Raw genomic sequence first — 121,896 nt, forward strand, 5'->3', positions numbered from 1 at the left:
AAATTGTCCTAAACGTGTAGAAAATCAGTTTTCTTAAATCTAAACCCTCTCATTCACTACAAGATTCTACGCTCAAGAAATTCAAGAAAAAACTAAGGCTAGGGTTCTTCTTCAAAGGTTTTCCTTCGAGTTGCTTCAAGAGGATAATTCTTTTGGGTGTGTAAGCTTCCATAGTGTTAGGCTTGTTCACCCACACGTCAATCATGTTAATTTCAGCATTAAGTTCGTTCTAGAAAGTTGAAAGTATAATGTTCTTGAATTATGTTCTTAAAATTGGCTTTAGTTCTTGAGTTTATATCAGATTCTTGAGTTCTTGATGAAATCATGTCGATTTTAGAGTTGTATATGAGTAGGTTCTTGTGTTAAAGTGCTGGGTATCTAAATCTAAAGAGGGATTGAGAAAAATAATAGAATTTAGGCGAATTGGGGTTAGAAAATGAAGAAGGAAAAAGTCAGGTGAATCTGGCAACTCAGTCCGTGTCGTGGACCTGCCTCCCCATTTCACAAAGTTTTTCTTTGCATCGCTGAGAGGTCACGGACCTCTCTGCCTCAAAAGTTAATTCGCGACCAATATTTTAATTCATCTCTGCGTCGCGGACTTGTTTCCAGACACTAATTTCTTGATCGTTTTTCATGTTTATCTATCTAAAAACACTCCTACACATCACGAGATCATTCCTATCATAAATCACAACCTTGAATTCATAAATCACATTAAAGGTGGAGTTTAGAGTCAAGTTTTCAGAGTTCTCTCAAACATTTGTTGAGAAAGTCCCTTTGAGTCCTTTGAGGAGTCTTCTACAAATTCTAATAACTTGTTTCAAGACTCGAGCAAGTGAGTAGGAGTGAGGAGAATGTATTCATGAGTCTACTTTATCATTACAAGATCATTCATATCATGAATCATAACTCTTGAATTCATAATTCACATAAAAGGGAGAGTTAAAGAGTAGAGTTCAAGAAAGTCTTTGAGTTCAATTGTGAATCCTTTGAGATCAACTATTGATTTGAACTAAGTTTTGCGGAAAAAAGTAATTAAGAGAATGAGAAGAATCGTATACGCAAGTTCCATATTAATATTTTGACCCTTGAGTCGAATCGTTCATGCCCATAACTTCCGCATGAACTCCATCTGTTTAGTATCTTTAAAAGGAGTAGTATCTTCAAGTCCTAAGTCTTGAGTATCGAGTCCCTAACCCTTCTGAGATTATAATCCTAATCATGGGACTATTACCTATTACCCATGAAGTCCATGAGTTGAGTTGGTCATGCCCATAATTTCGCATGAACATTATAAGTCGCACAATTTTGAGATGAGAAGTATCTTTGAGTCCTTGAGTTGAGTAGTTCATGCTCATAATTTCGCATGAATCCTCTGAGTTGAGCATTCTTGAAATTAATAGTATCATTGAACTTCTTGAGTTCCAAGTATTTGAGTCTATATATGGTTATTAAAAACCTTGCATTGAGTTGTTCAAGTCCATAATTCGGCATGAACCATATTTTTAAGAAGTCTTTTACAAATGTTTAAACTTTGTTTTAAGACTTAAGCCTTGTTTAAGTTGAGTAAAGAGTAAAGTTCATTTTCTTTAAAATGATATATGGGAATTAAGTATTCCCAAGAATAAATGTTTTCACATTTAAGATGAGAGGAAACTGAGATTTCCAAAAGAGTTTTGAGCAAGAAAGGGAACATCGATTCCAAGAGAGCTTTTAAGCTAAGTTTTTGAGTAATTATCTCAAACTAAAGAAAGAGTTTTGTTTTTACAAATATATGAGCTAAGAATATTTTAGGAGTAGTATTGAGCACCGATATAGGGGAGAGTTTGAGTTCAGATAACTCACGTCTCCATAAACCATATAGTCATCATGGGTAGTAAAGGATTATACTTTTTAGATGACTCCTTAAGATGTTTTTAGCATAGACTACTGGATCCACTTAGTGAGTTAGGTTTTATACCCCCGACAAGGTATAGGACGGTCCTTGGCAGCGTGAGGTAAAATGTTGTATCACCACTTAGGCTCATAGTGGTGGTAGTCAGTTAGAGAATCTCCCACAAAAACTATACTACTTTATTATATAATTAAAGTTGAATTTGTTATTGCATTTTCTTTAACGAACTAAGTTGTTTTTACTGTTTTATAAAGCTTTCCATATATTACATGTGTATAGTTTCTTTATATTGAGTTGAGTACCCAGAGTCGAATATCATATCTTTGAGTTGAGTATATTATCTCTGAGTTGAGTATCTTATCCTTGAGTACTTCTGAGTTGAGTAAGTTTGAGTAGTTTTGAGTATCCTTGAGTATTCCTTGAGTTGAATAAGTTTGAGAAGAGGTAAGTATGTTTCTTTTTTATCAAGTTTCAAACTTATGTTTATGTTTTAGAATTCCCCTTACATGCTCGAACATTCCACGTACTGGCCCACTTGTCCTGCGCCTTTTCATGATGCAGACACAAGTATTCGAGATCATCAACAGGAGATTCGTTGATACATTCGGGTGTTCGAGTTAGCTATGTTGAGCCCTCTTGTTTTCGGAGGATTTCATTTACTTTTCAGTTTAGTCAGGATGTCGTGGGTCTTGTCCCGACTTCCATCTTTATCAGTTAGAGGTTTCATAGATAGTTAGTATAGTTGACAAGTTTGTATTATTCATTTATTTTATTAAATATTTTAAAGACTTAAGTTGCCTATTTTATGGCAAGTTGAATATATTATTTTTATTTTATGTTGTTCATTTGAGTTAAAGTTTCGAAAAGTTGAGTTTATTGAATTTTATGTAGTTGTAAGCCTTTCCATGCTTAAGTTAGTCTTCCGCTTGTAATCATCTAGGATGAGGGTTCGCATGGGGACCATCATTGGTTCTTGAGTGCCGGTCACGTCTAGGGTGTAGACTCGGGTCATGACAGAAACATTTTTTGTGGCTTATTTTTTTATGACAACATTTTAATGACCAATATTTTAGTGTGTTAGGTAATACCATCAACAGTTCATATGCATGTTGTTGTTGATGGACCAAAGCGGTACATAGTATGCTTAAACACCAAGAAATATAGTTGTGGAAGATTTCAAAATGATGAGATACCATGCGGACATGGAATCGCAGTTCTTAGGTATAAAATACTGCACGAAACATATTACTTCTCTCCCTTTTATCGCTTGAAGAATTTTCAAGATGCAGATGCGATCCCTATTGAACCTCTCACTTGCGAGAGTACATAGGATATACCAAGTTATGTTTCAAAGCCTAAATTGATGTCGCCTGGTCCAAAGAGAACGGTAGGAAGACCGCAACTTGAAAGCTGGAAGGGGTTTGCTGATGTGAAATTCAAAAGGTCTAAAGTTACTTGCAGTAGATATCGTCAAATGGGCCACAACATGATGACATGTTCAAATTATCCTGCGCCAAAAAAATGATAGTTTATTTGTTTAGACTATATAAAAATTTTATTTTATTTTGTCTTTTAGACTCATGTTTTGTTTTGATGAAATAGAATTTGTATGAAATGCAGTACAGCTAAGTGTTTAATATATTGTTCATGTTTTATACAAGATTTATTCATTAATTATACAAACTGCATACTGCTGAAAATAAAATTCATTCCAGTTTAATATATAAGATAGTGTTCATATTAGTTATAATTATATAAAGTAATTATGGTATGCATTTGGTAGTCTAATAGCAGTTGATATTATTTAATGTAAGTTTCCATGAATATTAATTTGATATCCAACCAGTGTCCTATTCTAAATCAAAATAAAACAAGATGTAATTAATGTTGGTGCAAAAGTTAATGATCGTTGTTTTAGATTGTCAGATTCGTTTCTTCCAGTATTTATAAAAATTGTTTATCAATTTCATACATCTTTAAAGTACTTAATCCATGATTGTTAGAGAATATAATTTACAATTAGTAATAATTTGGTATCCATTAGGTGTCCAACTTGAATAAATATAAAACAAGATGTAATTGAGGTTGTTACAAAATACAATGATCACTATTTTACATTGGCATAATCATATCTTAAAGTTATTAATACAGATTGGATACCAACTTAATTCATTTTTATTTTTTTTTGTGTTAGAATATGAAGTAAAAAAATCAATCATGAATGAATTTGGATGTCATAAGTGTACAGTTTGAATACCAATTATAAGATAAAGTTGGTTCATGAACTATAAATTGATTATTTTTTTTTGTTTCTAGTTAGTAATACACAGTAATAGCAGTAAGTCTAAATGGTGAATTCAATTGGTATGCAGTTTGTATATAACTGTCATCCCGTAAACTATTATACTCAATGTGTAATATATCTTTCAAATGGTGTATCCAAATGGTATGCAGTCTGATATACAAGTATCATGAATTATAATAGCCTATTACTAATTCATATTTAGATGGTATCTGACTGGAATAAAACAATGGATATTATATATCATCAAATACTGAAACACAAAAATATTGTCCAAAAGTTAAAAAAAAACATGTAATTCAAAAAAGTAGAAGGTGCAATCAACTATCTCAAAAAAAAAATTGTGGTCTTCGTGTAGGATAATTGCTGATATCCGGAGCATGTTCTTTTGCTATGCGAGGTCCATCAAATTTGCTAGCAACTGTACCAGTTTCTTCATTCTCACTAATCGCGCCATCCTCATATTTTGTTTTTCCATAATGTCATATGATTGTGGCATACCTTTGACAATGGTACTTTGCATCAATATCAACAAAACGAATATCAAAAACACCATTATTGATATATTCAGCAAATAGACATGTATACAAACCACAATCACTGGAAAAAAAATTAAAAGAAAAATCATTTTAAGAAATAAATTAAGTTAACTTTCTGATGAAATCAGTAAAGTATAGAAATACATACTTGGAACTATCTTCTTGTTGAGGCATATACATCATATGCTTGAGTTCAAGTGGGTCAGATTAAGACTTGTCAACATATTTGGGGAGTTAATTGACATACAGATCAAGCATTTTACCATAAAATCTCGTGCTCGTAAAAAAAAGTGGTATCATTATGACAAGTTTACCAACAGCTTTATTGACTTTCTTAGTGTGAACATATCCTTCGCTCATCGAATCATATAGATGTAGACATCTAAGCTTGATTCGGAAGACAACCAACAACCAATGAAATGATTCACTAACATTGACAGGAATAATGACATCATCAACACTGTCCCAAGGAATGTTGGCAAGCAGTTTGAAACCTCTAATGCACTGACCAACATCGTGGTCGGGAGAAATGGATCTCATGTTGTAATTTGAATCTCTCCATTGTTTCTCAATGTTATCAACCCACGTCATAAACCAACAGTCAACCGTACTATATGATAGTGATATTGGAGAGTATTTTGCCTTCTTTCGCAGATAATACATAATGGTATTAACATGTTGTTACCAAATAACAAGCCATTAAAAAAATGTTTCAAATATATAGAATGAATATCAATTTCATTCTAGCTACTTGTTTAATGTTGTTCATGAAAGTTTATTTTTATACCAAATTCATTCAATAATCATACCAATTACATACATGAACACTGTTGGATATAAAATTCATACAAGTTTAATATATAATGTATTCTTCATATTAGCAAACATTTTATACCAAGGTTATTCATAAATCATTCAAAATGCATACATGGTGGCTATTGTATAAGACCATTATATAAAATGGATATCAATTTCAAAACAGATTTTAAACAAAAACTACAAATATAATTACAAAAATCTGGAATGACTTACCCCGTGTTCCCAAGGCCTGCCAGTTTTAACCATTATGTTGAAAAAAATTCATTTCTGAAACTTTGACAACACCAAAGTCCATTTGAGGTTCAAATTTATCGTTGATCTTTGAATAAGCAAATTTTCTGTGAACATTAAGAATATATAAAAAACATTGTACACGCATTGATTGGAAAATATTTAAAGAAATAAATTGGATTTATTTACACATATACCTGCCACGCATAGATGAAACATTTTTGAAAACTCATTTGTTAAACTCATCGACCAACTTAGCTGCAACCTCAAACCCATTGTGACTTTCAAATGAATGTTTGATACGACAGAAAATATGAACTCTTCTCAAACTGCTTTCGCCTTTCGACAATTGAATGTACGGAGATGTGTCATATTTGTCGGGGTTCTTATTGTTTGGTTGCACATCTGGAGTTGTATTAGCATTGAGAATTGGATCAAGTTCAACAATATGTGTCATGGTCAAATCAGGATAATCATCCAATGTTGGTGGTTTTGAAGTTGATGATCCAGGTATATCAGCATGATCCACACGACCAACTGTTTGGTCAATTGAATTCTGCGCTTCAGCTATATATTTAAAAAAGAAAATTTAATGTTAAAAAAAACTTTGTAAGTGAATATGCATATTATATTAGAATTGGTTCTCATACCATCGGTGTTTGAAATATCAACGTATTCCCTCATTGAAACTGAAGGCTGATCCATTTGAGCTTTTTCAGATTCTTCAACATGTTGATGGGCATCATCCTAATGTATGAAGTAATATAAAATTCAACCATACAATCATGCGTGCGTAAAAATTGTCTCATACAAATTTTATAAAAGATTAATACTAATTTTAAACCAACAACAATAACCTGACATGAATACTGCCTTTCAGAAATTTAATACTATATTAATATCAAAATTGAACGAACATAAAATAATGTACAATACCAATTCATACATTATTCATACAAAAGCTAATACAAATTTTATAATACCACTGAGAAAAACCAACAAAAAAATACATAAGAACTACTTCATTCAATAATCATACCAACATAATATCCATATCAAACAAACATAAAACTGAAAAATAATGCATAAGATTTGCTCATATAAAATTCATACCAATATAGTACTAACTTCAGTCCAAAGTCATACCAATATAGTACTAACTTCAGTCCAAAGTCATACTAATATAGTACTAACTTCAATCCAAAGTCATACCAATATAGTACTAACTTCAATTCAAAGTCATAATTACTGGCACATACACAGTTCATACCATGATAATATCAATTTCAGACCAAAAATAGAGATGCAACAATTGATTCAGTTCTTAACTTTCTCAAATCCTTTAATACCATTTAATACCTCTTGGTGTGATGTTTGTGTAGGTTGACCTCTTGAAGACCTAATCTAATCGATTATCACCTTTGTCGAATCATCGACATATGCTTTCAATCCGGTCATGTGCTTATCAACCTTGTCAATAGATATAAACATATATGTTCAACATTAAAATATTAGAGAAAAAGAATTAATATTAAGTAATTGAAAAGGGATTGGAAAAATAACATTATCCTTCAGTTCTTTCAACTCCCCTCGAACCTGTCATTAAACATTAAAGAGTGAATAAATTCTTTGTAAAATGTAAAAAAAATATTAAATGATAATTTTTTATTCTATGCCTCTGCAATTTCCTTTTTCAACTCAGTATATTTTTCATCGACGTCAATATCGTTCCTTTCTGATGTTGCTTGATTTTCTGTCTCATTGTGACTAGAAGATTCATGTAAATTGTTCTGATCAATGGCATTCATCTTTTCGTCAGTAAGCACTATGTTCTTAAATTTATGTTGTAATAACAAAATAAGATGTGAGAATTAAAAATTATAAAAAACAAACTAATAAATGATAATTATTAAAGGACAATAACTAAAAAATGACTTTGTTGCTATATGTTTTGAAAATTGTATTCTTTAAGTCATCGAAGAAAATACTCTCATTCGATGTCTTCCAGTTGAGAATACGTGGTGTGCCAGTTGCAACACGGATAGCAAATGTGTTGTCAAAAGGATGACAACACTCATAAAACCAATTCTACAACGCTAAATGGAATTGGCTAAATTTGAATGATGTACGATTATTTCTCAACCTACAACTGCAAGCTTTAAGAGTCAATCTGAAACATTCATTACCCCATGAAAAGTTGACATATTGACCAGACTCAACCAAATCAAAATACATTTTAGGTATGGTTATTTTGGATACTAATGAAGTACAGAACACCAATTTTAAAATGGTCTTCGGGCTCAAATAAGTTAGTCTCTTTAAACTTATTCAAGAAGTTTAACTTAGGGACTTTGATCATTCCACCAAAATACTTTTGGATAAGTCTATTTGGAATAGACGGATCTGAAACAAAGTCGATAAGGAGTTCACATTTGAGACCAGTTACTGCTGTGAATTCCTTAATTCCAAAACGTAGTACTATACCGTTTATTTTGACAATAAACATGTCGTCTCTAACGTTTTCAGTTTCAAGAAGTAACAAATGGCGCAATAACTGACATTGAATCTTTATGTGGTGTATCTCATAAAATACACCAAACGGTGTTTGTTCCAAAAATTGTTGAAACCTTTCTTGCCCGAGGAATTTCAACATATCACCAAAAACATTCATGTTTGTGCATGAAGACCAGTGTGTGGATACCTTCCTTGCCTATAAAATAAAATTGTTTATACTAAATTAAAACATACTTCATACCAATATTTTTCATGATTCATTCCAACACCAACTTCAGTTTATAAGTAGTTATAATTAAATTATATCACATAAATTATATAAAAAATAAATCAATTTCAGACAAACAATCATAAAACATATATAAAAGTATGTTCATACCAATATTATTCATGTTTCATAAACATAAATTTTAGTTATACATTATACCATATTTGAAAAAAAATTCACACCAATATTATTCAAACATCATACCAGCTTCATGTGCACTGTGACATTTAACAAGCTACTTTCATAAATTTATCCAAGTACAATAAAAATAATTTTCAAAACAACATTTAATATCAATTTATACAATTTTCATACCAATATTAAAAATTTAAATATATTAATGGATAAATTGAAAAAGAAACCTTCCTATTATGAAAAATCTCAATTTCATATTAATATTAGTCATACAAAGCAGAGTAATTTTACAATTCATACTATTTACATACTAATTTAACAATTCATATCGTATACACATTTAAGAGACAATCACACCAATGTTAAAACAGAATTCATACCATTTGCGTACCAATGTTATATCACAATTCATACAATAGCCAAAAATCATATATTAAAGTCAGATTCATACACATATTATTCAGATTTCGTACAAGTTTCACCCAAACAAAAGTTTTGAAACAACAATAAGCATAATGTGATATTTTTAGCAAAAAAATCACTAATTTGAATAATGTGAAAATAAATTAAATATAGTACTTACCCTAACAATTTTTTTGCTTTTTTCGGATTTTGAGATTTCTGATTCCTTTTTTTTGTTGTTCTTCTTGTTGATGGTTTGAAGATTGAGCAACTTCTACATTTGTTGCTTTTTTTGTTTTTTCTTTTTTATTTCACTAACAAAATCAGAAGGGGTTTCTACAATTTTCCCCTTCCTCTTTTTTTCCTTTTGATTTGTCGGACTCACCCTTTTCTTTGCTTCGTTTTTTTCTCCTTTTGATCCTACAAGTGAAAGGAACCACCCTTTGCCGGAGTTTTAACACTTTTTGACGGCGGGATTTGAGTCAATATATTGAAAGTTGGAGCATGTACTTCATCCATAGAACCTTCTTCAACTAATCGAGCACTCTTTCGAGGCGTTACAATCATTTTCTTCGACATGATGATGATGAGAAACGGAACGAGAGGGACGATTGTGAAGTTGGGGTAGTGGAGAGGTGAGAAAGATGGGAGGAACGATTATGAATGTGGGGTAGTGAGAAAGATGGGAGGGACGATTGTGAATGTGGGTAGTGGGGTGGTGGTGTGTAGTATTGGATAGGCGTGGGGGGGATTAACGTATGGGAGATTTGGAGTGTAACAGTAATCAAGAAACTCTAATCAATGTAAATCCTTAAATTTGTGTAACTGATAATTTTTGTTTTTAAAAAAGGAACTGCAATCAAATTAAATAACTATTAATAATTAATAATATAAAAATATAAAGAGATTAATCATTTATTAAATAAAATTGTAATTGATTTTTAAATAAACTTAAATTTAATTGATATGATATAACTCGTAAATAAACTGTTATAAGTAAGAATTTTTTAAGAGTGTTTAAAACCCATAATATTATCTCTTAAATGTGAATATGGTGTGATTTTTCCATGAAATATTAGACCATAGTCTTATGTTTGTAATAACTTACAAATTTCCTAACCGTGGTATAATATTTTCATTTACTTAAAAGGTCCATTAGTTACGAGAGAAATTAAAAAGAAAAAAGAAAAATCACGCGATTAAGCAAACTTATATTACTTAATTACTCATCATAGCTATAGTTTGCTATAATTACCACTCGCGACTAACATTATACATAAATTACGTGGGCTGCCTTCGAGTTTGTATAATTAGTCACGTTTGTATATGTATAATTCGCCAGAATATACAAATACATATGTATAATATACAATTATCTAACCGATATACATATACAATTCACATCTCTCCCATTCTCTGCCTCTCTCTCGCTCGCCTCTCTCCTCCCTCTCCCAATCTCGCTTGCCATATATACAAAGACATATGTATAATATACAATTATCTAACCGATATACATATACAATTCACCTCTATCTCACTCTTTGCCCTCTCTCACTCGCCTCTCTCTCCCAGTCTCGCTCGCCTCTCTCCTCCCTATGAAATGTAGCTACGAATTGTAATTATCAAACTATAGTTATGTAGAGTAATTAGGCAATTTTTGAGTGACTATATGTGAAAGTTCCCAAAAAAAAGGTTATTTACTAAAAGTGAAAAATGGTGGAAGTGCACTGACAGCCATTTTGGACTGCTTATAAATAAACACTTAAAACTTACATAAAATTGAACAAATAAACACATATCATACGTAGCATAATACAACTCAGTTGCCAAGTTAAAGGGCAATTCTTGTTAATCTCCATATCAACGAAAATTATCATCTTGAATCCAATTATGAGAAAAATACATTAAATTAATCACTACTAATTCGTATGAGACTTTCATATTCTCCTTATGCTTTCTTCTCCTCTAATTAAATAATATGTAAGTCTATCTATAATTTAAATAGTTGTTCTAAATGTGGCTACATGGATAAAATTCACAAATAGTTACGTTTTTTTTTAAAATTTTTGTCATTTAAAAGCAGTAGTAATTAACGAATTATCATGGAATTTTATCCGTAGCTATTTTAATCACAAAATCAAAAGTTATAACTTGTTCTCTAACTAAACGAACCAACGAGAGAGATTATGAGTTTTTTGAATTGTAATTAACGAAAGTGATAGAATTTTAAATCCAACTTCCTCATCTTTATAATAAATATATATAATTTTCATAGTCAGAAAATAAATATAGGAAAATTTAAATAATACCAAAAAAAATAATATTGGGTTTCTTATCTTCCTCTCTGTAAAGCCTTCTCAGCAGTATCCATTTCTTCCAAGATTCTGACCTTTCTCTTCGCCGGAATGGGCGTAGTCGGCCCGAAACTAACATAATGGCCAGAAACAGCATTGAGTGCCGAATATATATCACGAAACGAAGCCCGACCCAACAAAGCCTTCTCTCTTCTGTACTTAGCAACCCAGTAATTCGACGCTTCTCTTAACTCAGCAACTGAATCAGCTATGTTCGGATCTCCTTTATCCATATTCAACGTAGATCTCACCTTCTGTATCACTTCCGATGCTTCCTTCACGTATTCCTCGTCGGTAGCCGCGAATGCTGACGTGGCGGGAAGGAGAAGGGATGGAGAGAGGATTCCGGCTGACAGAGAGAGGAATTCGCGGCGGCGGAGGGTGGTGGTGGTGGTGGTGACGGAGGAGATGAGTTTTGATCGGATTGGGGTGATGAGGGATTTGGGGGTTGATGTGGATGGGGTGATTAGGGTTGGAGAAGCCATTGATTTGATTTTATTTTTTTTGAGAGAAAGGGAAAAATTGGGGAAAGAGAGAGGTGTTGTAGTTTTGGTGAGGGAGGGAGATTAGTGCCACGTGTCTTATCATCTTATCAAGATACTATATAGTTTATGGATGAGAAAAGGTATAGTTAGATTTTAGTATGATATATGGGAGTGACCTGGACATTTGCTCAACTTCTCGAAAAGTTTAGACACTACGATAAAGTTTTTCTATTAGACACTATCGAATTAAATTCTTTTTAATTATGGATACATAACATTTTTGTAGAACAGTTTAAAAAATATATATATTACATAAGTTAACTATTTAAAATATGTCATTTTGTTTAATTATAATCATTAGCTTCAATAAGTTGAAATTTTCGAGTTTATTTCAATTGAGGTTAATGTATATAATTAAGAAGGTGATATACATCATATAATTAGTTTATACATGTAATAGACACTTGAAAACCATGTGTAATGTTTTTTCAAGAATTTAAGGCATAAGTGTCTGATAGAATTACTTTATCGTGTGTTTAGATGGTTAATTAAAAGGTGAGTTGTTTTGTTATGACTTATGAGGTTTTACTATGATTAAGTCCAAAATGAAGATGGGCCAAGTCAGGGGGCTGTTTATGGGCCTACTAAGAATATCATATCTTATGCATAACAGTCCTTCTTTATTGATCCATTATCCACAAGCCCAAATACACAAACGAAGTTATACAATGGGAAAATTGTATATAATAGCAAACTATTAATTCAAATTAAATGCTATAAATATACTTTGATTTAATTGTACCCTATAGCAAACTATTGTTATTTTCTCCACTCTTCCTGGTGGAATCTCGCTCGCCTCTCTCACTTTATACAAAAATGCAAATGTATAAAATGTGTTTGTATTGTATAAAGCGAGAGAAAATTGTATATATACATATATTTTCATTCCCCTCTCTCCCCTCTCCCAAATCTCGCTCGCCACTCTTCCAGATCTCGCTCGCCACTCTCCCAGATCTCGCTCGCTCACTCGCCTCTCTCACTTTATACAAACAGAAACGAAATGTATAAATTGCACTTTTGTTTGTATAAAGCGAGAGAAAATTGTATATACACATGCAAATACATATAACTTCGTCCTATACACTTATAATTATTTAATATAAATATTTTCCTACCCAGTTTTTTTTTTTGCCTTTCTCTCTTTCTCGTTTTATACATACACAGATTATACAATTGATCTTTTGTATACAATTGCTTTCTTTGTATATGTATAGTGAATTATACAACTGTTTTTTAGTATATGTATAGCGAATTATACATATATATGTTTGTTATGGAGCGCAATTATGCAAACTTTGCTATAACATACAAATATGAATTTTGTGTTTACTATATGTGAAAGTTGCTCTTATACAATTGGCTATTTTTTATTTAAAAGATATATATATATATATATATATATCATATAATGAGTATGTAATGTGTACTGCTTAGGACGACTATTTGTGTAATGATTCCTATGGAGAAAGCCAACACAGCTTCTATGGGGGTGTTTGTCTAAAAGACTTAAAAAGTAGGGCAAATTTAGAATTTAAAAACTATGATATATCATATGTACAATATGTATAGACATGCCCCTATTACTAATTATAAGGTGGAAAAAAACTCATAACTTAATTTATTTTATCAAAGATTGATAAACTAATAGATCTTAAGAAGATTGTCGTCCAAGATCATATTAAAAGGTCATCCCATCCCTAAAATGAATGATGTGAGTCTCAAACACCCCCACCTCTCCACACGTTCAGGACTGGACATCTGAAGCATGAACAATATAAAAGGGGGCTGTATAGGACTAGGATTATGATAAATAAAGAAATAGATCTTGAGTCTAACTTGTTTCAAAAACTAGCTCACCTATATTATCCCGACCATATAAGAAGATATTTTCATCCGTAAATATACGACTCCAACATACTGTACAAGAACTTTATATGTACGTATTTGTATGATTGAAGATATGTGGAAGAGGCTAAATGTAGAATACAGACACAAGAGGTAGTTGACTTTAAACATGATAAGTATGTTACAAAGTGAAAAGGACATAAACCATGAATACAATTTGTAAATGATAACACAATATAACCTTGTATATTACGCAATTTTAAATGAGCAAAGTTGTATATAATAAGTAGTCTATATTTTAGCAAAGTAGAATGATTATGACCATACACATCATGGTCTTCTTTACATGTCTGAAAAGCATTGATCTTCTTCAAGTCATCATTTCTGACTAGTCATTTTCTATAGGACATAAATTCTCCATTATTACATTTGTGATTCTTAGATTTTTATTTGTTTGGTTCGGTGTTTGTTATTTATTTTGAGATTTTGATTCATTTAATCTCACGTGCTGACAAGTTAGGTTTGTTCAAGTGGTTAATTAAACAATACTTTCATCATCAATTGATAGGTTGAGAGTTTGAGTCACGTTAAAGGTAATTAAGTGGGAAAGAAAAATGTTTCTTATCAGAATATTTTTCATCTACTATGGATCGAAGGGTAATTACATATTTCTAAAATAGTGAAAAATCGATCAACAAATTCCAAAACAAAGTGAGACACTCTGAATATAATTAAAGTACTCAAAAAAATAAAATTAAAAAGTGAAATGAGTGTTCAATCCATAACTTAACGTATTTTATTTATATAATATTGGCTCCCATAGTAGATTATTTAAAGCTTGGGCATACACTATGTGCAAGTTGGGTTGAGGTAAGCAAATGAATCTTTGGATCACTATATGGATTATGGAGTTGTAGTACTCAAATAAAGTGAAAAGCATGCATGGACCAAATAGGTCCCCAAAAACTCACTACGTGCTGAGTATACTGGCATTATTTTGGGTGCGCACTGGGTAAATTTATTTAGTATAAATTATAGGAACCACATATTATAAGTACTAAATAACATCTTATCCCTTCTAGTTTTCTATTTACCAAAAATCCCTTAAAAATGATGTTTGCGGGATACATAGCGTTGTGCACGGGATACATTAGGTTTGATACATTCTACATAGCGGGATACATAGCGTTGTGCACGGGATACATGTGGGATACATAGCGTTGTGCACGGGATACATAGCGTTGTGCACGGGATACATAGCGTTTGATACCTTCCACAAAGCGGGATACATAGTGTTGTGCACGGGATACATGCGGGATGCATAGGTAAATAAGGGATTTTTGAAATTTTTTAAATAAGTAGGGATAAATGGATATTAAGGTAAGTAAAGGAGTTAGTTAAGTAATTTGTCCATTTGTTTATGTGTAATAGTTCATAAATTGAACAGAAAATGTAAATAGCATTAGACAAGTTTGATGTGACAAGCTTGACCGATAAAATGTTGAACGGAATGTAAATCACACTAATCATATATTGGCATTATGTCATGGTTTTATGTTGAATCAACTTTGTGTAGCATGAAAATATCTTGCCTTTTTTGAGGAGTGAATTTAGGTGAATTAATAATATTACACACATTATTTATTTTCTCTTATATCCCAGAAGAAATTTCACCCAATAGTCTATTTGTACAGATGCAATAATTCTCTAAAAATATTTTGTATTTGTAGTCAACATTAAAGTTACTTTTACTGTAAGTTTAAAGAATTGGATTTAAATTTCAAAAAGAAAAAAATGAGTTCAAAACAAGTAGATTTTATTGAAACTTTCTAAAAATATTTATTGGTAGCTCAAATTATCTGACTGTGATTTCTAGAAATAGTTGTCTCAATCTATTTATCATTTTATAAGTTCAAGACACTATATCAAAAATGATTATTAGCGGCAATTAACACTCTTTGTATATGTCCCTAAAGTCTTTAGCGACATTGGTTCTAATGTCACTTAACTAATGTCGATAAAGATTTTAACATTCTTTATTAATGTCAATATTTATTGCCGCTAAAAGTTGTTTTTGTGATAGTGAAAGTGATATAAAAGAGAAATACGATAGATAATTTGATAGAAAGAACGTAATATAATGTACCATTAAAAACTTCAATTACAAAGCTAAATTAATTAATTTATTGAACCTCGAGAACCGTCATTAGTAAAAAATAAAATGCTTGTGTTTTAAAGAACGAACTTATAAATGTTGACCAATGTTTTCTAATAAACTAAAATTTCCTTGATCCCCTAATCCTTGTACTTTATAATTAACTAGTGAATTTGATCGCGCTTCGCGCGATTATAAAATATATTGAGAGCTATTTTTTTACAAAGAGTCTTAAATTTAATTTATTTTTAGTATTTGAATTTTACGATTTATTTTTAGATATTTTAGTAGATAGACCAGAACTTAAATGAATTAAATATTTTTATAATTTCAAGTTTATTAAAATGAAAAAACTAATTTATTTTTAAAAATTCATATTATGATGTTAATACAATGTTTTTTTAATTTAATATAGTTTAAATATATGTATTTAGGAAATAAATTATTGCTTTCATCAAACGGTAAATTTTTTGTTCAAATGATCTTTTCTGTTCAATTTTTTTTATATTTTATCCTTTCATTGTCCTTGTTTATATATATATATATATATTTATTTATTTATTATTATTTTTCTTTATTCTACTTACCATTAATTTTTTCTAGTAAAAAATATGCATCTTGGTTAGAACCTTAATCGTAAGAATTAGAAGAAAGAAAAAAGATACAAAATCAGTGCATAATTTATATTTATTGTTGTTAATTTTTATAAAGTAGAATAAATGAAGAAATCTTTAAAGAAAACATAAATGATACTACTTATTACCATAAGAAATACCATAAAAAGAGATATATTCCAACATTTAATATATATTTTTAAATTATCAATAATATTGTTTGAACATAGGTGAGTAATTATCATATTCCAGACAAAATTACAATAACTAATTTGCATCTAACAAAGGTACATATTTGTGACAGAAAAAAATTCATAAAACTTCAAACAAAATAAATTTCATGGAAAGAAAAACACAATGCACACTCCTCTCTTATGACCTTAATCATAAGAACATGGTGAAAAGAACAATATAAAGTTAATGCATAATCTTTTAAACTCTTATCGACACTATCTCCGACAAACTAAGTCTTCTTCACTGAGTCAAGCTAAATCATGACTTTGATAATAATAATATAAGCAAAACACTACTTCAAATATGAAGTGAAAAAGATAGTCTTGAGTAGAAATCATAAAAACTCAAACCGAAGAAGTTACCTGAAAAGAACACACAACACACGCATCTTCCTAATTAGAACCTTAATCATAAGAAAATAAATGAAAATAGAAATATAGAATCAATGCATAATTGACATCCCTTTTGACAAACTAATCAACATCCAAAAGCCTTCTTCATCGAGTTATGCTAAAAGATGAATTCGATCCTATAATAATAATATTAATATAAAGATTAACAATGAAATAAAAAGAATAATCTTGAGTTACATGGAGAGAACACACAATTACACACATTTTCCTTAGAACCTTAATCATAAGAAAATACATGAAAATAATAATACATAAACAGTGCACAATTTTTGTTGCTCTTGTCCGACATCCCTTTTGACAAACTAATTAGCATTCAAGAGCCTTCTTCATCGAGTTATGCCAAAAGATAAATTTGATCCTATAATAATAATATTAATATGAAGATTAACAATGAAATAAAAAAAAAATCTTGAGTTACATGGAGATAACACACCTTAATCACAAAAAGTACATGAAAATAGAAATACAAAATTAGTGCAAATTTTTGGAACTCTTGTCCGACATCCCTTTTGACAATCTAATCAAAAGTCAAAGAGCCTAATGCTAAAAGATGAATATGATTCTATAATAATAATATAAAGATTAACATTGAAATAAAAAGAATAAAGGACTAAATGAATTAGCAGAACAAAGAAATTAATAATGTCGCGACTAATTTCAATTCCTTAAACGCCAGATTTGCTATCCTATCAAACATTGTTTTTCCTTTCTTCTTTCATTTTCTTTTCTATTCTGCTCTCATTGCTTTTCCTTTTCCCCTCCCTTAAATTCTTTCCTTCAATATGAAATATTATCTCCTCTTAATTTGATATAAGTTCCACAAATAGATTGATACTTTCTACAAATAATTCTTCTTGCCTTTTGACACTCTCATTACTTTTCATATAAATATCTCTAACAAAATGAAAAAAAAAAAAAAATCGTAGTATGTCTCTCCTTATTGGAGAAACTACTAATTGAAATGAGGAAAAGCTCATTCAATTAGTTATAGGCACTGATAATTAGGCCCATGAAACAGGTCATTTCAGAAGGACTTTGAGATTGTATATCTTTCTCTTAAAGAAATATGCACATCTCAGAAGGAAAAGATTCAAATCAAAGGAGCACTTGGTTGCATATTCCTTGACCCTTCTATTTTATATGCGAAAATAAGCAGTTTTGCCTTTTCATTTTCCATTTAGTAATTGAATGTGTATAGATCTATCTTAATGTATATTGTTAATATTTTCAGTTTTTTTGCCTTTTATCTTCCATTTAGTAATTGAAAATGCATATAGATCTTAATGTATATGGTTAATACTTTCAGTTTTTCAGTTCTTCTTAAAGTATAAATAAGATAAATAAAAAACAAAAATAAAATGTAAAAAAGGAGATAAATTGTAAATGGAATATTGGCTATAGAGAGGTGTCACATCACCTTCTCTAGATTCAGCTTTATATATAGATTAGAGAAACCATTTTGAAAAGGAAATAGAAATTATTTTGAAAAACATATAATGTTGAGGTTACCATATGGTCCTGTTGTGTAATCATGTAGATTGTGTTGATTGCATTAAAAGAAAATATCTTTTTGACTTTCACATTACACATACAGGGAAAGCAGTCAAGATTTTTCTCCTTTTTCCTTTTGTTATATTAGTGCTAAATCCTGCTCCCTACGCTACGTCAAAAATAATTTTTAGCGGCAATTATTTAGTAGCAATTAACAATTCTTGTATATGTTCCTAAAATTTTTAGCGACACTAGATCTAATGACACTTAACTAATGTTGATAAAGACTTTAACATTCTTTATTGATGTGTCTATTTATTATCGCTAAAAGTTATTTTTGTTGTAGTTCTCTCTAGTAAAATGCAAATGTTCCATTCCCCTAATTGAATATATCTCAAGCCTTAGTCATTGAATTTTATACAAATGAAGTTGTTATTCTTTAACCATGACAAATATATTACTAGGGGATGAGGTGATCAAGGTTGGGGGTTGGTGAGGTGGGAGTCTGAATTAGTATTTTATTCAATGAAGTTCTTAAAATAAATATATGAGTTGAACCAGAGTTATTAGATTCGATTGGATGGATAACCCTTATTCTATCTCCAATAGTATTATATTCTTGTTTAGAGTGTTATTTGTGAAATTTGATTTATTCATATTAAGGACCCGTTTGGTCATACGATATGGAATCATGATATGATATCATAATATGAAATTATGAGATGAAATTGAAGTTTATTTGTTTGGACATTCGATATGGAATTTTTGTGTTGCATATTTTCTCATAAACACAAGAATCTCATAAGTTGTAAAACTATTAAAATAACTCCAATTGTTTATTCATTCTTACCAAATAGACAAAAATTTATAAAATTACATAATAAATTATTACAAAGCTATTTGTTCTCCACTTAAGTAATTGTTTCATCTAACTTTAATTGATCAAACTTTAATTCAATAAAAAAATATGGGAAAAGGGTTTGATATACCCCTCAACTTTGTCATTTAGAGCTGATATATCCCTCTTTATGAAAGTGACTCATATATACCCCTGATTATATACAAATGACTCACATATACCCGTTTCCTCTAAAGGAAATGAAAAAAATTAATTTTTGTTTAATTTTTTTATTATTTTTTTAAAAAAAAATATAACCCCATATGGGTATATTTAATCCTCCTCAAACATATTTTTACTTTTTTTTGTTTCAATGACTAATTTAGATTTATTTTTTTGATGGTCAAATTTATTTATGTTTCACTAATATTCTTGTAAAACTTGTTATAGATGGCCAATTTGTTTTCTTCAAATACAAAATTAAATTACAATATAGAAAAAAAAATAGTTTTAAATTATAATATAGCCACAAAAAAATAGTTTTAAATTTTTTTCTTTACAATAAGGAATGAAAGAAAAAAATAAAATAAGAATAAGAAACTCAAATAATGATAATCAAAGAAGTCAAAAAATAATTTATGTATGAAAAAGATTAAAATATACCTTGAACTTTACTAGAAGAACCATATATACCCCTAAATAATTTTAAAAAAATTAAAAGTCAAAAATATAAATTTAAAACTAATTTTTTCACTTCCGTTAAATGAAGGGTATATGTGAACTCATTTTGTAACGGTAGGGGTATATGTGAGCCGATTGTATAACGGTAAGGGTATATATTTTCCACTTTCATAACGAAGGGCATATCAGCTCCAAATTGCAAAGTTGAGGGGTATATCAGGCTTTTTTCCCTATTTGTAGTGTACTAGTTTTTAATATGTTCCCCTACATAGTACGAGCAATCTTCTCACGTTGAACTTACATTTCTCGATCATATGACCGAGAAGACGAACCAACATTGTTACTTTGAGTCATTTGTTGGACAATATCATTCACAATTGTATTTTCATGCTCATATACCATAAATATTTCATAACTCCTTTGGTACTCTCACAAATAATTATGTAACACTGCACAAGCTATGACAATTTTTACTTGTATGTCAATATCATAATGGTTCAAGTCTTGTTTCACTTGTGTGCAATTACACATTTTTAGTGCATTAATTTCATACTAAAATCAAACATATTGGAAGTAGTGATTATCAAACATACATCACCAATTTTGTCTTTTTTTTCATATTAAATTGTTTTAAACATTTTCATATGTAGTCAAAAGAGAAGTTTTTTTTTATTATGAAAAAACAAAAAAGTATTACTCCCTCCGTTCTTATTTATATTCACCAAATCAATTCCTACTTTATCATTCATATTCATCAAATTTAAAGTAATAATAAATTTTATGTTGTTGAGAATAATAATTTTAAAATGTAATGATGTGACTATAAATTTTATTTACATATGAAATAAATGGTTAGTAAATACAAATGTGGGGTTGTTTTAACAAAATATAAACTTATGGATCAATTTTTGTATTTAAAAATCTCAAATCATGATATGAAATGCTCATATCATGATTTTTTGGAGAATATGGGATTCCATCTCATGATATGGAATCATGAGATGAAATCAACATGAAATCGCATGTCCAAACATTAATTTCATCTTATGATTTCATATCGTGATATGATATCGCATGGTCAAACACCTACTTACTCTAGCCTTGCATATCAGTAGTATTAGCTTGGTTTATGCTACTACATGTAATTTATTGTGCTTTAGCTATATATCAATTAATTTAATTGTGGTTACTATTCTTTTTCTTCGTATACTTCAGAATGATTCTCTATTATTTGCGATTTTAAAAAAAAAAAAAAAAAAAACCTATTTACTTCAAGAAAATATTTCCACAAATATTTATTTGAAAATATTTTTGTCCGTACCAACCATATGTCTATAAATGACATCAAGTTAGATTGCGAATCCTAAAATAATGGAAGTGGAAATAACAGTCGATGCATATAAATGAAGTATCTCATTAATTAATATATGGACAAAATGCTGAAATAATTTTTTATTGTAAATATAGGACATAAGAAAACAACATATAACTAAAAATTTAAAGAGGAAAAAAGGGCAAAAATATATAAATGAACATGCAAAATGAGAAAAAAGGAAGGGATGTAGGGGCAGTGGGGATATAAGTATACTAAATCTTTGTAGATTCTTTTTATTAAAAAAATAAAAATTAAAGCAGAAATGAAAACATTAATAAACTAAATAAAGGTATTACTGAAAAGATGTTGGATTTTCAAGAATATTAAAAAAGTAAGCATAAAAAAATACCATTTGTTTTTTCATATATAAACTACTATAGATTTAATGGACAAATAAGACTTAAAAAGTAGAAATATGTGACTACTGTTTAGTCCACTTATGGAAAGAGATCTTTTTACATAATCCCAATTGATGAAATAAAGCTATACTAATTAATTAGAAGCAAATCCAACTTAGTGGGTTTTCCTTTTTTGTCGCTTTAATATTTTTTTCTTCTTTACTATTACTAGTAACTATTTCTTACAAAAATAACTTGAAGTGTGCATTATTTTTAAACAATAATAGTCTACATTATGCCCATTTTTTAAAATTTCTCATCCGATGTACTTCTATATTAGTATTAATACTCTATCAATATTAAAAAGAGAGATTTATTTTGTCGCGAATATATAGAAAATTTATGTTATAAAATATGATTTTCTTAAAATTTAATTTTATCGTACGTATGAGCTGACTGAGAAGATCCATAGTGGAAACAGATTCACATGCAATATTGTTTTCCACTATTTTTTCTTTTTCACCGATTCAATCAAAATATAAATGAGAATAGCCACTGAACATATTTTTTTGTGGATTTAATGAAAATTAAATAGAAATTTGCATTGGAAAATCTGACGTTAAAAATAAAAGAGTAAATTTTAGGTTTAGCAAATATAAAAATCATATTTGTATGTTATAGCTATAGTTTGTATAATTGCGCTCCATAACAAACTTTATGTTTTCGATATACATATACATAAAAAATATATATTTGGGTCTATTTGTATATTTTGGTATACAAATGGATCCTACATTTGTGTATTTCGGTCTATTTGTATATTTTGATATACAAATGGGTCCTACATTTGTATATTTCAGTATACAAATGGGATGGCAAAAAACATGGAATGTACGTTTGCTGCGAATTACAAATAAAAGAAACTATATATGGCTATAACATTTAATTTGAATTAATAATTTGTATTTCATACAATATTTCCAAAATAAAACGCTCTCTAAATAAAAACGACTCTCCATACTTAACAAAGTTTAAACTAAAAACCTCTATCGGTTACATTTTGCCTAGTGCATTCACTGCGATAGTTACTTGATTGCTTTTGCTTCAGAATAAAATTGAAATTCCACCAAACAAGGTAAAAGAAAAAACACATACTCTATTAATTAGATTTTGAAAGTTAGGTCAAAATTAAAACTATGAAATTAATTTTTGGGGCATTTTTCTATTTTTACTGTTCTAACATTCGGACGGACGAATAATTAAATAGATTGAAGAAAGGAACTAACGAGTGAATTATTTAAATATTTGCAAAAGGACATCCTTTTTTCCAAAAATTATTACTAGCATTATCTTCGAACTTTATAACCTGAACATGAGAATACAATGGACATACTATTAAAAAAATACTATGTTTTCACTGGAATTTCTCATTGAAAAATGTCTAATAGCTATTTCATAAAATAAAATAAAAATTGAGTGGGTAAGAAAAGAAAAAATGATACAATAATATTTTCATACGAAAAAAATTAGGAAGCCTCTAACTATTTCGGTGAGAATTTGTTCATAATTTTTTTCAATCAGCTGATTTGGTAAGAAATAAATGAAAAAAAAATCATATTCCATGATATCATTTTTTAATCTGCAATAAAAAAAATAATCTTTATTTCTAATAGCGACACGTCTTTATCTTAATTATTTAACAATTTTTGGTCTAATAGTGACACATCTTTTCTTAATTATATAAATAACATAGATATGTTGTAAAGGAACAAAACAAGTTGACAAAAAATCATTGTGGAAAAATTGTGTGTCTTGTTATTTGATCACAAAAAAATATGGCTACAGCTATGATATAAAATTGGCTGTCTTATACTTCAGTATTTAGTATATAAAGTCGTATCAATTTGAAACAAAAAAGTTCTCGTGATTTTTCTTTTATGGTATATTTACAAGTGGATTCAAAAGTTGCCCCTTTTATTAATTTATAAATATTAATTTAACAGTTTTTGGTTGGACAACAGTATACTTGTGAAGTCCATCACTGATTCCCACCATGAAAAAAAAAACTCGAATTACAAGAGTTTCGATTAAATTTGAATCTCGCACTATATGATTCGTTTGAGTATGATGCTGTCCGGGGGTGGCTCAACATAATTCGGGGCCTAAAGCGAAATTTTAATTAGAGGCCTAAAATTTAAATAAATTTTCTCTGTATTTATTTATTTTAATTAATATTTTTAAGCAAGATTTTATCAATTCAACATTAAAAAACATCATTATTGAGACAATTATTATATGAATCGATAATATAGTTTTATAAGTAATAAGTTGAGAAATTTTAAACAAAAATAAGAGTTAAAATCATAGGATCTGATTCAAAAAGTTGATAACTTGGTATACCCTACTTTAATATGAAAAGTTACGAAGAAATAAAAGAATATTTGTAATTTACTTTGTTCAACACTTTTTGGCTATTGATTCATATTTTTGATAGAATAACACTCTAACTATCAAAGATTTGAAGAAATAGAGTGCAGAAGGAGTTAAAAGGAATAAATAATGTGAGTGTTGGCGAAGAAAATATTATATATATATACTTTTTATTATAAATAATTAAATGTTTTCATGAAAAATTAAACATGATTTTTTATTTATAAAAATTTGAGGCCCCCATTAGGCATTGGCCTAAAATTTTGTACGCAAGAGCCGGCACTGATGCTATCAATAAAATTTTCTTCATATTCAGGACTCAAAAATTACTCGTGAAGCAATCCCACCACTGCATTATAATCCATATTGGTTAGTCGTTCAATAATTACTCTCACGCTCAAGCAAGAATATTTTTTTTTATAACTAACATATAGATAATTAAGCAACATATTCCTTCAACATTAAACATTCTAATGAAAAAGTAATCCCAACCTTAAATACTCAATTTAGAATAACATATTCTCAACTAGTGTGTACACAATTATGTGTAGCATAATCAATTAAAACTGAATTATCCCATTCATGTTCATCATTAGATGAAGATCAGATAATAGCCAATCACATTAAAATTATATTTACAAGAAAACTAATCATATATAATTTACAGAGAGAAGTAGTGAAAACACTCCCAAATTGTTAGTTTCGTCGTCAAACTATTGACAACCTTAAAAATACCACTCTACTTAACTAACTAAATTTAGATTGAACACTATTTTTTTAATTTTCCACTCGATATTTAAAATCTACATTGACGCCTAAAGAAGAAAAAAGATAATGTGAACATCTTTTTATGCAAATATATTGGAAAGAATATCTTAAAGACTTTTGATTACTTTTTTTACGTGTGTAAACTGTGTAGTAGTTGGATGTTGCAGGAACCTACCCTTTTTCCCACCATTCATTCTTCCAACTTTACAATCAACCTACGTATATATTTACGCAAGCAGACCAATAAGAATCGTGATAGAATGGTAAGTGACATTATTTTTAACCAAAAAATCTTGAATTTTGAGTCTCTTCAAGTATGAAGTCGCTTTTGTTAGGAACGTTTTATCCTCCAATGTGAAATTTTTTATCACTCCAATGTGAGTACCGAATACCAGATGGAAAACAAAACAAAAATATAAGTAAAGCTAGCCTTTGAGATACGAGTTCAATCAAATACAGTAACTTTAATTAAAATTTATATTTATCTCAATCAACTTAATAGAGTAGAACTTCTCATTCATAAATTTCACATTTTTATTAATATATATTTATTTATAAAAAATAAATATAAAAATACTCCCTCTGTCCAACAATAGTTGTCCACTAATGACTTGACACACCCCTTAAAAAACTATAAATAGAAGGGTAATTTTTACTCTATAACCCTTTGAATTTAATAAATAAAATGTCTTGAAAAATGTAATAGGAAAATGACTATAATTAATGATAAAGATAAATTTGGTATGAAGGATAACTTAAAATAGTCCTGAGATTAAATTATAGTGCCACTTAATTTGTTGTTTGGTTGGCAAGTCCGGGATAACTTATCTCGGGATTAATAATTAATACCGAGTTATCCCTTCCCATGGGTGGTATAGTAATCCCGGGATAACTTATCTCGGGATAAAATGACTAAATGACAAAAATGTCCCTTTAAACACTTTTTATACATTACTTTTCACATCCACGAAGGGTATTTTTATAAACTTATATGTTGTTCTTAAGATTTATTATTTTGAATACAATAAACCAAACACTCAATAAAAAATAATTTTAGCATAATTTATCCCATCATAATTTGAATTCAAACTAAACGACTCCTAAATGTAAAATTATCCATGAATTTCATAAAGTGGACAATTATTATTGAACATCTATTTTTAACACAATAGACAAGTATTATTGAATGGAGAAAGTAAGATTTATCAGTGTTGCATTTTAACATATTTTGATATCTTATTATAAACTATGATTTTCTTATTAAAGCAGAATATATAAGAATCAGGAAAGTTTTAACAACTACCTTCCATATTTATGAAAGAAGTATAATTTTTTTAAATAAAATTAAATTTCAAATTATGATTTCAGAGAAGCAAGGGTCAACGCTTCACAAGATGCCACGTAATCTGGGCCCACAAATTTAGCTATGATATATGTAGGCTGTCGCGTGCTTTATCTGCATCATGATTTCATGTTGTCGCGCGTGGAATGCACTCTCCATTTGATTGATTGATTTGAGCGGCAATTCCACTTGTGAAATCACCATTTACTTCTATTAGTCGTAAATCGCAATTTATGTGAAAGTGTTTAAATTGAACATGAAATGTGAAATAAATCGTAAATATTTATTTGAATTTCATGTAAATAACAATGTCCGAAAAGTGTTAATTTGAGATGAATATGAACTCTATATTTTTTATGTGATATTAATTGATTTTACACGATATTAAATTTTCTTAAAATTTGTGGTCTAACTAGATTATTAGATATTTTGGCTGAAAAATTATTTTATTACGGATAAAAAAAGTGATATTTTATAATTAAATTATTTTAAATTATAGTAAGATGATATTTGTTTAGACAACCTAAAAAGAAAATAGTGTCACATAAAGTAATAGGTTTGTGTAGTCCTCACAAACCATGTCCCAATTACTGTCTACTATTAAGCTGAAAAGGGTAGTTAATACATCATGTCTATCATGACATTAATATAATTCTTTGCTTTTCCACAACTTATTCTGCTTAATTAAGATACTTTGTACCTCTAACATAATTTCTTAATTCCTTGCTTTTCCAAAACCTTTCTATATTTAGTTATGAATTAGTTTAATTTCAACTACCCCATAGAATAGGAGTTTTTCAAAAAATAAAAAATAAAAAATTCTAAGATAAATTTAGGAAAGTTCCAAAAAAGTTTTCTTGTATTTGCTAAAAAAATAAATTAATGGTGGAATTAAAAACTCTAATAAATTGATTCAAGAAAATGTTAAACATGTCATAGTTGGAAATCAAACCTATAACTTGAAATAATTTAAATTACATTCAATACTACTCGACAAGTTTCCATTATGTAAAAGAATTTCAACAATTTATTTCATACACAAAATCATTTGTACTTATATGCTCAATGTTGTTTTCTGATAAAGAAATGATGTTATATATGTTATACTAAAAAGAATTTAAAGTTTTTTTTTTTAATTTTACGTACAGATGGTATAAAAAAATATCTACTAACCAATCAAATCTTATTCAACACAATCGATATTTATATTATAGTTTGACTAATTAAATTAACAGATTGAGTTATTCTAGAGACAACACTCATAGTAAAAACTCTTTCATGCTCAAACATCAAGCCCTAAAAATTCTACTTTAACTAAAAGCGTAAAAATCTCAACTATCTCACTACAATTAATCATGTTAGTACAACATAGATTAGGATGGAGGATCAATATATTTTCAGCGTAAAAATCTCAACCATCTTATCACAACTTGTTATCTTAGTAGTCACTACAACTTTGACATGTTAGTACAACGTAAACTAGGATGTAGAATCAATATATTTTAAGCGTAAAAATTTTAACCATGTCATCGTAATTTGAAATCTCAACCATGTCACCGCAACTTGGCAGGTTAGTACAACATAAATTGGGATGGAGAACCAATATATTTTCTTCCTTAAAAGAATGAACCTACCCTCTCCTCTTCGGTATTTCCTTTTTTATGCTTTTGCAATTAATTAATGCCAACTTCTATCTATTCCCATACTTCTCACTCTCTTCCCTTCTTCTCCTTTTTTCTCTTCTATTCAACAAAAAAGACATAACTCACATTCTTGATCCCAGCTCTCACTAAACCAAGTTGAAGGTTCCATTTTTAACCAACCCCCTCTTTGTATATCTCTTTCATTTTTCTTTTCCAACAATAAAAATCTCATCTTTTTCAAGAAAATTCCAAGTTTTTGCCTTCTTTTTCTCCATTTTCTGTGTAGAGTTCAGAAATGAAACCCCATTTCATGGCCTTGGTTAATTCTGCAACTTGGGTTTTAATGCCATGAAAAAAGGGGTTTGATTTTTTGCTCCCTTTCTTGAATTTTGATTTTATTTTTTTTGCTGTTTATACTTTTCTAAGTTATAATGCTTTGATCTGATGTTGTTTTGCTTTTGGGGTTACGTAAAAAACGATTCTTGTGTCGACAAAATCTACCACTTTGTTAGAACTCTTTTGCTTTATCTGTCTGCTCCACTAAGTAGTGCAAAGATTCAAATTTTATCAGACTGTTTTTCCTCTATCTTTGGTTGTACCTTTTTTTGTAACTTTGTTTATCCTCTGGAAGAGACTGAAATTTTGACATTTGAGGTGAAAGGTTGAATCTTTTTGACATTTGTGTGCAGTAACTTTTCCTTTTCAGGCTACTTTTTTTCAAATCTTTATACTTTGTTTTCTTTTGGTGTTTATGCGATAAATCTAACCATAAAATCTTTACCTATAAGATCTATAAGAAATACTAAGATTTTTTGGAACTTGGATTATAAATCTTTGCCTTCTCTGTTTTGGAAATGGAGAATTTTGTGGATAAGTTTTGATTTTTGTGAACATGGTGACAGATTAAAGAATTTGAATAACCGTGGGTGCTCTACCTAGTTTCCTGTTTTTGTGTTTTTTTAAAAATGTTTTCCAGAATATTCTGTTTTTCTGTCTACTTAGCTTAATTGTTTAATTAAAGATTAAGGGTGCATAAAATCTCCCAAATTTGATTTGTATAATTGAGATTCCCATTGGATGATGAAAGCTTAAGACAGCATAATATTTATATTATATTCATCAATCACATGCTAATCTATTAATCTGTGTGTTGGTTAGTTAGTCTAGTTTCAATTTTTGTAGGCATATTCATCTTGTTATGTAGTATTAATAAACTATTAGTATATTTATTGATCTCTTCTTGTGTTGTTTACTTGTTTAGTGACAATATTTTGACCAAGATAAAAACGAATCGCGTTGGATGCTTGTGAGTTCTACAGTTTTTTTGCTTAGTTGACATTCAGTCTGATCCAGTTTCATTGGGAGGAAGAACATTTCTTTACTTGTGGATCAGATGGTCTTTTTGTGTGTCTGAGAAAATGGGGGGTTGTGTTTCTACCAGCAATCATAGTACTTGTAGTAGCAGGAGCAACGGAGAACGAGTTTCCCCTGAATGTTTGGGGATAAGTATGTTTAGTCGAAAGAGGATTAGAAAAACTTTTTCTGATCCTGTTACTACATTGCAACATTTGACTTCGATACCTAATCGGATATTCAAAAATGGAAAGAGCAGGACTTCTTGCATATTCACTCAACAGGGTCGTAAAGGCATAAACCAGGATGCCATGGTTGTCTGGGAAGTAAGTACTGCTCGCTTGTCTAGAAACACTGTTGTCTGTTTGGAGTGTGATATGTTTAATTTTATGTATCTGTTTGCAGGATTTCATGGCTGAAGATGTGACCTTTTGTGGGGTATTTGATGGTCATGGTCCACATGGCCATCTTGTTGCACGCAAAGTAAGGGATGCGCTGCCCTTGAAGCTAGCGTCGTTTTTGCAATCATTTGACTCAAAGCACAATGGTTCTACTGCAAATTGCTGCAGTGTTAATAAAAAATTGGATGTGGTGGAACCTGATAAGGATGGAGGGATGGAGGATAAAGTGGACTACTTGTGGAGAGAAGCTTTCCTTAAATCATACAAGGCCATGGATAAAGAACTAAGGTCCCATCCTAATTTAGATTGCTTTTGTAGTGGAAGCACTGCCATTACTTTAGTGAAACAGGTAGTCAGTTGCATTTGGTTATGATTGTCCTAATGCAATTTCTTTCATTCCCTTTTCGTCTAAGCTTATTATTAATATTTTGTGTCACAGGGTTCAAATCTTTTTATGGGCTACATTGGTGATTCTCGGGCAATCATGGCATCAAAAGACAGTAATGATTCAATGGTAGCAGTTCAATTGACTGTTGATCTCAAGCCTGACTTACCTAGTATGTCTATAGTAGCTAATCTTTCATATTATATGATCCCTTTCTGGAATGTCTTTGCTGATATTGTGGTTTGTGTTGCCAGAGGAAGCTGAGAGGATAAAACGATGTAAAGGTCGGGTTTTTGCTTTGCAAGATGAGCCTGAGGTGCAGAGAGTGTGGCTGCCATTTGATGATGCCCCTGGTTTAGCAATGGCGCGGGCATTTGGGGATTTCTGCTTGAAGGAATATGGGGTGATTTCTGTTCCAGAATTTTCTCACCGTATTCTTACCGATAGGGACAAGTTCATTGTTCTAGCTTCTGATGGGGTATGTTTCCCTCTTGAAATATTTGAATATTTTGCTAATTTAGTTATCAATTTGTTGAAGTAGTTGAATCCAAAATGAAATTAAGCATGCCATGTTGTCCATTATGATTTTGACAACCTTTGTGATCTTGGATTTTTTGATTTGTTTTGGATGGGGTCACATGTAATGATCTGGAGAAAAGGGGTATCTATGAAAATTATTATGAAGTTGATAATTCAATTTTCTTTTTCATTTACTAATACAAGACTAAATAGAAAGATCATGCAGCACGTATGATCTAGCCTATTGAACTTCCATCATCAGCTAAGGATTCAAAGTTTAAGTTCTCAGCATGTCTATACCAATGTAGTAAGGTATTCAGTTGCCATTCTCATAAATATTAATGGTGCAAAGTGGCTTCATTTCTAAGTATGGTATGAAGGTATTAGGTTGCTGTTATATTAAGTTGGCTGGTCAAAACCTTTGTCATTTTGGCGGAAGGAAGAAGTGTTTTGTTTTTTATGCAAATCTAGTGCATTGGACATGTGTTCACACCTGGTATTTGAAGGGAAGGAGTTAGATTTTCTCAAATTAAATGTGCCTGGAATCCTCATAGGTAAGTGGTAACAGTCACTTCAGGACTTTGAAAAGTATTCGCTCATTCTGGTTTGAGGACAGAGTGAGGATAATGCCGGTCGCTAGAGCCTGGTACATTCTGCACAAGGTAGAAATCCAATAGGCAGAGGAAATCTGTCATTAGTTTTAGTACCTGACTTGCCAAGACTCCTTATGCAGTGAACTTAGATTAACTACTGATGTGTTAGTAGATATCTGACACATGAAGAATTTAGCCTAGATAAAGACAATTTTTGTTGCTTGTTTGTTGTCGGAGGAAAGGGGCCTTGCATATGCATCATGTACTTAGAATCTTTAAACAAATCTTTTGCAGTTCTGGTTTCTAAATATAGAAAGTATTCTATTCTACTTGCCAAGACTCCTTCTGGATATTTTACCCTTCCTTAAGTTACCTTAAGTTAAGTAAAGGTCAGCTTGTTGAATTTCTTTTACGGTCTTCGATGAATTTCTGTGAGCTTTCTTCCCTTTTCCACAAAACGGCTGATTATATTTCTATTTCACTACTGGAACTGCATATCCTGAAATATCTGGGCAATTATCTTTTTTTGTTTATGATTTTTTTTCTTATGCGGAGTAATAAGAACTTCTCTAAATATTTGCACTAAGCCAGTGGATCAGGCATAATTACAGAAAGTGCAAATTCCCTGTTGTGTCTAGTATTGTGTAACTTTTTTGGTCATGAATTTCCCTACCTGAAGTTATTTTGATCTTTTTTCTTTTAATTGCTAATGCCATGATCATCCTAATTTCTTTATGGTGTCAATGCTGAGTTTTGATGGCAGTTGGTTTCAAAGACAGATTTTTTATTGGATAACCTATTAGACATTGTAATCGATAGGAATTTTGAAACGGCTTTCCTGATTCTGGTAACTGGATGAAATGAGCTATACCACTTGTATCAAAAGTAAAGTGGAATATGGTTGGATAACGTCCTCGGTGATTTCACTTAGCATTTATAAGAATTATTCAAAAATATATTTGTAAGAATTTATTAAGCATCATTTTATTTTTTCATTTGAAGCTCCCACTTAGACGAGTAGACCACTTTAAAGCCTTTCCCATGCTGGAAGAGATGTGGTTTGCTTACGCCTTGGTCATTAATTACTTCATGCTGTTATAAAATGCTACTCTGTTTACCCTTCAACTCTTGTCCAACCGTGGGCTAGTATCTCGACTCCATGTATAGTTGAATTCTCTTTCAATGAAGTATGAACAATGAACATAGTGAGTAATTATTTTCATATCCAAAAAACTAGGCTAATTAAATGTCCGGTCCATGCTAGGGAGCGGTGAACCAATTATTACTAGCAAGCTAGCTGTAAGAAAAATGCATCCCAGTAGTGTATACTAAAGAATACAGAGGCATGTATTAGCATCAGTTACTGTTTTTGAATTGATGATATATATATTGTTTCAGGTTTGGGACGTCTTGAGCAACGAGGAAGTGGTTGAGATAGTGTCGTCAGCTCCTACACGAGCATCAGCTGCCCGAATCCTGGTTGACTCAGCTGCACGCGAATGGAAAACTAAATATCCAACATCAAAGATGGATGATTGTGCAGTTGTTTGCTTATTCTTAGATGGGAAAATGGACTCTGAATCCGATAACGAGGATCAATGTTTCTCTTCTGCTACCCTTCAGAGCAACCACTCTGGTAACGCTGTGGAATCAGACGATGGACAGAATTCCGAGCCATCTCTGCAAAGGAACTTCACGGTCAGATCTGCTGAAGAAAACGACACCTACAAACGAATCGTTGCAGAAGTAGAAGCAAATCAAGAAGCTATGTCAACTGAAGAACAGAACTGGTTAGGATTAGAAGGTGTCACTAGGGTAAACTCCCTAGTTCAGCTTCCAAGATTTTCTGAAGAAAGGCCAAGACCTTAAATTATATATTTGTTGTTATTTAGATCCCTTTCTTAAAGTCTTATGGATATATATAATTTTGCTGCAGCATATCCTAGTATTGTTTATGACATATTTGGGGTTTGGTTTGTTCACTGGGTTAAACTGACATCCATCTAACTGTAAAGTCTTAAATCTTCTTTAAGATACACTAGTTGTTTGTGTATTCTTTTAGCTTTTATGTGTGCCACAAAAGTTTAGCCCCTCATAAATGATTTACATTCTTTCATAAGAAACAACAGGTTTACCACCAAATGATAGTGGTGGAGTGGATGAAGTTGTTTCTCTGTTAATTAGAGGTTTCGGTTCAAGCCTTAAGTATGAAAAAAATCTTGGTAGGCCACATATTCCCTTTAATCATTTCAATTTTCACTAACATCCTTTACCTTTCGTGACTAGGCAGGTGTCAACCCTTATACATGGTCTTTCAACTTCGCGAAGACCTATGCCTTTGGTACACAATCCTTGTGACTCCCTATGTGGGGAGGCACAAACACATGTTTCATCGAAGTTACAAGACTATTTTTTTGAGTTCCTTCGAGAGAGTTGTCTTACATCCCTAAGTCTCTAGAGTTCAAAAGAGCCTTGCATGTTGTGGGGTTTACAACTTGTGGAACATTTTCATTTCTTTGACATGATGGATGCAACGTGCTAGTGATAATATAGGATACCCTTTTTTAGGGTGGAAACAAGTGACTTTAATCAAGAAAAAATTAAAAGAAATGTTACTTTAATCTTATCTTTAAATTGACAAATCAGTCGCAACATAATTATTTTTCCCAACATCATTATCAAATACCTTTATCTTTAAACGTGTCATGTACTCATTCATCCATATGATTAGACAGCATTGCTCAACAATTCTCAACAAATAATTAGACATCCATAAATTACCTTTTACCTGCAATCACATCCTCTTCGATAAATAAATATTCTTTCGTTCACGATCAACGTCTTTTTCTTTAAACTCATCTCCTAAAATGTATTTCCCATCATTCTCAACTTCTTCACCGTAACATTAATATTTAAGTTATCGCGTGAATCGACTTCGATTTCATCCCTAAAGATCTATACAACTCCTCCATAATATGTTCATATCTATTTTCTTGATTCATATTTAGGTCACTTAATTATGGTCATTTAGCAATACTCTTGATATTAATTACAATAGGCCCCATTTGTAATTAATTTTCCTCTTAGGTGATGTTGGCCAATAACACATGTCACAATACAACTAATACTATGTTAAAGAAAAATACCAAAAAGTGTTACATATTAAATCCTTACACAAAAGAAGCAATTTTCTGTTGGTTCAGTTTTCTTTTTGGGTGTAGAAATTAGGTGTTAGATTTTAAAGAAAATTGTCCTTGCAAAAGTAGTTATTTTGTGATAATGGACCGAAAATTGGGTGAAGATTTTAGAGAAATATACATATATAATTGGTCGTCAAAATAATATTTCTTCTATCCTACTTTATATGACTTGCTTAATTTTTTTAGTCAGTCTCCAAAAAAATGATATTTTTTTATATGTAGTAACAATTTAACTTTAAAATGCTCATTTTATCATTAATAAAATAATTTATATGTCACGCAAACATCTATAACTTATTTTAGACCATAAGTTTCAATTTTTTTCTTCTTAAACTCTAAATCAGGTCAAACTAAATCATATAAATTGAAATGAGATAGAAAAATAATATATTTTTTTGGGATAAGGGTTTGAAAAATATCCCAACTTTGGTCGAATTTGTTGTTGTGATACTAAACTTTCATGAGGACCTATTACCTCCCTAGACTATTTAATACCGTATTTTAAACATCTATATTTGCCCACGTGGACATAAAAAATAATGCAAAATTATAAATAGTAATGTGTCCACGTGGGCACATATATACCTTTAAAATACACTATTAAATAGTTCAGGGGGTAAAAAATACGGTATTAAATAGTCTAGGGAGGTAATAGGTCCTCATGAAAGTTTAGTATCGCAACAGCAAATTCGATCAAAGTTGGGGTATTTTTCAGACCCTTATCCCTATTTTTTTTATACAAAATAGTGTTTTTTTCTTATATATTTAACTAGCGAATGTAGTTGTTTTTAGCGACCGCCCGAATGTATAACTTTGCCCGAAATTTTTCTCTAAATTTCTTTTTGTAAAAATTAGGTAGGATGATCAACTTTTGAGCATGCTATGATTTTTTTGTCACCATTAAAAGCATATAATGTAGGTTTGAACCTCATGAATCGTTCCTTATTTTTAAATCTCATAAATCCTCTTCTAGTTTTCACTTGTTAATCCTTTGAATTTTAGAAATGTTTATTGGAGTTGTTCCATATTTCTTGGGGGTATTTTAGTCCTTAGTATTTTTCATATTAAAAAAATATGGCTAAATGTTAATAGCTTTTAAAATATTTCGATACATTTCACATATCTTTAATTTACTATCATATAATTCAAAAGTCCTCATTACTTTTTAAACCTTGATTCGTTCAAATCAAAATCATACAAACAAATTGAAATGTCGGGACTATAATGCATGCACCACTTAAACACTTAAACAACAATCTCTGGCCTAGCTCATAATTCACCGCCAAAACACCACCAACTTTCTCACATACTTTCTCCTATATATAAACAAAACTTCTTCTCCATTTTACTCCATCAACTTCAACAATGGCCAACATTATTCATTCTATTTTCTCCTTCTTTTTCATCATCAACATTATTTTTCTCTCTTCCTCATATTATGCACTAGGAGGACGCGATATCCCGAAAATCAACGACAAAATTATACACCCCGATACGTTCATGCCATTCGATGGCACGGTCCTAATTCCCGGTATTGGGAGGGTTGTTGTCCCACCTATTGGCACTCATGTTAATCCATTTACATACAATCCTATCACCGGCTCTAATAATGGCAACGGTTTAGTTATTCCAATTCCTGGCTCTGGCACTGGCATTGGCTCTTACATTCCTGGTGGTGACGATACACTTGTTCCCAACCCTGGAGTCGAAGTCCCTAGTGGTGGTACCATTTCTGTACCACCATAGGTATCGTCATTAATAAAATAAAAAGGACAGTCTGATGCATGCATAGAGCATTGAGTTATTCACATTATTGAATTTCTTAATTTTGTTTTTGTGAAATAAACGTGGAATTGCATGTAGTTGAGTTAATTTAATTATGTATTATAGTGTTTGTTTTTGTAGTGTTGATGTGTGCGTGCATGTGCGGCTTTAATTTTCTAGTGTTTCTCTCCAATAAACTTCATTGTATTCGATGTGTTTTAATTTTGTGCAAATTGAATTAGTATTATACTTAATATTGTTGTGTTATTTATTTGGTTCAATCTAAAAAATAAGATGGGATCGATCGGCTATATGAATCTACATTGTATATGAATATTTATGTATTTAAGTTCAAGTTATGTCATCATTGTACAACAAAAAATATGCCTCTGACATAAACTAGAACTACACATATTGCTCATTTAATTTGGAATTTTACACTATGTAGTGGGCTAGTGGCCACCCAAAATAATGGCCGACAAATATATATAATTAATTTGTTATTTTCAGTTATTGCCCAACAAGTTATGATATATCATGTTTAATACCAAAAAATGTATATATCTACATTGTATTCATAACCATGTGATCATGTTCCCAACAATAGTACTACTGCTTTTTAATTAAGATCAAGTCAACAATCACATGTAGAAACTTAACTCCTTTGACTTCTAACCACCTATTCACACAAATAGATCAGATGTCATCTTCTAATGTCTTTTTCAATGTCTAGAAAAATCTTGAATGTTCAATATTTAAGATATATAGTTACCTCATGTTACTTAAAAATAGATGGTCTAAAATAGTTACTTTTAAAAAATCAAGCCATAATTAGTTGTTTGTTTTCACATGTATCCTTAGTTATAAATATGAAAAATATTAATGTGGCGCAAACTAGTTAATATTAGGCATAATACATAAACATGACCCTAAACTTGGTTTCAGTGGACAACTATGCACTCTAACTTTGAGTATGCACAAGTAGACACTTAAACTTGTATAAAATTGAATAAGTAGGCACACGTGTCCTACATGGCATAATACATGTAGGACGCCACGTAGGACACAAAATTTTCATATGCCATGTAGGACGGATGTGTCTATGGGTCATGTTTATGTATTATGCCTTTTCTTAACAAGTGTGTAAAACAAATCATGACAATAAAATGAATCGAAGAGAGTAAATTTTAACTAAAAATGAAATGCTTGCCTGGTTTGTGTTGTTCATTCCAACAATCCACAGGACATCTAAAGTATATGATAAAGATTTGAACTTCATGAATTCTTATTTTGGCTAACTGATAACCTGGTGCACTAAACCTTTCGCTATGCGCAGGGGTCCGAGAAAGGGCCCGACCACAAGAGCCTATTGTATACCGTCTTACCTTGCATTTCTACCAAAGGTTATTTCCAAAACTTGAACCCGTGACCTCCTGGTTACATGACTAGCTGATAACCATCCCACCAAATTTTTACAACATAGGGACAGTGGCAGTAGCTAGATTGGTAAAGAAGTAACAAAGTACACAATAGAATTACCCATGATTAATGCTGCATTTTGCAGGTGACCCTTAGAGATGTTGTGGTCCATAAGCTAGAAGGACATGCACCAAACAAAACTCTTTAGTATTACAAGTACAGTATGTTAAATAGCGCTGAGAAGTGACAACAACAATAATTATGCCTCGGTTGAAAAGAATGAAGATGATTTCAGATAGTAATAATTGTCAATTGAGCATCAGAACTTCAGTGTTGTATCGACATATAAATTGTGTGATTAAAAGAACTAAATGTTATATATATCAAGTACATTAAATAGGTAAGTCATGTGGCACAGAAGAATTTTGACATATATCGCGAGTACTGTGAAGACTTCATTCCCTCTAGATATCTCAGTCTAAGAAGAAAACAATCTCTAAACTGGAATAAAACCAGCACTTGTGTCATAAGAGCTTGGACTCTCTTGATCTGGATATAGCTTATAATTAACCTGAAAATTAAGACATGTTTAATGGTCAAGAGAACAGTTCACAAGAAAATGGGATAATTGCAAGCTTCCATCCATGTGTTTTGGGGGTGGGGATTGCATATGCAATATCTATATAGGTAAGTGATTTGACATAAATATCTTAATAGACAATACTCATGACCGTCCGCTAATTTTTCAATAGTAGCAACCATACTTCATGCATTTCGATTTTTATAAAGTCCCAATTTTTCTAAGTTGGCGGAGATAGCTTCACTCCTTCCCTAAGTGCATGTGTTTTGGGGAAAATGGAGATTCACAGAAAACTCAAGAAGCCGAACATCATTGCACTTGCCAAAATAGCAAGGTGATTATGCCAGCCATGCTTGCACATGAGAGCCTCAAATGGCAAAGCAATCCTCAAATGTCTGTTCTTTCATTTTCTATATCCGTTCTAATATTTCATTTTCAGGCAGTAGTTGAAAGATAAGGAAGTTCTGCACATTTTAGATTTCCGAGTAGCAAGAACAGTTAAGTAGATAAAACTAGAGCTTCTCAATAGCCTAAACAGCAACTACGTCTCAATCCCAAACAAGTTAAGGTGGGCTCTATGAAGCATCACTTCTCCATAAGCTCAGCTGATGTCATCATCAATCTCTACTGTTTTTTTCTGTGTAACATGGCAAAAGCTATTTATACAGAAGCCACGATTGACTTTTCAGTTCACTACGCAATCTGAAGTGCGACTTTTCTTTGTATATACTTTGCACCAGCCAACATTTTTCTGCTCTTTGATACACCTTTTACCAATTAAAAATAGTAATAATAAATATTAGAGGTTCTTTAACAAATAGAAATATATTAGAAGTTCTTTAACAAATAAAAATATTAAGATCAGAGTGTCACACCTAGGATTTGAAATTGTAACCTAAAGCAATTTTTGAACCCCTTTACTACAACACTAGAATATACTCTTATTTTCAATAGCCTAAACCATCAAAAAAATTGTAAACATCATTCCTGAAATAGACTAGCTGATAACTTGACCAAAAAACTCAAGAAGATTTGGATCCAAACTTTAGTTTGCAACCAATGTATCACATAAATAATAGCATCATCTAACAAGATCTCTATCATTTTAGGACATTACAATTCAATATCCTAGTGAACCTTTGGTGGGTGATGGAGAAGAATGGAATTCAAATTAAATATATAAATGTCCCTAAGGACATGTATGAAAGAGCCATTACTAGCGTGAAAACAGTAGGTGATATGAAGGAGTTTTCCCTAACAATGGGTTGACACCAGGGATCGGCATTGAGCCTCTAATTATTTATGGATGAGCTAACCAACACAAAAGAAATTGAGGTCCAATGATTTATGCTATATGTTGATGATTTGTGTTAGTTGACGAAATTAGCAAGGGTGTCAACAAAAGCTTGAACTATCGAGAAGCACTTTAGTCAGTATTATAAGAGAGAAGTTAGTCAGTATGAGAAGAGACAAGTTAAGGTGCCAAAATGCATTAGATATCTAGGCTCATTGTTTCAAGAGGATGAAATAATAGATGAAGATGTTACTCATAGGATTAAAATCGGATGGTTGAAAATTTGAAATAGAGAAGTGCTACCAGGTGTTATGTAATAAAAGGATGCTACCACAGTAACAAGCAAGTCCTATGATAGGTTATCTATAAGGCCAACAATGTTATATGGTAGTGAATGATGGGCTGCTAAAGTTCAACATATCCACAAGATGAATGTTACAGAGATGCGGATACGATTAGATAAGATTACAAATGGCCACATTCTCCAAAAGGTGCAAGTAGCACCTATTGAGGATAAAATGCAAGAAGGCTGCTTGAGATGGTTTGGGCATGTTCTGCGTCAACCTACAGATGCACCAGTTCATAGGTGTGAAACTACGGCAAGTGAAGGTATTAAAGGGGGTGGGGTAGACCTAAAATCATATGGAAGAAAGCTGTCTCAAAAGACCTACAAATGCTTGGTATTAAAGTAGACTTAACTAAAGATAGGACAAAATAGAAGAAAAAGATCCATATAGGTGATAGCTACTAGTTTGAGTATAGGTTTTAGACTTGTTAAAGAACTTCTAATATTATAATTACTATTATTATTTTTAAATTATCTTTCACTTTTATTTTATTTAACATGATGATGATACGACATGGGCTTAAATGAAGAAATGGGAATTTATATAGCCGACCCCAACTTGTTTGGGACTGAGGCATAGTTGATGTTACAAGTTTAATATGCTTAAGCTCAAGTCAGCAACCACCACCAAAATAAGTTGGTTGAGGAGCAAACTAAAGACATCATAGTTAAGCTTGATACAAGGCGACTCATAGTACAGATCCAGATTGGGATGAAATGAAATAGAAGTTCCAACCAGTTATTCTACTCTTAGTTATAGTAAATTGTTGTGAATAACCATTCATCCTGGTCATCAGGGGCGGACCCGCCCTATGTCATCCGACATTGCTTCGTCGAAAGTTTTTAATATTAAATACATAAAAATCTGGAAAAAAAACAAAATATCACTACAAATAATATAAATGACACCCCTTAAACGGATGTGTAGCCTTGACTTGTTGGTTTGGCATGCGGCTGGAGAGCATTAATTCTCCCAATTGGCCAAGTTCGAACCTCACTAAGTGCACATTTTTGTTTGATTTTTGGCTTTTCCAGTAACTTTTTGCATAACAGTTGAACTAGAATAGAGTTTGTGTAGTAATTTAATCACTTGTTCGAAACAAAACTTGGCACAATAATAAGTTATAAAGTTAAAACTAAGTCATCAGGAGAGTTGTTAGTATGCTTTAAACAATTTTTATTAATATAGTATTGTTATATCAATTATTCATTTATTATTCATATCGACACCGCTTACAAAACTGGTCATGCACCAAAACACACAAACACACCCCTATAATGCAGTCAACAACTTAAACACATTAACTTGTCTAACTCTTTTCTAGAAAACCTCTCCATCAAAAGAATTTTATCGGCATCAGAATTTCTTTTCCTAAAGATTCACCTATTTCGCATGATCCCTTTTAGCATTGACGTACATATAGACAGGGGGGAGCTATGTAGGGCAAGGGATTCATCTGAACACCTTCGGGGTATAATTAAGGCCCTTTGAATTCACAGACTGCTAAACATCCCATCATTAACGTACCACTAAACTAGAGATTTATTTATATTTTCCAAATTAACATGGGGATACTAATACAAGCCAAAGACTGTTGATATTCTCAACACTAAATGTTTTAGCAAGGATATGATCTAAGCTTTGAGAACCAACTCAATTTCAGTTAAGAAGGTATCAAATTTCTCCATTCTACAATTCACTAAACAAAATCCAAATGAACAAAACACTTGGATAATAAGTATATCTTCACAAGTTTACAACACTTGCGGTCATTTAAATCCTCCAGGCTCCATGAAATGAATTTTCCAATTGATGCTTTTTTGCTTTTTCTTGATTGTGTTAGGGAAGTTAGCAATTCTAGTCCTCAAATATTGACAAAAAATCCGGTTTTGGTCGTATTACTTTTTAGTTAAACAAATTTAACTTCCAACTAAGTTTGGTAGGAGGCATATACCTTTTAGAAACACAGTTCTACTATAAGTATTTTCCTGGCATGTCTATCAGAGTGTGTAGCAGTAAAGCAAAAGCTCTTGTCCATATTGATCTTCTGCCTACAAACTACTTCATATCTCCTAAGCTATCTCATAATAAGCTTAAGGGAGTGTCTATCCCAAGAAGAGAAGATGATAACATCAGAATTAATTATTGGGGACAGACAGCCTGGTAAAATAGCAAGTTTACATAAAACCCATTCTTCATATGGTTTATGATCTACTTTTTAAAAAGGATCCACTTTATCAAATCAATTATACAACTAATATCTCCTACAATATTCTCTTCTTCTTTTTATTACCGTAATGTCTGGGCCAGTTTGCATGTACTTAGACTAATTTCACAGGGTCCCTAATACCTCCCAGCAACATGTACCAGGTAACTCTACCCATCGATGCTAGCCGGGGAATAGCTACATTGACTCAAAGGTGGCCACTTGAACACCGTTCATCGAAAAATTATATTGTGCATGTAAAAAATAATATTATGTATGTAGATCAAAAACAACTTATTAGAGATATACTAAAGTTTTGAATAATATCCTTAGCAATATTCCTAGCTTCACCACTGGCAGGCAGGCTAGGACAGATGCAAAAAAATCACATGCTTGAATTTGAGTATGAGAGACCTCATGATGCTCAACCCACTAGGCCACACCCTTGGTATATGTACTACCCTATTCTCCGGTTTCTAAAGCAAGAAAATCATCAAAAAATCGAAAATAAACTAACAAACAAATAAAGATTGAGCCTTTTATCTAATCAAAAGGCTCAGGCATCGTCAATCTCCCAAATTTCGGATACCAACATTCACATTACCACAGACACACACAAAACAAACAAATTCAAGCTCAGATGCAATGTACAAGGACAGAAAAGAACGAAAAGGGTTATCAACAATTAATGAGGAAATTGAAAAGGGGTTTGCTCAGAATCACCTGAATTGATCAAAGTCCCGCTATTTTGAATAGAATGTAGCATAGGAAACAGAAGAATACGAAGAGGAAAAGATAATCTATAAAGACGAAGAATTTGGTGGATCCGTGATTTCTATTCACCACCTTCTTTGTCTGCTTTGTATCGTCTCCGTTTAACTCCACCTTCGCCATTACTCTTCACAATCAAAGATCCACAGATCAAATAGATCTCCCTTTCTTCTTCTTATGCCCTTTCTTTGAACACCAGCTGTTTTATCTTATTTCATACTCCCTCCCATGTGGCATTTTTTAGTTTATTGAGAATTTTGAAGTTAATTAATTAGACTATATTAAATTAATATTTAAAATTTATCTGATAAATATTATAAATTGTTGTGTCAATATGATAAAAATTACATTTCAAAATATTAGATCAAAATTGATGTACAAAAATATCATATATAATTAAGATAAAAAGAGCAATTTTATGTTATTTTTGTCATACATTATTCGTCACTAGTTGATTGATAATATTCGCGCTGTACATTATTTGTTATATGCTATATAAAGTGATGATTTTTCAATTTAGTGTTTAAATGTGTGATTTGGAAATTGAAATTATGATTTCAAAATTTTAAAATGAAAAATATGACTCGAAAGTTTATATTTTATAGAAACAAAAACAAACATCATTTTGAAATTTGCAAAAAAGAAATTCATATTCCGCCGTGAAAAAAATTTCGTACCACAAAAGAAGATATCAAAGAATAACTAGTTGCCAATATTGTTGACCGTTCAACCATTTAACTATGGAGAAACTAAGCAAATACCACATAAAAGTAAAATAATTACAAACATATACGCCTTTACATTGACAACCCACTAAATAATTAACTATTTACCCCCAACTAATTTCGCTTAACTGATACTAAATAAGTATCATATTCGTATCATTAAGGCTAATAATTCGCATTACTATACTAAAACAGTATCATATATTGTATCGGTATCATTAAGGTTGATAATTTCGCTTCATTGATACAGAATCAGTATATATATACTGTATTAGTATCATTAAAGTTTCTTATTCAGAAATTACTCATTAGCTAATGATACTATAAGAGTATATGTATACAACAACAATATAATAATATCATTGGTTAATGAGTAATTTCTGAACAAAAAACTTTAATGATACTATATATATATATGGGAAAATGGTCTGAAAAATAATCCAACTTTGGCCGAAATTGTTGTTACGATACCGAACATTATGGAGGACCTTTTACCCCCATGCACGTTTTAATAGTGTATTTTAAAGGTATATATGTGTCCACGTGGACACATTACTATTTAAAATGATGCAATTTTTATGATGTCCACGTAGACACATATATACATTTAAAATACACTATTAAATAGTGCAAGAGGGTAAAATGTCCTTTCCAAAGTTCAGTATTGTTACAATAATTTCGATCAAAGTTCAAATATATTTCAGGTTTTTTCCCATATATATATATATATATATATATATATTGATTTAGTGTCAATTAAGTGAAATTATCAGCCTTAATGATATCAATACAGTATATGATATTGATTTAATATCAATTAAGCGAAAATTATCAGCCTTAATGCTGTTTTTTTTTTTTTATAGAGAGAATGAGTATTTCTTGAATTACTTCGGATTGGAGTATGAACATATAATTATTTTAAATTTTATGATCCATTTATGTAGTTTTTCCTTTAATTATTCATATATTGAGGATAATATTTTATCTTATAAAAATAGTTAAAACATAACATATTTCCTTTATCCGGAAGCATACTTTTTAATTAATTAGATGTTAAGTATGTTGAGTTGCATATCTGATATCACAAGACCAATATTAGATTTGCTATCTATAATAGTATTCCTTGAATTATTTGTGGTGATTTTCTTTTGCACACTCCTTAAAAATATTAATTGGAAAAGTTGTTTAAATTTATTTTATTTTTCATTGACATTTGAATAATCATAAACTAGCATTTAATCATAAATTTTCGATTAAATTTTTAAAATTATCTTCAAATTTCTGTTTGATCACAAATTTACATCTTAAAAATTTGTCTTCAAAATTTTCACGTTCTAGAAACTGGTCTAGATTGACGACTTCTACTCACAACACTTAAGATTTATTTCAAGTAAAATGCATATCCAAAATAATTTCAAATCCCAAAAATTACAACTTTACAAACTTAAATTCTAAGTTTTCAAGTTCAAATCAATGACCCAACGAGAGTTAATGTTTATAAATTATAGAAATCAAGAATAATAATTACTGAGGATAAAAATAAGAAAAAATAACTAATTTTTATTTTAAACTTTTAATACGATAAATAATTTTAAATTTTATTTTTAAATATTACCTCAGATAATTTAAGATAGAAGAAGTATTACATTTGGATACTTCATGTTTTTTTTGGGTCTTTATCGTTTAATTAAAAATCTTCGAGATCTCGGATATTCCATTCTGTTCTTTGATGGTGACAAATTGACAACAGAAGAAAATGAAAGGGACCAAAATCATAAATACAGAAAATTCGAAAAAAAAAACTCGAATTAGGAAAATCCAATAATTCAAAATTCAACTCTTTTAAACTTCAACTTTTTTTTGAATATTATTTTAATATATTTACAACAATTCAGCCGGAGAAAAAAATCATATGAGCTCCGATCATCGGGGAAAATCAAGGTTTCCGGCGAACCCCTAAATCGTAGCTGATGCAAGGGGTAATATCGTTATCATCGGAGCATTTGAATCGGGTCATTCATGACCTTTTCAGTAGTTACTCGCCTCCTGTATGGGCAACACTAATTGCTGGAGTATTCATTGTCATCTCTCTCACACTCTCTATGTACCTCCTCTTTGAACATCTCTCTTCTTACAAAAACCCTGAGGTTTGTGTTTTCTCAGTTGAAGAATTCTATGTATATAAATTGTTGATTTTTTTGTCATTTGGGGTTTTTTTTGATTTGTTTTTTGCAGGAACAAATGTTTTTGATTGGTGTGATTTTGATGGTGCCTTGTTATGCAGTTGAATCAGTAAGTTCGTTTGGAAAAGAAATTTATTTGTTTAATTGTAATGGTTTGTATCAATGTGGGAGTAGCATATAGGCTATATCTTTCTGCAAGGACAAGAAAAGTGTGTTTTTTGGGCATAATTTTGAGATGATCACTAACAAAAAGTGTAGGAGGGTTTTTTTTATCCTTCCCTTTTGTGGTGAAGGTTCTGTGAGTTCTTCAGCTTCTCCACATTTTGATTTAACTAGTTTTGTAAAGCCCTTGGCGGGTAAGCATCTGAGAAATGGAGAACACATGGTAGGTTTTGATTGCTGATTGGGTAAAAAAGAAGGAACAAATGCTAAAAGGCTGGTCTGCTTTTGCTGGCTATTGAAGTGCAGAAATACAGTGACAAGCACATGTCTGGGCAGCACAGCACAAGTTGTGCTATCCCATGTTCCTTACTAGTGGGATGTACCTTTTATTATAGCTGCTCAGTGTAGTCTTTTTGTTGTTCATTGAAGGGAAGAAGGCTTCATCTTTCAATCTACTGGTTTTGTGGTGTTTTTGGTTAAGTTTTAACTTTGATTTATGAAGGATTTCTAAGCGTGTTTTTTCTTTTTATGTACATCCTATATGTTCTATTGTGCCCTTCTAGTTCTCTTTCACATTCAATAACACTTATATTTCTGAAGCTTAAAAGAGAAGGATATATATTCTTATGTTTTAACCCGTTCGACCGAGTAAGCACATTAAAGCACCAAAACAGAGAAGAAAGTAAGGGAAAAGGAGGAACAACCTTACTTCTCAAGATTATTGTTTCCTAAATATCGGAAGAGTCAAGTTTACTAGGGATAGAGGAGAAAAGGAATACATATGGTGCAAAGATATCCATATTTATTGGTCATAAATAGAAGTCGATAAGCTATAGACTGCCAAGAACTTATAAGTTGATCTAAAATGAGTTGTCTGGAGAACTGCTCGAGTTTTAGCAAAAGCGGCAATGTGGGGTCATATTGATTGGTTGAAGGACCTAAAAGAGAATGTAGTTTGGGGTGGGGTGATAACTGTTTGTGCCAGATTCAAGAGATTAGTGCACCCTCAACATTGAATACGTTCGTTTGGATAAACAAAAGAATATATTTGAGAATGCTGGTAGAAAGGAGAGAAGGACAACATTCTTGATTATATAAGTAGCTATGAGTTCTTTTACCTATCCCTTTATCTTTATACATAAGATAACAACATTCATTAGCAAAGATGTTTTGCTTTGGACTGTATTTGGTTAAATTGAATAAATGAGACATATATTTAATGTTAGAATGGGAATAAGATTTATAAGGTAGTGTCTATAAATAGAGCTCACTGTAACAATGTGTGTATTCAAGATTTTTCTCCATTGTTTCTAACATGGAGCTTTCATGAGAAATCTCTGTGATAAAGAAGCCTATCACTGCACCTTCATTTCGGTGACTTTCAAATCTGACCTGCACCACCTCCACCCACGATAGTAGTTTATGAGATTAACACCACAACAAGATCCAAAAGGTACCTGCGACCAAACCCTAAAAAATCAGTGATGCACCATCATACACCTGCCAGAGTTCTGACATACAGGTGGTGCGTTTGTCACACGTACCGGCGTGTGAGCTTTTTTCAGCCATTTTTTTTTGAGATTTTTTCCCCAGTCAGGTCATGCTGAAATTCCGACCTTACCTATATAATTTTTTATAGATTTCCGATCATTTCCATTTTTTTGGCAAGATCCAAACCTGTTTCATACCATAAGGTGATCGGCGCAATCGACACACTAGGCTATAGAGTATAGACACCATCAAGCCTAGTGTATCGATTGGGGCAATCACTTAATGGTCTAACCAGTCTTCTCGAGCATGGTTTGAGATGTTCAGCACAATAATTCAGGAGTTTGGCATGACTCATAGGGAAGTTGATCACTTTGTGTTTTATCTTCATTCTGCTCCAAGTCTATGTATTTATTTGATGGTTTATGTTGATCATATCGTTATTATCGACAGTTTTATCAAAGGCGCAAAGCGCAAATAAAGCGTGGGCTTTAATAAAAAAAGGTGCAAAGGGAGAAAAAATACAAATGTATATGTTTAGTCCAAGACTAATAACTATAAACAAGAATGACAAATATATGACCAAAGAAATTGAAAAAAATTATGATAAAGTGAAATATCAATCCAGTACAGTTTTAGTACTGACTTTTGAGGAATAGACAATGTTACCAATTTCAAAAAGAAGAAGTGAAATATCAATTGTTTAGTGTCACTTCTTCATAAGAGGCTCATTGGCAAGGAAAAGTTTGTCGTAGTTACTTGATGTTGACACTGAAGCGCACATAAAGCTAGGCGAAGCACTCAACATGTTTTGAGCCTCGCTTCAAGGCTTAAGCGCACTTAAAGCGTGCTTTTGATAACACTGATTATCGGTAATGATCACGATAATATCACTAAATTAAAGCAACATCTCTTTCGACATTTTCAGGCTAAAGACCTCGACAAACTAAAGTATCTTCTAGGTATTGAGATTGCTCAGTCCAAATTTGGTATTGTTATTTCATAATGCAAGAATGTCTTAGACATTTTTGAGGAGACATGAATGATGAGATGTAGACTCATTGATACTCTATGGATTTGAATGCTAAACTTCTTCTGAGAGAAGGAGAGTCATTTAGTGATCCTAGAAGACATAGGCAGCTGGGTGATAAGTTGAATTATCTTATAGTAACTAGACCTACCATTTCTTTTCCTATGAGTTTTGTAAGTTAGTTAATGGATTCTCCCTATCAAAGTCATTAGGATGTAGTTATCCGCATTCTACGATATATAAAGTCAGCTTTAGGTAAAGGAATTCTTTTCGAGGATCAAGGCCATGACATGATCGTTGGATATACAAACATTGACTAGACAGGATCACCTTTTGATAGACGTTTGACATCCGGATATTTTGTTTTAGTAGGAGGTAATTTGGTGTTCCGGAAGAGTAAGAAACAATGTGTGGGTTCTTGATCTAGTGCAAAAGCAAAATATCGAGCAATGTTTGTAGCAACTTGTGAGCTAGTTGCTTAGAGTACTAAAATTTGGTGGAATCAATCAAGAGGAGCTTGCATGCAATAACTAAGTGGCCATTCACATCGCATCAAATTCGGCATTTCGTGAGAGGACTTAGCACATTGAGATTGACTATCACTTGTCAGGGAAAGGATACTCTCGGAAGATATTGTCACAAAATTTGTGAAGCCAAGTGATCAACTTGTAGATATTTTTACGAAGTCCCTCACTAATCCTGGTATTAATTACATCTATAACAAGCTCGGTATATATGACTTGTATGCACCGGCTTGAAGGGAAGTGTTAGAATAGGAATAAGAATAAGATTGTATATAGTATCTTACGTGGAAACAATTGTAATGTAGTTTCTATAAATAAGATACACTATTTAATACTCCCTTCGGTTCAATTTGTTTGATCTATTTTGACTTGGCACGAAGTGTAAGAAAGTAAAGAAGACTTTTGAATCTTATGGTTTTAAATTAAAGATATGTCAAATATACCAAAATATCCTTTAATCTTGTAGTTTGAAACATGTCGTGTGGAAAGTTGAAATTAGAAAGTTGCTAAAAAAAGGAACGAGTCATTCTTATTGAGACTAAAAAGGAAAGTAGGTCAAATAAATTGAAACAGAGGGAGTTAACATTTTTCTCCATTATTTCTCACATTTTTAGAGTCGAGAGTTTATCGGAACAACCTCTCTACCCTGCAAAAGGCAGGGGTAAGGTTTACGTACATCTTACCCTTCCACATGTGGGATTTCACTAGGTATTTTGTTATTGTTGTTGTTCTATTTCTCACATTCACCATTGCATGCTTCTACAAATTCTATATGATATGAAATTGATACAAAATGTTTCTCTAAAAAAGTTAGGGTTCTGACATTGACAGAGTTAATGTTTAGTTGCCTAGAGGCATTTATTCTTATTGAAGATCAGCTCTAAGTATTTGGTCTATCTCAACTTGAAAGTTTATTCCCGTTCAAAAATATATTTTGTCAATTTTCTAATGCATCATTCCTTTCTCACAGTTTGTGTCATTGATACATCCAGCAATTAGTGTTGACATTGGGATATTGCGAGATTGCTATGAATCCTTTGCTATGTACTGCTTTGGGAGGTATCTTATTGCTTGCTTAGGTATGGTTATGTTTCTTATCTTATACTTCATCTTGCAAATTTTAATTTAGGGGTCGTTCGGTTCGTATACTAGTTATGTATTATAATGCATTTTTTTTAATGTTGTGAGTAATAATTTAGAAATTGTTAACTTGTGATAACAATCGATGGATTTGTGCACTCAAGGGTGTGACCCAGTGATCAATAAAGTGGGTTGGGAATCACGAGGTCTTAGGTTCAAATTCTAGCGGAGGCAAAAACTGGTACTTGTGTTGGTGGAAGGTAGTAAGTACTTCGTGGAATTAGTCAAGGTACCCACAAGATGGCGGGACACAACAGTTATAAGAGTAAAATAATAGAAGGATTTACTTGTAGAGAAAAGCAATATGTTTAATTGTCATCAAAAAGCAATATGTTTAATATTTATGCAATGATTATCCACTTTAAGGACATTTTTATAGTAGATACTCTTATTCACATATTACTGATACGTGCTTTCTTGTTCCACATATTTTCCCAAAATAATACAAAGACTGCCTTATATGTTACGTTGTAGCACACAAGGGTCTGGTCCAGTGGTAAATGAAGTGGGTGAAAACCTTGGAGACCGCACTACATGATTTCTTCCCAACTGCCTAAACCTTGGTGGCCAGAGTAATTCAATACTTGTGCTCAATGGTGGATCTAGGATTTTAAAGTAATGGGTGCTCGTTAATATTTAGCGGATATAGGCATTCGACAAGAAAACATAGATATATAAGTTAAAAGAACCATCAAAATTTCAAAATTATTAAATTCTAAACCAATATGTAATTTGGAAAGTGTTATGGGTTTCAGTGGTAAGATTTATGGTTGAATCCATTAAATTTAAATTTGGATCCGACTCCACTAATGCGTAGTCACTACAACTACCTAGTGTATAACTATTTGAAACTGATCTTAAAATATGTAACAAGTAAACTCCAATAAATACTGTTCCCTTTTAAAAAGAGATCACAGATTAACAATCATTCTCGATGTTCCAATTTGAAAAGGATGTATAATATCATTATTGCTTACACCATTTTTATTTTTTTTAACATATAAATTGTATATTTTGATTTATAAACACAAATTAACAAAATACAAATGGAAAAAAGGAAGTAAAAAGAAGAAAGAAAATAAAGGAAAGCAAGAAAAGAACTGTTAGAAGTGTGTATCGATCTTTCGCATTGTGAGACAACAAGGATTTGTCTCCCCGCCGTAGCAACCAATGCACCCAATGGCTCTTTTAGTTCCTGCGTGCTGGTTCTTTTTAATTTATCCAATTTAATCAATAGTTTATATAAATATATGAGTTCCGCATCGGAAGTAATGGGTGCTCGAGCACTCATAAGGGTCTATGTGGGTCCGTCCCTTCCTATGCTGATTCTAGGTGGCATAGTTGAGATAGCGCAAGCTGACCTAGACACCCCCATTATAAAAAAAGAAAGTTATGTGTGTATACATACTATACTGCCAACCAAACATTGCATTAATTATGTGGAGATCCTTTTTACTTATGCGGCCACAAAATATTGCATTAGTTATGTGGAGATTTATCTTTTCTTATGCAACCAACTAGAATGTATTCTCTCCATTCCAATTTGTGTGACATGCTTTGATTCAAGATGGAGTTTAAGAAAGAAATGAAGATTTTTGAAACTTGTGGTCTTAAACATGCCATAACATTTTTGTGGTTATAAGACTTTTGAAACTTGTGGTCTTAAACATATCACAACACTTGTGTGGTTATATCCTTATTACAAAGACATTTGTGTTGCGGTAGTGGTTCTCATTAAGGGTAAAATAAGAAGTTCAAAGTTAAATTGTTACCAAACATAGAAATGTGTTATTTCTTTTTGGAACAGACAAGTTAGGAAATAATGTTACATGAAATGAGACATAGTATTGTGTATGCAGAGTTTTATGCAGGGATTATCTTTACTATAACAACAAACTTGCTGCTTAATTCAGGACAGTAACTTATATGCTTTACTGCATATAGAAAGAAAATATGTGGTTTACTTGTTTTTGCAAGTTGAGGACTTTTGATTGTGTAAAGTGTTCTTCTGTTCTTCTTTGATAAGAGCTCTAAGAATCACTGGAGTCTAATTCCATCAATGAATCATTTTCTTTTTTTCTCTCTTACATATTTGACTCTTTGATATAAAGGGTTGGCATGCCTTCTTGGCTGCCTGAACTTTCTTAGTAGTCCCGATCATGAAAAATGCCGATGGAAGATTGCCAAGACTAAAACCGTGTTGAAAGTTTTTATTTACAAGTCATGTACATGTTGGATTACTTGAAAAATGGTTTTTGATCATTACTTACAAAATTATTGCTTTTTACTTTTTGTTTTTTGTATTTTTATTTTATTTTGTGACTTAGGTGGGGAGGAGAGGGCTATACTATTTATGGAGAGGGAAGGACGTGCAGCTTCAAAGATGCCACTACTAGAGCATGACTCTGAGAAGGGAGTTGTCAAACATCTTTTTCCTATGAATTATTTTTTAAAGCCATGGAAACTTGGTCAGTGGGTCTACCAAGTTATCAAATTTGGAATTGTCCAATATGTGAGTATGCTATTTGACTTAGATCTTATATTCCTTTGGACATAAAAGCTGAGCTCATTTTTTTCCTTGTGATTAACATGATGCAAAATATTCTTTGTAGATGATCATAAAAGCATTTACTGCTATTTTAGCAGTGATTCTTGAAGCTTTTGGTGTCTATTGTGAAGGAGACTTTAAGTTGAATTGTGGGTAAGAAAGACCTCTTAGTATTCTTGAACAGAAAATTTAACACTCCCTTTGTGCTACAATCATTGCCTTTTCAGGGGAAGAAAAATAAAATAAAGAAGAAAGACCTCTTATTATTTTATGGATAGTGACTGCACATGCCTCAAAAGTTGCAAGTTTATCTATTTACAGCTCTCTCCTTTGTATATCATTTCTCTAAAGTAGGAAAATATCTTCCTTTATTAGCATGAAATTTCATGGAATAAAAATTTCAGAGCATTCATATGGCAGATACTCCTACAAACTATTGTAATCTGGTAGAACTTTCAGTACTGTGCTTGGCTTACTGGGCTGATCCATTTGTTATTAATATTATCTCTTGCTTTAATTCTGCTTTTTTGTAGGTATCCCTATGTAGCTGTGGTTTTAAATTTCAGTCAATCATGGGCACTGTATTGCTTAGTACAATTTTATGCCATTACAAAGGATGAATTATCTCACATCAAGCCGCTGTACAAGTTTTTAACGTTCAAGTCAATTGTATTCTTAACTTGGTGGCAAGGTGTGGCCATAGCTCTTCTCTCTACCCTCGGTTTGTTTCGAAGTCCAATAGCTGGAGCTTTGCAATTTGAATCCAGCATCCAAGATTTCATCATATGCATCGAGGTAATTGTTCTGGAATTGGGCATGCATTTATTACTTGTAGTGTATTCTTACAAGAATATTTGCTTTATGATTTCTAAAATTCTATTCGGGTGCAGTGTTATGATTTTTAAGTTTTTATCAGTTGTCTAAGGATGTTTGATATTTTTTCAACAATTTGACTTTCACAGCTCTGTTTATTTATCCAGTACAGATGGGTGTTGCTTCTGTAGTTCATCTTTATGTCTTCCCAGCAAAGCCATACGAGCTGATGGGAGAGCGCTATACTGGGGCTGTTGCTGTTCTAGGGGATTATGTGTCTGCAGACTTGCCAGTAGACCCCGAGGAAGTTAGAGACAGTGAGCGTCCGACCAAATTACGTCTTCCTCAACCTGACGTTGATACTAAAGGTGGAATGACAATTAGAGAAAGTGTTAAGGACGTCTTTATCGGAGGTCGAGAATATGTAAGTCTCTTTCTCTTTGCTAAAAGGTTTGAGCTATCTTATATATTGTGCATCTCCATACAGCTGTATCAAAACCTCACAACAACTGAAGTCTCATCCGGATGCTTATACTCCTAGTGTCATGAGAGAGAGTTAACAATAAAAGAGATGACGAATAAATAGTTGGGGAGTGAAATAGTTTTTCTGGGGAGAACATTCCAAGGAATTTATCCTATTATGTTTTCTGCACCTTCTCTTTTCTGTTCTTTAATACCAGGTAATATACCGCGCTATTGGTTAATCAACTGATGTCGTTCTTGCTATTACCCAGAAATATATTGAAAGTAAAGAGTTTGTTTTCCATTTTCAGAATAGCTCCTTAACTTTCTAAGATATCCTCACGTCCAAAATCAAGTTTCCTGCTTTGATTAATGACAAGTGCAGGAGCAGGGCCCTAATGATTGTACCTGTGATTGAACTCTTAAGTTCCTATTTATTTTCAGTATTCATGAACTCTGTCATGCACAGCGGTCAAAGATAGGAATATCTGATCCAAAATAAGAACATGGGACAAGGGGTGAATAAAAGGGACATTGAACCTACAGTGTTGTGTTCAGCTCCAACTATGTGAATTAATATCTCTTGCCAATGCTAAGTTTTTTGAATTGATCTGAATTCTGGTTAATTTTGCGGTGGTATTGGACAACTGAAATGTGGGGAGACTGTTGATTTTCCTAGTTTATCTGACAGTTCCCCCACTTCCATCATTTGTTCTTGGTATGAGATTGGAAGATGTGTTTTGCTTAGTGGTCTGAGTTATCTTGTTATGCTTTTCCTTGGCTTGTGCGAGAAGTTGCAGGATCTATGCTTGACACAATGATAGACTGATAAAAAGGATACCTGGTCTCAAGGATGTCCCAATGGACCATATCTTGTCTCACAGTCACCATGGTTGGCCAATTTTAGGTTTATTTTTCTACCATAAGTGAAAACAAAATCCTATGTGGTTTGCGAGCTATTGCATAGGAGCGGGGGTTTTACCATGTGCGCACCCAAAGGGTAGCGGCTGCGGGTTTTCCTTGTCATAAAAAAAAAAAAAAAGAATTCTCGATAGTGATTATTTGTTTTTTCCAGTGCATCTGAAAATGACCCAATTACTGTGATGTCTAAAGTGATTGCTATTACTTTCTCCTTAAGTAACTAGCTCACTGACTAGCTTTGTTGGTGATGTTGACAACCTGTTAGCTTAATTTATGAAGCTAAGAATAGTCTTGGAGCACTCTTAGATAGAAGCGTGTGAACTATATTAATAGTAATAATCATTTTTGGCTGTTCCAATTTATTTGCCTATTTAAGAATCTTTAATCATCAATTTTCACTAAAAAGAGAAAGAAGGAATCTTTAAGTTATCAATTAGCCAAATGGAATAGAAGCAAAGATCTATTAGTGGAACAAAGCTCTAAGAAAAAATAGGATGATTTTTGGCATAGGCACTAGAAAATCGGACACTTGAATTCAGAGGAACTGGAGTGCCACAAGGGTCTTCAAGGTTGGATCTTTGATATTCCTCTAAATTGAACTCCTTGAAGTAAAGGGAAATATATATAATTAAGCACGAGGAAAGCTTGTGAAAGGTATTAGGTGATGACAATATTCATTAAACTTTTCCTCCATACCTATGGGTAGGCATAGTTTGGGTAACAGCGAAATCCTTTTTTTTTGGTTCCGTATTCTGGATTTTGGTGCAGTGTTATGATTTAATTTTGGGAAATTTACAGCCAAATACCATTCAACCATCTAGTTTACAATTATATACCTAGTTTATAGGTAGTGTATACTTTATACTAAATATATATATGATGTACATATACAATACATACCTATATACAGCATATACAGCTGAAGTGTACATGTAGTGTATATGTTGGTAAACTAGTTGGCGGAAAAAAATTAACGCCAAATACCATTCGACCATCTAGTATACAAAATATATACAGAGTGTATAGGTAGTGTATACTTTATACCAAATATACATATAATATATGTCTATACACAACATGTACAACCAAATTGTATACTTCGGTCATGTTGGTAAACTAGTTGTCCTAAGGTTACATTTACGCATGTTAAATTTAACCTTCCTTTTGGAATTTTTGGAAAACTTGATGCTGTAACTGTGGAAATTTTCTGGTTTGGAACTTGTTTACTTGCAGTACTTCTTGGTACTGTCATTAGTAAAACCATCTTACCTTATCCCCACAAAAAGAAGGAATAGTGTTTAAGCTTCCAGTTTAACTTTGATAACAAAAAGGAAATTTATCATTCTTCTCTACTCACTTCTATTACCGCTTATTGCTCTTTGCTCAAAACACTATAGCCGAAGCTGGGCAGCGACTGAAGTAGAGATGAATTATTAAGGCAATTCGACGTGAATACTTTATTTAGAGGTGTTCCTTATTTGTAAGAAGAAGCAGCAAACTTATAGGCTCAAATCGAAATCGTACTAACCAAACCGATTAATCTGAAATCAAACTCTAAAGAACCGAACCAAATCAAGCTTATTTGGTTTGTAATTTTTAAATCCGAAAAGCAAAAATTCATATGGATGTTTTCATAATTCAAACTGCATTGCCGGGCACCTACCCCTATCCATACTTGTTTACCTTGGTCGTGGATGGGGTAGTCAATAGTATAGATGATGAGGTTCCATGGTGCAATCTATTTAAAAATCATAGTGTTAATTGTTGAAACTCGTGAAAAGGTAGGCTAGAAGTTGGAATAATGGAGCAGAATTATAGGAACTAGATGGTAATGTGTTTTAGGAGTAGTAGAAGTAAGAAAAAATATATGCATTATAGATTTAGTCCCTTAAAAAGAATGAAGAGTGAGATTAGACGAGATTATGACACCTAATGTAGCCAATTCAAACATTTAAGCTTAGTCTTTCAAAGAGAATTGTTAGATGACAATGTAATACGTAGGATGATTGAAATGGAGGAGTGCTACAGGAACATTACGCAATAAGAAGATGCATAATTAAGTGAAATGCATGTTATATAAAACAATTGTGAGACTAATAAAGCTGTATGACAGGGAATGCACTTAGGTCTTGAAAGGCCATATCATAAGATGTATATTATAAATATATAAGCATTTTTATTACCTGATAAAAATATTACAAAATTTAAGATAGATGTGCGGTCATAAGGATTTGGTGAAATTAAAACTGATCATATCTAACAGAGGATTCAAGCAGCACAGATAGAGGATAGGATGACAGGTCAACCTGAGCCGGTTTTGACACCATGTACTATGCAAACCTCCAAATGTAGCGGTTCATAGGTGCTTTAGAGGAAGATAGTAAAGAGGGTAAGATATCGATCTAAAATTATATTGGACAGTAGTAGTTTCAAAAGACATACAATCTCATGGAATAAAAAAATAAAGGTTCGATGTTTGTCAAGAGTACTTTATGTTGACTCTAGACTTGTATATCAGTGTGTTGAGATGTGTGAGATCCAGATATCCTCTATTTTTGGATATCTTAGATTTTGCGTTAACCAATAAAGTATCTACTGTTGGAAGGAAATAGGCTTTGATAGAGTGGAATGGATAGAAAGGACCCTATAGACAAACTTTAACTAATATAGTTGACTGCTGTATATGGTGTTGATTACCTACTATCTTGGGAAAACTAAAACATGTATCTGCAACAATTGACACTTTTATTTATTACTTCTCCCTGTTATTGTTGATCCGTTTGTTAACAAATACTTTCTACAGATAGTGAATGATTTGAAATTCACGGTAACCCAAGCAGTGGAGCCTGTAGAAAAAGGAATTAAAAAATTGCATAAGATCTCTCAGAACATAAAGAAGCATGAGAAAGAGAAGCGAACAAAGGATGACAGTTGCATTGCAACATCATCTCCAGCACGGAGGGTCATACGTGGGATAGATGATCCGCTTTTACATGGAAGCATTAGTGACAGTGGAGCTTCAAGGAAAAAGAAGCATCGTCGGAAATCTGGATATACCAGTGCAGAAAGTGGTGGAGAAAGTAGCAGTGATCAGAGCTATGGTGGTATCCAAGTTCGTGGCCGTAGATGGCTTACTAAGGATTAGTCAGGAAAGAGAAGGGCATAAAGTAATTGCTTTGAGTACCTTTTATACAGTATGCACACCTCTGCCTGAAAATCTGGAGTTGTTTAAACTCTCTACCAACATCATTCTTCTGCTCCAAGGAAGTTGAAGTATTTGCTTCAGCAAAGTCCATCTGGGGAATTTTTCTCTCTGCAGAGTTCAAAGTGCTACATTATGAAAGAACTTACATATTCATTCTCTCTTGTCATTGTTGTTGCAACTTGCACATAATGTTCTTCAATGGTGTATAGATAGATGTATACTCATCGGTGTTGTATCAGGATCAGTCTGCTTCATATAGAAGGTTTTGCATTCAGATTTTGAATCTTAGGAAGAAGTATGTCCCTCCTTACTGAAATTAACTCGATGGCAGTTATTTATCTCATCAAATGGTGTTTTCTCCTGTGCTTTTTTTTGGTTAACAGTGACACATTGCCATTATAACAACAAAGGATTTATACACCTACCTTAAAATCATCTAGTGATATAACCACCTTTTATGAAGGGGGCACTATAGACATCTAGACCTCTTTTCTTTAATTGTATATGTCAAGTTTGGTTTAATGCGTAAGCAGTTCCTACACCGTTGGTAGAAAAAAAAAAGGTCATTTATTAAGAAGTAAAATATTTCTCTCATTCAAGATGTTTTAGATAGAAAGTAATAATAAAAGATAGAAAATATTTTTAATTTATAGAATTCAATTTTCCTTATAAATTATAGAGTGACCAATGTGTTTAACCCAGCTGTAAAATCCCTCTTAGTTAGGTAATTTTATTTTTTCGGAAAAAAGGTCAAAATGTTTAAGATCACTATTGAATTTTATTTATTTTTTATTGAAAATTCACATGACATTTTATTACTGGTCCAATTTTAAACTATAACCTCAATTAAATAAATTTACTCACCCGACTTTTTTGACTTACCAACTCAAGTTAATTATATTCTTCAAATTTACTTTCATGAAATAAATTGACCTCCATAAAATTATCTTTTTAATTAATTTTAGCATAATTGACCTCGTAGATTGATTTTTAGCACCAAAATTCGAGAAAATGCAAATAGACTTACATCAGACAATCTTTTTACAAAATAATCGTGAAATACCGACCTTCATTCATCGATTGTAATTTTCTTTTTAATAATTTAATTTACTGATCAAATTAAAATTGGGTGAATTTTAAGTAAATTATTTTTTAAAATTCAAATGTTTGCCTCAGTCAAATGGTAAAGCTACCTCATGAAGCATATCTGAAATGACAAAATGCATGAGACAGAGGGGGGGAATGAAGATCAAATCACAACGGATATGGAAGAAAAGGGAGTTTCAAGTATCTAGGGTTTATAATCCAATAAAAATGGGGAGATTGGCGATGATGTTGCTCATAGTGTTAGAGTGGGGTGGGTGGAATGGAGGCCCGTCTAGAGTACTGTGTGATAAAAATGTGTCACAAGTTAAGTTCTATAGAGTGGTGGTGGTTACTGGTTAGACCTATGTAGTTGTATGAGGTAGAGTGAAGGCTCATCAAGAACGCACATGTTCAGAAAATGAAGGTAGGGAAGATGAGGATACTCAAATGGATGTGCACTAGGAAAGACAGGAAAAGGAATGAAGTTATATAGGACAAGATGGGAGTGACCTCTATATTGGATAAAATGAGGTAAGCGAGATTGAGGTGGTTTGGACATGTGAAGAGGAGGTGCGTGAGGCACTAAGGAGGCGAAAACGTTTGGCTATAGCCCAGAGAAGAACCGGGAAGATGTGATTAGACAAGACATGACACATCGTACAGATGGCATGATGCTAGATTGAAAGGTATGGAGGTCGAGGATTAGAGTAGAAGGGTAGTAGGTAGACGAGTGTTGCTTTTACATGGGAGAGTCAGGGAGCTAGTCTCCTCTTCTCCTTTGTTAGCAGTCTTACCTAGTATTCACATAGTATCTTATCCTTCCATTTTAGTACTATTTCTTACCTAATTTTCTTTGTTTATCTTGCTATTTTGCTGTCATTATTTTTCTTTGAGCTCTACTTTAACTACACTTCTTTTTGAGGTTTTATTGAAAACAACCTCTCTAGCCATCAAAGGTAGTAAGGTGTGGGTAAATTTCACCCTTCCCAGACTCCACTTGCGGGATTACACTGGATATGCTGTTGTTGTTGTTTGAGGTGAAGAATGTTGACTCTCTCTAAAATGTGTACTTGCAAGCAAGAGAGCTACTTATTTTAGTAAAAGTCTATTTCAGTATTCTATATGCTTATAGTTTTAAGTTTTACAATTAACAAAATTACTGTAGCTCTGGTAGATTCTTGGTGTGTTGTTGTTTGATTGAATTGAACCATATTGTCTTCTTTTCTAAGAAAAACATATATGATAGGGAGTGGGGTTAGGAAGTACATTGCAATTTGCATGGGGAGTAAAAGACTGGACCCTTTTTTCCTGTTGTAAAAGACTGGCTTTCGATCTATTGGGGTGCTGGACCAGACATCACAGTTATCAATAAATAAAAGTTTGGCGTCAGTGTACCTCATTTTCATAGTCTGTTCACATTTCTTTATGATGGAACTAGAATGTTTGTTCCACTTTAAGGCGAAAATGTAGTCGATTATGGACAAAGGAGTCTTCGTAGATGCTTGTAACTGCCGGGATCAAGGTCAAGCCAGAGGCACTCATATGAATTCAGATAAATGAACAATGTGGTTTCTGAATAGTTGAGGTAAATACCTTGAATTCCCTTTTCATTTAAATACACATTTCTCAATTTGATTTTTGTTTTTGTTGGTAGCTCTATATGGTAGGATCAAGGTCATGCCGAGAGTTTAGTCATTTAATATGAGTAGTTTTAGGTTTCTTGTTATGCTTATGTTGTATTATTGGCTTGCAATGGTTGCTGCTATTTTATGATTGAGTATATAAACCCTTGTGATATAATGTTTAAGACATATTTTTTGGCTTATTTACTACGAGCGAGAGTTGGTTGTAGCCGATGATCGAGTGTAATTTACTGACAGCAAAGCACACAATGGAGTAAACCTAGAGGCAAGATATTTTTGCCGAAAAAAGCCTTTTATTCTCTATAAAAGCTTCGTACAGCTCTATAACTTTATGAAGCAAAATTCATAATGCTTCTGTGCTGAATAGGCAAATCTGTAACTTGTGCTAAAAGAGGGCTTGATTTCCGATCTTAGACTAGAAAATCAATCCCAAAGAAGGTATACAAGCAATGTTGTTATTCATTCTCTTTCATTTTATATAGTTAAAAGCTTCGTATGACTCTGTAACTTTAAGAAGCAAAATTCATACTGTTTCTATGCTGAATAGGTAAATCTGTAACTTGTGCTAAAAGAGGGCTTGTCTTAGACTAGAAAATCGATTCCGAAGAAGGTATACAAAAAATGTTATGCTATTCATTCTCTTTCATTTTAGATAGTCAAAAGCTTCGTATGACTCTGTAACTTTAAGAAGCAAAATTCGTATTGTTTCTATGCTGAATAGGCAAATCTGTAACGTGTGCTAAAAGAGGGCTTGATTTCCGATCTTAGACTAGAAAACCGATCCTGAAGTACTTAGGTTTGGAAAATCTAGGGTTTTGCTTTGTGTTTCAAATGTTGAATCTGGAAATGAGAATCTTTCTTTGATTCAACTTGTATTGGATCTTTCTTTTGCCAATGTATCTATTTTTTTTATTTTTTTTGCCAATGTATCTTGTGATCCTTTTTTTCAGGGTATAAAATACCCAAATATTCTGGTTTTAGATACTTAAATTCTTCTTGCTCCCTCTGTCGGTTAAATTTTGGTTTGGATCTACTGTAAGCTCCATGCTATATATGAGATTTTGGTTTGTGCTTGTATACTATTTTGAATGTTGGATCTTTCTAGGCATAACTTATCAGTATGTCTAAATCTGAGCAAGTAGCGAAGAAAACTGTTCAGAAATTGGTATACATTTCATGCACTTATTGCATTTGTGTGCAGGTTAACTCTTGTTAGGGGCCATCCAGAATAAAAAATCTGGATTTCTACGTTGTTTACATATTTTTGGATACCAAAATGAAAATGTAGTTATGCAACTTTATAGTGTGAGCTACACTACATTGCTACTTAATGGTCCATGAGTTCTGTTGATATTTTTTATGTTTAGATACTAGAGACATGTTAAGGTTTTCAAGAGGAAGAGTTGCTTGTCAAGCTGGTCTATATATGTATAATAATAATAGATTTCTTTCTATTTTATTTTATTATATAGGAGGAAGGGTATGTTGTTGTTGTATATAAGAAAAATGGAAATATTTCCTTTCTTTTCACCGACTCCTTTGTCAATACTACTAATGACCTGTATGTTTGCCTACTTTACTTATTAAAGATAATGAGGATGGGTTGTTCAAAGAAAAAGAGAAGGCCCTACTTAGTTTCGCAAACCTTTGTCATTGTTTGGTTTAAGATTTGTTTGTTTGTCTTTTAGGTAAATGTCTTGGATGTGGTGCAGATACATTTGTTTTTCCATTGAAACTTTTTTAAGCGGCATCCTTCTGTTGGTTTAAATATTATTATTAGGATTATTTATATATATAGCGTATTTGTCACTTTTATTTATTAATTATGATGATGATATGATAAGAGCTTAGATAGAGAAATGAGGATTTGTATAGCTTTAAGTATTTTAGGTGTATAATCTAAGGAAATGGGGGTCGACAAGGATGTCACATGTCATATTAGAACGTGGGTGGATGAAATTGAGGCTCGTATCTGGTGTCTTATGTGATAAGGGACCCGAGACTTTAAGTAAGTTTGATAGAGTGGTGGTTAGACCAACTATGTTGTATAGGGTTGAGTGTTCGCCAATATATCTCAAAGTTCAGAAGATGAACTAGCAGAAATGAGGATGCTTAGATGGATCTATAGCCATAATAGTGGAGATAAGATCGGGAATAAAGGTATACAACGCAAGGTGGGGGTGACATCCTTGGCGGACAAGATGTGTGAAGCTAGACTGAGATGACTGAGGTATGTGAAAAAGAGGAGCACCGTTACCCCAATGAGGAGATGCTAGAGGTTGGCAATGATAGGTCTAAGGGGAGGTAGAGGTAGACGGAGGAAGAATTGAGGAGAAGTGATTAGGCAAGACATGCCACATCTTCAACTCACCGAGGACATGACCCTAATAGGAGAGTATGGAGGTTGAGGATTAATGTAACAATTAGTAGGTAGTTGAGTGACTTCTCTCTTCCTAGTGGTAGAGCAGGGTTCTAGGCTGGAGCACCTATCCACTTACAAATATCATTATTATGCTAACATTATCTTTTTCTTTATTTCTATTACTATTGTTGTCACTTTTGCTTTAACTATCTTTTATTTTGTTCAAACCTCTTGTGGAGAATGAATTCTCTTGAGTCAAGGATCTATAGGAAACAAGCTCTCTATCCCACAAAGGTAGGGGTAAGGTCTACATATACCCTACCCTCCCAAACCTACTTGTGGGATTGGGTGTGTTCTTGTTGTTGTAGGATTTATATAGCTAACCTCAACTTGTTTGGGGTTGAGGTGTAGTTGTTGTATCCTTTTGACGTTTTGTGTAAGAGATAGTTGAATTTACACTTGTTTGTTATATCAGTGGGAACTCTTAGAAAATTACTAAATTTAAGATTACATTTTATTGTCTTAGAAAATTTTCAGTTCAAACTTTATAACTAATTACTTCAAAAAATTTCCCAATATGTTTGATCTCATGTTTTATCATCATGAACTACAACAACAACAACATACCCAGTGAAGTCCTACTAGGTGGGGTCTGGGGAGGGTAGAGTGTACACAAACCTTATCATCGTGAACAGTTATCTCTAATGGAAGTTTGATATGCTGAGATTGATGCACTCTAGGATTTCCTAAATGGCTAAATCTGATTAACTTGAGGGATGAAAGGTCTTGTTCCCTTCCTCTTGGTTTGTAGGAATAGCGTATGCCAGTCCCTCTCTATAGATTAATCCTCAATCTGGAAAAACCTGTTCTTTCCAAATATCCCAATTTAAGGCTATAAAAGATTTTCTTCAGCTCAAAGTTTTCAATTTCTCGCACCTAAAATGTGTTATAATGTTTTACAGAAATGAATATGTATGCAAAACAAAGAAGTTGTGTTTTGAATGAAGACCGCTTGAGCAGACTACCAGATGACATCCTCATCCATATTCTCTCCTTATTGCCATTAAAGGATGCTGTCAAAGGAATCTGTAACGCAAGTAGAAGATTTCATAAGTTCTGGCCATTCATCCACACACTTAATTTTGATCAATGCATGTTTCCAGAACATGACTGTGACTATTATTTGGAAGCTGGTCGTCCTGACTACGACGAAAGGTTTGTGCACTCCGTTCGTCACGTGCTTCTTCGTAGTAAAAGTCCAACTATTCATAAGTTCTGCCTTAAGTTTCATTTTAGATTGTCTTATTCATTTTGGCAAAGAACATCCAACAGCACAGGCATATGGCAGTACTATGATTTTTTGAGGAGTGAGAAAAGGATGGCTAATGAAATTGGTACCTGGATCCAGTTCGCATTAAACAAGAATTTGGAGGTCCTTGACTTGTCTTTCTCTGAGCATGGTACAGTTGGGCCACAGGCTCTTTATGATCTGCCTAATTGTGTTCTAAGCAGTCCTCATTTGGTTGAACTCCGGTTGACACACTGTACAATAAATGCTAAAAAGAAAAGTAAGCTGAAGTCTCTAAAAACATTATATCTTAATAATGTTGTGCTAATGGATCAATCGATGGATTATATTCTATCTGGTTGCCCGATGCTTGAGGAATTGACATTGCAGCTTTGCTATGGCCATATAAGAGTGGTTCTACTCAATTCAAATTTAAAGACATTGAAGCTTGACATTGGATGGTTTCGACAAAGGATACATGTCTCCTGTCCAACTCTCCTATCATTAGATATGTCTGGAGCTGTGGAGGTGCTGGATATTGCAAATGTAGCATCTATTGCTGAAGTGTCTGTCAATCGCAATCTGATATTTGATTTCGATGTGTACAAGGATTACCAAGGGATCAAAACATTCCTCCAAACATTTACCAGGGCCAAAACTCTCAATCTATGTTCCTGGTTTGCTCTGGTACGCACTTTTTCTCTTTCTTCGCAACTTCTCCAGGTATAGTTATGATTGCTTACTTTAACCTCCAGGGTGATATACTAACTATAAACTGGATTAGAGGGGCTATGGCGTTGGGTTTTGTCTTTAACGTCTCAGGCTCAGGCATCTGTCAATATTCGTGTACATTGTGCAATCTGCTTTTAAAGGCTTTTGTTACTTACCGTGTGGTAGTCAGCACAAGTCTTACATTGTTCATTAAGCTCAATACAAAAATCTCTATTTGTTTAGTTTCTTTGACTTTTATGTTTAATTTTTGTCTGCCTAGGTATTTTCTGTGTGGCAGTTGAAAAATCTACCATCTCCGACCTTCAGCTGCAAATCCCTTCATCTTCAATTGGATTTTATGATATGGAATCTACCAGGAATACTGAATTTGCTGAAGCACTGTCCTTGCTTGGAGAATCTTATCATCAAAATTACTTCTTCTTACAATGAATTTACATCCCAAGTATGACAAAATTTAATTGTTTTATTGCTCTTGTTATTAACACTGTGTTATTTGCAATGTTTGTTTGGACAGTACACTATTCAGTGTCTGTTATACTTGGGTTGGTACAACTCTTTATGGAAGATTTGCTCTTGTGCTTATTTCAGAAACAATTATCGTGGTATCACCTATATAAGTTTGACGCGGATGAATACTGGAACATGGTAGATGCTCCTGTCCAGTGCTTGATTCATCACCTCAAGACGGTGGAGGTAGCTGGTCTCGTAAAGAAGAAATTTGTGATTCAATTTTTGGAATATTTGCTCAGGCATTCCATGGTGTTAAAGAAAATGAAGATATTTGCAAAGAAAAAAACCTCTAAATTTTTTGAATATGAAGAGAGGCTATTGAATGCTCCAAAAGCCTCTGCCTCTGCTGCAGTGCTCTTCTACTGAGGTGAACCCTTAGTAGATACTTTTAGTTCGAACAGTTTGTTTCTGGGAACTCTTTTGCCATAAACAGTTAGCTGTTATAGGTCTGTGCACAATGAATTGCCCTGTGGACACAGTTTCCTCCATTTTCTGTAATAACTGTTGAAGTGCTATCTTGTTGGATGTTATAAAGTTTTTTTTTTCTTTATATGTGTGAAATTGCATTTACATGAGAGCCTGGAAGAGGAGAAAGGCAGATTGATGGGCCTTCTATTAGTTGTTCTGCTTTCTACTCCTTAAAACAGCATGCAAAATTGTCCTCAGGACTATTTTTTAGCTGTTAGGCTTTTCATAAGGTTTTACTATCATTGGTACTTTTGAGTACTAGCAGAAATTTTTCTCAAGTTGAAAGAGTTTCGGTTTCGAATCCCCTAGATATGGAGTCGCCTATGTTAGAGAGCGCTTTACACCCAATATGAGATTTTTCTGTGCAAATTCAAATTAAGTCGGGCTTCAATATGGGTCTGGATGGGAAATCCAAAAAAAATAAAAATCCTCCTAGTCAGTTGTATACTCGTGTAATTTTATTAAAGGAAGAGGATCTACAATGTCTATGAATTCTCGCAAAAGGTGTATTATATTCTCTGTCCATCTATTTTACTAAGAAATAAGAATATTCCTCTAATTATATTTTTGTCTCACTTATGACCAACATCAACATTGAACTTGAAAAGAGCTTATTTAGAATCCACTTAATATTTTTTTTACCGATTCAATTTGAAACTATAACCCTAATAAGTTTACTAACCTGTTTTTTTAACTTACCCACACAAGCTCTTACTAGATTTTTCAATACTTATTCTCTTCAAATTTATATTTTGTGAAAAAAAATTGACCTCCAAAGATATCAAAATAATATAAATCGACCTCCAAAAGTATATAAAAAAATAGAATTACAAAATATCGACCTTCCATGGTAATTTTTTTTATATAATTTAATTTATCAAATTATAATCAATAATAAATGTCACATAAATTTTAAATAAACTTTCTTAAAAATTTAGTGTTAATGGACAATGGTTAGTCTTTTAAGGACATTAGTGTAATATTTAACACTACATTTACCCTATGAATATATTTTTGGCTATACAGAATAGCTGTATAAACCTAATGTGATAGTTTTTGGATTCCGAAATAGTCTATTTTTAATTCTATATATATATATATTTATTTATTTTTATTTTTAAATTAACAATTATTTAGTTTTCAAATATATCAATTTCATTTTTAAAAAATTAAAAAATTATATTCAAATTTACAATCAAAATTATACTATAGCTAATATTAGCACATAAATTGAGACGGGGAGAGGGAGTAGAAGTAGAAGATTTGGCTCTAGATAATATTGGAATCATAAGGGTTGTATGTTAGTTTCGGGGTCGTTTGGTTCGGAAGTTTAAGTTATAATTTTGAGATTATAATGTTGTGTTTGGTTTGTGTATTTTGATTTATGGTATGATTTTGATCCTAAGATTTGAGTTCAAGGATTTCATTTTTTAGTTAAATTACTCTATTAAAGTTATAGTTCTTCTCTTTAGCGAGTTGGGTTAGGAAGCATATTGCAATTTGTTTGAAATTTGTACAGAGAGTAAAAGACTGGATTTTTTTAATTTTTTTTTTTGTTATTTGTTGTAAAAGACAGGATTTTTATCTATTAAGAAGTGTTTTGGGGTCAGGATACTTCATTTTTACATTCTGTTCATATGAATTCAGATAAAGGAATGATGTGGTTTCTGAATAGTTGAGGGAAGTTGTCTTGATTTTTCTTTTATAAGCATATCTGAATTTGAGTTTTGTTTTCCTTGGTAGCTCTATATGGTAGGATCAAGGTCATGTTGAGACTTTAGTCATTTAATGTATGAGTAGTTTTAGGTTTTCTGGTTTATGCTTATGTTGTATTATTGTGATGGTTTTGCTGCTTTTTATGATTTGAGTATATGTAACCCTTAGATATAAAGTTTTATGGCTTATATAGTGTGAAGTGAGGGTTGCTTGTAGCCGACGGTTGAATCTAATGTACTGATAGCACAACACACAGAGGAGTAAGCCCAGTGGCAAATTATTTTGGCTGAAAATGCTTAATATCCTCCATAATGTTTCTGTGCTGAAGAGGGCTTGATTTCTGATCTAACACCAGAAAATTGATTCCAAAGAAGGTATACAAAAAATGTTATGCTATTTATTCTTTCTCCTTTCAAAGGTATACAAAGAAAGAAAGGTTCACTTTCTTTCATTTCAGGGTATAACAAGCCCAAGTATTCAGTTTTTAGATACTTAAATTTTGTCCTGCTCACTTTTTTGCTTAAAATTTGGTTTGAATCTATTTTAAGCTGTATGCTATATATGAGATTTTGGTTTTTGCTCGTGTGCTATTTCAAATGTCGGCTCTTTCAAGGCAACAACTTATCAGTATGTGTAAGTCTGTGCAGATATGTTCCGTTTTTTATCTAAAAACGAAGAGAACTGTTATGAAATTGGTCGAAGAAAATTGGTATATATTTTATGCACTTATCGCATCTGTGTGCAGGTTGTCTTTTGATAGGGGCCTTTCACTTTCAGAATAGCAAATCTGGATTTCTATGTTGTTTCAAAATCTCGGTGTGAAAATGTAATTACATACTTAGTAATGTGAGCCACATTCCACTTAATGGTCCATGAGTTCTGTTGATATTTTTTAGTTACTGATACTTCATACCTTTGTTATGCTTTTTTTTTTCTTGGTTTATGATCTGTCTGTTTGTCTTAGGTCTATGCCTTGGATCTGTAAGCATATACATCTCTTTTTCCGTTGAATATTTATAATCGGCATCCTTTTAATGTTTTGTGCAACAAATAGTTGAGTTTGACACCCAAGGGTGTGATCTAGTGGTCAATGAAGTGGGTTGAGAACCATGAGGTCTCAGGTTCAAATTCCAGTAGAGGCAAAAAAGCTAGGTGATTTCTTCTCATCTGTCCAAGCCTTGGTGGACAAAGTTACTTGGTACTCTGATGGTGGTAGGTGGCATGTATCCCGTGGAATTAGTCGAGTGGGAGCAAGCTGACCCGAACACCACAATTATTCCATAAAATAGAAGAAGATAGTTGAGTTTGCACTTAATTGTTGTATCAGTACTCTTAGAAAATTATTGAATATAGATAGCATTTGCCTATCTTAGAAAATTTTTAATCCAAACTTCAAAAGTTAATTACATTAAAAAATTTCCCAATATGTTTGGTATCATGTTTTATCATCATGAACTGTTATCTCTAAATGGAAATTTTATATGCTGAGATTGATGCACTCTAGGATTTCCTGAATCTGATTAACTTGAGGGATGAAAGGTCTTGTTCCCTTCCTCTTGGTGTGTAGGAATAACATATGCCAGTCCCTCTCTATATATTAATCCTCAATCTGGAATAACCTGTTCTTTCCGAATATGCCAATTTAAGGCTAAAGATTCTTCAGCTCATAGTTTTCAATTTCTCGCACCTTAAAAGTTAAATGTGTAATGATATTTTACAGAAATGAAAATGTATGCAAAACAAAGAAGCTTCATTTTTAATGAAGACCGCTTGAGTAGACTACCAGTACCAGATGCTATCCCTCATCCATATTCTCTCCTTATTGCCATCAAAAGCTGTTGTCAACACAATGTTAATTAGAAGATTTCATCACCTCTAGCCATTCATCCACACACTCACTTTTGATTTTGTTTCCAGAACACGACTGTGACTATTATAGTCAAACTGTTTGTCCTGAGTATGACGAAAGGTTCTTGAATTTCGTTCTTCACGTGCTTCTTCGTAGTAAGAGCCCAAGTCTTCATAAGTTCTGCCTTGATTTTCATTTTAGCTTAACTCATTCAATTCAGCAATGAGTATCCAATTGAACAGACATACGGCAGAATGATTTTTCTGAGGACTGAGAAAAGGATGCTAAAGAAATTGGTACCTGGATCCAGTTTGCATTAAATGAGAATTTGAAGGTCCTTGACTTGTCATTCTTTGTCCATGGTATTTTTGAGCCACATGGTTATATGATCTGTGTAATTGTGTTCTAAGCAGTCCTCATTTGGTTGAACTCCAGTTGGCATTCTGTAAGATAAATACAAAAAAGAGACTTCATCTCACTCTTCTTTTTTGTATTTATCAAAAAAGATAAATACAAAAAAGAAGAGAGATGAATTCTCTTAACAACATTTTCTCTTGATAACGTTATACTAATGGATCAATCGATGGATTATATTCTATATGGTTTCCCAATTCTTGAGGAATTGACGTTGTTGTTTTGCTATGGCCATAGAAGAGTGGTTCTGCTCAATTCGAATTTAAAGACATTGGTACTTGGCATTAGATGGTTTGTAACAAGGACACATGTCTCCTGTCCAACTCCTATCATTAAATATGTTTGAAACTGTGGAGGTCAGAGGTCTTGGATATTACAAATGTTGCATCTATTGTTTAAGTGTCTGCCAATTGTATGGAAGAATTTGACTTCGGAGAGTACAGGGATTACCAAGAGAGGAGAATATTCCTCCAAACAATTGGGGCCAAAAGTCTCAAGCTATGTTCCTGGTTTGCTCTGTATGCACTTCTTCTCTTTTTTCACAACTTCTCTAGTTATAGTTATGATTTCTGACCCTATTGAGAGATAACTTTATAGGTGAATTTACTAACTATGAACTTTTCTATTCAAGAGATAGAATATCAGTACATTTATGGACTAGAGGGGGTATGGTGTTGGATATTGTCTTTAATGCCTCAGGTTTTGGCATCTGGCAATACTTCATGTACAGTGTGCAATCAGTGTTTTAATGCTTTTGTTACTTACCTTGTGGTAGTCAGGACAAGTCCTAGTTGATCATGACTTTGGTTTTGTGCTTCTCTACTTCTCTTAAGAAAAGTTATGAGAAAAGGAAAGCTTTATTTCAATGTCATCAGAATAACCCCCCTCATGCTGTTTTTGTAAAACTCAGAGTGGTAGATAAGTCAATATGATATGTCCTACACCATAGTTGGCATATTTTTGCATGTATATTGTATAGTGAAGCTGTCACATTTTTGTAAAATTCAGAATGGTAGATAATCAGTATGATTTTTTGGTTACTTCTTCAATGCTAGACAGTAAAAACTCAAAAATATAGTGAAGCTGTCATATGACTCTAGGCAACTTCTTCTATGCAATTTAGATGGCTATTTTTTTTTAATTTTTTTTTTGAGAATGGTAAAGTTGTATTCATCAGCAATGAGGGTATGCTGGCAACCAAACAAAAAAAAAATTCAAAGGCCAAGTAGTCATGATTACAAAGAGCCTAGGAAATCTACTAACTGATCTACTTCATATATACCCTCTTCTTTACACCAAAAATATAGAGTCTTAATGTAGTTTTCTTTAACTTTCTGCATTGGGTTAGTAATATTCTTAAAGCACCTATTGTTTCTTTCCTTCCAAATTGACCACCATATGCAAGATGGAACTAGATTCCACCATTTTTTCTGTGTTTTACTCCCCCCTCTTCTCATCCAACAGTTTAGTAGGTCAGCAGTATGCTCAGGCACCACCCAAGGATCTTGAATAATGCTTTGAATCATATACCATATCTGGGAAGTCACTCTGCAGTGAAGGAACAAATGATTGTTTGTTTCCTCCTTCTCATGGCAAAAGAAGCACCTAGAAACAATCTGAAATCCTCTTTTTTTCAGTCTCTCCTGAGTCAGACATGCTCTTCTGCACACTGACCATGTGAAACACTTTATCTTGGTTGGGGTGTTGGATTTCCAAATTTGTTTCCAAGGTCCAAAAATGCCCCCCGGGTGTGTTGCCAGGTCTCTTTTGTACATTCTTCCAACAGAAAATTCCCCATCCCTATCATGTTTCCATCTGATTGCATCAGGATTAGTGTTAAGTCCCGGAAAATCTTCCAACCTTTGCAGTAAATTGGCTACTCTATCCACCTCCCAGTCATTTAAGAGCCTCCTAAGGGTTATATTCCACCCTTGCTAAGACCACATCTCAGCAATAGATGCTCCAGGGTTGTCGCAAAAAGAGTACAAATCTGCAAAGTCCTCCATGAGGGAGTTCTGTCCTATCCACTTGTCTTTCCAAAAAAAGGATCCTAGTCCCTCACCCACCTTGTAGCATATGTTCCTCGCTAGTTTTGGCCACAAATTTCTGATAGACCTCCAAACTGAGACCCCATAGGTGCTGGTCACAGTGTTGGATGTCCATGAATCAGTTTGTCCATACTTGCTAACAATAACATCCTTCCACAGAGCCTGCCCCTCTTTACCAAACCTCCATAGCCATTTTGACAGTAAGCACCTGTTTTGCAGACCTAGATTCTTAATGCCAAGACCTCCTGATTTCTTGCTTAGTTGGGCAGTTTGCCATTTGACCAAGTGAATGCCCTTTCCTTCCTTGTTGCCAACCAAAGAAAATCTCTCCTTAGTTTATCTAATCTATCTTCCACCTTTGCAGTAAGGGGAAGAGAGACATAACATAAGTAGGGAGAGCATCTAAGACAGAATTGATCATTGTTATTCTTCCTCCCAGAGATAGGTATTGTGTCTTCCAGGTGGCTAATTTTTTCTCAGTCTTCTCCACAATTCCATCCCATATTTCTAATTCTTTGTGGTTGTTACCCAATGGCATCCCTAGATATGTAGTTGGGAGATTTTCTATCTTACAACTCAAAATATTTGCTAAACACCGGATGCTAGCTACTTCCTTGACTTGAAACATGCTGCTTTTTCTCCAGTTCACAGAAAGCCCTGACACTGCCTCAAAGATTACTAATATTATTTTGATGAAACACACCTGCTCAGCCTTGGTGTCACAGAAGATCACAGTATCATCTGCATACAGTAATTGACAAATTTGTAGATCTTCCCCGCTTGGTTGCCCACTTTGAATCCTTTTAACCATTTCTTCTGAGAGGCGACCCGTATCATACTATTAAGTCCTTCCATAGCTAGAATAAAGAAGAAAGGAGAAAGAGGATCACCCTGCCTCAACCCCCTTTCTGAGGGAAAAAAACCAGCAGGTTCTCCATTAATCAATATAGAGAACCTGACAGTTTTAATGCAAAATCCTATCCACTTCAGCCATTTCTCTCCAAACCCCATTTGTCTCAGGATATTAATAAGGAAATCCCAATTCACATGATCATAGGCTTTCTCAATATCAAGCTTATACATGATTCCTGGGGTTTCACCTTTAATCCTTGAATCTACACAGTCACTAGCTATTAGAGTTGCATCTAGGATCTGTCTGCCCAGTATGAAGGCCATTTGATGTTTGTTGACTAGCTTGCTGAATAATTTTTTCATTCTTTCTGCCAGAAGCTTGGCAAAAATTTTATAAACTCCACCAATAAGACTTATTGGTCTAAAGTCTCTAAGTTCAGTTGCCCCTGGCTTCTTTGGAATAAGGGCCACATAGGTGGCATTGAGGCTCCTCTCAAACTCGTGTCTTTCATGAAAATGGTTTACTGCATTGATAAAATCAAACTTAAGCACCTCCCAAAAACTCTGAAAAAAACACATGGGGAAGCCATCAGGGCCAGGTGCCTTGTCACTGGCACATGACTTGATGCACTTCAAAACTTCAGCCTCCTCAAAGTGAGTTTGCAACCAATCTCTTTCTTCCTCACTAATTTTCATGGTTCAGTAAGCCGTCTTTGCATCAAATTTGGTTGATGTATTATTTTTTGCTATTGTAAGAACTCCTTGATGACATTCTTTATCATGCCAATTCCTAAGGAAGAGAAACCCTTGTTTTCTTGATCATTTAATAGCATGTTCATAGTGCATAGAATCATTTCCCTTTAGCCATAATCCTTCGCCACCACTATTTACTTATGATCTGAAGTACACTCCAAATTTGTGCATAGTATCAAATGTGTTTGAGCTTAATTTGAACTTAAAAACAATATGTTTTCATGGTCTAGATATGCATTGTTCAACAAAATAGATAGAAGATATTCATGTTTCACATAGCAACAAAAAAATTTGATCAATACGAAAATCTATTTATTTAGTTTCTTTTATCTTTTGTGTTTAATTTTTGTCTGCCTAGGTATTTTCTTCGTGGCAATTGAAAAATCTACCATCTCCGGCCTTCAGAGGCAAATCCCTTCATCTTCAATTGGATTTAGTGAAATGGCACGTACCAGGAATACTGAACTTGCTGAAGCACTGTCCTTGCTTGAAGAATCTTATCATCATAATAACTTCTTATGAATCTACATTCCATGTATGACAAAATTTAATTGTGTTTATTGCTCTTGTTGTTTTATTGCATTCTTTGAATGTTTGATTGGAACTTATTATCAGGGACACTAAAGATTTGGCAACATTTTGCTTTCAGACACTGGTAAGACACTAATCAGAGTTGGTATAACTGGGATGTGTTGAGCACTGACTCTGGCATTTTCCTTTTTTTTTATAATAACATTTTTTTTTTCAAATGTCATAAACATTGTCCCTACTATGAAATGTGTGTGTTTCTCTACTATATGGAAATAGGATGATTTTTCCTAGTCTCCCTCTTCTATTTACTCATTATATTGGGAATCCTGAGAAACCATCAAGTAGAAACATATGATATCGTGTTTTCTAGTTCTCTGTTACTCTCCCAAAAGACAAAAACAGTATTCAAAGTGGAACTAATTTTCTGAACTTGTATGGTTTTATATGGATTGTTTGACAGTAATTATAGATGTGTTCTCATCTTGTGTTACCCTAGCAATTTGTAATTTTTGGTCCCTATCAGTGTCCGTTATATACTTGGGTTGCCGGGTTGGTACAACTCTTGACGGGATATTTTCTCTTGTGCTTATTGTAGAACACACTCTCATGGACTCGCCCATATGAGTTTGATGCGGATGAATATTGGAATATGGTAGATTCTCCTGTCCAGTGCTTGACTCATCACCTCAAGAAGGTGGTGGTAGCTGGTCATGTAATGAAGAAGCAGGTGATTCAGTTTCTGGAATATTTGTTCGAGCATTTCGTGGTGTTAGAGGAAATGAAGATATTCGCGGAAAAGCAGGTATTGACCTTTGGCCCAATTAATTTCTTCAATGATGAAAGCACCATTAGCCTCTTCCTCTGCTGTAGTGCACTTCTACTGAACCCTTCAGACCTATTTGCTTAGATACTTTTAGTTCGAACAGTTTGTTCCTGGATGTCTTTTGCAATAAACAGTTAGTTGTTATCAGTATAAGTAAGTTGAACTCATGATAATACTGTGCACAATGAATTACCTTGCTCTTCTATTCTAATACCAAACTTCTACTTTTCATGGCTTGAGTTTCAAGTTGGCTGCTAGTTCTTGTTTCTGATCCTGCATATCAATCCAAAGCCTATCATTGTAAACTCACACTAGTTAAAGATTTTTTCTCTGAAAGTATCTAACCATTTATAATTCCAAGTTGCTGTCCCACCCCACAATCTTTTTCTGAAAAGTGCATACAAAGAGATAGAGTTAACTTTTATAATCTTGAAAAATAAGGCAGGTCATCCAGTACCATCAGTGGCAGAGTCAAGATTTTTGCTTTTAAGGAGATTCAAAATATAAAGAAGTCAAGGGGATTCAATATATATATACACAACTACATACCCAGTGTAATCCCACAAAGTGGGGTATGGGGAGGGTAAAGTATACAAAGATTTATCCACTACCTTGGAGGTAGAGAGGTTGTTTCCTATAGCCCCTCATCCCAAGGAAAAACAGTCTGAAGCAGTATAGAGAAATAAATAACGGAAATGAAGAAAGATGTGGCAAAATACTATAGACAACCTGACAAATTATCCTAGACAATAGTCATATCAAGATAAAACAATAATCCTAGTGTAAAATATCCACTTAATAAACCAAACTCAAAGGACAAGAAACTACAAAAGTAATACTATGACTAATAGTATAGAAGGATAAGCGAAACATAGCTCAACTATGTCCTCGGTTAGCTGAAGTTGCGTCATGCCCTATCTAATCACTTCTTCCGATATTTCTTCGGCCTACCTTTACCTCAGCACATCTCCTATGCACATGCCCAAACGATCTCAGCCTCATTTCCCGCATTTTGTCTTCTATCGAGTCGATGCCACTTCTAGTATGCCTAGATAGGAAGGTCTGGAGGTCGAGGATTATAGTAGAAGGGTAGTAGGTAGACAAGTGTTGTAGTACTTTTACATTGGAGAGGCAGGGAGCAAGTCTCCTCTTCTCCTTTATTAGCAGTCTTAGCTAGTATTCACATTGTATCTTATCCTTCCCTTTTAGTATTATTTGTTATCTAATTTGCTTTGTTTATCTTGCTATTCTGCTATCATTATTTTCCTTTGTGCTCTACTTTGATTACACTTCTTTTGAGGCCAAGATTCTATTGGAAACAACCTCTCCACCTCACAAAGGTAGTAAGGTGTGGTTACATCCTACCCTCCCTAGACCCATCTACGGGATTACACTGGGTATGTTGTCGTTGTTTGAGGTGAAGAGTGTTGACTCTCTCTAAAATGTGTACTTGGAAGCACGAGAGCTACTTAATTTAGTAATTACTCTATTTCAATATGCTATAACCTTATATTTTAGGTTTTACAGTAAAAAATTTACTGGTAGCTCTGGTAGACTCCTGGCCTGTTGTTGTTTGGTCGAATTGAACCATATTGTCTTCTTTTTAAAGAAAAATATATATGATAGAGAGTGGGGTTAGGAAGTACCTTGCAATTTGCATGGAGACTAAAAGACTGGACCTCTTTTTTAGTTGTAAAAGACAGGATTTCGATCTATTGGGGTGTTGGCCCAGACATCATGGTTATCAAGATAAATAGTATTTGGGGTCAGGGACTCATGGTACCTCATTTTCATACTCTGTTCCCATTTCTATATGATGGAACTAGAACGTTTGTTCCTCTTCAAGGTGAAAATGCAGTTGATTATGGACAAAGGGGTTTTCTTGGATGCTTGTAATTGCCGGAATCAAGGTCAAGCCAGAGGCACTAATATGAATTCTGATAAAAGAATGACGTGTTTTTTTTTAATAGTTGAGGCAGATACCTTGATTATTCCCTTTTCAATTAAATAAGCATTTCTCAATTTGATTTTTGTTTTCCTTGGTAGCTCTATATGGTAGGATCAAGGTCATGCAGAGAGTTAGGTCATTTAATATGAGTAGTTTTAGGTTTCTTGTTATGCTTACGTTGTATTATCGGTCTATTGCAATGGTTGCTGCTTTTTTATGATTGAGTATATAAACCCTTGTGATATAAAGTTTTAGACATATTCTTTTGACTTATTTATTGCGAGTGGGAGTTGCTTGTAGCCGATGGTCGAGTGTAATTTACTGACAACAAAGCACACAATGGAGTAAGCTTAGAGGCAAGACATTTTTGCCGAAAAAGCCTTTTATTCTCTATAAAAGCTTTGTATAACTCTTTAACTTTTATGAAGCAAAATTCATACCGTTTCTGTGCTGAATAGGCAAATCTGTAACTTGTGCTAAAAGAGGGCTTGATTTCTGATCTAAGACTAGAAAATCGATCCTTAAGTAGGTATACAAAAAATGTTATGCTATTCATTCTCTTTCCTTTTAGATAGTTAAATTTATGGCTGGAATGGTTCATCTTTAGTAGGGAGTATTTAGGTTTGGAAAATCTAGGGTTTTGCTTTTTTGTTTCAAATGTTTTTTTTTTAAAGAGAAGAGGTCAGCCGGACACGATCCCGATGACTATTTTATTATAAATAATAAAAGTCTTTAGAATTAATAAAGAAAAAACTAAAAGTAACACTCTGTCTAGTTGAAACTGAAAAGTCTCGAACTTTCCATCGTCTCCATGACCGCCGGTCTTCTTAGTTCCGGTATGGAGATTCCCGATCATTTCTTAGCTTGCTGGCCTTTTTGTAGGCGTTTTGTTGCATTTCCTTTTTTCTTTTCTGCGAAATGTATCTCACGTTTGCTTGTTTATTCCTAGGTTGTTGTAGGCATTGATTCTAGATCTGTTGTTGGTGAAGTTCGTTGTTGTTGAAAGTGATTCCAGATCTACTCTTCTGATGGCTCTGTGTTGATCTTGGCAGTAAGGTATGAATTTTCCTTTTTTAAACCTTTCTTTTTTAATGATGTGCTTCTCGGTATTTTCCATGTACTTGTCCCAATTTTTGTGGTTATTGCTCTTGCTCTGTTCTTCAATCCAATCTTTATGGCTGTTTTTTAAGAGACTCTGGTGGTTGTGGCCTTTTACTGCTTTCCATCGACTTTTGAACAGTGGCATGAGCATCTTACGATGTTGATACCACCACTGCCCAAACTTCGATTTATTCAGTACAGCCCGCCCTTGTATGTGTCTCCTTTTCTGATCCTTCCTTTGTATTGAGATTGTATACCATGTACTTAAATTTCCTTGGTTCTTGTGTTCTGTTTATTTTTGTTTATGTATGATGCATGTGTGCTCCGTTCCTACGAAATTGCGTAAACAGTTAGTCTAAATCATATCCTCGTTGTTCTTCTCCCAAAGGATTTGAACTCGGGGTTCTGGCGTATGAGTTTTCTCTTTCTAGTCCTTTCATTTTTAAAGATATGTTTCTGGTAATTTTTCATGTACTTGACTCGATTTTTGTGGTTGTTGCTTTTGCTCTGTTCTTCAATCCAATGTTTCTGGCTGTTTTTTAATAGACTCTGGTGGTTGTGGCCTTTTACTGTTTTCCATCGACCTTTGAACAGTGAGATGAGCATCTTAAGATGCTGATACCACCACTGTCCCAACTTCGATGTATTCAAATCAGCTTGCCTGTTTTTTGATCCTTCATTTGTATTAAAATTGTATACCTGTATTTAGATTTTTTTTGGTTCTTGTGTACTGTTTTTCTTTGATGTATGATGCATGTGTGCTCTATACCTACAATATTGAGCAAACAGTTAGTGTAAATCGTATCCTCATAGCTCTCCTCCCGAAGGATTTGAACTTGAGGATCCTTTTTCTTTTCCTTCTCTTGACTATCCTTCACTTTCTGCATAGTCTTATTCTTAGGTAGGGCACCAGTAGCTTATCACTATTTATAATTCTCCTGCCTTGGAAATTCCATTTCTTAAAAATTGTTCACTTTAACAGTCCCTTTCTCCAGTGCTAAGTTAGCCATATAGTCTGCCAATTTATTTGCTTCCCTGAGAATGTGAGTTATGATCATTGTTCTGCCTTGCATCTGTTTCCATATCTCCTCCAATGTAGTCACCACTTTCTATGGAATCTTCCAAGTTTTTTCTACAATATTCTTAATTAGTAGAGAATCAGTTTCAATGATCACCCTGTCCAAATGTGCTGTCTCTATGTACTTCAAAGCCCCTAAAATAGCCATGGCTTCTGCTTGTGTATTAATACAGGATAACTCTTCAATCTCCTTAGCTTGTGCCTGTAGTACATCCCCTTTGGTATCTCTTATGCAAAAACCCCCAAGAACTCCTTCCTAGGTTTACTTTAGATGCTCCATCAGTATTAACTTTAACCCATCCTGTGTCAGGTGGTTTCCAAATGACTTTGGTTACCTTGTCTGTGGGACTGTAGGTATATAGAGCCTCCACCATTATACCCCAATTGTTAGGGACATTTCTGCAATTTCTCCTCTTTACTTTTATGAATAAAGCCAGTGTGTGCATGATCTTATATGTCAATCTGTTACTGGGCATCTTCCCTCCATGTCTCAAGGTGTTTCTCCTTTTCCACAATTCCCACAGTATTATAGAAGGAATAGCATGAAATATGTAGTTAATCTAGGGATGAACATTTATGTCCCACCACTTGGAATAATAACATTGTTCTCTGTATTCATTCCTGCTGGTCCATGGAAATATTTTCACACCATTTGAGCAGTTGATGACTGTAGGAACACATGAGCTCTGTTTTCTGTCTTAGGGTCCTCACAGCAATAGCACCTGGAGGGAAATTGAATTCCCCATCTTCTCAATGTATCATCTAGTGGTACTTTTGCTTTCCACAGCTTCCACATAAAAAATGAGATTTTAATAGGCATACCTTTTGTCCATATGTAGTTGTACACCTTATTCACTTCTTGTCTCTGTCTAATATGATGGAAGGCTGAAGTCATTGTAAACTTTCCTGTGGATTCCAGCTTCCAATAAGGTCTGTTCGATTCCTCCTCATACTTTGGTGGGTTAATTTTGTGAAGGATATACTCTACCAGATTTTGAGGGAGTAGATTTCTGAGGTACCGTTCATTCCTTTGTCCTGCTTCTGCCACATCCTTGACCAAGATCAGTGTTTGGTCATAATCTACTCCCGGAGGAATAAGTTTATGAAGTGCTCCCATTCCTGTCCAGTTATCTAGCCAGAAGTATGAATCCCTTGTTTAATTAACCACCAGATTTCAGGTTCTATCTCCTCTCTGACTTTGATCATTTTCTTCCATATGTAAGTGCTTGTCTTGGCTTGTACCACCACTAGATTGTGTATTTTTAGATACTTGTTGGTCGTGTAACTTCTCCACAATGATTCTTTAATCCTTATGTTCCACCATAGCTTTGCAAATGAAGCTCTAGACACATTTTGTAAACTTTTGAAACCCATTCCTTCCTCTTCTTGTGGATGACATAAGATTGTCCAAGTGGCCCTGTGTCTACTAGAGTTTCCAACTGAGTTGCTTCAAGAACTTGGCAAACAGTCTGTGAAGTTGAGTTGTGACTACTGCAGGGGGTCACATGCTGATAGCAAATGGATGGCACTCTGCAGGACTGATCTAATCAGGGTTGTCCTTTCTTCTACGGATAAGAGCTTTCCGGTCCAGGAACTTAATCTATTTTGAACTTTATCCAGCAATTCTTTGTAAAAAATATTTGTGTTTTGCTAAAGTATATTGGTACTCCCAAATAGGTAAAAGGAAACTCTTTTCTTGGGATCGTGGTCACTGAATATACCTGCTCCACCAACCTTTGGGGGGTCAGATGGTGCATGAAAACTGCACTCTTGTCTTTGTTGATAAGCTGCCCACTCACCTTTTCATAATTTGCTAGAGTATTCATTCATAATCAGTTCTAAAGAATACCTGTCAGCTGAAGCAAATATAATTGTGTCATCTGCATTGGCTAGGTGATTCACATAGGGACTCCACTTTGGCGTTCCATATTCCTTGTATCTATCATTATAGTGCAATGCATTTACTGCTCTGGATAAACACTTAGCAGCCAATTTGAATAATGTAGGTGATAGGGGATCTCCATGTTTCACACCCCTGGAAGATTAAGAATCTTTGAAGTTGTCCATTAACTAGTATTGAGTACCAGTTATTAGACACTATCCTGTATACCATATCAAACAAGGACTCTCCAAATCCCATTTTTCTCAACACCTTAGTCAAGAAAAGCCATGATGCTCTGTCATACGCTTTTGTCATGGCTTAATAACAATATTAGCGGACTTTTCCCTTATTCTGATATGATGAATTATTCTTGCACTTGTAGGATGTTTTCTACGATACTCGTGCCTCTAAAAAGCCTGACTCTTGTGGAGATATCAATGTAGGAAGGAGCTTTACCAATCTATCATGAATGATTCTGGAGAAAACCTTGCTAGTGAAATTGCTTAAGCTAATAGGTCTCAAGTCTGAAAAAGTAGTGATGTCTTTCTTCTTAGGGATTAATACCAGATTTTACAGTTTATGTACCTTGGTACTTCATGGACACAGAAAAATGACTTCACCATCTTTGTCATAGCTTTGGCAATTATGTTCCAGCAAGCCTGAGATCTTTTTCCTGTATATTCATCTGGTCCTCCTGCATGTCTGAATTTAATCCAAACACTGTATTTTTTATTTCTTCCTTGTTTGGCATTTCAATAATCTGTGCATTCTGATCATCTGTTATCATTCTTGGGATATATTCTAGCATCTCAAAACTAGTATTGAGATTATCTGGTCTGTATAAAATCTGATAGCTTCCTGTGCGATGTCCTCCTCACTATCCAGCCACACTCCTCTGTCATCTTGTATTCTCTGTGACTTCAATCTTCTCCTTTTTTCCATTAACATATGTGTGGAAAAATTTAGTATTTCTATCCCCATCTGCAAACCATTGCATTTCTGCCTTTGTTTCCAGAAATTTTCTTCCACAGTATAGAACTTGATTAGATTTGCTTGTACCTTCTGCAGTTTTTTCTCTGTTTGTGTTCGTTGGGTGTGTCTCAAATTCCTTTTCATGAACCTGCACCACTTCCTCCAAAGAGGCTATCTGTTTGAAGATGTCTGCATATGTATCCCTACTCCATTTTTGATAATGCTCTACTCACCTTCTTCAGCTTATTATGAAAGTTGAAAAAGGGGTCAGAACTGTGCACTTCCTGCCAATTGTCTTCAACTAATTTCTGTAATGTCTCATACTCCACATAAAAGTTCAAAAATCTGAATGTTTTCCTGATTAGCCTGTCTTCTGATTTGGTTGTTAAGATTAATGGAGAATGATCAGATCCTTGCTTAGTGAGGTGTTCTACTTCCAAGTTGGGGAATAGATTTTGTAAAGCTTGATTACCCAAGCATCTATCCAGTCTTTAAAAAATGCAAGTTGCAACTTGCATCTGTTCTTCCATTCCACCAAGTGTACATGCTTCCTTTGAAACCCAAATCAGCTAGTTGACAAGTGTTTATACAATGAATGAAATCTTTAGTTTCATTGTATTGAGCTGGTAGACCCCTAAGCTTCTCCATATCATCTGTTTTCATATTGAAATTTCCTACTACTACCCGTGGAAGAGTCATGTTTGTTGCAATATCATGTAAGTCATCCCACAAGGCAATTCGTGTGTGTCTATTAGTACTGGCATACACTATTGTAACCTGTGTTTCCTGTCCATCATCATTGTCTGTGAGTTTGAAGGATAACGATTGTTTTGTATCAATTTGCACTTCCATCTGGAATCTGTCTTCTATAAAGAGCCATATTTCCCCCTTCAATTTATGGCAGGTTGTTCCTATATTTAGCCATAGTCTATACATGTCAATGTTCCTATGATGTTGAAATGGTTCCAGTGAAGCTGTGATGTTGAAGTGTTTTTGTCTGCTCAATATCACTACTCTTTCAAAAGCCTGTTGTGTACTAACAGACCTTATATTCCATATAAGTGAGCAATTCATTGAGAATTGGTTTTGGCGAGGGTTGTCCTTGTTAGTATACCTTTTTTAGGAGGTACACTTTTATCTCTGCTTTTAGTGATTTTCCTTTCCTTCTTTACCTTAGCAATCTGTCTAGGAGATAAATCTCTTTTGTTGTTTGTCTGTATTGTATCTACAGAGTGTTTTGGATAATCATCATCTCCAATATCTGCCACTTTTTCATGATCTTCTTGTTCCCCTTTTTCTTCTGATGTTGTCTCTGTATTTTATCTTTTGCTGTTGGCATTGTCCTGATTACCCTGAATTGTGTCTGTCACTGCTGATGTACCTGTCTCTATTGAATCTGCAGATTCCTGTTCTTCCTGTGTTGTTGGCTGGTTGTCATCTGGAGGCTCTTTGGGGGGTGTGCATCTCTCCTGTGCTTTCTGAACTTGGTGGTATTGGTCTATGTTTTGATTATTGTTTTGTATGCTTTGATTCTCCATATTTTCTGATTTTTTTTCCTGTGAATTATGTTGTAAGCCTTGTGTCTCTTGATTGTTTATGGGTTGTGTGGAAGTGTTTGTAGTAGATTAATTACAGTGTTATTAAAAGTGAACGTTCCATTGCATAAAGCGAGAAGCAAAGCGAAGCGAAGCTGTATCCTTTTTTGCAGTGAAGCGAAGCTATGGTAAAGAAGTAAGCGCTTCAGTCCCAGAAGCGAGAAGCGATACTTCAGTAAAAGCGAGAATTTTTCTCGCTTTTCTGCTTAAGTGAGGTCGACAGAACGAGGGCTTTTTTTTTTTTTCGTAAAACACTTTTTGCCTTCTTTCCAAACATTTCCCTCTATTTCACTTCTCTTGTTGTGACACTCTTTAAAGTGACTGCAAGTTAAGTTTTTCATCTCTTCTTCTTTTCTTTGTTTCTCTGGCTACTGTGTTTTTTCCAACTTGCAGTATGCAATTTTCCCTGTTTTGTTTTTTCCTGTTTTGCAATATAATCTTCTCTGTTTTTTTCTTTCAGTTTCACAATTTTTTTTTCTCTGCTTTGTATTGCTTTCTCTGTTATGCTCTGTTTTTGGTCCATATTCTGCAATTTTCCCTCTGTTTTTTTTTTTTTTTGGCTCCGTTTCTGTTTTCACTGTTCCTTTTTTTTTTTGGTAGTAAATTATATTTACTTTTTTATTTAAGGATTGAAAGATTTGCTATATATGTTATTTCTATTGAATTCTTGGTTATTTATCTATGCATATTTGATATTTTTTGTTTTTGTACTAAATAGTGGTTTAGTTGAAAAAGGTGTGCGCTTCGCTTCACGCATCTCGCTTCGGTGAAGCTAGCCCTTGTCGCTTCTTTTTTTTTTTTGCTTCTCGCTCTCCAAAACACTGAGATTAAATAACTCTGATTGGGTTTCGTATTTGCTTGTCTGTTATCTTTGTTGCCTCTTCTTTCTGTCCTTTATTTGCCGCAACGTTTATGTCTCTATTTTTCCAAAAGATGCTTCTACCCATGGCTTTGTTGTCTTCTTCCTTTTAGAATTGTAGTCATGCGGAGCTTCCTTTGTCATCTCTTTTCCTTCTTCCTGTTTGTCCTCTATATGGTCTACAAGGGCCTCATATTTGTTAGTATTACTAGCTGCTTTCCCTTTGATATCATTGGTCGGCTGATTAACTTTGTGTTGTTCTTGTCTTTCCTCTTGTTCCTTTTGGGTGAGTTCTTGTTGCTTGCCCTTATTCTTCCTATTTTGAACCACATTCCAGTTATGATGGATTGATCCTCCATTCTTGTAAACTCCATTCAACTTTGGTGCGCCAGTTGATTGATTCTCTTTATTTTCCTCACCCTTTGCCTTGTCTTTGAAAGTTTTCTTCTTATCCTCTTGTTTATGTAACATCCGACATCCTTGGATATCATGGCCTTGGAGTCTACAATGTGTGCAATACTTCGGGAGATAGCTCTGCCATTTAGATCTCACTGTTTCGGTGTCTTCTTCTACACGGTTTATTTGGATTCTCTTAAGAATTTCTTTGAGTAGATCGACTTCCACTTTCACCTGAGCACAACTAGGTCTAATTTGGTTATTTGTGGCTTTGTCAATCACTAGGGGTTTACCCACTGCGTTTGCCAATAGAGAACATAAATTCTTTGTCAAATAGGTTTGCAGGCAATCCTAGGATTGATATCCATGCAATTGTAATGGTTGTTTCTTCCTCTTAAACCAAGGATCCCACTTCAAAAACCTCAATGGCTAATATATATTCCTTACTCTTAATTCACATGCTTTGGACATTAACGTCGCATAGTCCTCCAGTTGGGAAAGTTTTATCAAAATGTGTCTATCTTCTCGAAAACCAATATTACATGGTCCCTTGATCTCCAAATTGAATTGGAATTGCCTTCCTCAACTCATATAAATCTGTACGGCCATAGGAGAATTTTGCTACCAATGCGAATTGTAAATTTAGCCTTACAATTAATCTATTGAATTCCTTTGTGGTCCACATTGTCGTTGGTTCGCCATGCAAGAAGGTGATTGGTTTGATAATCGTAGGCTCTTCCTCTTGTTGTAGCAGGGTATTGTGCAAAACATCAGCATAATTGAAGGCATTGGTGTTGGCGTTTGGGAATGGATTGCTGTAGTGGGAAGACCAGCTTCGGAGTTTGGGTAGGGTTGGCCGCTGGCTGATGAGGCCATTCATGGTGGTTGGGAGATAGGTTTTCAGAGAGCATTTTCCCCTTTCCATTATGTTGAATACATTTAAGTACACACCTCCCTTTAAAGTGATGTGAGCAAGAATTGAACCTGCAACCTCTTTGACATGTTGAATCTGGAAATGAGAATCTTTCTTTGATTCAACTTGTATTGCATCTTTCTATAACCAACGTATCTTGGGATCCTTTCTTTTCTAGGTATAAAATACCCAAATATTCTGCTTTTAAGATAGTTAAATTTTGTCTTGTTCCCATTTTCGGTTAAAATTTGGTTTGGATCTTGTTGAGAATACAATTACATAATAAAGTGTGCTTTCCCTAACATCTTAAACTTTTAGATGAGATGGTCACACACTTCAACATTGTATCAGAGTAGGCAGAGGTCCTGAGATTGAATCTCACTACCACCCATATCAAAAAAGAATTTCAACGTGCTTGACTCATGAAAAAGAATCTGTCCCGCACGTGAGGAGGCGTGTTGAGAATACAATTACATAATAAAAGTGTGCTCTCTTTAACAACTTAAGTTTTTAGATAAGATGGTCACACATTTTAACAAATCTACTGTAAGCTCCATGCTATATATGAGATTTTGGTTTGTGCTCGTATACTATTTTGAATAGTGGCTCTTTCTAGGCAACAAATTATCGATATGTCTAAATATGTGCAAGTATGTGCCATTACTGATCTAAGAGCGAAGAGATCTGTTCAGAAACTGGTATACATCTCATGCACTTATCGCATCTGTGTGCAGGTTAACTCTTGTTAGGTGCCATTCAGAATAGAAAATCTGGATTTCTATGTTGTTTTCAAATTTTTGGATCTCGAAATGAAAATGTAGTTATGTAACTTTATAATGTGAGCTACATCGCTACATAATGGTCCATGAGTTCTGATGATATTTTTTAGGTTAGATACTAGAGACTTGTTAAGGTTTCAAGAGGAAGGGTTGCTTGTCAAGCTAGCCTATATATGTATAATAATAATAATAAATTTCTTTCTATTTTATTTTATTATATAAGAAAAATGGAAATATTTACTTTTTTTTTTCAACAGCTCCTTCTTCTTTGTCAATACTGATAATGACCTATGTGTTTGCCTACTTTACTTATTAAAGGTAGTGACAATGGGTTATTCAAACAAAAAGAAAAGGCCCCTACTCAGTTTCGCAAGCCTTTGTCATTGTTTGGTTTATGATCTGTTTGTTTGTCTTTTAGGTCAATGCCTTTGATGTGTGTATACATTTCTTTTTCCATTTGAAATTTTTTTAAGCGGCATCCTTTAGACGTTTTAAAAGTTATTATTAGTATCAGTTTTATTTTATTAATTATGATGATATGATATGAACTCAAATGAAGAATTAAGTATTTTGGGTCTATTATCTAAGGAAATGGAGGATCAATGAGGATGTCACACTTCATATTAGAACATGGGTAGATGAAATGGAGGTTCGTATTTGGTGTCTTATGTGATAAGAATGTTTCATTGAGACTTTAAGGTAAGCTCAATAGAGTGGTGGTTAGACCAACTATGTTGTACATTGTACAGAGATGAGTGTTGGCCAGTCAAGAACTCTCAAGTTCAGAAGATGAAAGTAGCAGAAATGAGGATGCTTGGATGGATATGTGCGCATATTAGGAGAGATACGATAGGGAATGAAGATATACAGGGCAAGGTGGGGGTGACATCCATGGCAGACAAGATGCTCGAAGTGAGACTGCGATGATTTGGGCATGTGAAGAGGAGGAGCACAGATACCCCAATAAGAAGGTGCGAGAGGTTGAAAATGATAGGTCTAAGGAGAGGTAGAGGTAGACCGAGGAAAAATTGAGGAGAGGTGATTACACAAGACATGTCACATCTTCAGCTCACCGAGGACATGACCCTAGATAGGAGAGCATGGAGGTCGAGGATTAATGTAGACTGTTAGTTGGTAGTCGAGCAACCTCTTCCTAGTAGAGCAGGGATCTAGGCTGGAGCACCTATATACTTAACAATATTGTTATTATGCTAGCATTATCTTATTCTTCATTTCTATTACTATTGTTGTCACTTTTACTTTGGCCATCTTTTGTTTTGTTCAAACCTGTTCTGGGAAATGATTTTCTTGAGCCGGGGGTCTATTGGAAACCACCTCTCTATCCACAAAGATAGGGGTAAGGTCTGCATCTTACCCTCCCCAAACCCCACTTATGGGATTGGGTATGTTGTTGTAGGATACTAGGATACATATAGCTGACCTCAACTTGTTCAACTTGTTTGGGGCTGAGACGTAGTTGTTGTATCCTTTTGATGTTTTGTGTAAGAGATAGTTGAGTTTACACTTGTTTGTTATATAAGTGATTACTCTTAGAAAGTTATTAAATTTAAGATTGTATTTTCTTGTCTTAGAACTTCTTTTCAATTTAAACTTTATGATTAATTACTTCAAAAAACTTCCTAATATGATTGATCTTATGCCTTATCATCATGAACTGTTATCTCTAAATGGAAATTTGATATGCTGAGATTGATGCACCCTAGGATTTCCTCAATCTGATTAACTTGAGGGGATGAAAAGTTTTGTTCCCTTCTTCTTGGTTTGTAGGAATAACATATGCCAGTCACTCTCTATAGATTAATCCTCAATCTGGAAAAAACTGTTCTTTCTGAATATCCCAATTTAAGGCTGAAGATTTTCTTCAGCTCATAGTTTTCAATTTTTCGCACCTAAAATGTGTTGTGATGTTTTACAGAAATGAATATGTCTGCAAAACAAAGAAGCTGTGTTTTTAACGAAGACCGCTTCAGTGGACTACCAGATGCCATCCTCATCCATATTCTCTCCTTATTGCCATCAAAGGATGTTGTCAACACAATGTTAATTAGAAGATTTCATCACCTCTGGCCATTCATCCACACACTCAATTTCGATCAATGCATGTGGCCGGGGCACATATGTGGCAGCTATGCTCGAGCTAGTCGCCCAATCTATGATGAGAAGTATGTTAACTTTGTTCGTCATGTGCTTCTTCTTCATAAGGGCCCAACTATTCATAAGTTCTGCCTTAAGTTTCATTTTAGATCATTTTATGAATTTTGGCAAAGAACATCCGGCAGAACAGACATATGGCATTATGATTTCCTGAGGAGTGAGAAAAGGATGGCTAATGAAATTGGTGCCTGGATCCAGTTCGCACTAAATAAGAATTTGGAGGTCCTTGACTTGTCTTTCTATGAGCATGGTACAGATCAGCCACAAGCTTTTTATGATCTGCCTAATTGTGTTCTAAGCAGTCCTCATTTGGTTGAACTCCGGTTGACATACTGTAAGATAAATTTAAAAAGGAAGAGTGAGCTCAAGTCTCTAAAAACATTATATCTTGATAATGTTATGCTAATGGATCAGTCAATGAATTATATTCTATCTGGTTGCCCGATGCTTGAGGAATTGACGCTGCAGCTTTGCTATTGCCGTAGAAGCGTGGTTCTGCTCAATTCAAATTTAAAGACATTGAAGCTTGACATTAGATGGTTTCAACCAAGGATACATGTCTCCTGTCCAACTCTCCTATCATTCGATATGTCTGGAGCTGTGGAGGTGCTGGATATTGCAAATGTAGCATCTATTGCTGAAGTATCTGTCAAGCGTAATCTAATATTTGACTTCAATGAGGACAATAATTACCAAAACTTGAGAATATTCCTCCAAACATTTAGCAGGGCCAAAACTCTGAAGCTATGCTCCTGGCTTGCTCTGGTACACACTTTTTCTCTTTCTTCATAACTTCTCCAGGTATAGTTATGATTCCTGACTCTATTGAAAGATAACCTTTAGGGTGATATACTAACTATAAACTGGATTAGAGGGGTTATGGTGTTGGGTTTTGTCTTTAACGTCTCAGACTCAGGCATCTGTCAATATTTCATGTACATTGTGCAATCAGCTTTTTAAGGCTTTTGTTACTTACCCTGTGGTAGTCAGCACAAATCCTTGTTCATTAAGATCAATACAAAAATCACTATTTATTTTGTTTCTTGAACTCATATGTTTAATTTTTGTCTGCATAGGCATTTTCTGTGTGGCAGTTGAACAATCTACCATCTCCAACCTTCAGCTGCAAATCCCTTCATCTTCAATTGGATTTTGTGATATGGCACCTACCAGGAATACTGAACTTGCTGAAGCACTGTCCTTGCTTGGAGAATCTTATCATCGAAATTACTTCTTACGATGGATTTACACCCTATGTATGACAAATTTTAATTGTTTTATTGCTCTTGTTGCTATCTGTGCTTTGCAATGTTTGTTTGGACAGTACACTAACCAGATTAGGTATGATTGGGATATCATGTTTTCTAATTCTATTTTCTTCTCCAAAAGATAAACAACAGTTTTTAAGGTGGAAACTTAATTTTCAGAACTTGTATGGTTTTATATATATTGTTTGACAGTAATCTAGATGTGTTCTCATCTTGTGTTACCCTAGCAATTTGTATTTTTTAGTCCTATTCAGTGTCTGTTATTATTGGGTTGGTACAACTCTTAATGTGGAGATTTTCTCTTGTGCTTATTTTAGAACGCACTCTCCTGGATTCACCTATATGAGTTTGATGCTGGTGAATATCGGAGTATGGTAGATGTTCCTGTCCAGTGCTTGATTGATCACCTCAAGACGGTGGAGGTAGCTGGCTTCGTAATGGAGAGACAGATGATTCAGTTTCTGGAATATTTGCTCGGGCATTCCATGGTGTTACAGAAAATGAAGATATTTGCAAAAAAGAAAACCTCTGGTAAGGCTTATGAAACCTCTAACCCAAATAGTCTTACATCTGGTAAGGCTCATGAAACCTCTGACCCAAATAGTCTTACGTCTGATAAGGCTCATGAAACCTCTGACCCAAATAGTCTTACGTCTGATAAAGCTCATGAAACCTCTCACCGAAATAGTCTTACATCTGATAAGGCTCATGAAACCTCTGACCCAAATAGTCTCAAGTCTGATAAGGCTCATGAATATAAAGAGAGGCTTCTGAATGCACCAAAAGCCTCTGCCGCTGCTGCAGTGTTCTTCTACTGAGGTGAACCCTTCAGACGTATTTAATTAGATGCTTTTAGTTCGAACAGTTTGTTTCTGGGAACTCTCTTGCAATAAACAGTTAGCTGTTATTGTTATAAGTTGTAAAACTCCTGATAACAATATGCACAATGAATTGTGCTGTGGACACAGTTTCCTGCATTTTCTGTAATAACTGTTGAACGGTTTTCCTGTTGGATGTTATGAAGTTTTTCTGTGAAATTTCATTTACATGAGTACCTAGTAGAGGAGAAAGGTAGATTCATGTGCTTTCTATTAGTTGTTCAGTTTTCTACTACTAATTTTCAGAATTTTTTAAAATGTATTACATACATACACTGATGCATTTCATAAAAATATTCTAAAAAACTATTCTTTTTAACCAAGTTTCTTGAAAACCAGAAGTGTTTTTGCTGCTTCTTTTTGAAAATGCTTTTTTAGAGAGTCGAGGTGTTTGGCCAAGCTTTTAGAGAAAGCATAAATACTTTTGAGTACTATCAGGAATTTTTCAGAGGTTGAAAGTATCAGAGCTTTTCTCTGGAAGCACTTGAAATTTTGGCCAAGCACAAATTCTACTCTAATCTTGACAAGTGTGTTTTTCAAATTGGTTTACCAAACACTATCTGCTATTTTTCGAAAAGCACTTTCCGAAATAAGCAGATTTTAAAAGCTTGTACGATACATTATCAACCAAACATTGATGAATTAGAGGAATATAAGAAACATAAAAGGTTCATTTCATGTTGGTAAGATTGAATATCTATATTAGCATGTCATGCTTTGTTTTAAATAACAACTTTGTGGTAAATAATGGGCTATTATTTCTTCTTTCCATAAACAAGATTTTTGTTTCAATTTGCTCTTTTGGACATTCCATCACTGGGCACTTCCCCGCCCTGTTTCATGTTTTTCATCAGTGTCACCTCTTGAAATTTTCTGGCATGATGAACACAGAGCCAGTGTCCTAGTCTTGGAAAGATGAAACGGCGTCGCCCGTTGATCAATCTTGATTGATCTTAGCTCTTGCAACTCTTTCTTTAGCCTATTATTTTCATCATTCAGACTCTGGCACCATTTCTTCATGAACTCACAGTCTACTTCTGTTTGCTTCAGTTTAGTCCTTTATAACACATATTTAGAATAAAAAAAGAAGAAAAAAAATAAGAATTGTTATATAGTAATAAAATAGATATAGTAAATAAGATTTTAATTACCTTGCTCTTCTATTCTGAAACCAAACTTCTACTTGCCTTGGTTTGAGTTTTAATTTTGCTGCAAGTTCTTGTTTCTGACCCTGCATCAGGTTATACATACACCAATAGTGTAAGATTTCTTTAGCCGGTCAGCGTATATAAGTTAAATCCATAAAGACATTTAACGATACCATTGCGAGTGTAGTGTGCTGTTTGAAACTGTCTTCAAGCAAAGTGGATTGTTCTTTAGTAAGCCTCAGTTTCTTTCTCATGCCAATCTTCTTGCTTTCACTGTTAAATTTGCTAAAAAATTTACAAGTTTTTGAGCTAGATCCATCAATCTTGCTGGTGTCATGAAAAGGAATAATTGATAGATCTAGACATGTAATTTTCTTATGATGATCACTTGTGGCAAGTCCAAGTGTGAGCCTGGTGTCACAAGCTTCATTGCTATTATTTCCCATAGTCGGAGTCGTCTTTGTTAGTAAGCGTTTTGTTTTGTGTGTGTATGATTTGAGAATTGTAGTGAAACTGTTCCATTGAGAAGGATCTTTATATGGTATGTTTAGTTTTTCAAGAAAATGAATGAGAATTTGATTAATTGTGTATTAATTACTTATACAAAAGTCATTAATAATTAAGTATGAGTTTAATGATAATTATGGCATGCGTTTAAAACAATTGACTCCTCTAAAGGAAACCAATAACTTACACTTTGAACAAGACTTTTGTTTGACTTGCCACCCTATTTCCCATAATAATTTTAATGTATTCAAAAGGGCTTTTCCTATTCCAATTCAGTATAGAAACTCTTAAACACATTTATGATAAATGAGATAGGATTGACTCATACATTTAGTAACGATTAGAATAAGAACCCCATTAAGAGTTTATTTTCTCTTCGTTCCAAAATAATTATCGTGTTTTTCTTTTCGAGAGTTTAAATACACGAACTTTGACAAATATTCTAAGATACTTTTAACCATATATATATACTCTCTCCGTGACTCCGTTCATTTTTACTTATTACTGTTTGACTTAAGACACCAATTAAGAAAATAATTATTTATGTAGGTATTTTACCACACTATCCTATGTTTTGTATTAGGTCTTGGAAAATGATTTGGAGGATAGCGAATGAATTAAACTTGAATAATTTAACAAGCAACAAGGTCGTTGTAGTATAGTGGTAAGTATTCCCGCCTGTCACGCGGGTGACCCGGGTTCGATCCCCGGCAGCGGCGCTTTATTTTTTTTTTTCTAAATATGTGTTTGTGTTTTTTGTTGTTGTTGGTTGTTTCATTTTTTGTGGGGGGGTTAACTTTGAAGTATGGAACTAAGAAATATTTAAGTTTGCTTCTATATAAACTAACTTTATCTAGAACACAAGTTACAAACTTACTTACCCTTGAATATGTGATGTAACTAAGATTATATTAAGCTAATTATTAATTTAACATTTTTATATAAATTTCAAAAGGTTTATTTGTTTATTTATTGGTGTTATGGGAATAATCAATGTTCCTTGTTTACCTATAAAACTACTCTCTTCATTCCATATTAATTGAATTTTCGAGGCATTTTCAATTTTTCAAATTAACTTAATTGTTCAGTTTTCAAGACTACTTTTAGAGTGTTCTTCCAATTTTACCCTTTATTTGAATTTTCAATGTGATGACTTCAATAAATTTAACAATAATTAATAAGGGTAAAAATGGAAAACTATGTTCAATTTATGTCTTAATCTACTTTTCTTAAAGGGTGTGAAACACCTCAAAAATTCAATTAATATGGAATGGAGGGAGTATTATCTACCCTATTAGGTCGCCTATGGGTTAGTGACAAAGGCGGTAAGCAACGATAAGATTATCTCTATGTGATTTATTAGTCAAGGATTTAGTTATGAAATAAGTCATTAGTATTTGCATTGGAATAGATTATTTATAGTATACTTTTTCATGGGAGCAACCCTATTCTGAACCCATCCATGAATGTGAAATGCTTTGGATACTAAACTATTTTTTTTTGTTAGGTCCTTAGGAAGAAAATTATTCTAAACTAAAAGAAAAAATTTCTTAACTTCCATTTGGTCATAAAATATGAAATTGAAATTTGAAAATTGGACTTTTTGAAGTTTGTGATTTTTGAAACTTGAAAGTTGTGTTTGAATGTACATTTTATGTTTAAAAAGTTCGAACTTTTGTAAGTAGAAGTAAATTTTCCCCTCAAAATTAGTTTGTACTCAGTTTTTGAAACTTAATTATCTTTTTTTAAAATAGATTTCCTGAATATATTTAAATCTATGATCAAACGTCAACTTAATTACATCATATACCATGTGTTAAATCCCAAACTTAAAATTCACCAAGTGGCACCATGTAATGCTAATTCGAAAAATGCCGGCTAAGTTAATCAAACAGAATCCTCAAACAACACTCTTTTTTTAATAAAAATTAAATATTAATTTCTCTTAACCCCAAAACATAATCCTTATCTATGTCTTTTGTTTTCTTAAGGACTCTATCCAAGTCAATTAACATTCAAATTTTTTATTTCCATACCTAAAAACCCAAAACTACCCTTTCTCCTTCTCACCAAAATCCCCATTATAAAACCCTTTTTCGTAACTTCCCAACATATATTTCTCCATATTTTCACTAGAAACCGGCTTAAGCATCTAAGTTGCCGCCACATTTTACGTATTTGTTTTTAGCTTCATTCATTTTCTCCAACAAACAAAAAAAAAAATTATATTTTTTGCTTTTGTGAGATTATTGTTTGTTTTGTTGCTAATTTTGTTTGTTACTATGAAGGAAAACTATGAAAATATTGGATTTGGTGATTCATTGAAGCCAAAAAAACCGAAATCTAGAGAAGTAAGTTCAAGATATTTGTCTCCAACTTCGAATTCTTCAATTCTTGATGATAAAAATCAGTCTCTAGAAAGTATAGTACCGAAAACAAGATCATCTACTGATTATAATAAGCATAAAAGTCTCGATAAATCGGGATTAATGGGTAAGCTTTGGCCGTCTTCTTCTTCTCCAAGTTCAATCATGGATACTTTTGGTAATCACTTAGGAAATGAGAGATTAAAAGATGTTGAAGAGCGAAAAAATCGCGAAATTTCAAATTCAAATTCTCATCCCCTGTTTTTAAGTAAGCAAAAGAGCTGCACGGGGTTTAGTAGATTTGAGAATGAAAACGAAAGAACGAAAGAGAAGGAGAAAAGAAGATCGTTTTTTGGTGGATCTGGAAAAATCAAGTTTCCAGGGAGATTTTCGACTAATTCATCGAAATCTTCGAATTTATCGGATGGTAATAGTGGCCAGATTGCCTCTGGAAGATTTTCTGTTGATGCGAATTTGCTTGGAAGAAGATGTAATTCAGCAAGAATTAGATCAGATATTTTATCTGATATAGCAAATGAATCGGAATCCGAATACAGTGACATTTGTTCAAATAACAGTTTTGATTCCCCTGTTTTTGGGAGAAATATTGGTGCACCATCATATATGGCACCAACATTAAGTTCACGAAAGTCTGGTATTGAAGTTCCATCGAAGTATATGCAAGATTCGTTATCAAAATCGCGAAGATGGAGTTCAGATTGCAGTGTTCCAAAGCCAGAGTCTCCGAAATTAGGACTCAAATTCAAGAATCCAATACAAAGGGCAGCTACTTCACTTAACAGTAAAACTTCTAAATGGGCTTCGTCTCCTGGAAGACCAAATTCGCCTCCTGTATTGATGGAAAATAGAGGGATTTTTACGTCGAATATGAAGCCCCCTACGAGTCCTTCTAAGGGGAAAAGTGTTGGGAATTTCCTTAGCATGGGGCTTGAATTGCTCAAAGGTAAGAAATTTTCTTCTGGTGCAGCATCTCGTCTTAGGCCAGGCACGACGGAGAGCGTTCATCATTTAAGGATACTTCATAATAAATTGTTGCAGTGGAGATATGTAAATGCCAGAGGTGATTCAGTCCATCACAATATCAGTAGACAAGCTGAGGTCAGTCGCGGAGTCGGGAATTTTACTAATATATTATCTATAAAAAATAATTTTTGACCTTGTTTATTTGGTTTTTCTCTTAGGCAAACTTAGTATATGCTTGGGATGGTCTAATAAAAATGAGACAATCTGTGGTGCAAAAAAAGTTGCAGCTACAGAGGCAAAACATGGAAATGAAATTGAGTTTTGTTCTTCATTCTCAAGTAAGAACTAATTTAACCTTGACGAATATTGGTCAGACAGTATCAAAAATCATCACAACAATTAAAGATATGATTTTTTTCGTGATGTATTGTGCAGATAAAGTTACTAGAAGCATGGGGTTCTATTGAAAGGCAACATTCTTCAGCAGTGTCAAATTCCCTGGATTGCTTACAATCAGCAGTCTGTAGGGTTCCTCTCATTGAAGGAGCAACGGTAAGTCCAATGGCGAACGTGCTAAAAAGTAACTTTTGATCTGTTTATACTATAATTTTTGCATGTGTTAAAACTTTCCGATGAATGATGTTCAACTAACCACCCTTCACTTTATGTGGCTACGTATATGCCACAGAGCATTTCACTGACAAGATTAAGCCTGTAGGTGGAACCACAATCGGCTATTATTGCTCTTCAACATGCATCAGATGTATCTACATCGATCACGTTGAGATTATCCAATTTCTCATCAGGAGTAAGATTTTGGTTGCTCTAGTTTCTAGCATTGCTTATATTGTCTCGGATATAATTTATATATGCTGACAATATAAAAGTTTATACGAGGTAGTTTAACTTGTTTGAAATTTTCGATCAGGCTGAAAAAACTGCAGAAGTAATGAAGGAAATGGCAGAGGTAGTTGTACAAGAGAAGTTGTTGTTAGAAGAATGCTTGGAGCTTTTCAACAACATTTCTATACTAGAGGTTAATTTCTCAATTTATAGAATTAATCAACTTCATTGCTTGCATTATACAAAGTTACTTATTTAATTCATATGATATATATACTCCCTACGTTTCAATTTGTCTGTCTTACTTTCCTTTTTAGTCTATTTCAAAAAGAATGTTCATTTCTGTTTTATGGCAATTCTTTAGTTTCAACTTTCCACGTGACATGTTTAAGATCACAAGATTAAAGAACCTTTTAGTACGTTCAACATAACTTGATATGATTAGCATTTGAACTCTCTTTGTAAATCTTTACTGTGTTTTGTATTGGCAGAGTCAAGAAAGGTATTTAATATGCAGTATTATCCAATTAAGACAGCAACAAGAACAGTACTGCAAAAAAGAGAAGAGAATGGTATATGTTTAATCATTTGATCTCAGAAGACAATGCTCAAGGATTTACCGTCAGAGAGGCGGATTCAGAATTTCAATTTTATGAGTGCTAAGTCTGAGAACGACGAGTTTCAAGTGTTAATATCTGAATTCTAAATTTAATGTTTGTACATATTTAGTGAACTTCTTAACATAAACGTATTCAACTTTCTGGAGGCAGGAGCAAGAGTAGTATTATTTTGTTGATTATCAACTGTATGTATATTAGTGACGTACACAAATTAATTTAGTGCAAGCGAGAAGATAGTGATCTAATTAGGTATTCGTATTGGAACTTCAATTAATTCACATTGGTGTTGCGTAAGGCCCATTTAAGGAGGAAACCTTTTTAACGGGAGCTTTTTTCATATCCAAAATTTCAAGGAGTGAAGAGATCATATCCGTCCCATCATAATTTTTATTGGTAGCTTAACTTCAATTATAGTTTGGCAAAGCTTGCCACTCTTTTTCTTCACTTCTTTTTGAGTTAACGATTGCAAAATAATGTTATTTTAGTTTATCCTTTTGTAATACAACTTGAAAACGAATAATGTTTTTGTTATAAAAAATAATTTAATAACTTCGGTTATAGTAAAATAAAAATTCACTGATCATTCATGAAATCAACCCTACACAAGTATCGTACACATATAACATCAATATACTCCTATAAGAAAAATGTGAAAGAAGTTGATTATATATTTTTGTGAAAACCTAATTATTCAAGAAGAAAAATATGTGGGAAAAAAAGTTGATTGCATATTCAAAAAAATTTGTATTATTTTTACATACTTTCCTTTTATCCAGAAAATTTAAAAAAATAAAAATAAAAATCCGACCAACCGGATTCGAACCAGTGACCTAAGGATTAGCTGAAAGGCTTTGCCCACTACAGTCCTCCGCTCTACCAACTGAGCTATGGTCGGTTACTGAAATATAATTGCTTCTACATTTATCAAAATTTAAATCACTTTTTGCCATCTTTTTCTACACCTAGCAATTATAATTAGTATATAGTAGATTATATAAGTCATAAGTACATACTTCTTTCAATTTTTTTCCTTACACATGTTTCATATATGTCACATTATCAAAAATGCAAAATATAAGTCTACGTTACAAATGGCTTAATTGTTATTTCAAATCATTCATTACTATTTATTTTTTTTAATTTGAGTTTCGGTATCTTACTTTATTTTCAGTATGATAGTCACCCCTTTCTCATTAAAGTAGAGTGAGTAACTTTTTTCTTTACTACTGCTGTCATACCACAAAGAAGTCCTATAACTACGCTTAATTCTTCTTCCAATCCTAAAAAGAGCACTCAATTACGTGAATTGAATTTATTACATATTGATCTAACTAGGGAATGTTGCTCGTTAATATGTTTAAATTCCTTCACAATTAATCACATCAACATAATTGAATTATATTTTATTCGTTATATATAATATTTATCATTTCACGAATGAGTCAATTCCCTAAATGGTCACCCAAGTTTAGAGAATTGCCTTGAAATATCATTTATGTTTCATTTAGGATCAAAATATCACTCAACTATCACTATTTTCCTCAAAATATACTTGACACTCCAAAAGCCCCACTCTCTCCTATTTGGCATGTCATGTCATTAAAGTCTTTTTTTTTAATAATAGACCTATTTAACTCATTAAACTCATTTAGCTAAAATAAGCCATGATCATATTATTATTTTTAAAGTTACATTAGTTTATTAAGAATAAATTTTCATGCTTAAGAATATTTTATCATAATTAAAAATTTTATTTTTTTATGTTATGAAGAATAGGTTTTTAAAACGTATTATAATATCATTAATTTTGAATACATATAAACACATACATTCAAAAAAAAATTGATATACAAATCACGCATGAATGCTAACTTACATCAGTTAATCATAAATTGTATAATGAATCAATAATATTAAAGGTCAATTAACTATTACAATAATATTAATTGTGTATTTTGAAATTTATGCTTACAATTATTTTTAAAAAAAAATAGAAAGTGAATAATATTATATTTTTTATCCAAAAAAATAATACTAAATACCTCAAAAGTCTCCTTCTATTCTAGTTGATACGTTATGTCATTAAATCGTCATTTTAAAAAGTAATAGACCTATTTAATTCATCAAACTTATGTCTCTACAAAACAAATATATAAATTACATGAGAATTTGTGAAGATTATAAAAAAAATTAAAAAAATCTAATTCCTTTATATATTTTTACTAAACAAAATTCAATGAAAAAATCTCTGTGTACAATTATTACCCGGTAGTTTTTAAAATTTCTAAGTAAATTATTTGAAAATTTTAAGAATTTTTTTTCATAAAAGTATTCAAATAAATTTATAAGGTTGACAAAAAAGTTGGTATGAAGAGAAAATTATTATTTAGCTTTTTTTTAATTTAATTTTTTTATTATTGTTTTATTCTATATTATATTATAATTTAACTTCTCATACAATTAAACACCAATATATATTCTTATCTCATCCCAAATTTATGAAATACAAGTAATAATTAATTGAATTGCCTATTTTAATTCAATAATATACATATTATATGAGATTAATATACTGATAAATAAAGATCAAAATTTATTTTCTAATATAAATATTATTCACTTTCTATTTTCTTTTCAAAAAAAAGACATTGCAAGTATATATGAATTTCAAAGCACCCAATTAATTATTTTTTAGTAGTTAATTGATCCTTAATATTATTGATCCATTATATAATATATGATTAGTTGATGTAAGTTGACATTCGTAAGTGATTTATATATCAATATTTTTTTTTTTGAATATATGTGTTTATAATTATTCAAAATTGATGACATTGTGATAATTTTAAAAAAAACTATTCATCATCACATAAAAAAATAAAAAAAATTAATTATGATAAATGATTCTTAAGTATGAAAATTTATTCTTAATAAACTAATAAATCTTTAAAAAAAAATATGATCATCATTTTAGTTAAATGGGTTTAATGAATTGAATTGGTATATTATTAAAAAAAAAAAAAAACTTTAATGACATGTCATGCCAACTAGGAGAGAGTGAGACTTTTGGAATGTCAAGTATATTTGGAGGAAAATAGTGATAGTTGAGTGATATTTTGGTCCTAAATGAAACATAAATGATATTTCAAGGCAATTTCCTAAACTTGGGTGATCATTTAGGGAATTGACTCTTTCATGAATGTGAGATTTTCCTATTATGAACTTTAATCAATATGTTGTTAAAAGTATGAGTACTTATTACCCTAACTTTTTTTTTTTTTAATAATAACAATAGCATAGTTAGTGAAAATTCACTAAGTGAGGTCTAACGAGGATATAGTGTATGCAAATCTTACTATTATCTCGTGGAGGAACAACAACAACATATATAGTGAAATTTTACGAGTGAAGGAACTATTTTTTTTAAAATAATAATTAAAAGATAGACTAATATATACTCCCTCTTTCCCTAATTACTTGTCCACGACATACCTATTAAGAAAGCAATGATTGACATAGTGAGTTTACCATTTTATCCCTATTAATTATGAAGTGGGTGAATTAAAAATTTAAGATTTTCAAGAAGTTTTACTTTATTTCAAAGTAATTAATTGAGGGTTTAATTGGTAAAAAAAATTGTTCTTTCTTGATTTGTCAAAATGGACAAGTAATTAGGGACAATTAAAAAAGAAAAATGGACAAGTAATTAGAGACCGAGGGAGTACTTATTATTTCATTCGTGATAGTGTTTTTAAGTGAAAAAGGGAAAAGAGAAAACCAAAAAAGCATTTTGGTCGATAAATCCATTTTAATCCCTCTGTCCCTAATTACTTGTCAACTTTTGAATTGACACACCTATTAAGAAAATAATAATCGATAATTTGATATAGTGATTTTATCATTTTATCCGTATTAATTATGAATTGAATGAATTAAAAACTTAAGATTTTCAAGAAGTTCTATTTTTTTTAAGTAATTAATTGAGGGTAAAAAAACAAGTAATTATGACAGCACTGACTTATTCCATTTGAGACATTTTGGTTTGTGAAAAGTTATTACTTTTTGCCATGGCAACTTCATTGGCAGCAATGACGGCGCGTCGAGCCACAACCTTCACGCACTTCCCCTTCTCAAGCCTGACGTCTCACGCAGTGTAACAAATCCGAAATTCTCACTATATTAATAAGAACTGAAGCACTATTACAATACTCAAACTATCGAATTATGATGAAAATACTGAAATTACAAGTAACTAAAAGATAAAGATAAGAACGCTCTTTACTCAACAATTTGCTTTAACCCTATTTTCCCTAGAATGTGCTACAGTACTTATTAACTTGGATCCCATGCATAACCCCTTTATATGGTATTGGGCTGTTTTGGTATAACAGGCCTCGGCCCATTCATAACAAGCAGCTTCTTCTTTTTTTTCCCAAACTTTTAGATCGATTCAATTAGACCGTCCTGTTTCCCGCGCATCCTTCGCAATCGGCAAGTGCGATATGCTAAACAATTCTCCTACAATGGAGGATCTCGACGGAGGAATGGCAAGTGATGTAGAGAGAGAAGAGGAAGAAGCTGTGACCGACTTACTCCGAGATCGATTCAGATTATGCACCATCTCCATTGCTGAAGGTGAGGCGAAACAATGCGGTATGGAGGTTTCTCAACCGATCATCACATGTATATCTGATTTAGCCTTCAAGTTTGCAGAACAGCTAGCAAAAGACCTAGAATTATTTGCACAGCATGCTGGTCGTAAGTCCGTAAACATGGAAGACGTTATTCTTTCCGCACATCGGAATGATCACCTGGCTGCCTCATTGAGGTCCTTCTGCAATGACCTCAAAACAAAAGAGCCCAATTTGGAGAGGAAGAGGAAGAAGAATCCCAGAAGGGAAGGTAGAGTTGCTCCAGATTTACTTCGTACTCCAGACACTTAGATTAGAGGTATGCCCAGTTTCACCATGTGTCCAGTTAGCCTAATAGCTTAGTGAGAGCAGCATCTGTGCAGCAACCACAACCTTTTGAAGTAAACAGGTTGACAACATTACTGAAAAGCTACCTCAAAGTAGCGCCTAAAGTGGAAGGACAAGAAAAACTCTAATTATATGCTTTACTTCTACATTTTGTTTCAGTTTTGTGTTAAAGTATCTGGAGCTTCAATAAACTAATGATTGTGCAACTTTGGTGTTTGTAACAAGGATAGTGATTGATTTGAAAATAGAATTATATATGCAAAGGTTGAAATGTTTGCCTGTATTCCTATTTCCTTTGCTTCAGTGCCTCTAAGGTCCAAGTTCTTTTGTTAGTTGATGAAATGACTTATTGAGATCTTAAATTCTACTTTACCAAGGGAAGAGAGTGTGTCTCGTATATTTAGACACTCGAAACTGTCCTTTCCAACTTTATGTATTTTTTTCGCCTAAATAGATTGACCAGCACTAAACTAACATAAAACTAATTGTATGTTGTGATTTGGAAATAGCAAATGCATATTGATTGGAGAAGTTCAATGATCAGGCACTGGAGTAGAAGGAGTTTCCGAGCTTTTGAAATAATAGTTGTGGCACTCTCTTTCTTTCATAGGGAAGGAAGCTTTGGCTTTGGTTTGGACCTGTACTTGACCGAGAAGTGAGAGCTTAAACGGGGTAAAAGTAGCCATCTGGCACATTAGGGAGGAAATCTCATCTGAGGAAGGCGGATGATAGGATAGCTCTATTTTATTCAAAGGGAAAAACAACCTCAATAATCTTAAGGGGGAGGCTATTTAGGTCTCTGCTGTTGACAACCTATCTATTATCTGCATATTTAGTTTTCATTTTCTTGAAGCTCTTTCTAGAGATTTTTGGTGAATGGGTCACATAATGGAAGTAGTAGGTGGCAGTGAGAACCTTCTTGTTCTCAATTTTATGGAGTAGTAGATTGAATAACGTTAATAGGAAGCAGAAAACAATATGATAATAATAGAATTGAAACATGGACTCTGCTTTACTGGGAACCTGTTCGTTTGATTACTTCTTTTTCTTCTTCTACCAAAGACAGGTATAAGTATATTTCAAACCTATCACACTAGCTTGATAGTTGAAAGCCTGACTATATTTATAATTATGAAAGTAATGCAAGTATGGAACAAAGTTTAATTAGATAATATAAGCAGAGAATAATTCTATACTTAAGAGTTCATGAGACTCCTCATAAAGAGAGAATGTGGATACACTAAAGATTGACTTTGGATTTACATCAAAGGTCTTGATGTAGTCACCACAAGAGACCTTCTGGAAAATTTCCTCAACCCCCTGCAACAATGATGGGAAAAGCCCTAAGATATGTCAATGATTTAGCAGACCCTTTATGTGAAAGGAAAGTTTTCTCCAGCACCTTAATCATTACTCCCTCTGTTCCAATTTATATGAGTGAGTTTGACTTGACACGGAGTTTAAGAAATAAAAAAAGACTTGAAACTTGTGGTCTAAATAAGTCATAGATATTTGTGTGGCTAGAAAATAGGCATTTTAAAGTGAATTTGTTACTAAATATAGAAATGTGTCATTCTTTTTTGGACCAATTAAAAAGGAAAGTAAGTCATTTAAAGTGGGACAAAGGGAGTACTATATATTTGTGCCACATGTTTTCTTAGTAGAGATGAAGAAAAAATATTAATCTAGAAATATAGAATTCTCTTAGCTGACTGTGACAATTGCAGTTCGTGGAGTCAGTTGTCTATTTTACACTCAATATGGCATGCTTTCGAAGCGTTTGATATAAGTTGCAGTGTCATATTTATATGATCTGAAACTTTGCTGTTTTTGATTGTATCGTTGTCTGGATGGGGCTTGCTTTTCTAAGGTGGATACAAGTTGTTCACTGGAGGCAAGAAGAGCAAAGAAGAGGTATTCACATGTTTCTTACAAACCCTGAACATTGCTATACTTGTACTTTTCACTAGTCCAACTTCCAAGAATTGGATAGAATCAAATCTTCTGCAAGAATAATGTGGCTTCGAAATCAATTACGTCACAGTGACCTATTCAATTTGCAAATGGTAGATCTTTGTAAGCCCAGTCCATTAAAAGCTGATTAGGAAATAGACGAAGGCAAAGACTATAGTAGCTTACTTGCCTATATTTATGTGGAGCTAGAATATTTGGCAGGCATTACTGAAGACCAAATATGGAAATTTCATACTGTCGGATGGTATGGTAAAATAGTTATTTAAGCACTATTAGATTGAGGAAAACAGGATCCTGCATTTCTTGTATAGATTCCTGAAAGTAGTGACCTTGATTTTTTTCACCTGATGATGAGGGTGTTCTAGCTAGCATCCATATTATTCTCATTCTTTATCTAAATTTTTTTCGTTCAACTTTCATATGAGTTCTCAGAAAGTAAAAAAAGGTCTTGTTTGACATTGATTCTCTTCTAACAACAGTGCTTCTTAAGGAATACCTTTCAACTGATGTATCGAAAAAAAAGGAATGACTTTCAGATTGAATGACTATTCTAGTTTCAATGTCATTTGATTAACTGAATGAAACAGAATAGACATTCAGTTCAATGACTTCTTGAAAATAGTAAGAGGCTTTTAGTGAACCAGTAGAAGAAAAAAAATTAAGGGCTGTTTAGTATAAGTGTTAGACTTGAAACTTTTGCTGGTATATTTGTTTTTAGTTTTAGGAAACAATTCCCCAAAGGCAGTGTTTCTATAAAATACTGAACAGAAATGGACATGTCTTACTAATGTTTTTCCCTATATCCTATTAAAAAAAACTAATGGTAGGGTTACAGATTTGTTGTGTGAGACCCCATGGTTCTTTCGCATAATATGTGTATCATTGAATGAGTGTATGAGGCTTATATGACTTGGTGTATCATTTCAGGAGAATAAGGTTAAAAAAGGGGAGGTAAAAAAAAAAAAGATCAAAGAATTAGACTAACGTTATGGGTCAAGGATGCCCTTAAACAAGTTCGAGTTAAAGAATGTCTATTCTAACACCCCGCTCGTTCAGAACGCTTAAGTTAACCGGTACCTTTGGGGATAAGACAAAGAGTGTCTTATATGCTAATAAGGATGTTTTATAAGGTGATATAGTCGCCCAATGATCGTAAGTTAAGTTTTGAAGTCAAGCAAGTTGAGAAATAATAAGTTGGAAAAAGTTAGAGTAAGTTTCTTTGATAAATTTTCTGAAATTGGGTTAAATGTCTCGGAGCTTTTCTCCCAATATATAAAGCTTTAGAAGAACCCCAATATATGAAATCAAAAGTCTACAAGTCTACTTTCCAACGCACTAAATCATTTGTCCATACGACTTCAGAATTGAGAGATATTTAGATTTTAGTGAGACTGCACAAGCAGGCACGTGAAGGTGGGCCCCTAGCCCATATGTCGGTTTAGCTTTATAAGATCAGATTTCCCTTCGTTTTATCTCATTATTTTTTACCAAAATAAGAATAAAACAGCCCTAAATCCTCTCTAAAGGTTCACCTATCATCCAAGCAAAGATCTACAAGATTTCAACGTGGTTTCACCCTCGGAACGTTCATAGAGATTGTGTTATTTCTTTCCTCCTCGTTGGTTGTGATTTGAAGGATTCTTCATGGTGAAGGTGTCTTGTTTTTATGTGGTGTTGCTGCTGTTTGGAGGTAATAATTCTCACCCTTCATTTTATTGAGTGAGTCCAAGTTATAGCTATGCTATATAAGCAAGAACACGAATAGACGGCTGGAAAAATCGTATTTGGATAGTTACGTGATGTTGGGCTGTTTTAAAGTATTTTCTAATATTGTTGTTGCTGGAATTTTTTTGGAAATGTTTTGTATGTGTGTGGTATTTGTTGATATGAGTCTGGAAGAGAAGAAGAAGTATAGATGGATATTTAATTGTAACATAAATTAGTGTAACGTTGGTTCTATTATTGCATTGCAATTTTTAAATTGATTCTTCTTGGTTCAATGTCTTGCGTTTAAGGAGACTGTTTGTTATTGACAAGACATGTTAATGTACTGCAAGCTCCATCAAGTTTAAGTTTAGGTTTTGTCCTTTTAAGCTCTTATTGCATATGAATAGAAAGACATGACTCCAAATGTAATTATTGGATGAACGTATAGGATGATGATTGGAAGCGGCGAGTTCAAGTTATTATGGTTATATTGAACAATTATAGGACTGTATTATACATATTTTTTTATGGCTTTAATGGTTTGTATACTCGTGGTTAGGATTTGGTTATGGTTATTTTGGGTTGGAAAAGAAGGGTGTGGCAATACGCCGAGTTTTAATTGTTGTGTAGGCATACTCAATTTGGTTGTTGTTGACTATTGCGTAGGCCTCCACTTGTTAATAGCTGCTGCAAAAATGTATGTTACGTCATTAATTTGGGGTTGTAATTTGGAGAAGAAAAGGTAATGAATGAAGCATACATTTAAAAATGGTTTGGTTAGCTAATCACTCTGCTAGTGAGCTCTAAATTGCTACTTTGACCCTGACGTGTTAATAATCTGCCTGTAATGGTTGTGTGACATGATTTTCTGTAGACTACATACGGTAAGGAAGGGGGTACAATCCATATTGATACAACAAGACCCAAAATCGAGGTATGTTAAGGCTAAGCACTATACTTCCATTGAGCACGAATTTTTGAATCCTAAATTGTCAAATATTGTTTTACTACTCTATTGCTAGAAAGACCTTTTGTGAAAGGCATTGAGATTGTAGTTGGCGTATTCTTGTGACTCCATTATGTTGCTATTCCACTCGTTCGGTTAGATAGGGTATTTGGCGTCTTTATGTCATTTTGTTGATTCTCTTGACTATAGGTCCATGTGTACAAATTATTCTTCTTCTTTAGGTGTAGTAACTTAAGAAGATTAGGGATGAACAACATCAATATGAAATCAATCCTCCTTCCTCGCTAATTTATATTTTTTTTGAAAACTTTAAAATAAAACATCGATCTCCAAAACTATTAAATGTAAATCGTTTGTTTAAACTACTAAAGTACGGGTTTTTTTGAAATACTTTCTTTTACAAACCACTAAGGAAACATATATAGATACTAAGTGAAGCACTTTAAGCTCTTTATGAACATCCTCAAGTTTAAGTTGCATTTCTAAATCCAAGTTAAGTGTTCCAGTTTAATCTACAAGTATATAAGTTTCACGAGATATTTACATGTGATACGAAAGTGATTACGAGATTATGAGGACAAGAGTACCAATGAGCCAAGATTGGCAACATGATTCAGGTAACAAATGCATTACGGATCCATGACATTACATGCTATGCATTCTACTTCCGAGCTATAATCGGAAGGTATGGGGCCTATTGCCTATATTTATACGTATGAGACACAAATGGCCACAAGTTGGCGAATATGATCCCGGTTCGCTACCGGAAGGCACCACCATTGCTAGCACTTGGTTGGGTAAGACATGCATTTGCATCTATATATATATATATTCACGACATGCGATTATGCGAGCATACCATGCATATTTAATTTATATAAGGTTTGATGTCAGCCATGGCGGCTACCAGAGTTTCTATTTCAGGTGGTATCTTTATTCCCCTTTTTACGGTAACTATTTATTATTCTATTTTCTGCCTTACATACTAGTACATTTTTATTCGTACTGACGTTCCGTTGCCCGGGGACGCATTTTTGTTTCGTGCGTGCAGGTCCAGGTAGGGATTCTAATTGACCCCTCTGCTAGGATTCGGGGTTCAACTGTGAGTTGGTAAGCTCCACTTCTTCTTGGAGCTTTCATAGGATGTTACTTTTATTGTACAGTTTGGGTATAATGGGGCCTTGTCCCGACCAGTGCTTATGTCACTCATAGAGGCTATTGTGGACACAGTATTCTGGCTTTCTTTCTGCAGCTTCCAATTTCCAGCCACATAGGCTTGGCATGTATAGATATGTATGTATGTGTGTATATCTTCATTGTAGCCTTGTCGGCTAGCTAGTACCTTATTATCTTTGGCTTGTCTACCTTCGTCTATATGACTTACCGATATTCAGGTTATGACCTTAAGGGTCCAGTCATAGTATTTTAGATGTTATGCTGCCCGACCTTCTAAGCCCTCAGTTGAGTCAGTTGGTATGTTTATGTGGGTAACTCGATTGCTTAAGGTGTCGAGTGCCAGTCACGCCTTCTCTAGTTTGGGTCGTGACATGTTGCTGGTACCTCGGTCATATTTTATGTCACACTATATGATTGAAGCTGTATTATGTCGCACATTTGCTAAATGCAGAGTCTAAGACATAATTTGAGCATTGTAATATATATTAGTTGAAGAAAATATTAAAGTGGAAGTGGTAAGAAAGTTAGTTTGATTATTAAAAGAACTGACATCATAATTCAAATTTGATTTTTTGAAACTTGTGACAGGAGTACAAGGTACTGATATTAGTAGAATGGTATTAGTACACAAATTGGAATGAGTGTGCTATCAATTGGGACGGAGAGTATAATATGCCTTTTTCGGGGGTGGGGATGGGTGTGGAGCATTAATAGTTGCTGCCTATTTTTTGTGAAAGCGAGTATATGCTGAAAAGTAATCAATTCATTTGTAAATCCTTCTTTCTTTCCTAGGAAGGGGAACCTTCTTTGATCGTGAGTAATGACATACACTTCGTATTTATTTCTTATTTTTGCAGACATTGGTGCAAGCAGCTCAGTAAGGTGTGAATTCACAGGGCGTTATCCCATGGTTGAGAATTTTTCAAGTCCTAGGTCTCAAAGTTTCTCTCTAATAATCCAATTGGTGGACATGACATAAGTTCCTTTCTTTTCTTTGTATTGGCTTCATCCTGTTGTTATAAATGACAATTAGAGTTCTTGAGCTAGTTACTCATAGACAAAACTTGGTTGGCTCACCAGTACAGTGCAGTTCTCCTAATATTATAACAATATACAAAATGGTTCTGCCCATTCACTTCTCTTGGATATCTTCGTCTTGCTTATGCAGTGTCTAAATTACATTTCAGAGCCCGTAGTTTGAATATCATGCAATCTGTGAATATCTAATGACAGTGATGAGACATTTGTAAGGGTGTTTTAGTTTCAATCTGTATTCTTACCATTTACTTGTCTTCCAAAACCATGGGGCTAAAAGTTAAATGCCTCAATTTTGCCTTCACCCAGTGAACATGAGGAGGCTTCCTTTTTCCTTTGCTCTATTTTATAGTACCTGGTTATACCTTTCTGATTTTCCTTTTCCAATATCTATTTGAGGGCATGAGTTCTTTTTCGTGTGTATGTGGTTTTGATCAGAGGGGCTGGGCTGGGGACATTGAGTTGTTTAGAAAAGACATAAAGTAATTAGTGAATGGAAGCAACAAATGCCTAAACTTAACATCTGGGGATAGAAATGGAAGTATTTCCCTAAGCTAGCTTAGTTATGAATACTTTCAGTGATCTAAATGGAGCATAATGATAACACTTTCTTGCACTGCTGTTAGACTAAAATTCAGACCTCATCGTTGTGGTCCCCATCTTCTCCCTCCTCTCCCAAGCTGGCAGCAGAGCCTGTCGTATTGCCTGCCTCTTCTTCTGTGTTCTTATCATTCTCAACTTCAAGGTAATCGTCTCTTAAATCCCTTTCAGTAGTTTTTACATGGTTAGAAGGATAATGAAGATTGAGCGCATGCTTTTGGTCTCTATCTTCTCTGACTCTGTCGGTTTCTCCTTCTGTTCGTGCAGTGTTATCTGGTTTTTGATTTCTGGCATCTTGTGATCCTCCAGAATGATCTTCCGCTTCTTTTGGTTCCTGATAATAGTCAACCTCTTGGTTGTCATCTTCTTTGACATCCCTTTCAGCAATTGTCACATGTTCAGAAGAATTTGAAAGATTTTGAGCTTGCCTTGGCTCTGTATCTTCTCTGATGGTGCTGATTATTTCCTCTGATTGTACTACTTCATCTGCTTTTTGATTTCTGGCCTCTTCTGAGATGCTACTCTTCTTTGAAAGAGGTGTATTTGCGGACCCTTCTTCTTGAGAACTCTGGAGCAGCTCAGTCTCTTTGTTGCTGACTTCTCTTTCCTGCTCTTTCTCAATCTTCTGAGTCATGTCATGATTCATGACTTCTTGGTTCCCTTCCTCTGCATCTGCAAAATTGTTAGGGTTTGGCCGTGTCTTACCAGGTGAACTATCATCATGATTTGTGCCAACATCTTGCATTCTGTGTCTCCCTGTATCTGGATTTGCTCCTTGTTCTGACCTTATCTGGTTATTGTTTTGTAATGCTGAATCTTCACCTTGTTGAATTTTTTTGGTCATTTCTATCCCGTAATCTTCCTCGTCAGATTTCTTCCTCATGTCCACATCCATGTCATTGTCTTTCTGATGGTCCCTTATTTCCAGTATGCTGCCTCTAACCCTTGTGACCCTTTCAGTTCCCATTCTTACTTTCAAGAATTTTCTGTTTCTCATGCTTGCAATTCCACGACTTTCCAGATGCATGCCACTTTCATCTACTTGGCGCTTAGCAATTATTTGCCGTCTCTTCCCTCTTGTGGTTCTCATGTGGTCCTTGCTCGCTCTTGATGTTCCTCTGCTGTTTGAATTCTTTTGCATTTCTATCTTAGTCACTCCTTTGTCATTCGTTCCAACTTCATAGTTTTGCTTTCGCACTTGATTTCTATCATGCTCATTTTCCTTAGATGCATTGTCACTGGTGTACGTTTTCTCATCTAGGTAAGATTCTTCCTTATTCTTATGATTGTCAGTGTTTTGTATTTGGCCTTTATTAGTTTGAAAAATGGCGGTGTTGCTGCTTGGAACATCTTTTTGAGAAGTTTCCAGCTGCTTAGACTGCTCGTATGCAGCTTTCCGTTTCACGTTGTCAAATCTCTCCCCAGTTTTTCCCGTGTTTTCACCTTCTCCAGTGACTTCCTTCTTTTTGTAATGGGTAGCTTCATTGGCCTTGCTGTCTGTCTCTTTTACTGAATTTTCCTGGTCTTCTATTTTGATGGATTCGTGCAATTCTCCACTTCTTCTTCGACTGTTGCTTCTTCTTCCAGCAGCCTTGGTGGGGAAATTTGTTGCTGGATTTGATGGGTGATCTGCACTTACTGACAAGACCTTTGTTGGTGAAAATTCAAGACGGTGTTTTAAATCCTCAATTTCAGCCTCTTTCTGTCTCAAAGTTTCAGAAAGTAGTGTAACCTGGGAATCATCGGACTTTGTTTCCATCTGTTTTTCCCTAAGCATCCTAATCTCACTCTGCTTTTCCTCAAGACCAACTTCAATTGTTCTTTGTTCTTCTTTAAGGGAAGAGATCGTTGACTTCATCTCTGATATCCTACTGTCAAGATCTGTTTTCTGCGTACCAAGCCAGTGTATATTGGATTTCATGTCCTCCATTTGCCTTCTGGTTTCTTTTGCCTTTTCTCTTTCTTTCTGTCACAGGTGACAAATAATGTTAGCTTGGGTAGCATAATAAACACAAAATTATGCTAATGGCAGAAGATAAAGACTATTGTTATTAGTCTCATTGAAAAACTCTACTGATCATAGATTACGTTGTACAATTAGCTGCTTAACACGGTAGATTTACAAATTTATCATCCATCTTTTCCCTTTTATGAAATTAAAATGCACTTTTGTTCATTCTATGATTGATTTACATCCAAGGTCTGTGATATTTGTCACCTGATCTGATTTAACATCAGATTTTACCAGAAAATTGTTGTATAAAACCATTTATTTTAACCCCGTTAAGCAACATGTACTCTTTCAGTTAGATGTTCGTTGTAGAGGCAGATATGGTTTCAAGTCTAATTCCTGGCATACTTTATCAAAATAAGTCTAACAACAGAAGTCTATTGGGAAGTATTGTTTCCTGATTTTGCATGTAAATAGATGTTAGCCATGGACAAGATTTCTTTTTTTCATTCAGTGCACACAGACACACAGAGAGGAGAGAGAGGAACCTGCAAGAGGAGTTTAAGGCCATCGAGTTCACGTTCTTTCTCCTTGACAAAGAGGTTGCAGACGCGCCTGTCCCTGAGCTTGTGGAGAGTCATAATTCCAAATACGGCAGCACCAAATGCGAGCAGCAGCAGAACTCCATATGGTCTTCCAGTGTTTTGACTGTGCAGGTTCCTTTTCATGCTTTTGCTTTATCTTATGTCCAGAAGATGTGTAAAGAGTTGTGGGTAACCTAACAAGAATGGCCTCACTTGGCTGTCTTCAGTAAATTTAGATTAATGTTTCACAGCTTGAGTGTTGCTTGTCATCTCAAAATGGTTCTCAAACTGCTTCCTCTTTCTCTCTCTCTCTACATGCAGAAGAGACACATAAATTTGTAGTTCTGATCTATAAGGAGCTAAGAAAGAGTAGAGAAGAGTTTGAAGGATACATGTGCATGGCATGTTGACTGTACAATTTTCTTAATTCATTTTTTAATAGTTGCTGCTCTTTTCTCGAGAATGCTTTGTCATGCTTCCTAGAGTATTTTGCTATGACATTTTTACTTCTGCCTTGTCTTTTTCCTTGAGCCGAGGGTCTATCAGAAACAACTTTTCTATCCCTCAAAGTAGGAGTAAGGTTTGCTTACACTCTACCCTCCTCAGGTCTCACTTGCAAGATTACATTGGATATATTGTACCCTCCTCAGGTCTCACTTGTGGGATTACACTTGGGTATGTTGTTGTTGTGGAATTGGCTAAATTTTCCTATTTGAAGCCAGGCAAAGCAAGTCTCGTCTCTCCGAGATGTGAAAGAGTGAAAAGATGGAAAACTTATAATTTTTCTGATAATTTATTTGATGTGCACGTAAGAAACCGAATATAATAATCATGTTTCAATCCCAAACAAGTTGTCAAATGTTTATGTCCGTTGCATAACATGTATCCTTGAGATATATATTAGGCTTATTTAGAAACTTGAACTATCACTTGTTCCAATTGAGCATTTGAACACATGATAAAGTGTTTTTATTAGACACTTTGAATTCAAAAATTGAATAAACTTTTACGCATATTTCCAAGTGTCCATAATCCTTAGTATTTTTGCAGTGAGCTATAGGTCAAAAGGTTTGGCCTTATATTTAGCAACAAGCAATCAATCTCAATTATGTTGTTTGACCCTTTATTAATAAGCATTATGTAATTGCAGTATGATTGAGTAGAACCAAACAGATCTGATACAAAAGCCTAGCTTCACTCTTAAGAATAAATCCATAGAACTATTCTGCACCTTAACTTAAAAATTATTAAGAATTCTTATCTGTAATTCACGCTTTTCAGACTCCACTTATGAAATTATAATGAATATATTATTGTTGTTACAACCCCAAATGAATTGACCCCTATCGTATACAAAGTGTCCATACGTTGCTCATGACAAAAAGGTAAAAACTACTTACTAGTTAGTATGGCTAGTTTTTGGATCGCTTATTAATATTTAGCAATTATTCAAAATGATTTTTAAAGTAAAAATAAAATTTTGAAAAAAAATTCTAGCTTCAACATGGAAAAAACTCGAGCACAATATATTGGAGTTTCAAATGTATAGTTCAAACTCCAAGAGAGGCAAGACAATTCAAGCTCTATGAATTTTTTTTTGGAGTTTGAACTAAGTATTTCAAACTTGCAGATTTTTTTAATTCTAGTACATTGTATTAGATTATCACATGTAAAGGTTTCAAACTCCAATAGCTAGGAATATTTTGGACAAAAAAAAATTAATGTTGAATAGTTTTGAAGCTGAAATTGTTAATTCGTCTATTTGCACATTTCTTCCGATATAGGGAAAACTAGAAACTTACATAAATATGTTATATTAAGAACATATTTACCATTTATAGTAATAACATTTTTTTTTCACTAGAACAATTTATTAAAAAAACACATATAATACAAGTATTATTGATGTAAATACATTTATCACACATTTTAATACACTTATAATACATTGTGTCAATTTTTTACTAAACAAGCATAATATACAGATATTGCATGCATAAATCACGTGTAATACATAGTGCATTTTTATCGTAGTATTGCTATGTATTTCTATAAATGGTAATAAATAAAATATCGCTAAAACTAGTAATTATTTATTAAAAAAGTACTAACTCAACTAATTTTTCAAATTTCAAATTAACTATATTTACAAGATGGGCTTCAAAAAAGGATGGGCTTGGACAATTGAAGCCCAATTGATAACATAGATCACTGGCCCAAACTTCAAATAATCTCAAAATTGTTCATGTGGTGTAGAAATGAATGTTCCATAATCAATTTCTTCCTACACTCAACCAAAGTTTTTTTATCTCAAGAACAAGAAAATGCTAAAATTGATGTTGGCTTGTTGCAAAGTGTACATATCAGAAAGCAGAAACAGGGGAGCTCTTGAATCAATTGAAAAAGCTGTCAAATTGTTTCCAGAATCCCCCATTATCAACAAATTTGAAGATGAGATTTACAACAGAGTTGGATATACCCTTGTTTCCAAAATTTCTCCCAATTCTTCATCTGGGTCTTGTTCCTTACCCTTAAAGAATGCATCTTTTGCTATGGTGAAAGCTGCATTTGAGACAATTGATCTTCAAGAACATTGTGGAACTCATCCTAGGCTTGGGGTTGTAGACCATATTTGTTTCCATCCCTTGGGTACAACTTCTTTGGACCTGGTTGCTGACACTGCTAAGTCTTTGGCATTTGAAGTTGGTTCTAATCTTAAAGGTTTGTTTTTTATATTTTTAGTGATATCTACACATACCGCTTATAAATGATGTTTTTTTTTTTTTTTTTCATAATTGTGGTGTACGGACTAGCTTGTGTGCATCTTGACTAATTTCACGCGTACTAACTCTGTACACATTGTAGCTACAAAAGATTGAATCTTGTTGTTTTGCATAGATAGATAAGCTTATTGTATGTTTGGCATTTATTGTAGCTAGAAAGATTGAATTTTTGCATTAGTAGTAAGATTAATTTTATGGCACCCAAGGTTGCGTCCAAGTGATCAAAGAAGTGGGTTGCGAATCATGAGGTGTGAAGGTTCAAATTTTAGGGGAGGCAGAAACGTGATTTCTTTCCATCTGTACGGCTTGGTGGACATAGTTGGGGGTACTTGTGCTGGTGGGAGTTAGCATGTACCCCTGGAATCAGTCGAGAGTGCAAGTTGACCCAAAATGTTGTCAGTCCTTCAAATATTTTTATAGTCCCACTTGACTTATGCCCCTTGGAAGTGAAATTGCTCTAAAAAAGATTGAGTCTTTATTTTGCATTAACAGGAAGATCAGTAACATGGATATGTAGCTGTAGTTGATGCATTTCTTTCTCTTATTTTAAGTTGTAACCAATCTTTCTCCTTCTCAAAACCTTTAATCATAATATTGATAAAAAAGAGTTGCAAGAGTATGTGGTTAATATGATACAGAGCGTATGATAATTAGTACTTATTGTGTTCTGATTTGAAACCATGTAAGAACCATAGTCAATTTTAAGGTTTGTTTGTCTTTAATTTCTGAATGTTGATATAATAGAGAGGTATTGATCGTGTTTCATCTAGGCTTGTTCATTGTTCAATGGTATAAAGATAAAGGACAAATAAATGGCTGTTTGTTCACATTAGGAGTGTTGCATTGGTCACTAATTCACTTTTTTTGTGGTCTAAAGTTCACTCATTTTTCTAAAGGCTGCTCAAAAAGATGGCAATTGTAACACAAGTGAAATTACACATGAATTCGGAAGGCTTAAAGTTATATATAAATTGAAGATAAGTTTTGAAACACTGAATAGGGAAGGCTAGGTGAAACTAATGGACCTATATTTGTGATTAATATATGCTGCTATGGACTTGAAATCAGATTGTTGAGTGGTATATAGTTCTTACATTTGGAAGAGACACATGAGAAAAAGCTACTACTGGGATGGTGTTTGGTACCTATAGCTGATTATTCTATGTTAAGTGAATCACAATTCTTCATTAGTCAATTTTCCATATGATGTAAAGAAGGTGCTTCACCACTTGCATGCTCACTTTCATTCATACGATAATCTTCTACTTAGTGGTTTTTCAAAATGTAATAGAAGAGTTTAATTCAATTACCTTATTTTCATCTTCATCAAAAACAATTACCTCATTTCAATCAACGTTTCCCAGAGGTTAATTTATCTCTTGCCTATAAACTTTCCTTTAAGATGTTTTGACTTCTGACTAGTGTGAGGCAAGCATAGCTGATATGTATGGTTCTCTTTAGCATTCCATCATTAGTGCCATTATTGAAACTTCGATTAAACCACTGCAAAGATGGTGCGAGACTACATGCAGAGCTCTACATAATCTTAAGATCTAGTAGAAAATGAATTTTGACACCTTGTAGATAACTGCCATTAATCAATTAAATCATTTAACAATAACGATAGGCTTAGCACAAGATTGTCTTGTTTCGTACTCCTGGAAAGAGCTTATTATTACAAAATTGCAAGCCATTATATGTTCTAAGCCGCTTGACCTGTTTTCTTGTTTGTTTCTCAATCAAAACTTTCCATTGTTTGAAAGTTAAGAAAACATTACTTTTGTTTTTCAGGAAATAAATGCAAACTTTTCTTGAATAATCATCAAGAAAGTTAACATATACCTGACACCACCTTTTGACGGGGTACGAGAAGGACCCCAAAGATCTGAATAATTGTAGTCCAAAGTACCCTTTTTTTTTTTTTTTTATGACAAGGGAAACCCGTAGCCGCTACCCTTTCGGTGCGCACAGGGTAAAACCCCCGCTCTTATGCAATAGCTCGCAAACCACATAGAAGAGGTAATCTGCATTAGGCAAGCCTGGTGCGACGAGCTCGACCCAGAAGGCAAACCCCTTGTTTTCGCTGGCAAGGGGTTTCGAATTTGAGACCTCCAACATGAAAGTCCCAAGCTCAAACCAGGCCACCCCGAAGGGTAGTACCTTTTGTTCGATGAATTGCTGGAGATTTAAAGTTGACTCTTTTCTGCTTCCCGAACACACTGTGTTCGGAGAACTCTATGTTCCCAGTACTTAGTCCACACAGAAGACCTCTTTTGCTGAGGATGGAAAGACCTTTCTCACTCATATGCCCCAATCGCATATGCCACAATTTGGTGATGTCGGAATCAAATTGGGCAGAAACTGTAACAACACATGTAATAGTGGATCCCAACAAAGTGTACAACGTACCAGATCTGTGTGCTTTCACTATCACCAGGGCACCTATAGATATTTCCATATGTTCACCTTTACCTGTGTATTTGCACCCAAGAGATTCTAGAGTGCCCAATGAGATGAGATTTTTCTTTAAGTCAGGAACATATATAACATCGGTGAGAGTTCTTACCACACCATCGTGCATTTTGATTTGAATTGTACGTTTACCAAAAACTTTGCAGGGAGCATCGTTTCCCATCAAGACAACTCCACCTCCAATAGATTCGTATATGGTAAATAAATCCTTTTGGAACACATATGATAAGAACAACCCGAATCTAAAATCCACTCATCGTTAGATTTAAAACTATTACTAGTAGCTAAAAATATTGTTCCGTCAGACTCATCAGCAGCTACACTTGCTTCAGCGGGGTCAGTATTTTGATGCTCATTTTTGTTTTCCTTATGCTCTTCTTTGTTTTTCAACTTATAGCATTCAGAAATAATATGATCTTTCTTATGACAATATTTGCACACCACATTTCTGTATCTGGACTTTGACCTTGATTTAAGCCTTCCCATGAGTTACACTACTTTCTCAATAATATCTCTATCTATTTGTTCTTTTGATTTTAAGATAGATTTGATTTTCCTATAAGACATATTATCCTTTCCATAAAGTATAGTATCTCTAAAGGATAATATCTCTAATATGCTTAAATGATTGGGGTAAGGAAATAAGTAATAAGGCAACTTGATCCTCATCATTAACTTAAGCATCGATATTACTTAAATCCATAAGAATAGAATCAAATGCATCAAGATGTGAGAGTATAGACGTATCTTCAACCATACGAAATGTGTAAAGCTTTTGCTTTAGGTAAAGCCTGTTTTCCACTGTCCTCTTCATATACAAGGTTTTTAGTTTTTCCCACATGCCTTTGGTAGTGGTTTTTGCAGGTACTTCACGTAAAACCTCATTTGAAAGATTTAAAATGATACCTGATTTTGCCTTTTTTGTCTATGACAGCAAACTTCGTATCCGTCGTATTTTCTGGCTTCTTCTCCTTTCCTTCCAGTGTCATCTTGAATTAGGATAGCCTTCATCTTTAATTGCCACATTCCGAAGTTTGCACTTTGGTCAAATTTTTCAACATAAGTCTTCGTTACTGTCATTTTTGGCTACTGAAATCAATCTGATTAGATCTGACTCTGATACCAATTTGTTAGGATCGAGAACTCGGGTAGTGCAGAATTTGCCAAACAATGTTATAATGACAATAACAAAGACAATAGTAAGTTGATAATAATAAAAGTAAAGCAAATAAAAAGACACAAATTTCATGTGGTTTAGTCGGTCTGACCTAGTCCACAGTCAGAGAGGAGCAATTTCACTATATCAACAAGAGTAGAAAATTAGAGTAAATACTCTAATTAATCCCAAATACCCAAAGAGAATAACCTCACAAAATTACTCCAAAGAAAGGGTTCAAACAAGTGTTTCCCAACACTTACTCTTACAAAATTACTCTTAATAGAAGGACAAGGAAAGAAAGCAATGAATTGTTTTCATATGCTTCAAGGCATGTTTCAACTAATGTTTAACTTCCCTATTTATAGAGATAAAATGGGTTTGTTGATGTCATGGATGATGTCTTTGGAAGATACAAAATATTCAACATTTCAATGTGAATATATCAAATATTATGGCTTCCAAATCTTTGAAAAATATAGTTGTCAAATTGTTGACAAATATGGCTGTCAAATTTTCACATTTGTGGCTTCCAAATCTTTCACAAAAGAAAGATAAAATAATTTTCTTCAGTCAAACAAAAGATCACATTACAAATCTCCACCTTAGCCTGAGTTTGGTGAATATAGTAAATTTGTTTCATTCTCTCCACAGAAGCCCATATGGGCAAAATTATTCTTCCTAAATTCTTCGTGAACATGTCAGCAGGGTTGTCTCTTATGTTAATCTTCTGAACAGAGACCTTTCCTTCACCAATGGTTTCCCGGATGAAGGAAGATCTTTGGTTGTCCTGCGTACATGCATGTGAATGATGATAAATTAGAGCCAAGGGCTAAAAAGTGTATTTTCCTTGGATATGCATCTGGGGTGAAAGGATACACACTCTGGTATCCTGATCCCAAGTCACCAAAATTCATAATTAGTAGAGATGGTTTCTCGGATGATTTAACACGAGACAACACTGCTGACATGTTCATGAAGTCTCTTCCAGTCAGCAAGTTCAAGCTTTGTTTGAACTTGATTGACATTTATGAAGAATAATTTAGCCCATATGGGCTTCGAAGAGAGAATGAAACAAATTTACTATATTCACCAAACTCAAGCCAAGGTGGAGGTTTGTAATGTGGCATTTTGTTTAATTGAAGAAAGTTATTTTATCTTTCTTGTGTGAAAGATTTGGAAGCCACAAATGTGGAAATTTGGCAGCCATATTTGTCAAAGATTTGGAAGCCATAATATTTGATATATTCACATTGAAATGTTGAATATTTTGTATCTTCCAAAGACATCATCCATGATATCGACAAGCCTATTTTATCTCTATAAATAGGAAAGTTAGACATTAGTTGAAGCATAATGAAAACATTTCATTGCTTTCTTTCCACTCTTAATTTTGTAAGAGAGTAAGTGTTGGGAAATTAATTAGAGTATTTGCTCTAATTTTGTACTGAAGTACCTTCAGAATGTGGCAATGATGGAGGCTATCCTAATTCAAGATATGGCACTAGAATGAAAGGAGAAGAAGCCAGAAAATATGACGGACACGGAGTTTGCCATCATTGAAAAAAAGGTGTACCATCAATACCCTTTAGTTGAGTGCTACTTAGGATGTTTGTAAATAATTGCTAGTTTGCATTTTTCTCATATCACATGCAGAGATCTACATAAACTTGAGATCTAGTGGACGATGTATTTGGACCAGCTTTGATGGATCAAATCATTATACAAAAGCTATTGCTTAAGGCAAGTTCCTTTTTACATTTTGTATCTCCTGGAGAAGATCTGATATTAAGCATGATGTTACTAAATCGTGGAGATAACCTCTAATAACTACCATCATAGCCTTTGACTAAGTGCTGTTTACGTTCTTTGAACACAATTACTTTGTGTGCTTGTTGCATTTTGCTATGTGTCGACAAATCCATTTCATGGTAATAGGATGAAGTTGTGCTTTACGTTGACAAAGTTTTTACTGCTTTTTATTCATTTTAATGTCAATAAAAGTGGTCTTAAACGTAGACTGCAGTTCCAACCTTCTTATATGGAGCAGCACAGCAAGAGGGAAGGTCACTTGATTCAATCAGAAGGGAGTTGGGATATTTCCATCCTAATTCAAGTGAGAACCAGTGGATAGGTGGGACAAAATTAGAGACGTTGCAACTAAAGCCTGACGAGGGTCCTGCTCACGCGACTCAAGCAAAAGGTGTTATTACAATTGGAGCTACAAGGTGGGTTGACAACTATAACATTCCAGTCTTCACAAATGACATATCCATTGTTCGTAAAATTGCAAAGAGAGTCAGTGGCAGAGGAGGTGGACTTCCATCAGTTCAATCCATGGCGCTAACTCACGGAGGTGGGACAATTGAGGTTGCTTGCAACTTACTAGAACCTGCTAGAATTGGTGGTAACCAAGTGCAGCTTGAAGTTGAGCGACTTGCTAGGGAAGAAGGTATTTCTGTGGGGAAAGGATACTATACCGATCTCTCAGAAGAAAAAATAATCGAACGTTACTTGAAACTAGTTCAACATTCTGACTAGAGAGCTACAGGAAAAAATTATTCTATCCATCGTTCCTATTTTCCTTCTCTCTTTTCGCGCATTTTGCCAAGATTTTTGGAACATTTGATCTTGAACTCTAGCCTCCAGAACTAAGCAATAATATGTTTGTGTAAAATGTTGAATATTTTTTTTCACAGTTGGTCATAGCACACAATATTGTGCTCATACTACATTTCTGAAACATTCTTATTGTATATCCAACCTTTTGTAATCTTAATGCTCATTGTTTTAAGGATTCTCTCCATATACATAAAGACATCTATCTTAAGAAGTCCAGCGGTGGAGCTAGTATTTGACTTTTATGAATTTTGAAATAGCCACCTATTCATAGCTCGTTTTAGTTACTGACTCGCGATTACA

General features: G+C 33.5%; 10 protein-coding genes, 2 long non-coding RNA genes, 2 other non-coding genes and 1 pseudogene across 17 annotated transcripts; 9 read left to right on the forward strand and 6 right to left on the reverse strand.

Moving 5' to 3' along the window:
• Positions 1-11,312: 11,312 nt before the first annotated feature.
• Positions 11,313-11,958, reverse strand: LOC125817581 (photosystem II repair protein PSB27-H1, chloroplastic). The gene has a single exon (XM_049497125.1). The coding sequence runs from the start codon at positions 11,941-11,943 to the stop codon at positions 11,437-11,439; it is 507 nt and encodes a 168-aa protein (XP_049353082.1). The 5' UTR covers positions 11,944-11,958; the 3' UTR covers positions 11,313-11,436.
• Positions 11,959-28,161: 16,203 nt separating this feature from the next.
• Positions 28,162-33,451, forward strand: LOC125817366 (probable protein phosphatase 2C 52). 2 transcript variants are annotated; one of them, XM_049496898.1, is made up of 6 exons: positions 28,162-28,332; positions 29,432-29,849; positions 29,929-30,273; positions 30,364-30,481; positions 30,564-30,787; positions 32,820-33,451. In XM_049496898.1, exons 2-6 carry the CDS (start codon positions 29,589-29,591, stop codon positions 33,288-33,290), a joined length of 1,419 nt encoding a protein of 472 aa, XP_049352855.1. In that variant the 5' UTR covers positions 28,162-28,332; positions 29,432-29,588; the 3' UTR covers positions 33,291-33,451. The 2 variants fall into 2 exon arrangements, with proteins under 2 accessions (XP_049352855.1, XP_049352856.1); XM_049496899.1 differs by lacking the exon at positions 28,162-28,332 and adding an exon at positions 28,409-28,530.
• A 4,642-nt stretch (positions 33,452-38,093) lies between these two features.
• Positions 38,094-43,263, reverse strand: LOC125817442 (uncharacterized). The gene is made up of 2 exons (XR_007442297.1): positions 42,955-43,263; positions 38,094-38,375 (listed from the first exon to the last, which is right to left on the reverse strand). It is a non-coding gene; the product is annotated as an uncharacterized LOC125817442 (long non-coding RNA).
• Positions 43,264-45,584: 2,321 nt separating this feature from the next.
• Positions 45,585-58,481, forward strand: LOC125817414 (protein LAZ1). Of its 3 annotated transcripts, none has more exons than XM_049496946.1 (8): positions 45,587-45,874; positions 45,963-46,019; positions 50,085-50,193; positions 52,582-52,766; positions 52,867-52,955; positions 53,336-53,597; positions 53,788-54,039; positions 57,806-58,103. In XM_049496946.1, exons 1-8 carry the CDS (start codon positions 45,698-45,700, stop codon positions 57,806-57,808), a joined length of 1,134 nt encoding a protein of 377 aa, XP_049352903.1. In that variant the 5' UTR covers positions 45,587-45,697; the 3' UTR covers positions 57,809-58,103. The 3 variants fall into 3 exon arrangements, with proteins under 3 accessions (XP_049352904.1, XP_049352903.1, XP_049352902.1); XM_049496945.1 differs by having other exon boundaries at positions 45,588-45,874; positions 57,802-58,481; XM_049496947.1 differs by lacking the exon at positions 57,806-58,103 and having other exon boundaries at positions 45,585-45,874; positions 53,783-53,864.
• A 5,507-nt stretch (positions 58,482-63,988) lies between these two features.
• On the forward strand, positions 63,989-66,353 carry LOC125817329 (F-box/FBD/LRR-repeat protein At5g56420-like). Its single transcript, XM_049496855.1, has 3 exons — positions 63,989-65,269; positions 65,574-65,756; positions 65,903-66,353. The coding sequence occupies exons 1-3, from the start codon at positions 64,259-64,261 to the stop codon at positions 66,188-66,190; spliced, it is 1,482 nt and encodes a 493-aa protein (XP_049352812.1). The 5' UTR covers positions 63,989-64,258; the 3' UTR covers positions 66,191-66,353.
• Positions 66,354-68,931: 2,578 nt separating this feature from the next.
• LOC125817330 (F-box/FBD/LRR-repeat protein At4g00160-like) lies at positions 68,932-70,380 on the forward strand (annotated as a pseudogene).
• A 7,795-nt stretch (positions 70,381-78,175) lies between these two features.
• Positions 78,176-91,275, forward strand: LOC125817327 (putative F-box protein At1g49610). The gene is made up of 7 exons (XM_049496854.1): positions 78,176-78,282; positions 78,922-78,992; positions 83,662-83,713; positions 88,737-89,741; positions 90,053-90,232; positions 90,562-90,770; positions 90,939-91,275. Exons 2-7 carry the CDS (start codon positions 78,940-78,942, stop codon positions 91,060-91,062), a joined length of 1,623 nt encoding a protein of 540 aa, XP_049352811.1. The 5' UTR covers positions 78,176-78,282; positions 78,922-78,939; the 3' UTR covers positions 91,063-91,275.
• On the reverse strand, positions 90,670-91,071 carry LOC125817331 (uncharacterized). Its single transcript, XR_007442287.1, has 3 exons — positions 90,960-91,071; positions 90,813-90,917; positions 90,670-90,770 (listed from the first exon to the last, which is right to left on the reverse strand). It is a non-coding gene; the product is annotated as an uncharacterized LOC125817331 (long non-coding RNA).
• Positions 91,276-91,935: 660 nt separating the features above from the next.
• On the reverse strand, positions 91,936-92,716 carry LOC125817686 (homeobox-leucine zipper protein HAT22-like). The gene is made up of 3 exons (XM_049497240.1): positions 92,444-92,716; positions 92,274-92,353; positions 91,936-92,179 (listed from the first exon to the last, which is right to left on the reverse strand). Exons 1-3 carry the CDS (start codon positions 92,714-92,716, stop codon positions 91,936-91,938), a joined length of 597 nt encoding a protein of 198 aa, XP_049353197.1.
• Positions 92,717-93,424: 708 nt separating this feature from the next.
• On the forward strand, positions 93,425-93,496 carry TRNAD-GUC (transfer RNA aspartic acid (anticodon GUC)). The gene has a single exon. It is a non-coding gene; the product is annotated as a tRNA-Asp (tRNA).
• A 1,563-nt stretch (positions 93,497-95,059) lies between these two features.
• Positions 95,060-97,554, forward strand: LOC125817553 (QWRF motif-containing protein 3). The gene is made up of 6 exons (XM_049497100.1): positions 95,060-96,262; positions 96,346-96,465; positions 96,563-96,679; positions 96,846-96,935; positions 97,056-97,163; positions 97,462-97,554. Exons 1-6 carry the CDS (start codon positions 95,060-95,062, stop codon positions 97,552-97,554), a joined length of 1,731 nt encoding a protein of 576 aa, XP_049353057.1.
• An 838-nt stretch (positions 97,555-98,392) lies between these two features.
• Positions 98,393-98,485, reverse strand: TRNAY-GUA (transfer RNA tyrosine (anticodon GUA)). The gene is made up of 2 exons: positions 98,449-98,485; positions 98,393-98,428 (listed from the first exon to the last, which is right to left on the reverse strand). It is a non-coding gene; the product is annotated as a tRNA-Tyr (tRNA).
• A 3,602-nt stretch (positions 98,486-102,087) lies between these two features.
• On the forward strand, positions 102,088-102,631 carry LOC125817431 (protein MHF1 homolog). The gene has a single exon (XM_049496967.1). The coding sequence runs from the start codon at positions 102,093-102,095 to the stop codon at positions 102,531-102,533; it is 441 nt and encodes a 146-aa protein (XP_049352924.1). The 5' UTR covers positions 102,088-102,092; the 3' UTR covers positions 102,534-102,631.
• A 7,327-nt stretch (positions 102,632-109,958) lies between these two features.
• On the reverse strand, positions 109,959-112,933 carry LOC125817434 (uncharacterized). The gene is made up of 2 exons (XM_049496970.1): positions 112,528-112,933; positions 109,959-111,994 (listed from the first exon to the last, which is right to left on the reverse strand). Exons 1-2 carry the CDS (start codon positions 112,705-112,707, stop codon positions 110,063-110,065), a joined length of 2,112 nt encoding a protein of 703 aa, XP_049352927.1. The 5' UTR covers positions 112,708-112,933; the 3' UTR covers positions 109,959-110,062.
• A 1,921-nt stretch (positions 112,934-114,854) lies between these two features.
• Positions 114,855-121,518, forward strand: LOC125817577 (uncharacterized). Its single transcript, XM_049497121.1, has 2 exons — positions 114,855-115,284; positions 121,001-121,518. The coding sequence occupies exons 1-2, from the start codon at positions 114,888-114,890 to the stop codon at positions 121,513-121,515; spliced, it is 912 nt and encodes a 303-aa protein (XP_049353078.1). The 5' UTR covers positions 114,855-114,887; the 3' UTR covers positions 121,516-121,518.
• The last annotated feature ends 378 nt before the right edge of the window (positions 121,519-121,896 follow it).

Source organism: Solanum verrucosum, unplaced genomic scaffold (assembly GCF_900185275.1).
Source record: "Solanum verrucosum unplaced genomic scaffold, falcon-dt-bn FXZP01000280.1, whole genome shotgun sequence".
Classification (NCBI taxonomy): domain Eukaryota; kingdom Viridiplantae; phylum Streptophyta; class Magnoliopsida; order Solanales; family Solanaceae; genus Solanum; species Solanum verrucosum.

Coding starts and splice junctions, on each gene's coding strand:
- LOC125817581 (XM_049497125.1), bottom strand. CDS start 11,943: ATGGCTTCTCCAACCCTAATCACCCCATCCACATCAACCCCCAAATCC.
- LOC125817366 (XM_049496898.1), top strand. CDS start 29,589: ATGGGGGGTTGTGTTTCTACCAGCAATCATAGTACTTGTAGTAGCAGG. Junction 30,482..30,563: donor TCTCAAGCCTGACTTACCTA/GTATGTCTATAG, acceptor TTGTGTTGCCAG/AGGAAGCTGAGAGGATAAAA. Junction 30,788..32,819: donor TTGTTCTAGCTTCTGATGGG/GTATGTTTCCCT, acceptor ATATTGTTTCAG/GTTTGGGACGTCTTGAGCAA.
- LOC125817414 (XM_049496945.1), top strand. CDS start 45,698: ATGCAAGGGGTAATATCGTTATCATCGGAGCATTTGAATCGGGTCATT. Junction 45,875..45,962: donor CTTCTTACAAAAACCCTGAG/GTTTGTGTTTTC, acceptor TGTTTTTTGCAG/GAACAAATGTTTTTGATTGG. Junction 52,956..53,335: donor GACTTTAAGTTGAATTGTGG/GTAAGAAAGACC, acceptor GCTTTTTTGTAG/GTATCCCTATGTAGCTGTGG.
- LOC125817329 (XM_049496855.1), top strand. CDS start 64,259: ATGAATATGTATGCAAAACAAAGAAGTTGTGTTTTGAATGAAGACCGC. Junction 65,270..65,573: donor TATGTTCCTGGTTTGCTCTG/GTACGCACTTTT, acceptor TTGTCTGCCTAG/GTATTTTCTGTGTGGCAGTT. Junction 65,757..65,902: donor ACAATGAATTTACATCCCAA/GTATGACAAAAT, acceptor TGCTTATTTCAG/AAACAATTATCGTGGTATCA.
- LOC125817327 (XM_049496854.1), top strand. CDS start 78,940: ATGCTGATACCACCACTGTCCCAACTTCGATGTATTCAAATCAGCTTG. Junction 83,714..88,736: donor TCATCTGGAGGCTCTTTGGG/GGGTGTGCATCT, acceptor TGATGTTTTACA/GAAATGAATATGTCTGCAAA. Junction 90,233..90,561: donor ACGATGGATTTACACCCTAT/GTATGACAAATT, acceptor TGCTTATTTTAG/AACGCACTCTCCTGGATTCA.
- LOC125817686 (XM_049497240.1), bottom strand. CDS start 92,716: ATGGGAAATAATAGCAATGAAGCTTGTGACACCAGGCTCACACTTGGA. Junction 92,354..92,443: donor AGCACACTACACTCGCAATG/GTATCGTTAAAT, acceptor AACCTGATGCAG/GGTCAGAAACAAGAACTTGC. Junction 92,180..92,273: donor TTTCAGAATAGAAGAGCAAG/GTAATTAAAATC, acceptor TGTGTTATAAAG/GACTAAACTGAAGCAAACAG.
- LOC125817553 (XM_049497100.1), top strand. CDS start 95,060: ATGAAGGAAAACTATGAAAATATTGGATTTGGTGATTCATTGAAGCCA. Junction 96,263..96,345: donor ATATCAGTAGACAAGCTGAG/GTCAGTCGCGGA, acceptor TTTTTCTCTTAG/GCAAACTTAGTATATGCTTG. Junction 96,466..96,562: donor GTTTTGTTCTTCATTCTCAA/GTAAGAACTAAT, acceptor TGTATTGTGCAG/ATAAAGTTACTAGAAGCATG.
- LOC125817431 (XM_049496967.1), top strand. CDS start 102,093: ATGCTAAACAATTCTCCTACAATGGAGGATCTCGACGGAGGAATGGCA.
- LOC125817434 (XM_049496970.1), bottom strand. CDS start 112,707: ATGAAAAGGAACCTGCACAGTCAAAACACTGGAAGACCATATGGAGTT. Junction 111,995..112,527: donor GCCTTAAACTCCTCTTGCAG/GTTCCTCTCTCT, acceptor CACCTGTGACAG/AAAGAAAGAGAAAAGGCAAA.
- LOC125817577 (XM_049497121.1), top strand. CDS start 114,888: ATGCTAAAATTGATGTTGGCTTGTTGCAAAGTGTACATATCAGAAAGC. Junction 115,285..121,000: donor AGTTGGTTCTAATCTTAAAG/GTTTGTTTTTTA, acceptor CGTAGACTGCAG/TTCCAACCTTCTTATATGGA.